At 36.8% G+C, this 144179-nt stretch overlaps 1 protein-coding gene and 1 pseudogene across 3 annotated transcripts; both read left to right on the top strand.

The window, feature by feature from the left end:
* Positions 1-35723: 35723 nt before the first annotated feature.
* On the top strand, positions 35724-90972 carry CCDC172 (coiled-coil domain containing 172). 3 transcript variants are annotated; one of them, XM_009215436.2, is made up of 9 exons: positions 35724-35754; positions 36283-36426; positions 36638-36723; positions 52322-52438; positions 53630-53795; positions 68552-68653; positions 69009-69111; positions 89351-89438; positions 90258-90972. In XM_009215436.2, the coding sequence occupies exons 2-9, from the start codon at positions 36348-36350 to the stop codon at positions 90291-90293; spliced, it is 777 nt and encodes a 258-aa protein (XP_009213700.1). In that variant the 5' UTR covers positions 35724-35754; positions 36283-36347; the 3' UTR covers positions 90294-90972. The 3 variants fall into 3 exon arrangements, with proteins under 3 accessions (XP_009213700.1, XP_009213699.1, XP_021799413.1); XM_009215435.2 differs by lacking the exon at positions 35724-35754 and adding an exon at positions 35767-36076; XM_021943721.2 differs by lacking the exons at positions 35724-35754; positions 89351-89438; positions 90258-90972 and adding an exon at positions 82860-83376 and having other exon boundaries at positions 36180-36426.
* A 26330-nt stretch (positions 90973-117302) lies between these two features.
* LOC108587563 lies at positions 117303-117741 on the top strand (annotated as a pseudogene).
* The last annotated feature ends 26438 nt before the right edge of the window (positions 117742-144179 follow it).

Here is a 144179-nt window from a genome sequence, read left to right as displayed (position 1 = left end):
TCACGCCTGGAATTCCAGCACTTTGGGAGGCCAAGGCACATTTGAGGTCAGAAGTTCGAGACCAGCCTGGCTAACATGGTGAAACCCCATCTCTACTAAAAATACAAAAATAGGCCAGTTGCAGTGGCAGACGCCTGTAATCCCAGCTACTCGGGAGGCTGAGGCAGGAGAATCACTTGAGCCCAGGAGATTGAGAGTATATATATATATATATACACACACACACACACACACACACACATACATACATACACACACACAGCAACCTAAATGCTTAGTATGATTACCAGGCATGTCAATAATTTTCCCCATAAATAGAAATTTACTTTCTAATTTAGATTTTTAGAACACTTTGAACATAAAGCCAAGAAGCTTAATTTTATATAGAAAATAACTTTTAATAAAAAGGAGAAAAAAGATGAAATAGAATAATCTTTGACCAAGAATATCAGTAATTTTGCATGGGAATTTTGAAAAATGTTTAGATCATATTAATCTAGTAATATTGAGAGATAGCAATGAAAAAAGAGTAATTCATGTTTAGACTTGCAAATTCTAGCAAATTTGTGTCTGAAAGGTGGACTGCTAGAGCCCCCTAGCTGCTGGAAAGAATTCTGTCCTCCTAGGTATAGATAAATAACCTAATTGCAAAGGCAGTAAGTAAGTAGCACACCAAGAAATCTAGTGGAACACAATTAAACAAGAGCGTACAATGTGATCCTCCACTACTGTCCTACCTTTCAGGTTGGTTGGCAACGTCAACGCAGCTGTGAGCATCCACAGACATCTGTCCTGGGCCCCCAGCCCCACCACCCTGAACTTACTGACAGATCAGTTGTAAGGACACCATTAGCACCCTATTGTTTTGATTGGTTGGAACTAGATGGTCTCTCAAACTCAAAAGTGCAATCAGTTCAGTCAAGGTAGACATTTCAATTCCATTTTTGGTAGAAGGAGAGTCTATCCCAGGAACCTGGAAAGCTCTGAGCCTTGGGATGAATGAGAGGCTACAAACTCTCAGCCATGGACAAATGTGTTTTGTTTGGTTTGCACAGAGCTTTCAAAACCTTTAAATAGCTTACATATTTCTCTTTAAAGGCAATTTACATAGATCAGAAATGTTTAGATAAAATTCATATTTCCAGCTTCTCTTGAAAAATCAGAAGATCCAGTAACTCGGGGCCCAAGTACTCATACAGTGCTGATAGGCTAAGTAGTGGTAGTCTCCTTTATATGGTGAATAAAAGTTTAGTCCACCACAGTTCCCACCACTTCATATTGGATAATATAAAACCAGCATGCTCAATGCAATTACATAACCTGCTTGGAGCCTGTAGGCATCTATGTCTGTAACTCCTGGTCTAAACTGTGAATAATTTTATTCCTCCTTCTATTACTAATAATAATCAAGCTTCTAGTGATTAAACACTTACTATGAGTCAGGCACAGTGGAAGGTCGTTTTTGTGCAGTGTCTCAAGTCTTCGTAGCAAGCATTCAAGACAATTATTATATTTATTTTGTAAATAAAAATATGAGATTTATGTTCAAATTAAATAATTCAAAAAATATATAAAGAGTGCCACTCTGAGCCAGGTATTGTACTAAATATTGGGTATAAAATGATGAACAAGGCAGCCAGAGCCCCTGCCCTCATGGAACTTACAGTTGAATTACAAGCATGATTACAAAGTACACGTGTAGATTGCTGTGCAGGTATAAAGCAGGGGGGATCTAATGTGGTACGTATCAATGTCCTCACATTTTTATACTAGAGTCACTCGGAGAGCTTGCAGGTTCCAGCTGCATCCCTACCTGCTACATTTCTCTCTCCCTCTCTCTGTCTCTCTCTCTCTCTCTCTCCCTCTCTCTCTCTCTCCATTCCTCCTTCCTTCTCTCTCTCCCTCTCTCTACCTTCCTCCTTCCTTCTCTCTCTCCCTCTCCCTTCCTCCTCACCCTCTCTCTCCCTCCTTCTCTCTCTCTCTCTCCCTCCCTTACCTTTCTCTCTCCCGCTTCTCTCCCTCTCCCTTCCTGCTTCCCTGTCTCCTCTCTCTCTCTCTCTCTCTCTCTCTCTCTCTCTCTTTCGGTTTTCTGATTATCTAGGCTTGGGTGGCCAGGAGTCTGTACTTTTCAAAATTGTGGTGAAGTATAGATAACAAAAAATTTACCCCATAGACATTTTTAAGTGTACAATTCAACAGCATTAAGTACATTCACATTGTTGTGCAGCCATCAGCACCAGCCATCTCTAGAACCTTTTTCTAGATCTTCTGAAACTTCTTCAGAATCTGAAACACCATAAAGCTCCCCATCTCCATGCCTGCCAGCAGCATAATGTCTCAAGGTTCATCCAGGTTGTAGCATGTATCAGAATTTCCTTCCTTTTTAAGGCTGGATAATATTCAATTGTATGTATATGCCACATTTTATCCATTCATCTCTTGATGTGCACAGCTGTGAATAATGCTGCTACGAACAAGGGTGTAGAAATACCAGTTCAAGTAGGAATCTACACTTTGTTTTTCTTTTTTAGGAATTTCTTAAATTTTATTTTAAGTTCTGGGTTACATGTGCAGAATGTGCAGGTTTGTCGCATAGATAAACGTGTGCCATTGTGGTTTGTGGCACCTATCAACCCATCACTTAGGTATTAAGCCCACTATGCATTAGCTATTTATCCTGATGCTCTCCCTACCCCTGCAACCCCACCCCTCAGGCCCTAGTGTGTGTTGTTCCCCTCTTTGTGTCCATATGTTCTCATCATTTAGCTCCCACTTACAAGTGAGAACATGCGGCATTTGGTTTTCTGTTCCCATATTAATTTGCTAAGGATAATGGCCTCCAGCTCCATCCATGTCCCTGCAAAGGGCATAATCTCATTCTTTTTTATAGCTGCATAGTATTTTATGGTATATATGTACCATATTTTCTTTATCCAGTCTATCACTGATGGGCATTTAGGTTCATTCTATGTCTTTGCTATTGTGAATAGCGTTGCAATGAACATATGCATGCATGTGTCTTCATGGTACAATTTAAATTCCTTTGGGTATATACCCAGTAATGGAATTGCTGGGTCAAGTGGTGTTTCTGGTTCTAGGTCTTTGAGGAATGAACGACACTGTCTTCTACAATGGTTGAACTAATTTACATTCCCACCAACAGTGTGAAAGTGTTCCTATTTCTCCACAGCCTCGCCAGCATCTGTTGTTTCTTGACTTTTTAATAATTGCCATTCTGATGGGTGTGAGATGGTATCTCACTGTGGTTTTGCTTTACATTTCTCTAATGATCAGTGATGTTGAGTTTTTGCTCACATGTTTGTTGGGTGTGTAAAGGTCTTCTTTTGAGAAGTGTCTGATCATGTCCTTTCCCCACTTTTTAGTGGGGTTGTTTTTTTCTTGTAAATTTGTTTAAGTTCCTTGTAGATTCTGGATATCAGACCTTTTTTTTTTTTTTTTTTTTTTTTTTTTTTTGAGATGGAGTCTGGCTCTGTTGCCCAGGCTGGAGTGCAGTGGCATGATCTCGGCTCACTGCAAGCTCTGCCTCCTGGGTTCACACCATTCTCCTGCCTCAGTCCCTCTAGTAGCTGGGACTACAGGTATCTGCCACCACGCCCAGCTAATTTTTTCTATTTTTAGTAGAGACGGGGTTTCACCATCTTAGCCAGGATGGTCTCAATCTCCTGATCTTGTGATCCACCTGGCTCGGCCTCCCAAAGTGCTGAGATTACAGGCATAAGCCATCACGTCTGGCCATCAGACCTTTCTCAGATTGATACATTGCAAATATTTTCTCCCATTCTGTAGGTTGTCTGTTCACTCTGATGTCAGTTTCTTTTGCTGAGGAATCTGCGCTTTTACCAATAACCCAGGCGAGTCTTGTACAGGTGGGTCACGAGACAGACTTTGATCAATGATGATCTAAGGGTCAGGGAAAGTCTCTCTGAGAAATTGCCATTGAAACTGAGTCTCAAAGCATGTGTAGGAGTTGCCCAAGTTAGGGGAGGTAACATCACTGACCCTGGAAACCTGAAAATGTGGATTTTGAACTTCACCTGAAATACTGAGATGTTGGAATTGCCACAGGAACATTCATCAGCACCAAGGTTTGCAAATGGGTGTCATAACTTAGTTGAATAATTAAAACAAGTGTCACTAATCAATCACTCTTAACAATTATGTGCTAAGTGTCTCCTATATGTCAGGCACTTTGTTAGGTATAAGAAATATCATGTGTCCATTTATCCATTTACTTCCAGCGAGTCAGGTGATGTGCTAGGTGTTGAAAACTTACAGGAATTGTTGTACTATATAATTTTGTTAATTGTTTTTACAAAATCCACATATATCACTTGTCAATAATTTTTCTCTATGCTGATCCCTGAGAACATCAAAGAATTAATACTTACACACTTATCTGTAGGCTCCTGAGCTGATGACATGATAATTTTTTTTCCCTCAGCTCTAAGTGATGGAACTTATCATTGGTGATCATTGCTGAGTTTTTAAGGCATTCTTTATTTCAACTGTTAATCTATCCTTTTGCTACCATTGATTTCTGGGTTTCCACGTTTAAGGATGACTTGCATATTTACCAAAGTTCATCAAAGCTGTAAGATTTATCTTGACACATTGATAGAGAGCTGTGGTTCTTTGAGAGGGAAGATAGAGGAAGTCATTTATGACTAAATTACTTTTTAAAAGCCTGATATTATGAAAAGAATGTCTAATGATACATAATTTTAAAGCACATGTCAAAGATAAAAGGTTTAGACTGCAGAGGTCTCAAAGAAATTCAGGAGAACACTTTTCTGAATATTTACATCACTTAACATAGCTGATATCATAGTCTACCTTGTATTAAAATTATTATTTTTACCTTATCAGAGTACAAGTTTCTTGAAGGTAGGAACCATTTCTTGATCTTTATCTTTGAATAGCTCTCAGCATTAGCACTGAGTAACCTCCAGCATTGAATAACTCACAATATATCATGTACCAAACACTCCATAATAAAATAGATACCCAATAAACGTTCAATGATCGGACAAATAAATGAACATGATTCACGGAAGAGCAATTTGGAAAGAAGCAAACATGAGTTACCATTTGCTTAAAATAAACACACTTCTGTGACACAGCAAGTAGGTGGCAAAATAATGATTTAATATAAAAACAAAATACTGCAAATAAAACATTTACTTAATTTCAAAGGAAAGGAGTTTCAAAAAGCTTCGAGAAGCTTGTCATTTATTCTTTAGAAAAAGCCCCCTCAGAAGTGTGAATACTCCGATCTGGAAGGGTAAACCAGATTAAATATCAGGCAGAGAGAAGTTGAGTACCCTGTGCTGCTTGGAATAAAGTGACTGCTTGGCATGGGCTATGGAATCCAAGAAGGCTAGTAGACATTTTTTGTAGTTTGTGCATTGACGAGCCCAGTGACTCAGATTGACACCTAATCAGTACTTTCTTCAGGGGTAGGTAAGGAAAGAGGAAGAGGGTAGAAGACAAGGGATGCGGAGGAAAAGGAAGGAGGAAGTTTTAACTTAAATTTGAAAGACTCTTTCTTTCCCTTCTATTCCAGATAAAGAGCGTGACTTAAAACAAAGCAGTCAGTAAAACAAAAGATGAGCCTTCTATTATTTTCAATGACTTTGCAACATCTTCTTCTGGAATAACCTTTTTGAAAATAATTTCATATTTGGTCATTTTGGGGAGAAAAATTCTTGCAAACAAAGTTGTTTATGTTGAAGCTCACACATACCTGCTTATCTTCCATCCACCATTTCTGAGAGCTAAATCATGTCCCAGTTACTTGCTTCACTGGCTTTCATGAGAAGGAATTCAAGAAAAATTTTGTATCTGTTTATTTCTACAGATTCTTGGGAACTGACTTCCTGAGACTTTTTCCTCTATAACCCAGTGATTACTAGTTTTTTGGCCTACGTTTAATTGGAACACTTACTTTTAGAGAAACTTCAGGTGAAGCCAAATTCTCTGTAAACTAGGGGAAGCAGAAATAGCAAAGTGAAGGGAGAGGCTAAGAAGTCAAGAGAGAAGACTTGGAATTACAGAGAGATGAGTTTGTAAAGTCCTCTGATTCTCCCCAACTGCAAAAATGAAATTTGGCTGATGTACTGTAACTTAAACCATATTGTTTCTGGTGAGTATAATGCTATATAAATTTTTAAATCCTGTCTTCTTATGGGGCTGACTCGAGAAGTCTGGACAGAGTGGGTTTACAGTGTATGTCGGAAAATCAAAATCGAGTGCAAAGGCTTCATTTCAGCTTGTTCTGGGCTGCATCTTATAGAACCAGGACTAAAGCCAGCAACACAACAACTTCTCTCCACTGTCTGATGCTCCCTTATATATCACTCCTGGTATGTCACTGGCTCTGCTAAAAAATGAATTTTTTAAAAAATCTGGGAATTATCAATGTAAGAAAATGATCATGTGCAGCAATCTACTTCCAGTGATTTCTTGTTTCTAAATGGACACAACCTGAGGTGCAGATTCAGTCACCAGAGCACTCTGCTCTGAAGCAAGTCCATGCTGTGGCAGGCATCTGGTCTCTTATTCATCTCTCCATACCTGGCGCAATGGGGAAGCTTCATAACTGTTCGTGGAATGGAGTGCGATGATATTATGCAAATTATTGTATGACACATAATTAGGGAGAGCCTTCTAATTTGTGAAGCAAGCAATTGCCCATGTGAAGTGATTGCCCAATATAACAATTGTTAATTATTCAGCCCTTTGGATTAATTCAATGTTGCCAAGAACATATTGTTTTGATTAATTTAAACCACATGAAATTGCCAACACTTGACCATTTTTGATCTCCCAAATGGCAGTTTCATATGGTTCCATCTAATATTCTAATTATCATATTAGTTGTAAGTTGAACCTTATGCGGTTGCTATTTGTATAGGACAAACACTGTTAACTACCAAAAACATCAGAGATTTCAACTATATTGTAAAAACAGCTACCACTATCTATTGAGTGTGTATTGTGTTCACATACTTTGTTAAGTAGTTTGTATACTTATTTTATTCAATCTTATGAGGTAGGTTCTAATATTATCCCTCAACTTACGCTGAAAGAGACCTTAGCAATCAACAGATCCAATCTTTGTTTATTTATTTATTTATTAATTTTTTTTCTGAGACGGAGTCTCACTCTGTCATCCAGGCTGGAGTGCAGTAGTGTGATCTTGGCTCACTGAAACCCCTGCCTCCAGGGTTCAAGTGATTCTTCTGCCTCAGCGTCCCAAGTAGCTGGGACTAGAGGGGCATGCCCGGCTAATTTTTGTATTTTTGGTAGAGACGGGGTTTAGCCATGTTGGCCAGGCTGATCTCAAACTCCTGACCTCAGGTGAACTGCCCACCTTGGCCTCCCAAAGTGCTGGGATTACAGGCATGAGCCGCTGCACCCAGCCAGTGACAGATCCGATCTTTACATTTGACAAGAGGCAGAGACTCAAAAAAGGTTACATTACAGCTGGGCTGGCCAACAGCTGGGTTATGGGCTGCCCTTAGGTCAAACTGAGAAGTAGGTAAAACTGTTCCCTGTCCTCCCACCTCCCTTTCCCAGGCCTCTCCTCTTTTCCTGTATTACTTATAGGAACATTAATAGCAGTGTCATTTATGGAGCTCTTTCTTAGAGACATGGCATAGTGTAATGTTGAAAGACTTTGGAGCCAGACAGCCTGGACTCAAATCTTGGCCCCTCTACCTCCTCATGTTTTTATTCTCTGAGCCCTGATCATTACATAGCATTTCTCTGGCATGCCCTATCCTTTCAGAGTACTTTTTTTTTTTTTTTTTCTTGTTTCCTTCCTGGTTCAGCTTCCTGTGTGCTCAACCTCTGTCCTCCCTCCATATGGTTTTTCCTTGATGATCTCACCCATTTTGATGGCTTCAACTCACACCTCTTCGTAGTTGACTCCCAGATCTTTATCTTCTCTCCATCTTCTCTTCCAAGGTCCAGGCCTAAATTTCCAGCTGTCTGCCAGACTCTTGTAAATATCACACCAGAAACTTTAAGTCATCATGTCCAGAATCAAATTCATTGCCTCCGGCCATCCTTTTATTACCCTCTTGTGTCTTCTGCATCCTCCCCTCAGGCAGCTGCTGAGCCTGACAGTTTCACCTCTGCCACTCCTCCTTTATTGCCCCCCTTCTTTTCCTTCCACCTGCCCACTCCAATCAGGCCCTCACTCTCTTCCTCCTGGCCTTTTCCCTCCAGTCAGCCCCTACCCTCATTGCGGGGATGACCTTCCTAGATTCAACCTAGGATTCTGGCTTTCCTACCAGAGAACATTCAGTGGCTTCTGGTTGTCTGTAGAGGAAAGTTCAAATTCTGATTGTCTCCAACATGCTTTTCCAGTCCTTCCTTCAACTTCTCTACTCCATATATCTTACATGCACATGTACTGGACTACTCACTCCAATGCTTCCTGTATATCTATCTATGTTTCTACCTTTTGTCTATGTTATTCCCTTTGCTTCACGTTCTTTTCTCCATCTGTATTTACCCATCCTTCAAGACTCAACTTAAATGTCCCTTTCACATGTCTATCATACCATCACACACTAGGTCCTCAATAAAAATGTGAACACTAAATTGCTCAATGTGACTTTTTAAAATGACATCTGCAAAGTAATGGAACTGTAGTTTTGATTCAGTGAAAGAACAGACTCCAGACTACCTTTCTCTCTCTCTCTCTCCCGAAGTATAGTCATCCTTTCAGAAGGGTGTTCCTGTCTTTTAGGCAGCAATTATTAGGGACGAGCTGGCCTGCCCAGCCTAAATCCTGTATCCCTTTGAAAAGCCTGAGAACATCTCATCCCTCATGAAGAGTCTAAAGTCTTCCTTCCTTTCTTTGCAGAAGCTCCCAGGATTCTTGGGTGGCAAATCTTTGACCTTCCTTTTCCCTTGGGCATGCTAAACTCAGCTCTCCTTTGTAAGGGTTCATTACTGAGAGTACTCAGTTATTTCAAACCCCAAACCTGTAGGGAAGAAGGATTTTTTTTTTTTGTCGTTGTTGTTTTTTAATACTATCCCTGTGTGTTTGTGGAGAGGCTGGTATAATTTGATGAGGGCAGAGAAAGGTTTTGAAAGTAATCATAGGCTGCTCTTATGATTACCAACTAAAAACACTGGTGATACTTAGAAATGGCTAAAGATAACTTTCCACACTATATTTATATTTAGGCTAAGATCACACACGAGAAATGAGTTAGAGAGACAAGTAAATATGAGCTGATCATGAAAGGTCATTCATTCTTCATCTAACAGCTAAGAGGCAGCACTGAAAAAAATGCACTTCCTGCTGAAGTTTGTCCTTGAACTAACAACTGATTACGGAATTTTAATTTAATATTACAGCATATGTTGTCTTTCTGAATTTAAAAAGCCATGAAGATGTCAAATCTTTTCAAGTTCTGCAGAAGAGTAGTGTCACCAAAATAAGGTCATCAGTGGTAGTATTTATAATAAATTTACAATTTCTGAAAAAATGAAATCAATATATACAATTAATATTGCAAATAAACGTCAAAATGATATACTTCCTGCCGTATAAATGAACTCTGTTTCACACATAAATGTGCTTTGTGGCAATAGTTCAAAATTCTTTTTCTTCAACAGTAAGCAGATTGAATGAAATAAAAAATGATGTGCCAGGACTTAAAGGTACAAATGGTACAAATTTCAAATTATTGATTGCTGACTGTGCTTACAGACATCAAACAATACTTTTTCAGGCAGCTATAATAGTCCACTTCAACAGAGACATGATATATTACAGGAAAATTGAAAATATGGGGACTATTTGACTGGTCAATGGTCATTTTAAATTATTAAGGTTTGGGGGTGGGTTTTTTTAGGTTATAGAAAATACAATGCAAACTAAACGAAATCTCATTAACTTCAAACCTTTTTTACCGAGTACCTTTATTGTAGTTTGAAAAGTACCAAGATGTTCAGCCAGAATATAAACTCACTTTGCATTAGAAGAAGTGCACATTTCGGCAAAATCAATAGTCAGTGACATCCCTTAATGGAAATCCTAGCAGGCCAGAGAAATCACTCTTGAGGGACCAAGACTGTATTTATGCAGGCAAGAAGTTTTCTCGGGGACTAACTTCTGATGTATAGGTGAGGCATGTTCTCTAACAGAGTATGAATCTGAGCTCTCTCAACCTGCCCACTCCTTCAAAATTGTTCTTAGGTAACATCTTCCCACAAGTAACAGTTGAGTACAGCATCAAAATTAAGTCAGCAATCCTGCATCATTGTACTTGAAGTACTCCTTCCAATACCTGGAAATAAGAAGCAGATTTGTGTATTAGAAAAGATCTATTGGTCAGAATTTTTCTAGTTGCAAGCAACAGAAACCAAACCCAAACCAGTTCAGGCCAAAAAGATAATTTATTGTAGCAGCTTATCAGAAAGTGCAAGTTAGGCTGGATCTAGGGGTTCAGATGATGTCATCAGGAATGTGTCTGTTTCTTCCCATCTCTCTGCTGTGCTTCCTCTGTAAGGGATTCATTCCCAAACTGGCTGTAGCCGTGTGGAGAACACTTGACAGGCAGGGCTGCTGAGAACTGGTGCCGATCTGGAGGAAAGTTTTGTCTTCAGGCATTTCCAGCAAGGGTTAACTGGTTTAAAACAATCTTTACAACTGACTTTATGGTGATCTATACACTGGACTCTCTTTCCCAGTAACAGGTACTATCTTCCTATCCCCTTCTTCCTCCCAACACACATGCTCCCAACTCCATCCCCTCTTTGGCCTAGCTCATAGGCTTGCATGGTCCTGCACTTATGATTTCACTAGGCAACTGTCTCTGTCTCTGTCTGTCTGTCTGTCTCTTTCCCGGGCCCCTCCCAATTTATATCAAATTTCAAGGCATTACACCCACTGGCCCTGATTGAATATCCCTAACTCTGGCCAATCACTATGCCTGGCAAGGTGGAATATTCTAGTAGGCCTAGGACATGCTCATCTCCATAAGAAGTAGAGTCTGCTTTGATAGACAGCCTCACCAATTACACACACAATTAGGGTAAGGGGAGCAATGCTCAAAAGGAAGTGTTCTACCTTACACAAACAAGAAACAAACTCTACCTCAACTACTGAAACCATTGGAAGAATCAGGACTTACTGTTTTATGTGATTTTCCCTGAGACTAGTTTTCTGGCCTAGCTGAGAGCCATAAAATCAGTTGAAATGAGTCGAATCTGGAAAACCTTTCTAGGAGCTAAATGGGGAAAGGAAGGCTTGTTTCTTCCTCATTCTGTGGCATTAGATCCAACCTCACCAGTAATATGTTGCTCAAACTTGCGTGTGTACCTAGACTTCAACATGTGGACAGGGCACCCAGCTTTGGGGTAGTGAAGCCGGTGGTTATGGCAGGACAGGAGAGGAGGCTTCAGTACAGGGAAAATTCTCTTACCTTGGAATCCGGCTAAGGTAGTGAATATGGCAATTCTGGTACAAACCTCATAAATAAAGATGCACTGAGCATCTCTATGTACCAGGCAATATGAGTACATATTCATGAATTTTTTTAAAAAAATTCCCGGCCAGGCGCGGTGGCTCACGCCTGTAATCCCAACACTTGTGGAGGCTGAGGCAGGTGGATCACGAGGTCAGGAGTTTGAGACTATCCTGGCCAACATAGTGAAACCCCATCTCTCCTAAAAATACAAAAATTAGCCGGGCATGGTGGCATGTGCCTGTAATCCCAGCTACTCGGGAGGCTGAGGCAGGAAAATTGCTTAAACCTGGGCAGTGGAGGTTGCAATGAGCCGAGATCATACTACTGCACTCCAGCCTGGGTGACAGAGCGAGACTCGATCTCAAACAAACAAACAAACAAACAAAAAAATCCGTGCCTTCAGGAAATTCACAGATGTAGGGGATCACAGAAAAGCAAATTGCTAACTACCACACAACGTGATTAGTGCTACGAGAAGGGTCTAACAAAGTGTTAAAGGAGCAGAGAGAGGAGTGATTCATTTTTCCAGGGGTGGAGGGAATGAACACCATCAGGAAAGTGGGATTGCGGGGCACCAGTGGAAGTTCCCAGAGGAGGTGGCATATGACCTGAAGAATGAGAGGGAGTGTGACAACTTAGAAGCAGGAGAACAGCATTTCAGGCAGAGGAAACAGTAACAAAAAGGAGGGGTGAAAATCAATCCCACATCTTTTTAGTAGTTGCTGGCCAAGTTTCCAAGACCAGTGGGAGGATTGAAGCAATTATTGAGAAAACTGTCTCAATCTTTCCTTTTTGCCTGGCTGTGGAAATCTGGCCACTGCTGCACTTTTGTAAGAGAGAGAGTCTTGATTCCAGAGACCACACAATATTAAGTGACAGAAAAACTATTTTTTAGACAGAATGGAGAAAAACCACAGCACCTGAATTCAACTGGGAAAACTAGATTTTACGAGAAAGGAAAACAAAAGCTTTCTCATCTTTCTCTGTCTTTGTCTCTCTCTCTATTCATTCTTCCCTGTTCCTTTTTTTATGGTAGAGGGGAGTTTGACTTGAGATAGCAAGTTCATTGAGCAAGAACCATATGTATATATGCATTTGCTGCTTTGTGAAAGCTTAGTAAATACCTGGAGTAGGATGATGTAATTATTCAAATATTTTTTCACGAATATACTAGCATGGGCCAGGTGTGGTGGCTCATGCCTGTAATCCCAGCACTATGGGGTGCCAAGGCAGGTGGATCACCTGATGTCAGCAGTTCAAGACCAGCCTGGCCAACATGGTGAAACCCCGTCTTTATTAAAAATACAAAAATTATCCAGGTGTGGTGGCATGCCCCTGTAGTCCCAGCTACTCAGGAGGCTAAGGCAGGCAAATCGCTTGAACACGGGAGGTGGAGGTTGCAGTGAGCCAAGATCAGCGCCACTGCACTCCAGCCTGGGCGACAAAGTGAGGCTCTCTCTCAAAAAAAAAAAAAAAAAAAGGTGTATATATGTATATATATATGTGTGTGTGTGTATATATATACACACACACACACATATATACACACACACATATATATACATGTATACACATTTTTCATATATATATACACACACACACACATGCACACACACACACTAACATCAAAATCAGAATCAAAATGAAGTACAACTCCAAGAATTGTTCCCCATACACTCTTCTCCATTATCCTATCTCCCCAAATGTCCAGGAAGCTTGTTAGCATGCAGTAAGATTTGAATAAGATTTGAAGATTAAACAACATTAAATTTTTGTCTTGCAAGAAAGAGACTATAAATTTATATGAAACAAGACATTGGTAGAAAGGCATGTAGAAACATGACGGAGGGAGAAATTCCAGCTTAAAGTCCACAAAATGCACTTCAAATGAAGAGATACCAAATGGAACTCAGTTTGCGTTTCAGCCCTGTGATGTCTGAACTGTTTAACTTTGGACAGTCTCTTCACCTCTTTAAATCTCAGTTTTAAAATGGGGATAATGACAGTGCCTACAGCATAGAGTTTTGAGGATTGAAAGGAATAATCCATACAAAAATGATTCACACAGTTCCTGGCCCACAATTTTATCTTAAAATCAGCAGAGCAATGGCATGCATGCATACATCTGAGATATTGCGGATTCCGTTCCAGAACACCACAATAAAGCAAGTTACATTAATTTTTGTTTGGTTTCCTAGTGCATATAAAAGTTACGTTTAGCGGGTGGATCACCTGAGGTCAGGAGTTGAAGACCAGCCTGGCTAACATGGTGAAATCCCATCTCTACTAAAAATACCAAAATTAGCCAGATATGGTGGCACATGTCTATAGTCCCAGCTACTTGGGAGACTGAGGCAGGAGAATAGCTTGAACCCAGGAGGTGGAGGTTGCAGTGAGCCAAGATTGCGTCACTGTACTCCGGCCTGGGTGAGAGAGTGAGACTCCATCACAAAAAAAAAAAAAAAAAAAAAAAAAAGTTATGTTTATACTATTCTGTAGTCTATTAGGTGTGCAATAGCATTATGTCTAAAAAATGTAAGTGCCTTAATTTAAAAATACTTTATTGCTAAAAACTGCTAACAATTATCTGAGCCTTCAGTGAGTCAAAATCTTTTTACTGATTGGTCTTTCTCCAATGTTGATGGCTGCTGAATGATCAGGATGGTAGCTGCTGAAGGTTGGGGTGGCTGGAACAATTTCTTAAAATATGATAGCAATGAACTTTGGTGCATCAGTTGACTCTTCCTTTCAGGAAAGATTTCTCTGTTGCATGTTGTACTGTTTAGTAGCATTTTACCTACAGTAGAACTTTTTTCAAAATTGGAATCAATCCTCTCAATCTCTGCCTCTGCTTGATCAACTAAGTTTATGGAATATTCTACTACATCTTTTGCTGCCATTTCAACAATGTTCATGGCATTTTTACCAGGAATAGACTTTATTTCAAGAAAGCACTTTCTTTGCTCATGCATACGAAGCAACCCTCATCTGTTCAAGTTTTTTCATGAGATTGCAGCAATTCAGTCCTATCTTCAGGCTTCACTTCTAATTGTACTTCATTTACTTTTCCTACAATATCCAAAGTAACTCCTTCCACTAAAGTCTTGAATCCCTCTAAGTCATCCATAAATGTTGGAATCAACTTCTTCTAAACTCTTGTTACTATTGATATTTTGACTCCTCCCATGAATCACAAATGTCCTCAGTGGCATCTAGAATGGCGAATCCTTTCCAGAAGGTTTTCTTTTTTCTTTTTTCTTTTTGTTATTGTACTTTAAGTTTTAGGGTACATGTGCACAATGTGCAGGTTTGTTACATATGTATACATGTGCCATGTTGGCGTGCTGCACCCATTAACTCGTCATTTACATTAGGTATTTCTCTTAATGCTATCCCTTCCACCTCCCCCAACCCCACAACAGGCCCCAGTGTGTGATATTCCCCACCCTGTGTCCAAGTGTTCTCGTTGTTTAGTTCTCACCTATAAGTGAGAACATGCGCTGTTTGGTTTTCTGTCCTTGTGATAGTTTCCTGAGAATGATGGTTTCCAGCTTCATCCATGTCCCTACAAAGGACACGAACTCATCCTTTTATATGGCTGCATAGTATTCCATGGTGTATATGTGCCACATTTTCTTAATCCAATCTATCATTGACACCAAAAGCAATGGCAACAAAAGCCAAAATAGACAAATGGGATCCAATTAAACTAAAGAGCTTCTGCACAGCAGAAGAAACTACCATGAGAATGAACAGGCAGCCTACAGAATGGGAGAAAATTTTTGCAACCTACCCATCTGACAAAGGGCTAATATCCAGAATCTACAAAGAACTTAAACAAATTTACAAGAAAAAAACTCAAACAACCCCATCAAAAAGTGGGCAAAGGATATGAACAGACACTTCTCAAAAGAAGACGTTTATGCAGCCAACAGACACATGAAAAAATGTTCATCGTCACTGGCCATCAGAGAAATGCAAATCAAAACCACAATGAGATACCATCTCACACCAGTTAGAATGGCGATCATTAAAAAGTCAGGAAGTGACTGGAGTGCTAGAGAAGATGTGGAGAAACAGTAACACTTTTACACTGTTGGTGGGACTGTAAACTAGTTCAACCATTGTGGAAGACAGTTTGGCGATTCCTTAAGGATCTAGAACTAGAAATACCATTTGACCCAGTGATCCCATTACTGGGTATATGCCCAAAGGATTATAAATCATGCTACTATAAAGACATATGCACACGTATGTTTACTGTGGCACTGTTCACAATAGCAAAGACTTGGAACCAATCCAGAAGGTTTTCAATTTACTTTGCCCAGATCCATCAGAGGAATCACTCTTTATGGCAGCTGTAACTTTATAAAATGTATCTCTTGAGCAGTTAAGATTTGAGAGTCAAAATTACTCCTTGATTTGTGGACTACAGAATAGATGTTTTGTTATCAAGCATGAAAACAACATTCATCTCCTTGTACATCTCCATCAGGGCTCTTGGATATTAAGGTGCATTGAAAATGAGCAGTAATATTTTGAAAAGAATCTTTTTTTCTTGAGGAGTAGATTTCGACATTGGGCTTAAAATACTCAGTAAACCATATTATAAACAGATATGCCGTCATCTAGGCTTTGTTTTTCCATTTTAAGAGCACAAGCTGAGTAACTTTAGCACAATTCTTGAGGGGCCTAGAATTTTTGGAATGGTGAGTAAGCATTGGCTTCAACTTAGAGTGGTCAGCTGCATTAACAAGAATCAGCCTGTCCTTTGAAGTTTTGAAGTCAGGTATTGACTTTTCCTCCGTAGCTATGAAAGGTCTAGATGGCAGCTACTTCCCATATAAGGCTGTTTTGTCTACATCGAAAATCAGTTGATTAATGTGGCCACTTTCATCAGTTATCTTAGCTAGATCTTCTGGATAATTCGCTGCAGCCTCTCCATCAGCACTTCACCTTGCGCTTTTCTGTTATGGAGCTGGCTTCTTTCCTTAAACCTCATGAACCAAACTCTGCTAGCTTCAAACTATTTTCCTGCAGCTTTCTCACCTGTCTTAGCCTTCACAGAATTGGAGAGAGTTAGGGCCTTGTCCTGGATTAGATTTTGGCTTAATGGAATGTTGTTTCTGGTTTGATCTTCTATCCAGACTGCTGAAGTTTTCTCTATATCAGCAAGAAAACCTTGTTTTGTTTTTTGTTTGTTTGTTTGCTTGTTTTTTGCATTTTTATCATTCAAGTCTTCACTGGAGTAGCATTTTTAACTTCCTTCAAGAACTTTTCCTTTGCATTCACAACTTAGCTAACTGTTTGGTGCAAGAGATCTGGCTTTTGGCTTACCTTAGTTTTTGGCATGGCTTTCTCAAAAATCTTAATCATTTCTAGCTTTGTATTTAAAGTGGGATATGTGAGATTCTTCCTTTCACTTGAACACTTAGAAGCCATTGTAGGGTTATTAATTGGCCTAATGTTAATATTATTGTGTCTCAAGGAATCGGGCGGCCTGAGGAGAGGAAGAGAGACAGGGGACTTGTTGGTGGTTGGAGCAGTCGGAATGTACACAATATTGATAGCTTAAGTTCACTGTTTTATATAGGCATTAGTCATGGTGCCCCCAAACAATTATAGTAGTAACACCAAAAATTACTGGTCACAGATCTCCATATAATAATTTAACAGTTTGAGATATTGCAAGAATTACCAAAATATGACACAGAGACATGAAGTGAGCCTGTGGTGTTGGAAAAATGACACCAGCAGAATTGCTTAATGCAGGGTTGCCACAAACCTTCATTTTGTAAAAAGCACAATATCTGGGAAACCCAGTAAAGTGAAGCGCAGTAAAACAACATTTGCCTGTACAAAAAATTGTTCCAGCATTGGTACTAGCCACAGAGCAGACATTATAGACATTATCAAGATTATAATCTGATACCATTGATCCCATCTCCACCATTTTTGTTCCTTCACCAAAGTGTTGATATTAACATGATTTGGGGACTGTTATTATGACATTGATCCATGCTGGATACCATCCAAGATCCAAAGAATGACTGCCAGTGATTTTGGCTCTCCTGTTATTTAAAGAGAAAAAAGCCGGGGAGGCATTGGTCTCCCTTCCCTGAAAACCGTGGCCATTTGGCACCACAAGAGTTTGATTGTTAAGAGAAAAGGAAGAAGGGAAGAAGTCCTAATATGATGTTAACACTTGGTCCAAAAGGCCATGACACAGACCTTTTCCCTACCCCATGGCAGAACTTCTGGTGTCTGAAAATGTACCTCAGATATAACACATCATCTTATGGGCATTAAGTTTGAGAATTAGCTAATGTTTGACATTGGCCTTGAGTTTTGTATTCTGTTTATAAGAAGAAGGAAGTCTAAGCTTCCTTCTGAAGTGTAGTGTGGGTAGCAGTGGTGGTGTCTATAGTTCAAAACTAAGTGTGAACATTCCCTTTATGTTGCACATAAGAATTAAGTACAAAATTAAGTACATAATTCAGTGCTGCATGTCCTTAAACTATATTTGCCCACTGGGCTTTTGACTTGGAATTTATTTATTACAAATGAGCTAACGTGAATTTAGGTAGAAACAGGAATCATGACAATTTTCAGTAAGCTGTCTAGTAAATAAACCTTCTTGAACCTTATTTTTATAGCTGATTCTTCCAAAATATTCGTAATTTATCTCATTTACTATACAGGGAATTAGGTATGCCTGATTAGAGATGTAAAATTAAAATAAATACTTGGAAGGAAGCACGTAGGACTGTGCACACTGTGGGCAGAATTCTCCATGACTTTGTTCACATACCTGCCGTTTAAATTCACTCTTTGCTGGATATACACACTAAAGGGATGTGTTGACTGTGATTTATTGAAACATCTGAATTGTTGCAAAATATGGATCCTTCTATTTATCTATCATTCCAAATGAACATTAATTATAAAGGAAGTGACAGTTTAGAAAAAGAGGAGCATGAAGTTGGAATAATAGAATGGGTCACCTTATGATTTGTATTCACAATGAAATTTGAGGAAAAATACTTGACTGGAAAATCGTAAAAGATACGTTCAATTTTACAAAGTCAAGTAAGGGTGACTATGCACAAGGGGTAAAACCTGTGATTTCTATTCATAGTTAAATACTGGTTTCTTAGGTCAGTTTTCCATGTGACATTACAATAGTCTTGGCTGTGATTACACTGAGTTCTCATCTTCCTTAAAATCATGAAATTGAGGGCATTTTTCTAAATGGACAAAGATGCTGTATACTTTTAGGCTTCTCAGTTCAGAAAAGGCCCATTAAAAAGTGGGTGCTTTTGAGTCTAGAACCAGTTCTGTCACTTCTGCGTTTGAGCAAATTAGAACCTCAGTTTCCTGATCTGTAAAATAGTGACATGCACTCATGGTCTGTCCCTATGATGGCCAACAGTTTAGCAGAATACTAGCCTAGACCAGAATCCCACATTTTGGAACTTTTGGCCACAGGGAAGCTAAATGGCCTGTGACCAAGGCCTCAGTAGCAGCCTAAACAGAAATCCAGACCAGGGTTTGAACAACTAATCATACTTTGCAGAACATCATTGATCCAAACATGGTTAAGGGTGCTTCATGAAATAAAGGGCTTTGTGGCCAAATAAATTTGGGAAGATCCTATTAAATGGAATGAATCGGGTTTCTTGATTGCAGGATGTCTCAGAACCTTTAATAAACCAATGTGCATTGTGAGTCCCCAGGGGGACTAAAGAATGCAGTTTCCCAACTTGTTTTCACTGTTTTTGTTTTTAAAGAAAATATGAAAATCTTGAGGAATATTAGGCATTCTTTAAGGCACATCTCGGAAAATATTTCTTTATGTAATTTTTCTCAAGTTCAGATATTTTAGCCTGGTACATTTTTAATAACAGGATGGTAAAGAACCACAATTATTCAGCAAAATACTCTTTGGGAAGGGGATTTCTTAGAATTTTACATCTTTCACTGGAAGATCATGGGGTTGTCTTCATTGATAACGAGTTAATTATGGCTTGTCAGTGATTTAACATTTTCCGAGTCGTAGAGATTGTTGTAGACATAGAGCAATATGGAACGTGGAAATTGGACTTAAGTGTGATCTTTTGGGAACCCAGTTGCACAATTTAGAGGTGATAAGAATTTCTTTCTTACGAATTAAAGCAAAATTGTTAACTGCAGAGTAGAAGTCAGGTCAGGCAGATCTACCGCTCCTGAGAATGTGCTGATTGTGATTTGTATTTTATGGTAGCTGAAGAGTTTGAGTTGCTTGCTAATAACATCAAGCACCATTACATATATTACTAGTATCCTCAGAAGCTGCAGTTCTATTTTGAAACATCTTTATGCTACATTTGTTCAAAGCATTGTCTTTCTGTGAAAAGACTTCACCCGTGCATTAATTTTTCTTTATAAATAAACTACTGATAGTCTAAAAAGTATTTCTACATATCTCTTTGTTGGAATTTGGAAGATATGCATTTTCTTTGAGTTCTATTTCTTCTGAAAACTAGTTGTTGAAAATTACAACTGTCACGATGATTGTAGGACTGAATGATCCTGTTGATTTCCTAATTTGTTGTTTGAATTGTAATGCCTCAAAATAAGAGCAGCCTCTTTATAATATTTGTTATCTTATACTGTTTGGAAGATAAATTGTCTTAAGTGGAATAGTTGCTGAAATTCTTTGTAGAATTGAAGTTTTAACATCAAGGTCTATATTTGAGAAAATGTAGGTGGCAGGAATTTCTCTTTTTGAGGGAGGTGTTTCTAATCCAGGTAGCATAAAATTCTGGAGTTAAGTCTGATGTAAAAAAGATAAGATAAAGGAGATGAATTTCCAAGTCAAAAAGAGAGCTGGAATGCATATTAAAAAGAGTACAAGGAGTGCAAGTATCTCTGGAAGATACTGATCTCATTTCCTTTGGATATATACCCAGAAGTGGGATTGCTGGATCATATGGTAATTCTATTTTTAATTTTTTAAGGATCCATCCACACTGTTTTCCATAATGTCTGTACCAATTCACAGTATGTTCTTTGCAGTATTATTCACAATATTCAAGACATGAAAACAACCTAACGAATGAATGGGTAAAGAATATATACAAATGGAATATTATTCTGTCTTAAAAAGGAGGAAATCTTACCATTTGTGTCAATATGAATGAATCTGATGGACATTATGTTAAGTGAAACAAGTCAAAGGTAGAAAAACAAATACCACATGATCTTACTTATATACGGAATCTGAAAAAGTCAAAAATCATAAAAGCAGAGTAGAATGGTAGTTGCCAGTTGGCTGGGCATTTCAGAAATGGAAGATGATAGTCAAAGGGTACAAAATTTCAGTTGTGCAGGATGAATAAATTTGGGAGATCTAATGTGCAACACAGTGACTACAGTTAATAACACTGTATTATATAATTAATATTTGCTTTGAGGGTGGATCTTAAGTGTTCAGACCACACATATGCAAAAGGTGCCTATGGAAAGTGATGGATGTGTCAATAAGCTTGATTGTGGTAATCATGTCACATTATCAAATGTGAGCACCATTATCAGGTTGCTCACCTTAAATATATACAATTTTTGTTTGTCTAATATATGCCAATAAAGCTGGGGAAAAAGAGTGCAGGATTTAGGTTCAGATTCACCATGAAGCCTAGGGGAAATCAGGCGGCTGTCTAGGTGTCAATTTCTTCATTTATAAAATGAAGAAAATAGACATCAGTAAACTGTGAGGTAAAACATTTTTCATTAGACATTTGGTATAGAAGGAAAGAACAAAAAGAAAAAATATGGACTCTAGCGACTATAGAATTCTTTCCACATGTTAAATGTGAAAAATCAGTAATACCGCTAGGACTCATATTTTCTTTATTCTTTAGTTACCATTTCACATGTAGATTAGCAATGGCTATTGCATTGGGGGCAGAAAGCATCTGCAAATTTGACTCAATTTTCCACCTGGAATTTTGTATGTTGTTATATGCCTAGAATATGGGTTTTATTTTTTTTATTTTTTATTTTTATTTTTGCCATTTCTCATTTGAAAGGCTTTCACTTACTATGCCTATAAGCTATGATATTAAAGCTCAATGCCAGTAAAGTTTCAGGGAAAAGAGTGAGAAAATTATTTAAAAGGACTACTTTTGGATAATGGCAGTGTTTTGACAGTTTTTGACAGGCAATTTGGAATAATGCAACCTCTTGGATTACAGCCAACCTCTGAAATGGGCTGTAATTTAGAATGATGGCAGCTTCTATGACCTCTGTATTAGAGAGTCACTGGAATTAAAACAGAAAAAAATTCTCCAAACAGTTGAGGTCTATATTTGAAAACCTGGTTTAAATGTTCTGATACGTAGCCATTTTATTTAATGAAAGAATTTTCTTGTCCTATATACAACTCCATGTGCTTTTCCTAAAGCTGGGGAAGCTTTTCTTCCTTTTTGTGTATGGCGAAACTCTTCTCTAATGAGTTGGTTATGGGCATGTTTGCCCCTTCTCGTCACTCGATGAAATTAGACACTTAGGCGTGGGTAATTGTATCTTGTTATCCCACAGAGGATGGAAGTCCCAGGCTGTTGCAGTTCCAACTTTCTTTTTCACACAAATGTGCTGTCTCAGGTCTGAGTTTGGTCCTTAAGCCTTCTTTGAAAAATAGATTTTATTACTCCCCTAATTCTGAGAGTTAAATGCTTTTTAAAGAGTTGTGTAATTTAAATATGAGCTGGGTGGGTGGTGTAGGATTTTTAACTGAACCGCAATTCTCCAAACATACCAATACATTCCAAAATTGCCAGTTGCAGGCCATAAAATATTTACATTACAGAGTAAATAATGTATGTTTAGTAAGAAATGATAAAATATTTACAGGTTTTCTAAAGATACTGTATGGGATTTTTCCTCTGCCACAGTCATTTTTCTTGAAGTAGGCAAAATAGGCAACTTCAAGGGCTCTGAGAGTGATGGGGAATCATCTGCGAAGGAGAAGAATGGTCCAAGGCAGTATATGGAAAAGTCTCCATGAGGAAAAGAAATGCCAGCTGATCCCAGCTATCAAGATACATATTTCATATGGTTGATGGTCTAGGGAGGCATTAGCAAACAATTTTGGTACCCTTACCATTAAATTGAAGGGTTGCTAGGCTCAGTTCACGTGACGCAGTCATTTGCCAAAGCTGTTCTGTGGGAGTGTTGTAAACCTCAGAGGATGACTGTATGACCTCCCAAGTTTCTAAATAAATGCCTTTTCAAAACCTCCCCTACACATTCACTGACCCTGAACATGATACACAGAACAAAATCACAGTGTCACTAAATCATCACTGCACCTGTTTGGGAAGGAGCCTGAAAAAGCTCTTAACAAAGGTTTTCAACAGAATCTCCTGGGAGAGTCTTACAAACAGAGATTCCCAGGTCCCCCATCCTCCTAAGAAATTCTGATAGGACTAATCTAGTGCAGGCCTGGGCAATCTATTTTTGAAAAACTTTCCAAGTGGTGATCATCCAAGTTTGGGAACTGTTGTAGGTTGAACAATGGTCTCCAAAGATATCTGTGTTCTAATTCCTGGAAGCTGTGAATGGCAAAATACCTAACATGGCAAAAGGGAGGTTGCAGATGTGATTACATGAAGAATCTTGGGATGGAGGGGTTATCCTGGATTATCTGGGTACGCCCTAAATGTAATCAAAGTGTACAAGAGGGAGGCAGAGAAAGATTTGACTGTGGAAGAAGGTAAAGTGATGATAGATGCAGGATGCTATGAAGTTGACTTTGAAGAGGGAGGAAGAGCCCATGAGCCAATGGATATAGGTGGACTTGAAAGTAGGAAAATGCAAGGAAAAGGATTCACTTCCAGAGCCTCCAGAAGGAAGCAGCCCTGCTGATACCTTGACGTCAGCCCAGTGAAACTGATTTTGAACTTCTGACCTTTAGAACTGTAAGAGAATAAACGTGTCTTGTTTTAAGCCCCTAAGTGTGTAGCAGTTTGTGACAGCAACAATAGGAATCTAAGACAAGAACCATTGCCAAAACCATGTCAATTTTAATATCCCTTTATTGCTAAACACAGTTCTTCAAGCCAGAACTTTAAGGCCCTAGAATTTAACCTGTTCCCAACTATGGAGGGACACAAAAGCAGCATTGCCTGCTGGAAATTTTGCTGCCCCCTCTTGCCATTTGTGTTGAGCACTTCCCCTCCGTGTTACACTCCCTTGGGAATGCCCCACAGCTACCAGAAGAGGCAGGGCAGCAGTGTGGGACCATGGCCAATAACTGCATCCCTCAAGTTTGAACATCAAGCCACAGAATTCATCATATCCCTCCTGTGTGATCAGCATTCTGCTAGCCACTGTGGGGAATTTGGAGAATCAGAAGAGGCCATTGCCCTCTCTCCTGCTGAGTACTGACATTGCACAGTGATTACAAACACTTAGATTGCATTTCCAGCAATATCAAAGCTGAGGCTTCCCTGGCTACAAAGGATATTATCTCATCTTGGGACAGGATAAATACATCATTGCAGTTTAAGGGAAGAAGATGATGTCAAAGCATGGGCTTACCCGTGACACTCTGACCAAAAGACCTGGAAATCAAATCATTTTCCTGTAGTTTTAGGTTCTCAATAAGCTGAGGGATATACTCATGGTGCCTGTATTCCAAGGTGGGTGGGATGTATGAGTAGCGGGGGGTTGGGGGTTGGGAATCTCTATATTTTATCAGCATTTGCTCCTATCAGAACTCCTCATGGTGAAAAAAAAGAAAAAAAAAAAAGATGGCAGCTGTGTAGAGCTGGGATAGCATCTCGTTTCTATGACAACAGTATCTGCTCTGCTTCCAAGCTCCATCTGGTATTTTTAGGCCTAACAACCAGGTAGCATGTAAATGCCTAATAGAAGAAAAAAGCAACAATACTGGTTCTTTGGATCAGGCACAAATGAACACAACAACACCATGCCTTTCCTAGGAAAAATAGTGAATTACTTTGACAGCAGCAGGATATTATGAAGAGAGACCACAAAGTACATAGAACATGCTCAACTCTTATTTTACTGACTAAGCTAATACAACATGCACATACAATTAAAGTAGCTGTTGGGGCTGACAAGGGTTTTTTTGTTTTTTCCTACAGGCAATCTAACACTACTGTCATGGGATGATTCTTGCCTTCCACCCTTGCTTGCTTTTCTAGTCCTGTTTTGTGGAGTTTTGTGTGTTTTAGGTAATATGGATGCAGCAGCTCTTACCTGCCTCACTGACCTTCCCTGCAGATTTTATCCTTGCTGATTACTGTTCCCTGGTAGCTCTGCAGAATTTATGAGAAGCTAAATTTCAGTTCCTCCTCCATGGGCCCTGGCTCACAGAAAAGCATGCTTTTAAAACGGCACAATACAACACAGCAGGTCTCCACCTTCTCATACCCCCACCTTGAACACAAGCTAGTGAAAGCACCTCTTTTATCTTCCTTAAGAATGCCATCATTACAAAGCTAGTATCTTTATGAAATTATAATTTATCTAAAATACAATACAATATCACATTATAGATAGGTTGCCATGTAGTATTTGGGACAAACTTACACTAAAAACTTATTCATTGTAGACCTGACATTCAAATTTAACTGGAAATTCTATATTTTTATTTGCTAAATCTTGGCAATTGTATTTACAGACAGGAATATAGGCTTTTAAATTCTTTGGATCACTTAGGATTTGATACAGCATATCACAATGCCAATACACTGAATTCAGTATTGGTTTCTAGCATTTTCTAGTTATTAAAATGAACACTTAAATGTTCATTGTTAGACCAAAAACTATTGTTCATGCCAACCCTTTCATACATTCATTTTCCTTTATTCATTCATTCAACACAGAGTTATTGGGAAATTGCTATTTCCCTGATACTGTTCTAGGGGCTGGGAATCACTGGTGTGCCCAAGACTGCCTCATGAAGCTACCATTTGATGGTGGCTCCTGGATTTTATTTCAGGATATTTACTCCCATTACATACACACCACTGTTTGATATACAAAGACCCATCAAATATGATGAGTCTCAGCAGAGAACTCACTGCCCTCCAAGAGCTGATAAACTATGTTAGATTAGCTATCTCCAAACCTCATCAAATCAATCCCATGGGCATTTAATTGCAGAGGACATTCAAACTGTCATTAATTCCTTTGATCATTATTTTTCCACATTCCTTTCCTTTAATATTCTAGATTAGGAGACAGTTGACTCTGGAATGTTTAGTGATTACCTAATACAAACTCACTATCAGTTTCTAGAGTGTTTTCTTGTCCTTGCTGGGATCATTTGGATAGATTCTGAAATCTCTTCTTGTCCTTGCCAGGATCTATATGCTGTATCCTCTTCTCTGGAGTACTGACAGAAGATTGGGACTTACAAGTGATACTTCCATTCTTTCTTCCTCCTTTCTGTCTTGTCCAAACTCTTTTCTCCTTTGAACTATTTCATCCATTTGGTACTGGTAACTATTAAAGTAGAGGAGGGAATTAAAGGTCTATAGTGTTCCAGAAAGTTCTTGAGACATGGACCTATTTTTAATGTTTTTTCTATATGACTCAGATTCTTTCCTTTCATATTTCACCTTTTGACTGTGACAAACTTTTATGAGAATTCTATGTAGGTTATTGTATATACTCAAATACAATATTTAAAGTGTGTAACCACTGTGATAGACAGAATAATGGTCCCCAAAGATATCTGCATCTTAATCCCTGGAACCTGTGAACATGTCACCTTACCTAGCAAGAGGGACTTTGAAGATGTGATTAAATTAAGGATTTTGAGATGGCGAGATTGTCCTGGATTATCTGGGTGGGCCCAATGGGATCATTAGGGTCTTTCTAAGAGGGAAGTGGAAGTGTCAGAGCAGCAGAGAGATTTGAGAATGCTACATTGCTGGCTTAAAGAAGGAAGAGGCCAGGAGCTAAGGGATGTGGGCAGCTTTTACAATCTGGACAAGGCAAGGAAAGGAATTGCCTGTCAGAGCCTCCAGAAAGACTAGTAGCAGTTTGATTTTAGCTTACAAGGACCTATTTCAGACTTCTGACCTGCATAACTGTGAGATCACACATTTGTATTATTTTAAGCCATTAAGTTGGTGATTTGTTACAACAGCCGTAAGACACTAATGAACAGCCAGAGTGATGAGGGTTGGTCTTGGAGGACTGGGAAGCAATTATTTGCCAATCTGTGTGAGAGCATTTCAATATATTTACAGATAGAATGGGAGTACAGTGAATTTCTATTGTGTACACACTTACACATGATGAAATCTGAAAGATATAGAGAGAATTCTGGCAGAAATCTTGAATTTTTCTTCCCTAAGACCATGATATTCATTCTTAACCAAAGGCAATGATCCCGATACATTTCTAGATTCTTTTCCATGTGTCCTGTCTGGGGCTTTTCCAAAGAGTGAAGTGAGATGACTCCTTTTTGCTTAAAGGATTGTATTACTAAATTCTTAGTTTTTGGATTTTCTTTTCCAATTTACTATCTGAAATTTCCATCTGTAAGTATTGTTTTTATTTTTTTTCTTTCCTCTCTCCCATTTATTCCCTTTCTTTTACTCTGCTTCTCCTATCCCCATTTGAAAACAAGTAAAATAAGGGAGAAAGAGAGTCAATGACTTGTTCTAGGTCACATAGCTAGTTATCAGCCAAATGAGCCCTGGACCCAGGTGCACACATTCCAGTCAGTTCACTGTGATGTGCGGCCACTCTTCCACCAAGGATGAGCCCCGGACCCAGGTAGACACACTCCAGCCAGTCCACTGTGATGTGCAGCCATTCTTCCACCAAGGGAGCAGTGCACAGTTGTCATCTTCTTATTCTTAAAATGCAACCGTTCCTCCCACGTAACCCTTTTATGGCCCTCCACTGCATTTGAATAAAATCCAAACTCCTTCTTTTGCCTTCAAGGTCCTGCATGATCTGACCCTTTTGACAATCCCATCTGTGCCCCAATTCCACTGGCTTCCTCTCTGCTCTGCAGATGCCAAGTTCTTCCAGCCTGAGAGACTGTGAAGCATAAGTGTGTTGTTTACATCATTCACAGCAGGTCTCCGTTCTATGCTGTTATATTTATACCTACACTTACTCCATTTGTATTGAATTAATGAGTGTGAATTAATGAATGTGAAGTTATGAGATTTGGGAGGGGCCAGCGGCAGAATGATGTGGTTTGGCTGTGTCCCCACCCAAATATCATCCTGAATTATAGTTCCCACAATCCCCATGTGTCATGGGAAGGATCAGGTAGAGATAATTGAATCATGGGGGCAGTTACTCTCATGTTGTTCTCATGATAGTGAGTGAGTTCTCAGCAGATCTGATGGTTTTATAAGGGGCTTCCCCCTAGGCTGGTCACTCATTCTTCTTCTCCCTGCCACCATATGAAGAAGGATGTGTTTGCTTCCCCTTCCACCACGATTGTAAGTTTCCTGAGGCCTTTCTAGTCATGCTGAACTGTGAGTTACTTAAACTTCATTCCCTTATAAATTACCCAGTCTCGGGTATGTTTTTATTAGCAGCGTGAGAATGAACTAATAAGCCTTGTTTCCTGTTGCTCCTGCAGGCTCTTTGAGTTCTGAGAGCTCATTTATCTTGTTCATTGTTGAGGCACAGGACCTGGCACACAGTAGATCTCCAATAAACACTAAAAGATGTTTGTGGTCACTCCTCACAGACTCACCCTCAAGCCCTAACACAACTGTCAAAGCACGGAATTCCTAATCCATCTTACAAACCACTGAGACAGGCTGCCAATCAGAGGCTGGGACTGAAAAAAAGAAAAACGGGTGTCTGGTGGGTTACATTAAATATCACAGCTGGCACTTAAAGGAAGTGGAAACTAGTTTTCTGACCTCTGTGGTAATCAGCTTACATGGTGAAGCAGGAGATTTGAATCCCCTTATCTACTCCTAGATGAGAATATTATGTCTCATTTACAGTTACAGCCTTCTGGACCAAAATATCATATTTTATGAGTAATAATAACTGTAAGTAAGATGAAAGACATCACAAAAGAAAATGAAAGCATTTAAAATACAACAATTACTGAAATAAAATCATCTTCAGGACATTTTTCTGACAAGTTCTCTTAGGTTTTATTAATTTCTTCTAAGACTATCACCATGAATCTTTTTTATGAGTGTTTGGATCCTTCATGCACAATCCTTGCATTTATTCACTTGAGGCTATGGTACAAAACAGTGTGGGATCTCAGCCCATTTCCTGCTTTTTTCTCTGTCTTAACACCTTGAAAAAGGAAAGGATAGATTGTCTAATGGCTTACGAAACCTGTGCATGTACACATTTTGTAAGCAAAATAATGAGATATAACGAGCACAAAATTATAAGATGGTCAAATTTCAAATGATGACATATACATTTATTCAGTAATTCTAGAATTTTGCAATATTTCGTTATATGTCTTCAGATAATTTCAATTCCTTCCACTTTTTATTCATTCCATTTAGTTCTTTTCCAGAACTGCTTACTATTACCTATGAAATAATCAGCTTATTTTCTGTTTAAAATGTTTCTTAGTGAGCTCTTTTATCTAAATGCTAATTAATTATTTTCTTTAAGCTTCTTAAGGGGTTTTCTGCATTCTATTAACAGCACACCTGCAATGTCAAATAAAAGATAAGGTTTATGAGCCATGTAAACTATGATAAAACATTTTGAACTGTCTATGACATCCTGGCGGGAAAATAATGGCAGTGTCTGGTTTTTATAACGCAATGCTATTGTACTAAGGCCACTAAAGTCATTTCAAACATTGACAGCATAAAGTAGTTTTATCCTGATAAATGAGCAATTTAGCAAAGTGTTTTAAGAAACAGAATTATGGTTCACTCTATCTATGCATATATGTGTATATGTACATTAAATATTTTTCAAGCTTTCCAGTCACTGTAAATAATTCATAGAAAGTAACAGAAATATTGCAATTTATCCCAAATTTCCAAATAGTTGGTATGACTAATTCACTTAAATTAAGAGAAATGTTCATTCATAGAAATTGTGATACGTGATTAGACAGAGTAGAATATGTTAACTGTTGGTTTAAGTTTAGACCTACTCAACAACTAAGAGTCAATTATTTACTGGGTAAGTAATCATGTGTTAATTAGGTAGGCAAATAATGATTAAATGTCATTACTTATTTAATGACTAAAATACTGTCTTACAATTATCTTTTAATTATTCTTATATAATAATCTCAAACCATTCCATTGTCATGTAAACTACAACTTGATAACAACTAGATTTTAAGCCATGTAAACTACAACTTCATAACAACTAGATTTTAAGCCCCTTGTCTTATTCATCCTTGTAATGCCAAATTCTTACTTGCTGTACATATAGTATATACCCAATAAACATTTATTGAATACATAAATGAATTACACATGGTAGAGAATTTTATTTTCCAAGTTTTGTTTTATTTTTGTTTTCTGGGGCTGACAATCTACTGTCTTGGCTACAGTACCTGAGATAGCCTTCCTGGCTCCTGTGCTGGGCTCTGGGCTCTGACAATGTAAAAATCCAAGTTCACCAGGTACACTGCAGATTTTTCTTCCAAATATTTTGATACTTAATGATTCCTAAAGTGAATGGAATGTCTTCCTGCAATGCATTTCATGACCAAAAAGAGATTGCATTTCTTAATCAGTGATTAAGAATTGGCCATTTACCTTCATTTTTACGTAGAAGTATAATACTGAAGATAAAATGGATGCTTTTATCATACATGTTTGTATGTATATATGTATGTATATGTATATGTGTATGCATTCATGTGTTTTTCTCAATATCTCTATCTATCTGTCTGTCTAGTAATATTATCATCTCCCTAATCTCCTTAATGGGGAAGGGTCCCTGTGGAGGATGAATTGCTCCAGGCCAGCCCTTTACCCTGGTTATATACCATTTCTTCAAACTCTTATAAGAAAATTCAGTATAGAAAACAGACTAAAGAGGAGTTACTTTAATTGAAGTGGTTCAAAGCCACTGGTGAACAACAAATATCTTTCATTGGAACAGAAAAATTATAGGTGGGGGGTTCTAGACCTAGCTCTGATATTAACTGCATGTACAACACTGGGGAAATTTATCAACCTCCCTGGGTTTATGTTAACACCTATAAAAGAAAATAATTGTGCAAGGTGTTTTCTACAGTCCCTTAAATCACTAAAAATGCTTTGACCATAATAGAAATAAATCAGTCTTGCTTAAAATTTTGTTTAAAATCATATCTATTTCCTGCAACTTATCTTTTAAGGTTGGTTATGGATTGACTTATGTTCCCCAAAGGAAATGTTGAAGTCCTAACTTGAACAGTCCCTGTACATCCAAACATGACCGTATTTGGAAATAGGTTCATTTTCAGATATAATTAGTTAACATGAGGTCATGCTGGATTAGTGCAGGCCCTTTATCCAATGTGACTGGCATCCTTATAAAGAGAGGAGAAGAGAGAAAGAGACAGAGACATACAGGGAGAATTCCAAATGACAGCATACGCTAAGATTGGAGTGACTGTCTATAAGCCAAAGAATGCTAGGGTTGACCAGCAAGCACCGGAAGCTGGGAAGAGGCAAGGAATATTCTCCTTAAGAGCACCCACTGAGAACCAACTGAGCTGACACCTTGATTTTAGACTTTCAGTCTCCAGAGCTGTAAGAGAATAAATTTCTGTTCTAAAACACTCAGTTGTGGTACTTTGTTATAGCAGCCTCAGGAAACAAATATAAATATTAGGAAACAAATATAATATTTTGCATATGAATTGCATTTTTTGCTTTATGTATTAGATATACGGTTGGTGGAATAAGCATTTATAACAAGGCATAACCTAGTTTCAATTATTTTTCCTTAAATCACATCTTATTTTAATTCATTACGAATATACCGCATTACTAATCCAAATTCTAGAAGTCTGAAATTTCTTTAGAAAAAATATTAATTTGTTGGTAATAGGCATTTTTTTGAAAATGTATCTACCTTGAAACAAAACACAGCTACTTAAATTGTCTTATTTTCTCCTGCCTCTAGTTTTTAGAGGCAGTAAAGGGAGGTGGTTAAGGCCTTCGCTTTAAGAGACCATCAGGATTCAAGTTCTCATTCTGCTGCTTCCTAGCTACTATATGTGACCTTAGAGAAGTTACTTGGCTATGTCTCCTCAGTCTCCCAAATAATAAAAGCATTAATCTCTTATGGTTGTTGGGTCAATTAAAAGAATTAATACACGTCAAAGTCTCAGATGGTTATTGTCTCATAGCAAGGGCTATAGCCTGAATGTTTGTGTCACCCCCACACCAAACTCATATGCTGAAATCCCAACTCTTAAGGTGATGGTGTTCAGGGGTGAGGCTTTTGGAAGGTGATTAGGTTGTGAGGGCAGGGACCTCATGATTAGGATTGGTGTCCTTATAAAAGGGATAGCAAAATGCTAGCTAGCTCCTCCCACCATGTGAAGACACAGTAAAACCCTTTCTATGGACAAGGAAATGGGCCCTCCCCAGACACTGAATTCACTGGCACCTTGATCTTGGACTTCATAGCCCCCTGAACTATAAGTAATACATTTCCATTGTTTTTAAGCTGTTTAGTTTATGGCATTTTGTTATAGCATCCTGAATGGACTTTGTCAGTGAGCTATTCAACACATGCTACATGTTAGTCTCTTTTTTAAAAATTATACTGTAAGTTCTGGGATACATGTGCAGAAAATGCAGGTTTGTTACATAGGTATACATGTGCCATGGTGGTTTGCTGCACCCATCAACCCATTAGTCTCTTTCTTTTTAGTGCTTCTAACTTCCTGCCATGAATAGACTGCATAAAACAACTCTGACCCATCACTTACCTGATCACAAACATTAAGTAGTCCTCCAACACATATATAAACATGTTAAACATCATCCAACTGTTGACCCCATCCAATATTCTGCTATTTTTCTCCCTTACTTTATATTTGTTGAAGTACCACCCTCCTTTAAAACTCAGCTCATATTTTATATCCTACTGATAGTCTTCCTAGATCACCCACGTCAGACTTCTTCTCACTCCATCCCCTATATTCCCAAAGCACAAGGGTGATGCTCTTAAACACAGCATGCCTTGGCATTATTTGTGCATACTATGTCTCTTAAACACAGCATGCCTTGGAGTTATTTGTGCATACTGTGTCTCTTAAACACAGCATGCCTTGGAGTTATTTGTGTGCACTGTGTCCCATTTGGTAGACTATCACCTCCAGGAGAGTAGGGTCTGTATCTTTTCAACTTTGTATCCCCCATAGTACCCAGCAGAGAATTTTACACTTAGTAGATCCTCAATAAATGGTTGTTAAACTTGGTTGAACACACATAATTTTTTTTTCTTTGTGGCAGATGCCCTAAGACAACACATAAAATAAATGAATTACTTTTCTTATTTCCATCGCAATATATATGCCCTGGGCTAGTGTGTATTTGCAAGCCTGGTTTAGAACTTAGGGAAGTCATCAATCTAGGAAAGGAGAGGAAATATATTTTAAATCACAAAAGCAGTATAGTCTTATATAAGGCCTTCTAGCAAAGCAATTATCAATGGCTCAATAACCCAGGTGCTAGTGTTATTATGAACAAAAGTCTAAAGGTGAGAAACAATGAGTGATATCAGCTTTTATATTCCATAGGTATGCAATTCAATGAAACATGTACAGATGGAAGCTGTAGATCTGAGAACCATATCTGTGTATTATAATGCAAATAATTGGCCTTCCTTCTAAAGAACATCTGTTGAAACATCTGAAAGCAGTTGTTTATACGGCTGCCAAAACGCTAAAAAATATAATAATTCTCCAGTGAGGTTAGAAATATCCGGGGGAAGAAAAATACTTTTTTATGTAGCTCTGTTTTATTAAATCTTGTTGTTTTTTCTCTAATATGGCACATAGGAGATGCTCAATAATATATGTTGAATGAATAGCAGAAACTCATTAAACAGTTGTTGAATGAATCATCTCTTTTTTTTAGACTTATAAGGCACATTTTCAGAAAACTGTATGCCCAAGTTTTACCACATTGTATACCATTTTTATTTGGCATAAATTTAAGTAATGCTACTCTTGCCCTGAACATTATAAAATGTAATAAGCATGGATATCTATAAGAAAAACTATCTTAACACTACAGAAAATGTATAAATAAACCTAGATACACAATGACAGTATTTTTAATTATCTTAATATGTCACTTTTATTATTATAGGACACTTAAACTTTGCGCTGTGAGCTCATATAAATCCTATTTGCTTCAACAAACAAAATAAAATGTAAAATTCCTGGTAACGTGTATGGTTATGATACCTCTAAGAAGAGTGTAGCTTTGGATTTAAAAGCACCAGAATATTCTGGTATGCCAAGATGACTGCAGAAGATGAAGAAGCCATTTCTCCCCATACCCGCTTTCTTGAATTTCCAGCAGCTCTTTCTTTCATACTCCTGTGTAAGTGAGGCAACTGAACTCCCCAAAGACCGGCCCAAATTTTACTCTGCCAAGTTTCAGCACAGAAAGAGCATGTTAAATAATACATGTGAATTTGAGTGTAACTAATAAAATTAGAATGTTAAATAGAAGCATGCTTTTGAAAACCAGCCTCCTTGTGAGGACATTCCTTGTCCAAGTCAATGGGAAATAATTCTGAAGGGAGTGATATTAATTAGTAATATAATTTATCTTCTGGAAGCCCTTTCTTTTGATGGCCGCTGTGATACAGTTTATAAGCCTCTAAACAAGTGCTCAAAGAAAATGGTTCAAACCACAATTTAAGCTTTGTTTTCACCCTTGAACAGATAAACAGTAAAATTTATTTTGGTACATCTAAATTTTACACATGCCTCTCTATGATGGAGGATTATGAAGTTATAAAAATATATTTATGAAGAGTTTTTAATGAAATGGTAAAATGTCTGGGATGTAATAAGAGGAAAAAAGAGCAGAATCCCAAATTAAATTCGTGGCTTCTGATTCCAGATTTCTTGGTTTCAGTTCTCACTGCCATATATGAGGTACGCAACTATGGCAATATGCTTAATTGTTCTGTGCCTCAGTTTCCTCAACTATGCTATGAAAGTGACAGCAAAAGTCATCTCAAAAGGATACAGAGTGTTCAAAATAGTGCCTAGCAAATAAATAACAAATTATTATTATTATTACTGATTCACAATAATTTCAAGTTTATAAAGGAAAAATGAAGAGTGAGGAGGGTTACCTGGAAAGGAATTGGTAAAATGCTAATATGTACTTCTAAATGACATGATTATGGGCAGTTCTTTTCTTCTTTGTTACTTTTCAGTATTTATTCTTTTAAAATAAAGTCAAAGAATTAAGTTTTATGCATCAACGGCTTGATGGAAATTAAGGCAGAAATTTGAAATAGGTTAAAATGTATAACTGATTAGACTGCAGCATTAATGAAATATTAATTAAGCCTATTGTGATGTGACAGAATTAACATTTACCTTATTTCACTTAATTTTAAATACATTCTAACAAGTTACTTTTTAAAGTTCAACCAATGTCAATTTTACATTCAGAAATAAAGTCAAATGTTTATTTTATTTAATTTTAAAAACATTCTAATAACAAATTACTTTTAAAAGTTCAACCAATGCCAATTTTACATTCAGAAATAAAGTCAAATGTTTATTATAATGTCAATATTTCAACCTACTAAAACTAAAAATATTTTAATTTTTGATTTAAAAAATCCCACGCAAAAGTCCCAAAGGTGCCTTTCATGTTTAAGCTTTAATTAGCAACCACTTTGGTCTCTGACACATATTGCGCAGATATTGAAGCGTTAATATTACTGCAGCTTGATTACAAAAGGCAATGATTAATTTTAAAGCAGACAAAAAAGATATGCCCTGATTACAAAGGAATGATTAAGGCGGAATGTCAGACATTGCACATTTATAGCAGTCTTTGCCATCGTCAAAGGATAAGACTTTGTAAAAGTTTATATTTAGAATCACAGTTACTTTGTACTTTATAATATTCAGTGTTTGCGCCTTGGATACTGGGCATCCCAACTCCAATTGGGCCTAAGACCTTTGGGGCTCACATGCCCAGGGCAAACCTGCCCACCACAGGATGGTCCCAATGAGCCGCCGTAGTTTAAGTTCTCACAGGTAAGACCCGCCCTGAAGCACTGCGTCTAGCCGTAGGGAAGGTTTTGGCCCTGGGTTTTCTTGGCACGTACCATTTTGTTGAAAGACAGAGCACCCTGAGGACATTATCCCTAAAATGAGAGCGGACTCGGATTGAAAGGCTAACTACAGAAATGGCTGCTGCCCAGACGCCCTCAAAAGCCAAGGCCTTGGCCGCCATTTTTATTTGCCGCCAAAGCAAAAAACAAACCCACGGAGGGACAGAGGCCTGGGTCAGGGGTTCCGCCTGGGAAAAAGGCAGACCTTGAAACTGCCCTCTTAGGGCGTGAAGGAGAAAAGCTGGGTTTGTAAACTGTCACGGGAACCAAAGGCTGAGGGCAGGAAGGGGCAGTCGCGGCCAGCGTTCCTAGACCCTCAGACCCCTCAAACCTCTCAGACCGCGTCCGGCGTCGGCCTCCATCTTCTCGCTGGGCTGGCGACAGAGAGTTAGAGACAGGTCTAGCTGGGAATAGTTCTAGAAGAAGCCATCTTCTTTATTCTGCTTTCCAGGATCCTCAGGGTTGGTTATAAAATATTTAAGGGCGAGAAAAGGATCGCAGGAGCCAGGCCTTGAGATGAGTTTGGAGTCCCTGTTTCAGCACATCATCTTCACCGAGCATCAGGCGGAGGAGAGTCGCCGTTTGATGCGAGAAGGTCGGGGTATTTCTGTTCTTTGCATGGGGCTTTTGTCTTCTGGTGCTGGGTGCTTGGAGGAGAAGGAAATCCCGAAGGCAGTGGTCAGAGCCGTTAGGGGAGCTTGCTTGCCATGCTGAGGGAAAGGCAGCTGAAAGGTGGCTTGTCAGACGGCACCAAAATGGGGACTTTAGAAAGATTGATGTGTTTAAAGATTTAATTTTTATTACAGTGAGGTCGGAAATAACCAGATGTCGTGAAAAAATAAAGAAAGCAACGGAGGAGCTGAATGAAGAGAAAATCAAGCTGGAATCTAAGGTATGGAAATGTAGAGCATACAAACTATCACTTGAAAAAGCCTGCCTTAACTTGACTTTTGGGGGATATTTCACTGTTTAACCAGTTGTCCTTCAAGTAGGAAGCACATTACTGTGTGCTGGCTGTTTTGGTTCCATGGTGCCTGGTGATGTTTAGAGTTCTGAATCCAGTGACACCTTCAGTTCTAATATGAATTTGCCCTAAATAAACTAAGGTAATGAAGAATTCATTGTCCATTTTGTGGGATGGTTAAGGTTTTAAAAGAGCACAATGTCATTAGAAGAATCATTATTGTACTTATTTAATAAGTAGTTGGTGCAGTATATACATTTTGAATGATAAATAATTTGTGTGCTATGTTGATAGGACAATTGTATGTAAATTTCAAACAAGCCCCTGCCTTTCGTTTTAAAATTCGCTGCCACATTTTAGACATGCCTTGCATCCAGAGTATACCTTTTCCATTAGCGTTTCTTTTTCCTGCAGCGTTTGTAATGTTCTGTTATTGTAAAAAGAAGCAGGAGAGTCTAATGGCTTCTTGAAGGATGGGTAGAATTTTGAAGAGGCAAACAGAAGGAAGTAGCAGGAGAAAAGCATTCCAGACAGAGGGAGGAGGCAAATATGTGCAACGCATATTGGGAAAGGAATCTAGTCAAAGCCGAGGGCTGATATCTGGGAATAGCAGGAAACCATTGCAAGTTTCTGATCAGGGAGCAGTAAAAGTGGGTTTAGGTAGCCTAGCATGGTGGCGCATGCTTGTAGTTCCAGTTACTCAGGAGGCTAAGGTGAGAAGACAGTTGTTCAGTTTAATGCCAGCCTGGGCAACATAGCCAGACCCTGTCTTAAAAAAAAGAAAAGGTAGCTTTAGGAGGATCTTTCTGAGCTCTGATTGGGAAGATGGGAATAGACAATTAGAAAGCTAAGAACGTTATTTAAGTGTGCCACAGTGAAGGCCTCGCTATGGGTGGGGACAGAGTTATTCAAAAATATTTATTAAGTACCCAATGATGGACTAAACAAACACTATGTAATATGAAGTCTGTTTGCTTCAAATATGTCTATTTTAACTTATCACTGTGAGGAATTTTCAGTTTTTGGAACTGAAACAGAGAACATTTCTCCATCCGGCAAATTTCAGCTCTTCTTTCGAGGTGTTGCTAAAACATCACCAATAAAGCCTTCCCATAGACATCTTGGTAAAATTTTAAAATTAAACAATGATACATACTTGATTTGTGTTTGTATACCCCACTATTGTGTGAGCAACGTATCTGGAATTTTTTCCTTATCCATCTTTTATTCCCACTGCCTGTTATCTAACAGTATATAGTATACAGTAGTGTGTTGAATGAATTAGTGAGTACTAATAGTTTGATAGATAATAAGGAGAGTCTTTTGAAATAGGATTTGTAACTTGTTCAGTGAGATCCTACCTGTTTTGCCTGTGAATAGCAGGTAAACTAGCTGCTACCAGCAATGCTGAAAGCTGGTGGTATGGGCAAAACACTAAGAATGTTATGGTGCAATTTTCTTTTTCTTGAAAAAGAATTAAGACACTTTCAGGGTTGGTACCTAGAAGCTAATAGAAGTAATGGGCAAAATGGGCAAAACACTTACTGTATGCAGGGGCACTGTTCTAAATGCTTCTCCTGTTAACTCCTTTAATCCTAACGGCAATCTTGTGATGAGACCCCATCATTATCCCCTTTTTATGAGTGAGGAAACTGAGAGGTAAATGACTTGTCCACGATATATAATTCAGAAACAAACTACCATAATGAAAGTAACAATAACAGCATATTTTATTAAAGTAGATTTCTTAAGCTCATTTTAAACATTTTTCTTCGTGATATTCATGTATAATAATATATCTGAAGTTTTGTATCGTTTAGGTTAATATTTTTAAAATGTTGCTTGTACAAGTTTTTGTACAAAATGCACTTTTCCTGGATTGGTGAGGATATTGACCTGATACAACATATTTTTTAATGTTACTCTGTAGTATTTTCTTTGTTAGCAAAGTTTTGTCTGCAAATGGAAATATAATTCGTTGATATATACACATACATTAAAAAATGTTGATTCAGTTGTTTTTGCTAGAAAGAAGACAGAGAAAAGGCCTACCATTGTTTAGAAACATTTGTTGAACTTACTAATTAATATAGTTTCATAAGCATGCATTGCTTTTTAACCAGCTCATATATGTGGGTAATAATACATTTGTATCTTACTAATAAAATTAACATATGAGGGTTACTGTTCATACAATACTGATTTATAATTGAAATAGTTTGATTTATATTATAGTCAAGATGGTATGTATATGTGCATAAAGATTTTAAAAGTGGAATCACAATTATAATGCAAATGACTAATGGGAAGAACTGAAGAACTAATCCTAAATTGATTTTTTGTTTCTTTTATTCCGAGTTAAATATATGTCTGCCAATGACAATGAAAATATATTTACTTGAATATTTGACTTGGCATTTATTGACCCATTTATCAAACAGTAGCAGCACAAGGAGAAGCTATTAATAGAACATAATTTGAATAGAGTAGTGCTTGTGCTATTGTACAGTGATACATTCAGAAAATTTGGGGGGCATTTATTTTGGATGTTGCTTCTGGTCAATAAATGCATTTTGGAAGTACAGTATTCATTTTTTTTCTTTTATGTAAAACCTGGATAGCATGTAATTAGAACTTGAATGATAGCATTTGCCTTGCAGGGCTCAATGAGTCTTTTAAAATACATGGTTGCAAAAATCTCAGGTTATATAGTATGAGTACTTTATGAATTGGACAGCTACACTATGCCTGGTTAGGTTTGGTAATATGAAAACAAAAAAATGAGAACATGCCCTGGATTTGCATTCGTGCTTACCAATACACATAAAACTTCTGATAGTTAAGGAGAAGTTGTATAGTATTGATGACAGGGCAAACCAAAATTAAGGACTCACAGAACATTGTTAGTTTCTTTTAAACGTCTAAAAGAGGTTCTTCTATTTTTAAAAATGGCATATAGTTAAAATTTTGACATTTAGTTTTTATAAACATATTACATAAAACTCAATATAATGCCATATTCCCTTAACAGGGAGTAAATGGAGAAAAATCTGAGGTTATTTTGTGAATATTTTGTTTACTTTTTCTGTTTCCAATTTTAACTTGTTGTGTAAACACCATAACAATAATAAAAGAATATTTCATGAAATATTAAAGGAAAATTGTATTGAAATAAAAAAGTAACTTAAGCTGGCCCCATTTACTTCTACTTCTTAACCTCAATATGTATGTGTTCTTTTTTTTTTAATTGGTAAAAGTTAGGAAACCTCCAGAACAGCAGGCAAAGTCATATCCTTTAGTACCGTATTACCTAGAGAAAGAACAAAATCACAGATTATTATCATTTATAATATTGAAATGGAGTTTTGTAATTGAAGTACTTTTTTCTTTCTTTAAACTTAATAAAAAAATTTAGATCCTACCTAAATTTAATTTTATTGTCGGCAGTTACTCATTCAACAGACATTCATTGAGCAACTGCTAAATCACAGTATGAATACTTGGCAAATAAATTATATAACATCTGTCTTCCTGAATTACTGGATTAACATCAAGCAACTTCGACTATATAAACCTAACTATAAACTCAAAATTTTTGATGTTCTCATTTAAAGAAAAAACTTGTTTCCATTTTCTCTATGAAATTCTATAGAGAAAGCCTTATCACGTTTGTCATGAGTAATTATCCAAAACTTGGAAATAGGCAAAAGAGGTCACTGAGTGTCCTTTGACTATTGTATTAGGCATTGTCCAGTAGCTCACCTGCCTCAGGACAGTCAGGTTTATAGGGGTGTGAACCTTAGTACTGGGCTGTTTATTTCTTGAATATGCCAATCATTCTTTGACCCCAAGGCCTTTGCACTAGCTGTTTCATCTGCTTGAAATGCTGATTCCCTTAGCTGTTATTCTGTCATGCACGCTCGCTTCATTTAGATCTCTCCCAGTAGAATCATGTGGAACTTTTAGTGCTAACATTAGGACAGCCCCATGCAAATCTTGATGGTTGGTTAGCCTAAGTCTCTGCTCAGTTGTCACCTTAGAGTATTATTCTTAAAGTGTGATCTCTGAGTTTAAAGGGGTCCCCAAGACACTTTCAGGGAGTTTGTAAGGTCAAGCTATTTTTATGATAATACTATACAAAGGTACCATTTGCCATTTTCACTGTGCTAATGCACACATTGACAGTGCAAAAACAGTGGTGATTAAAACTGTTAGCGCCTTAACACAAATCGAGGCAGTGGCACCAAACAGTACTAGTAGTCATTGTATTCTTCACTGCCGTGCACCCTCAGTAAGAAAACAAAAACCGCTAGTTTTACTTAATGCTTTGATTGAATTGTCAAAGATATTTTATTGAAACTGATCATTGAGTATATTCATTTTCAATATTGTGTACGATTACATGGGAAGTATACCTAAAGTACTTTTATATTCCAAAGTGCTACGATTGTCTCAAGGGAGAGCATGTGTGCAGTTGTTCGAGATGCAGTATGAGCTAGCTATTCTTTTTCTGAAACATCATTTTTACTTAAATAATTGACAGTCAAGTTGTAGTTATTTATATTTGGGTGTTTGGCAAAAATTTTCTCAAAAATAAATGAAGTAAGCCTAAAATGTCAAGGCAAACATCTGACATTGTTCTTATTATTTTGCCAATGATAATATGCAAGCTTTCAAACAAAAATTAGAATTTTGGAGGATTCCTATCTATCTGTCACCATAAGCTTGGCAGCTTCCTGGTACTTAAAGATTTTTCTGGTGACTTGGTTAGTGATATTAATGAATATGAATGTTACTTTTGAAACAGTATGTTTCAAAATGTTTCAGAATGTTACTTTTGAAAGCATATTATGAAATATATCAACATTTGGAGGATCTGCATAATTCAGGGAAGCAGTAAGTAACGCATAGTTACAAAACTGTGCATAGAGAAAAGGTAGACTCAAAGTGCAATCTAGACCAATGGATTTTATTATAACATAGAATGAAAAGTTCATTGAAATGGTTTCAGATTCCACATTGCAACTAACCTTTAAAGAGCCGCCACATGGTGAATTTTGATATAGTATCAAAGAAGAATATGCACAATCATTTCCAACTACGTATCTGTGCACTCCCTATTCTGCAATTGAAAAACATACTACAAAAGATTGAGTAGAAGTAGATATGAGAGTCCAGCTATCTTCTTTTTTAATTTTTAATTTGTTTTTATTTATTTTTAAGAGACAGAGTGTCACTCTGTCACCCAGATTGGAGCTCCACGGCACAGTAACAGTTCACTGCAACCTCAAACTCCTGGTCTCAAGTGATCCTTCTGCTTCAGCCTCCTGAGTAGCTGGGACTACAGGCCTCTGCCACCCTACCTCGCTAATTAAAAAAAAATTATTTTCTAGAGACAGGGTCTTGCTATTTTGCCCAGTCTTGTCTTGAACTCTTGGCCTCAAGTGATCCTCCCACTTCGGTCTCTCAAAGTTCTGAAATTACAGGCGTGAACCACCAAACCTGGTCCCAGCTGTCTTCTATTAAGCCAGATGTTAATGAGATTTGTAAAAAACCTACGTGCAACTCCTTTTTCTAATTTGCTTTTGTTTTGGAAAGTCATTTTTAAATACAAATGTGGTATTTAAAATGCAATAGGATTATTGTTATTCTTAAATTAATGTTTAAAAATTTTTCAATTTTAATTTTGATACAGAAAATATTTCTAGATATAATTCATGAAAACAAACAAAAAGAAATTCTCAATAATGTTTTAGACTATGAAGAGGTCAAAAGACCAAAAATTTGAGTCCCCCTCTCTGTAGAGGCCCTTCCCTGACCTTCCTATGTAAAATAGCATTACCATCTCTCCCTATCTCTATGCTATGTAATACGTGCCACCTCTTGGCATGTTTTATATTGATCTACTTATTATTTGTCTCCCTCCAGTGGAATGTAAGCTCCACAAGGGATAGAAATTAATCTATTTTGTTCACTGCTGTTATTCCCAGTATCTAGAACAGTGCCTGAATAATAGTAGGTATTAAACAGACATTTAGTGAATGAATAAATTAATTTAAAATTTTTCTCATAGAATTCTATTTTCTGTTTTCCTCTGCTTTGAATGCTACTTGTTTGATTTGATGCCTTTCTTACATGGTGGTAGATTTTCTTATTAACTTTAAGAATTTATTGATTTTATTTTATTGAACCTATCTTTAGAAGAATTTATCTTTCGTGGCTGTTCGACCTATTTCTTTGATAGAAAAGATGTCCTTAAGAAGCAGTTTCACCCCTGCTGCCAGGGCCTCGCAAGTTTTCCATGTTAAGGACCAGTTTTTATGTTAAATTCTGAGCTCAGGATTTCTGCACTGTATGGATAAGAGATTTTGAATCTTACACCCATCCACAGATTAGGCTCAGGGTTCAGATTCACAGGATGTGAGTCCTTTTCCACTCACGGCTCAATGGGATATAGCTCACTTATACGCTGCATCTCTAGGGCAATAGGTGGAGTTTTGCTATCCATCTTTCGTAACTGGCATAGGTATTTCTCAATTCCTGACGGTACAGTGAGTCCAGCCCTGGCTCTCTTTGCCTGTGATTTTTGTTCTTATGTGGGCATTTAAAGCCTAATCCCTAATGCCTGTATCCTTTCTGAAAGATGCTCCTGTGGGCTTGAATTTTAACACACCATCCTTACCCTGAGCTGTCTCTTTGTTTCTTGCATGAAGATTTCCCTCTCTTCCTTTTTATTTAGCTATGTAAATAATATTTTAAATGTAGTTAGATTTTATCTAGCATTTCTCTGTGTTTGGGGTAAAAAGTAAGTCCTTTCTACTTTCACTTTTACTGCCATATTAACCATAATTCTGCACTATAAAATTCTTCAATGCCTCACATTGTCATTCTTGAGTTCTTATTTTTTGTGTGTGTTTTGATGAGTCTATGTAATTGTTTAAGTAATTTTGTAGGAGGAATTTGTGAATAATAGATCTTCTAAGGTATTAATATCTGAAATTTCTGTTATCCTCACACTTGCATGAAAACTTGTCTATACAGAATTACTGAGTCAAACCTTTTTTTTTGCAACATTTTGTGGATCTAGCACTATCATATTCTGAAATTTGTTAATGCAGAAGTATTGAAGTCAACCTCGTTTTTAAAAATCCTTTTTTAAGGTAACCTGTTAGGTTTCGTTTTCTTCCCTGATTGCTTTTATGATTTTAAACAATCTGTAATTCCAAATTTGATACAGATATATCTATTTTTTTTTTTTGGAACAAGGGTGAGCCTTCCATTTTAACCTCAGCTATTATTTCATAGATTTGTTTCCCTTTTTTTTTTTTTCTTCTGAGACGGAGTCTTGCTCTGGCACCCAGGCTGGAGTGCAGTGGCGCGATCTTGGCTCACTGCAAGTTCTGCCTCCCAGGTTCACACCATTCTCCTGCCTCAGCCTCCCGAGTAGCTGGGACTATAGGCACCCACCACCATGCCCAGCTAATACTTTTGTATTTTTAGTAGAGATGGGGTTTCACCGTGTTAGCCAGGATGGTCTCGATCTCCTGACTTTGTGATCTGCCCACCTCGGCCTCCCAAAGTGCTGGGATTACAGGCATGAGCCACCGCGCCCGGCCACATAGAGTTTGTTTTCAATATACCCATTTCTTATAATTTAGAAGGTCTTTTTTCTCTTTTCTCTGAGTTGAGTCCTCCGAAGTCTGGGAAAACTTTGTATACTTTACATCCCTGATTCTATCTTTTGCAGTATTAGTTTAGTTATTTAATGCTCTCTGCAAATTTAAATCATGTGTTGTCTTCTCTTTTTTATACACTTTAATTTTCTGCCTTTTAAAAAGTATCAGCTTGTTTTGTTTTATCTTTTTCTGCTATGTCCTTCCTTGCTCTTGTTTACTAGTGGACATGTCTTTGTTTGCATCCTCTTAAGAACAGTAAGTAATTTATTACAATTTTTTTTTCATCCTGTACTCTTCACTGTAATCTTTTGGATAATTCTCTTTATCTCTTCTATTAACAGTGTTTTTCATAGGGTTCATGTTGTTATTCTGTGAGATTTGTTCAGACCTGCAATTTGCCCATAAATGCAATGTATAAATTGTTTTTCGTCCTGTTTTCATTTTCTTGAATACTGGAAGAATCAACTACTTTCTTAGAGCTAAAGCTGATTGACAAGCTGATGTGAGTACCCCCAGCCCAATTTCTAGTGTTGTTGTAGTATAGCTTTACTTGACTGAGATGTGATTATTTCTTGCACATGTGCCAGGTTTTCTTATTTGTTGAGGAAGATGTATGGTTTAAAGAATGTGCGACATTGTATAGTTCTTCCATTAAAAGAAGTGCATGAATAAACATGTTCTACCTCAGCATCCCTTTGTTTTATATACTAAAATGTGTGGTGATAGGTAAGGTAAGGTACTGCCACCTGACTTGCCAAATACACAGAAGTTATGTTACTTTAAAGTTGCTCCCCAGGAAGAGTCTTTCAGATTAAAAAGTATTACAAAATGTTCTTGACCGGTCGGTATTTGTGCTTTGCTCATCTTTCCCTAATCAGATTACTCTTTCACTGAGATGGGCAGCTTTGGAGGAATAGGAGTTTTATTTGAGGAAAAGAGGAATAATAATTTTTGCAGTTTAGGGGTTATTTTGAAAAGAGTTGACTTTGGACTTTGGAACAAGAGGTGAGTTCTGAAAAGGTGAGTGGAAAGGATCAAAGGCAACTGGTGACTTAACAGTTGTGCCTGTGAGCTCATGCTGATAGGAAGACTTTCTCATGTAGGCTTTGCTGCATTTATGGTCTCATGGATTGTTACTGCCTGAATTAATATTTCAAGATAAGTTGAAAGGCTGTATACCTCACTTCCCTTTGTTCAGATGAGTTCCATGATTTCAAATATAGTCTAATTTCTTCTGGTTAAAAATTCCTCCCAAAAGAGACAGAGGAAGGAAAGGGAGAGATGTGACCACCACAGTGAGCAAATGGATCAGATTATTACTCTAAAATATTCCTTTCATTCTGAGGTCCTGCTTCTCCCCATCTTTACTGAGATTTCTTGCTTATGTTCCTACTGGAAGAGTGGGTTTTATTCCTGCGAAATTCTGAGACCTTCTACCATTGTATTTGGTAAACATGCAGTAGATTACTTTTCAAAATTAAAATAGTTTTATTGTTTTAACTCTTTATAAAAGTAGTGTTTATTTATTGCAAATTATTCCAAAAATAGAAATTGGCAAAAAGCAGAGTGAAAATCACCTATAATTCCACCACACAGTTAACATTTTCATAGGCTTTCTTTCAAAATTGTTTAAATGCATTTATATTTTTCTTAAATAATTTGCTTTTTTCTATTTACTGTAACCTAGACATTTGAGCAAATATATATATATATAAGCAATTTTAATTGCTGCATAGTATTCCATTTTATGGTATACTATATTTAACTAATTTCCTAGTGATAAGTATTTACTATTGTATTAATAAATTACTATTTCTTTCTATCATCATTGCAGTGATAATTGTATACGTACATCTTTGTGCACTTATCCTAGCTTTTTAGGGTGAAGCCTTAGAAATCGAATTGCTCTGTCAATGGGTCTGTAATTTTTAAGGCTTCGATTATTTTTAAATTGTCCTCCAGAAAAGTTGTTCCAGTGTTATTCTCACAGTTTTACTACTCATACACTAGAAATTAATATGTTTTATAAATATAAAAATGACATCTTTTTAGTTTTAATTTGAATTTTTTAACTTAGTATTTTTAATTTGTATGTATATTTACCTATTTCTATCCTGTTCTAGTCTTTTCTGGTTGGCATCTAGCTTTTTATTACAGATATTCTTTCTTTATCATTTGTTGCGAACTTTATTATTTGTATCTTGGCTTTTTATGACATGATTTCTAGTAAAAGTTTAGAGTTTTGTGTTGCTAGAATTTTTAATGTTTTAGTTTCTGAATCCGTTCTAGGCTTGGGAAAGCCTGTCCCATTCCAAGATTTTAAACAGTATCTTTTTCTAATACTTTTATAGTGGTTTTCTTTTTTTTAAATATTTTAAAGAAAAATGTTGTCACCTGAGTAAATGTCACATGTTCCCCATTGATCAGACATACACTGTCTTTATGATACAGTGGTATGCATGTGCATGTGTATGTCTATACTTGTATCTGTGTTATATATTCTATACTACTTTATTAATCTATTTGTTTTGGCACCAGTGTATTATTGGCTTAAATATATTAGCTTTAAAATATCTTTGACTCTCTGGAAGGGTAATTTCTTTTTCAGAATTTTCCTGATTCTTTTCGTGGTTTATATTTCTGGATAAATTTGAAAATCATTTTGTCAAATTAAAAAAGAACCAAAATCATTGGAATTTTCATTAAGATTGCACTAATTTCATGTTGTAATTTATGAAGAATTGATGTCTTTATAAGTCTGAGTCACATTTAAGAATATAACATATTTTTCTGTTTATTCCAATTTTCTTTTATGTTCCTCAGTAGAAGTTTTTCATACAGGTCTCAGATATTTCTTATTTGTGTATTTTGTCTTGGTTTTGCTGTCACGAATGGGATATTTTCCATGCTTTTTTCTGTTTGTTGTTGGTAACTAGAATAGATTTTGGTATTTATTTTGTTAATAGCTTCTTTACTAAACCCTTTTTTTATTTCTTCACAGTTTATGTATATATTTTTTTGGATTAATATATAATAATGGGGCCAGGTGCGGTGGCTAACACCTGTAATCCCAGCACCTTGAGAAGCCTAGGTGGGTGGATCACCTGAGGTCTGGAGTTCGAGACCAGCCTGGCCAACATGGTGAAACCCTGTCTCTACTAAAAATAGAAAAATCAGCCAGGCATGGTGGTGTGCCCCTGTAATCCCAGCTACCCTGGAGGCTGAGGCAGGAGAATTGCTTGAATCCATGAGGCAGAGGTTGCAGTGAGCCAAGATCGTGCCACTGCACTCCAGCCTGGGTGACAGAGTAAGACTCCATTTCAACAACAACAAAAATATTTATTTGTATATAATATTTAATATGTATAAATATATGTATTATAGTTTATATTATATATAATAGTATGTGGTATATATTATATGTGATATTATATATATTGTATATGGTACATATGTAATAATAAGGCCACTGTGGCTGGAATGGGGCAAGTGAGGAGGTGACAGGAGAGGTGGCTGGAGGGGGAGTGAGGAGGTGAAAATCAGGTAAAGCCTTATAAGCCATTGTCAGGCGGTTATTTCCTTCCTTACTAACTATATTAGGATTACTATGTCATAGTAAGTTATTCTTTAAGCATTGCCTCTGTGATTTGGAAAAGTATAAAGAGAGATCTTTTTTATAAAAACCTTAATGTCTGCTATCAATACAATATTCATTAATGTACCTTAGTATTTAGAATGTCTTTTATCATATAGTCATAATAATGATATATTTTTCCCAATTGTTGTGATTTTAGGAATGTGAAATTTTCTACATAACTCTTAGTTTTTTAAAATGTAAAGTTGCCTATTATGCTATGGGGCAGAGTATTTAATCAGCAAAATGTCAGTTCCTCAAGGCTGAGGTTATTTTTAACAACACCAACCACAACAAAGAGGACCTATGTACTTTGCTAGCTTGGACCCTAACATTAATTTTAAATCCTCAGTCGTTTTCAATTTTTAAGTTCTCCTGGCAGAAAAATACCTAAAGGCACCCAGGCAGCAAGAGTAGTGAAAAGTCACAAATCATGGCTTTGCTGGAAACTGACCTAGTTGACCAGATAAGTCAGCTCACTGGGAAAACTATAAGTGCCATTAAAAAATCAAATATCCAAAGAGGAATAAAACAAGGAAAGGAAAAACAGTCTTTATTGCTGAGAGAAGCAGAATTAACCAGGGAGTTGGCACTACTGTAAATTAGAATTTCCCAAAACAGTAATATTTTCTGACAAAGCTTGGCTATTTGATTCCAGATTCTAGAATATAACTTTTTTTTTTTTTTTTCTCTTTTTAGACAGTTTCACTCACATTGCCCAGGCTGGAGTGCAATGGCACAATCTTGGCTCATTGCAACCTCTGCCTCCTGAGTTCAAGAGATTCTCCTGCCTCAGCCTCCTGAGTAGCTGGGATTACGGGTGCCCCCACTGACCTGGCTGATTTGTAGAGGGAGGTTTCACCATGTTGGCCAGGCTGGTCTCAAAACTCCTGACCAGGTGATCTGCCCGTCTCAGCCTCCCAAAGTGCTGGGATTAGAGGTGTGAGCCACCGCACCCGGCCTATCACTTTAAGGCTATATGCAAATATATTTTTTCATTTCTAGTAGGAGATCAGATAGAAATGAAAAAGAGAAAATTTTATCACTGTCATTAGGAACTTCCCACCCTTTTCTTTATATTGTCTGTATTCTTTTGGGATCTTAGTGGATAACTTAGGACACAGAAGCAATGGATTTTTAAGTTTTTATTTACTATAAAATAAATGGTTCAAGCTACATAGACATAAAATATGCCTTAGTTCAAACCTGACTCAGATATGTTTAGAAATATTTTTATATCACACTCTAACGTTTTATGTATTATCTCCCCAACTCTGATCTCCACCCATTACCTTTATAACAAAAAAGAGGTAAGAGGATTTTCTGATGATTATTTATTCATCTTTTGATCCTATCAATACATTCAGGATTATTTTTGGAATATTTACTTAAATTTTACATATCAGTAGATTTAGTTTTCAAACACAGGAACATAAAAAATAAATCAGTTGGGACAACAATAAGAACAAAAAGAACCATCTGAAACATTCTACGAACAGGAGACTATGAAAAGCTGTTTTATTTCTGAAGAGTTAGTAACTTATACTTAACAAGGAGGAACTGGGCAGATTCAAGTTTTTTTTTTTTGTTTTCTTAGTTCCACTAAAATATAAAGGCAATGTATTAACAATATAGGCCTTATCTAGCTTCTGCAACCTTGATCTATTGATGTCCTTAACAGTGTGAAGCAGTATATTATAGGCCTCTATTCTTGTCCTTCCTGACTTTAACTTTCCCAAACTCCTGCCGCTTTCTCCATCATTCTACTTCTCATACTTACCAAGACTTTTTGTATTAACATTTTTTAACCATAGATTCTATGTAAATTTGAAGATTAATGTACCATAATCTTTCTGTAATTATTGACTCTCTGGGCCTCTTTAGATCTGGATTAAAAGAGGCAAATATGGAAGTAAATGATAAAGACGGAAGGTAAGACAAAAAGGGAATGAAGAGGAGATAAACTAATACTAAAAATAAAAACAGGCAGAGAACTTAAAATGGATGATTTATATAAAATTTTAGGGAAGAGGAAAATTATGGATATGCCCTTTTTATAAATCTTTAGAACAGCTGTCTACTTTTTAGTTTTTGGTATATAGATTTCATTTTTTAGGTAATGGTAAAATATTCTGGTTAAGTGCCAGTATGTCACCTAGCTCTTCTTAATATTGGTTATTCTCCCTTTTAAGAAAGAAGATATGGGCTCAGTGGTAATTTAAGCTCTTAATCATTGATAGCTGAAACATAGCACCTTAATTTCTGAGTCCTTAACTTAAGGCTTTTCTGAATTTGAATAATAGATTTGCTTAAGTCTGATTTAGAAATTTGTTAGTTTAATAAGTAATATTTTCCTCGTTTTTGAGTTCTGGGTTTGGCATAGGTCTTTTACAACAGACCAGTGGTATACATGGACTTACAATTCATGAATTGTGTTTCTAAAGGGCATCATACTTGAAATACCTTAGTAGATTAAACCCGCGTTTATCCAGCTCATTATTTGGTCTTTAAAGCATTTTTTGTGGGCATTCCTGGGCAATGTCCACAACAGTAACTCAGAGTTAGGTATATACTGCGAACACCCTTCTCAGTAAGCTCGGGTGGATCTAGGATTTGGTAATTTCCTTAAATGTTTATTAAACTTATATATTTTCAACTCATTATCACACCTTGAAGTCCCTTTTTAGCTCTAGAATTACCTTTTCATTACTTTGAAATAGTTCTGACATTTCCATGTTAACATCATGATTTAGAAGAAAGAAAGGCAGAAGACCTGGATTTTAATCCTGGATTTGCCTCTAATTAGTTATACAGCGTTTGTTAAGGTGTTTAACTTCTCTGGACCTCATTTTATTCTCATTTACTTAATAAGTATTAAATAGTCACGAAATATATTTTATTCTAAATAAATGTGGTGGATTTCAAGATCATACTGTAGTTTACCCTTGTTATAAATTTCTACATTATTTTATAGATTTGGACATATGTTTTCTAATTTCTGTCTTCTGAGACAGAAAATACTAACCACCCTATTATTCCTTTCCCTAATCTTTAAAATTTGATCTCAGTTCCTTTGATTATGTGAATTGTACCTCTCTAATCTTTCTCTGTTGATGCCTTTCTTAAAATCGGGCTAATGAAAACAGTACCAAGTACTGAAGACATGGGCAGATGGGCTACGATCTTACATAAATGTAAGATCATATTTTCTGTTTTATTTCAGCTACTTTTTAAATGTCAATATTTCTAGGACGTTTTAGCCATAATATTTCAAACTGTCTCTTAAGCCAACCCTTTTGCCTCTGGACTAGACTATTTCTAAGCTCTTTACTATTCAATATCTTCTGGGACAGAGATTTCACAACCTGTCTCTCACCTTGAGGAAGTTCTTACAACTACCATAAATCTTGCTTTCTGCAATTTAAGTTGAATTTATTTCCTTTTTCTTTTCTCTATAGAGATGGGAACAGACCCAAACCGGAAATGATGCTTTCTTATGAGGGCTAGCACTGAACATAGTAGAAAAATTACAGTATTTCCAGTCCAGCATCATTTTTAGTTTTTATATATTAAAGCTTCCTGACTTCGTTTCAATATTCATCTCTCAGGAGATGTTATTTTTTAAGGTCCAAATGAAATAACAGTTGCATGTCTAACATTAATGTTTATTATACCCTTTGCTACTTAGAACCAAATGAAGTATTAAAATAAAAAATGACTTCTCAAAACCCATTTGATATAACTATAATAATGGGACTGGGTTTTTGCCTCTGCTTTCTAGATTTTATCTTATTATTTTATTAGTCATATTATGTACATGATTTATTCATTCATATATTCCTTATAATCTGTGAAAATAGAAACTTGTTATTTAAAAACAAACAGTCTTAAAGCAGATTTCAATGTGTGTATTGAAAAAGTTTTAGTACCTAAGCTAAGAATTTTTCTAGGTATTGAGAGGAAAAAGAAAGCACATTCTCTGCCCTTGAGGAGCCTATAGTCTTATTGGGGGAAGAGATTATAAAATTGTAACTATAAAGTACTTACAAAATAATACAAGATAGTGTATATAAAATAAGATGTTTGATGCTGATTTTATTTTGCATTTTAAAGATTAATACAGAATATATTTTATACTAGACAAATCTGTTACCTAAGGCACTCTAAAATGTCTAATTAATTGTTTTATTCTGATTTCTATTTTTGTGCTTCGAAGGTTCAACAGTTTTTTGAAAAATCCTTCCTCTTACAGCTTTTGAAAACTCATGAAAATGCCTTAGAAAAACAGTACAGTGAAATTACAAACCACAGGAATATGCTTCTTCAAACCTTTGTAAGTTTCCAGCCACCTAGAAAAATCTATTACACTAATTATGTAAAAAAGTTTTCAAATATACTTAAGTATGCTTTTAGAAAATTATCCATGTGCACATTAGCAGGTAGTCCTGCTCAGATACAGGAAAGTATTAAGTGCTATTTAAAACCAGTTGGTAGAGTAATACAGTTTGAAAGAAGTGTATGGGCAGGGATGTAATATAGCAATTATTTGCAGTTGTAATAAGCACAAAAGAAACAGTGGAACTGATTTGAATTGCTCAAGCATTGAGACTTTGGATAAAATCCTTTTGAAAGGCAGAAAGTTTCACACTTTAGGCATATTTATGGATGTGGCTAAAAGGATGGATATTGTTAATATTTTTTTATTAACTCAGAGCCAACAGCCTGAGCAATAGTTTTGAATGACAGTGCCAATTTAGAAATATGACTTGTGATTAATTGACATTTTAAAGAAAATACATTTAAAGATATTAAAAATACATATCTGAAGTCAGAACCAACACTTGGTGGTTTGAAATGACATGGCCACTTTGAAAATGTGGCTTAAAATTGATTGACATAGCTTAGAAAAATATGGTGATGTTTAGATTCTAGCATTGTCAAAGAGTTTAGGTTTTTGCATTGTCCACAGTTTTTGAAAATTCTTATTTCTCCGCCATGTTGATACTTCATAAAATGTAAACTATTATTTAAAACTGATTTTGAAGTGAATATATAATTTTGCCTTCATCATCCACATTTTAAAAGGTTTTCTTGGCTATCCTTATTTGTTTGTTTGTTTGTTTTCCTGTAAGGCAGTAATTCCTTTAAGTGTAGATTTTAAATTTTCAGTTTGGCCATTTAATTACTTTACTCTCCAGTTTTATGTTATAATTATAAAATGTAATATTATTCTGAATTTTAATACACAAATAACAGATATAATGATGAGTGGTAGGATATCTACCTCAATAAATCTCCCCAAACTTTAAGGTTAAATCTTTCATCTGAAGATAGTTGTTACTATATAATAGCTTCAGTTTTTTATTAATATTACTATGAGAAAAAAACATTTTTGCCATAATACCAGGAAGTATAATTATGTACTTTCATTGATAATAATTCCAAAAGATTATATTTTAAGTAATTCAGGAAAAATATTATTACAACTAACACCTATATTTGATCTTTTATTTATGTTTTTCAGGAGGCTATAAAGAAACAAATGATAGAGGAGGAAGACAAATTTTTTAAGGAAATTACAGACTTTAATAATGAGTATGAACTAACAAAGAAAAGAGAGCTTTTGATGAAAGAAACTGTCAAGATTGAAATATCTGACTTAGAAAACCAAGCAAACATTTTGAAAAGTGGTATGAATAAATATTATCACCTCATTTGTCTTGCATTAATGAAAATAATTTATTTTGAATGAATGAATTTTCCAAAAATTTAACTTTTTCATGAGCAAATTGGGTTACTGCATAGCGATTCTTTTACTTTAATTGATCTAATGAAGAATGTATCTTCTATTGTGAGCAGTTTCAAATGATTTAGAAGTAAATGTGACATGAGCATTTGGTCATTCATTTAATAAATAAATATCTATTATGTGATAGGCACTGTTCTAGGTCTTGAAGATATAAAAGTAAACAGTGGAGGAAGAAAATATGTAAGCAGACATTTACAGCACGTTGTGATGGAAGCTACAGTAGGGGTTAGGATTGGCGCCATAATCCTCCAACAATCCAGTATAAGCTAGGAAATAAGTTTACACAGTGGAGTGCAGAGAGTTTTATTTCAGGAACACTAGTGGTAAGGTTTGGGTCTGTGTCCCCAAGCAAATGTCATGTCAAATTGTAATCCTTAATGTTGGAGGTTGGGCCTGGTGGGAGGTGATTGACTTATGGGGACAGATTTCCCCTTTGGTGCTATTCTCATAAGATTGAGTGAATTATCATGAGATTTGGTTCTTTGGAAGCATGTAGCACCTCCTGCTTCTCTGTGTTCTTCCTACTCTGGCCATGTAAGATGTTCTTGCTTCCCCACCGCCTTCCACCATGATTTTAAGTTTTCTGAGGCCTCCCCAGCCATGCTTCCTCTGTAGCTTGCAGAACCATAAGCTAAGTAAATCTTTCTACTTCTTTTTTTTTTTTTTTTTTTTTTTTTTATGAATTACCCAGTCTCAGGTAGTTCTTTATAGTAGTGCAAGAATGGACTAATATAACATACAACTAGTATGTGAGTTATTGCAGTCTTTGATGAGATCCTGAATAAAAGCAGTTGCCAAATAGGGAAAGTCAAGGATAAATCCGTTTTCAAACCTCAGAGATTCTATTATAGCGTTAGTTTAACGTCTAGTATTTCCTCATCTAAACTAGGTTCAATTGCACATGAGGCTCCTTGGATGTAGTTCTTTTTTTTTTTTTTTTTTTTTTGAGAGGGAGTCTCTCTCTGTCGCCCAGGCTGGGATGCAGTGGCCGGATCTCAGCTCACTGCAAGCTCCGCCTCCCGGGTTTACGCCATTCTCCTGCCTCAGCCTCCCGAGTAGCTGGGACTACAGGCGCCCGCCACCTCGCCCGGCTAGTTATTTTTTGTATTTTTTAGTTGAGATGGGGTTTCACCTTGTTAGCCAGGATGGTCTCGATCTCCTGACCTCGTGATCCGCCCGTCTGGGCCTCCCAAAGTGCTGGGATTACAGGCTTGAGCCACCGCGCCCTGCCGGATGTAGTTCTTTATGTAACTCCTTGAGTACATGTCCTCTTGATCTGAAGACCTTAGCCAAAGAAACAGTTGCCCTTCACATTCCCAATATACTATGGTGAGATAGGCATAGGATAATCACTAGCAATACTTCTGTTCAGAAAGCGGAAAATCTGGAGTCATTGTTACATAGCAATTCTGAAATTGAGCCAAGCAAGTACTGGACATTCTTTGATTAGGACTCAGTCATCCTCCCACCTGGGAATGATTCCCCATTACTCTTGGTACCACTCTTTGTGCTCCTATTTCCCTTCTCTTGTCATTCCTTTTTTTTTTTTTAATATACATATTAAATATATATATATAAAAGATAGCTTGTGTTTTTATATATATATTAAATATATATATAAAAGATAGCTTGTGTTTGCAATTGTCCTTCTCTGCCTACTTCCATTCTGTAAAAGTTGGGTATCATTCTTTTTTTTACTGCCTCTGTCCATTTCAGTCCAAGCTCACTGTGTTTATGTAAATACGGTTCTCTTAAAAACTTTGTGGGTCTCACATGAATCCTACTGAGGCTCATTTCATTAGGGAAAAGCCACAACTACAAATCTCTTTGAGATAAGCCCTTTTATACTTTAGCCTTCTGCTAAAACTACTGAGACAATATTCTTAAACTTCTTGGCCCTATATGGCTCTGTAGTTTGACTGAATGGCCCTATAGTTTGACTGAATGGTTCTCTGAGGCATCACCTTGGATTTTTCTGAGGTCTTAGCAAAGGGTTTTTAATTTACATGCTAGATTTAGTCTTTATGATTTCTTAAGAATATTGGATTTTTTCTTTACCCTCAAGACATTTCTTAGTCATGAGAATGAAGGCAGGGAGGGCATCTTGTAGAAAAGCTGCCAAAGTTGTTTATTTTAATTCCAAAACAACCACTAAGGAAATAATCCAAAAACAAATAGCTAAAAGGACAATATAGAAATTAGAAAGACAGCCTAAAATATACATTTAATCTGAAAGACAGTGGGAAAGGGAAAGAGAGGAACAAAAACACAGAGAACAGACAGAAAACTAATAGTAAAATGATACAGTTGAATCCATTTATAATAGTGCATCACTTTAATAATGGGGATATGTTCTCAGAAATGCATTGTTAGTCACTATCATCGTGTTAACATCATAGATTGTACTTATACAAACCTGGATGGGATGACCTATTACACACCTGGGCTATATGGTATAGCATATTGCTCCTAGGCTATAAGCCTGTACACAATGTTACTTATACTGAAGACTGTAGGCAGTTGGAACACAATGGCAAGTATTTGTCTACCTAAACATATATAAGTCTAGAAAAGGTACAGCAAAAATGCAGTATGAATGATTTGTTAAATCTCTGTAGGGCACCTTTATAGGGTATTTACCATGAATGGAGCTTGTAGAACTGGAAGTTGCTCTGGGTGAGCCAGTGAGTGAATGGTGTGTGAATGTAGAGGCTTAGAAAATTACTGTACACTACTGTAAACTTTATAAACACTGTATATTTAGGCTACACTAAATTTGTAGAAAGAATTTTTTTCAAAAGTAAATTAACTTCAGCTTACTGTAACTTTTTTACTTTACAAACCTTTTATTATTTTTGACTCCTCTAATAACACTTAGTTTAAAACACATATTGTATGAATATACAAAAAATTTTTTCTTTATATCCTATTCTATAACTTTCTTCTATCTTAGAAATTATTTTTTTACTTAAAATTAAAAAAAAAAAAAACCTGAAACACAAACATGCACATTAAGCCTACACAGAGTCAGGATCATCAATATCACTGTCTTCCACCTCTACATCTTGTCCCACTGGAAGGTCTTCAGGGACATGGAACTATTATCTCCTATGAGAACAATGCCTTTGTATATGGAAATACAAATGACTTACAAAAGTCAAAACAATTTTTAAAATAATAAAATTTAAGGATTTATATTCTGTGATTTCAAAATAGACTAAAATTCTATAGTAATCAAGATAACATGTCACTGCCTTAAAAACAGGCATATAAATAGCTGGAACAGAAGAGAGTTCAGAAATAGAAATGCATGTTGTCAACTGGTTTTCAACAAAGATGGAAAGGCAGTTCAGTGGGAAAAGGAAAGTCTTTTCAATAAGTGGTGCTAGAAGAATTGGACATCCATTCCAAAACAATGATCCTTAACTCTTCACACCATATTGTAAATTAACTCAAAATAGGCATACACCTAAACACAAAAGCTAAAATTATGAATTTCCTAGAAGAAAACATAGGAGAAAATCTTTTCCATCTTGGAATAGGCAATGATTTCTTAGATGGGACACAAGAATCATGAACCGTAAAAAGAAAAACAGACACTTAAGAAAATTAGAAGACAAACAACAGTCTTGGAGAGAATATTTGCACTAATATATCTTCCAATGTACTGTTACCCAGAACATAATGAACTCTAACAACTTAAAAAAACAAGAAGGGCAAAAAGCCAATTATAAAAGGGAAAAAAGTTGAACTTCACAATAGAGTACTAATGACCAATGAACATGTGAAAAGATAACATCTTTAGTCATTTGGAAAATACAAATTAAAACGGCAGTGATATATCACTGTATATCCGCTTAATTAAAGTTAAAAAGACTGACCATACCAAATGCTGATGAGAATGTGGAGCATCTGATACTCATATGGCAGTGATGGGAATGTAAAATGAATGGTACAATCACTTTAGAAAATTGTTTTGCAGTTTCTTAACAAGCTAAATGTACATTTACCAAACAACCCAGCCACTCCACAATGAGATACTCCAGAGAAATGAAACCTATATCCTAACATTTTTACAGTTTCATTCACAGTAGTCAAAACCTGAACATAACTTAAATGTCCATTAAGAAGTGAATGGTTTGGGAGGCTGAGGCGGGCAGATCACAAGGTCAGGAGTTCAAGACCAGCCTCACCAACATAGTGAAACCCCGTCTCTACTAAAACTAAAAAAAAATTAGCCAGGCATGGTGGCAGGTGCCTGTAATCCCAGCTACTCGGGAGGCTGAGGCAGGAGAATGGCATGAACCTGGGAGGCGGAGGTTGCAGTGAGCCAAGATCGTTCCATTGCACTCCAGCCTGGGCGACAGAGTCAGACTCCATCTCAAAAAAGAAAAAAAAAAAAAAAAACCAGAAGTGAATGGTTAAACAAAATTGACATACCTGTGGAACGAAATACTTGGCAGTAAAAATGACTAATTCTACTGGCACACTACATGGACCCATTTCAAAATAATATGGTGATTAAAAGGAGCTAGACACATGCAAACTAATCTACAGTAATAGCAAGCGGAACAGTGGTTGCCTGGGTCAAAATGGATGAATGTGAAGGGTCACAAAGAATCTTTGGGGTTGATAGAAATGTACAGTTCCTTGCTTGTGGGCATTTCATAGGTGTCAGTGACTGTCAAAAGTCATGAAATTGTATGCTCTAAATGAATATACTTTATGTAAGTTATTCCTCTATAAAATTAAGAAAAAAAAAGTCCCTGATATCACAAATACTATAGGAGCCCTCTAGTTTGGTTCCCTTTTTCCAGAAATACGGATTTATTTTAAAAGATTTGCTTTCAGAGTACCTGATATTGTTGGTTTTTTATTCTTTCAGAAAGTCTGTTTCTAGATATTTCATAACATTTTCATATAAAACTTTAATCTCCTTAATAGCAGGGACTTTATTTTGATTAATGTGCTGGCCCCAACAATATGAATGAGATAATAATAAATCGATGACTGCTTCAAAAGGAGAAGCACAAGATGATATGAGAACACATATAAGTAGACTTAAAACTGGCTAGGAAGTTAAGGAAGATTTCCCTGAACAAGTTGCCTTCAGACTGAGGTCTGAAGAATGATACTGATTAGCCAAGTGAGAGATTTGAGTATAGATGTCAGTTAGATAGTTGTAATTTAAGTCAAGAGCTCAGAGATAGTTCTGGGCTAGAGCTATTACATTTTGGGACTCACCTAGAGAGAATTTATTGAAAGAAAATGGACAGTACACTGCAGAACCTCAGGATTTTCAAAAACGTGAGTGAAGAGTCTAAGAAAGCTTCATGAAAGATGGGCGGGAGCTGACGTTACCTAGAGAGAGAGTATTTGAAGGCATGATCAGCCCATGTTGATTGCTGCTGAACTGTCAACTAGAATAAGGACTAAGAAGCAGCAATCAGAAGTCACTGGTGGCCTTCAGGAAAAGGAGCAGATTGAGATAATAAGCAGGGCAAAAGACAAATTATAAGGAGTTGAGCAGAAGGAAGAGCAGAAATGGGATATCTATTAATAAAATTCATTATATTAATAGATTACCATTGGAAAAGCTTGTGGTTGTTTTAAAAAAGGCGATGTAGGGGGAAGGAGGGAAAAATGGTGGAGGAGAGGTGAAGGGAGAGGAAGAAGGAGAGAGAGCGAGCTTCAAACTGGCATCATGATTAACAGTGAAACTCTAGAAGTATTTCCATAACAGTAATAAGGGAGGGTATCCAATATCATCACTGTTATATAACAGTGTTCTAAAAGTATCAGACTATAAAATTAGATACACAGTAAATATTGGAAAACAAAGACAAAATTGCCATTAGTTGAAGCTGATATAACTTGATTTCACTGGGTTTTGTATGTGTAGTTGTATCCTCCACCATTCTTCCCTCCCTCCCACTACATCTCCTTTTTGAGACGTTCGTATTTCCAACTGTCATCTATTAATGTAATGAATTTTATTTAGATATATCCTATCACTAACCTTACTTAGCTGTGCACTCTTAGTCTTCTAATGTATTACTAAACTTTATTTGATAATATCTTCTTTAAGATTTTGCATCAGTATACGTGAGATTAATCTTTGTGTGTATATTATGTTGATTTCACAAAAAGCATACTGATGCTTGCTTCTTTCTCTGCTTGGAAAAATGCACATACTATAATTACCTATTCCTTCAAAGTTCAAAAAAATTAACCTATGAAACTGTTTCTGGCAACTCTTCTTGGTGGTGGTGGTGGTGGTGGTGGTGGTGGTGGTGGTGGAGAAATAAGTTGTTCAAATTTTAAGCAGATATTAGAGCTGTTGACTTCCCAGAGCAGTTTAGCTTCCATTTGTCTTCTTACGTGTCAGTGTTTGCTCTTCCATTCCCACTTCTAATTTGTGCCACATCTGTTATTTTCTGACACTTGACTTTTCTCTTCTTTCTTCCTTCATTCTGACCTTGCCCACTGAGCTTTTAGCCCACAACTGTGATTATTAGTCAGCCAGTTTCATTGGTTTTGAATAATCTCCATTTTTAACTTCATAGCTATTTTTATATTAATACTATTTTCTGCTACTCAGTAGTTTTTCCCACTGCCAGATGTTATCTTTGATTTACTATTTTTTAACTACAGGATTAGTGCCTGTTCTTACTCCTTGAGGTTGCCAAAATGTGAACATCCATTTTTTATGAAGATATTAATACTGTACTATTGTATTAAGCCTCTTAGGTTATGTTCTGTTTAAATATGGCAAACCAAGCTTTTCAACCTGTTTTGCCATCCCTACAGCATCTCCACCTTCCAGCCTCACCCAGCAGCTTCTTTGTGCTAAAGGCATGCTGCCCTCTTTTGTGTTCCTAGATTGTACCCTGCTTCCTCCTGCCTCAGGACCGTTGACTGTGTTCTATTTGGAATACTTTTTTAATCCTTTATCTAGTTTATGGATTCCCAACCCCTGGGCCAGTACTGGTCCATGGCCTGTTACGAAGCAAGCCACATAGCAGGAGGTGAGTGGTGGGTGAGTGAGCAAAGCTTCATCTGTATTTACAGCAACTCCCCATCACTCACATTACCACCTGAGCTCTGCCTCCTGTCAGATCAGCAGTGGCATTAGATTCTTGAGCATAAACCCTCTCATGAACTGTGCATGTGAGGAATGTAGGTTGCATGCTCCTTATGATAATCTAATGGCTGATGATTTGCCAGTGTCTCCCATCACCCCTAGATGGGACAGTCTAGTTGCAGTGAAACAAGCTCAGGGATCCCACTGATTCTACATTATGGTGAGTTGTGTAATTATTTCATTATAGATCATAATATAATAAAAATAGAAATAAAGTGCACAATAATGTAATGCAATTGAATCATCCTGAAGCCACCCCCTCCCCTTCCCCCAGTCCATGGAAAAACTGTCTTCCACAAAAACAGTCCCTGGTGCCAAAAAAGGCTGGGGACTGGTGATCTAGTTAACTTCGTCATTCTGATCTCATCTCAAATGTTACATCCTCAGGAAATACTTCTGTGATACTCCACCCTCCCAATTCCATATTAGGTCAGCTCCTCTGGTTATATTCTCTCATTGCCCTCTGTGCTTTTTCTTCAAAGCATTGTAATTACACACTTGTATGATTATTCCTGTCTGTTTCTTCCACTAAAGTATAAACTTTCACAGAGAGAGGAACTACATTTGCTTACAAATGTATTTCTGAAATGTGCTTAGTTTATTCACTCATTCGGTAATACTTGTGCACTTCTTGTGAATCAGGCATTTTTATAGGACCTGGTGTTACTGTAGTGACCAAGAAAAGAAGAAAAAAATCCCTGCCCTTGTCCAGTATGAGAGATGGAAGAAAGAGAGGGAGAGGAGAAAAATAAGGGAGGGAAGAGGGATGGATAGATAAGGGGTGGGGTGCAGTGGGGTGTGTGGTACAGTTTTACATAGATGTCCAGGAAAAGCCTCATGGATAAGGCAAGTTTTGAATAAGACCTGAAAGAGGTAATAGAATAAACCAAGTGAATACTTGGGGGAAGAGCATTTCACAGAGAAGGAATATCTGATGCAAATCACCTGAAGGGAGATTGTGCCTAATCGTTTTTGAGGAAAGGCAGAGCCTAAGACATTTAGAGTAAAAAGAGAGGTCATGAGATCAGAGAGGTGACAGGAATCCAGATATTTTAAAACCTTGTGGGTCATTCTAAAGACTTTAACTGAAGTGAGATCAGAAGCCATTGGAGGACTCAAGCAAAGGAGCGAAGGGTCTCACATTTGAATAGGATTACTTTGACTGCTATTGAGAACACACTTAAGGGAGGTAAAAGCAGAAACAGAAACCTAGAAAACGGTGGCCATAATCCAGTTGAGAGATGATGAGTAGCTGGATCAGGGATGCAGCATAGAAGTGGTAAGTGGTATTCAGGTTCGAAATATGTTTTGAAGGTAGCAAGCAGGATTTCAAGACGCACTTGATGTGGAACATGAGAGAAAGAAGTGTTAAGGCTGACTTTAAGGTTTTTGATCTGAGAAACTAGAAAGGTGGAATAATTGATATTCAATATATCTGTTTGTAAAATGACTGAATATTTATTTTAAACATCTGGTAATTCATAGATAAAAGTTCATCACTTTTGGCTTCGAAATAATGTTGGTCATAATGTTTTTCTCAAAATGTTCCTCTTACTCGTTTCTCCCAGTTGTTGAATTCATTTTTCTTAGATGTGAGATAAGCAATATATGACACTTTTTCCTTGCTTGGCAATATCCTTTAATGATTGGCAATGTACATATGAGAAAAACAACTTACATGTTAAAAGATGTAAATTAATTTTGATTGTCTTAGTTGGTTTAATATTCATAACCATAAAAGCTAGCTGTTGATTAGAACGTTGTGGGTTTTAGGCCGTGGAAGAAATTAAAACGTGATTACCACATCAATTATACCTAAATAAAGCTGTAAATAAAAATAACAACAAAATAATAGTGAGACAATAAACAAGTGGGAAAAAAGTTATCAGCACACAGTGTTTATTCTTTTCTGTTCTGTAAGCCTCATAAGAAATTGGCATATTTGTTTTATTTTTTTCTTTAAAGGGTTAGTCTTTAGACTTACCTTTTTCATTTAGCCTAAAGTGTCAGGATTAAGAAAAATATATTTCAGAAACATTTAAATCCAGTATTTCTCCATTATTCTTGCCTAAGTTTTAGAAAGATATTTTTGTCATAGAATGTCTGATAAATCGATTAATAATGAATAAAATATTGTATCTTTTTTAATCTGTTGAATATTGTGTTATGGTATTCTGGATTCGCTCTATTAAATATTAGTGTGTAGTTATATTTATATTTTAAACTTTTGTTTATTAAGGGAGCAGAAGCATAAATGTGAATGTATTTTCTTTTCATTGAATTGTCCACTTTCAGTTACCTATACTAGTGGACAAAAACATTGTGAATAATCAAAAATATTTAAAGTCAATTAAATGATTTATTTTAGTGTTGTTCAACATGCTTTCTTGAGCATCTACTGTATATACTACATCAGGCACTGTACAGAAATTGGGATTTAAAGTTGAATGAGGCATAGTTCCTGTTTTCAGGGAGCTTGTGATCTAATGTGGAAGAGAGACAAGTAAAAGGATAATTTAAATATTATGTGGAGAACTTTTACTTATCGTCATGAGGAATAATTTTATGGAATTTTCCCTTCTGTTATAACTAAAAGACTGAAGAAAATAATATGAAAAATTATTTTTAGATATTGAGGACAAGAGAGTACAGGAGCATGATCCCTGAGAGAAGGGAAACAAATGAGGTAAGCCCTAATTGTGCAAGCCTTCTCACTGGATACAGTTTTTGGATAGTAGCACTGGGAGGAGGAACTTAAGCAATGCAAAATGGTCTGAGTTGTGGAAACAAAGACTGGAATTTAGGGAGGCCAAGTTAGCTAGAATTTTCAGGACAATGTACTTGAGAGGACAGATCTACACAGAGAAAAAGCTCTGGAAGTCTGGATTGAGATCCTCTTGAGTCTTTGGATGTACTTGAACCTGCGTATACAGATGGGAAACTCCACTGAGCTGAGTAAAGAAAAACTACTGGGGAGCAATAAGGTGGACAATTCTAAGAGCTTATATGGGAATGGAAGACATTCATGTTCCATCTTGTCATAATAGAAATATTTCGTTAAACAGAAGAGCTCTGCCTTAATAGCAGGATTAAATTAAATTAAATATTCTTCTAGACCTACCCTAAAAAACTCTTATAAACAAGACTTGCACATGACCCATAAGTAGCTTACATCAACATCCTTTATGGGAAGATAACAAAACTCATTTAACAAAATAGTAAACACAATGTCTGGTATACAGTCAAAAATTACTAGACATGTAAAAAAGCCACAAATTATAACTCAGAGCAAGGAGGAAATTTGTTCAATAGTAACATACCTAGAAATGATATAGATGATGCAATTAGAAGGAAAAATAATTAAAACTTCTAGAAATATTCTAAATGTACTCAAGGACGTGAGCATAATGAGGAACTAAATGGAAGATATAAAAATAACCAAAGACACAGAAGAAACATTTGACAAAATTCAATAACTTTCATAATAAAACCACTCAGTAAACTAGGGATAGAAGGAACTTTCGTCAACCTGATAGATGGCATCTATAGAAAAACCCACAGCTGATGTCATTCTTAAAGACAATGGAATGAATGTTTCACCTCTAAGATCAGGAACAAGACAAGGATATCTACTCTTACAACTTCTAATCAACATTATAGTGGGGGGTTTTAGGCAGAGCAATTAGGAATCAAAAAAGAAAAAAAAATCCATGTTGGAAAGGAAGAGGTAAAACTATCTCTATTCAAAGATAACATGATCTTGTATATAGAAACCATAAGGAATCTACTGGAAAACTATTAGAGCTAATAAACAAGGCCAGGCACGGTGACTCATGCCTGTAATCCCAGCACTTTGGGAGACCGAGGTGGGTGGATCACTAGGTCAGGAGATTGAGACCATCCTGGCTAACCTAGTGAAATCCCATCTCTACTAAAAATACAAAAATTAGCCAGGCGTGGTGGCGGGCACCTGTAGTCCCAGCTAGTCAGGAGGCTGAGGCAGGAGAATGGCATGAACCTGGGAGGTGGAGCTTGCAGTGAGCCAAGATCACGCCACTGCACTCCAGCCTGGGCAACAGAGTGAGACTCTGTCTCAAAAAAAAAAAGAATGAATGTGTACATCCACCTCATACCATACACAAAAATTAACTCAAAATGGACCAGACACCTAAATGTAAGAGCTAAAAATGAAAAACTCTTACAAGAAAATACAGGTGTAACTTAAGCTTGGATTAGGGAATGGTTTATTTTAGATATGCACAAGCAATAAAGTATAGATAAATTGGACTTCATTAAAGTTAAAAACTCTTGTGTTTCAAAGGATACTATCAAGGAAGTAAAAAGACGACCACAAAATGGGAGAAAATATTTGCAAATCATATAGAAGGGACTTGTATCCAGAACATTCTAAAAACTCTTATAACTTAATAAAAAGATAACCCAATTTAAAAATGGACAAAGGAATTTAATAGACATTTCCCAAAAAAGCTATACAAAGCCCCTTCCAGTAGGGGCTTGTCTTCCAGGACAGTATGTGGAGGAGAAAGACAGTGGCACTGATAATCCTGACCTTGTGTGGGCCTAGCCTAATTATATGTGTTTGAGTCTTATTTACAACAAAGTTTAAAAAGAAAACAATATTTTTATACAACTGTATGACATATTTTTTTGAGCAACATGAAAAGTTGCTCACATTATTAGTTATGAGGGAAAGGCAAATCAAGACCGCATGAGATCCCACTAGTGTGACTATAATAAAGGTGGACAGTAATAGTGTTGGCAAGAATATGGAGAAATTGGAGAAATGTAAAATGATGCAACTGCTTTGGAAACAGTTTGGCCATTTCTCAAAGCATTAAACCTAGAGTTACTATCTGATTCAGTGATTCCACTTCTAGGTATTTAAGACAATTGCAAACATGTCCACACAAGACCTTGTACAGTCGTGCACCACATAACGGCATTTCAGTCAATAAAAGACCATGTATGACAGTGGTGCAATAAGATTATAATGGAGCTGAAAAAATTCCTATTGCCTAGTGACATTGTGGCACAACATATTACATGTTTTTGTGATTGTAGTGTAAACAAACCTATTGTGCTGCCAGTCATATAAAAGTATAGCACATACAATTATGAACAGTACATAATACTTGATAAAGATAATAAATTACTATGTTATTGGTTTATGTATTATTATACTTTTTATAATTATTAGAGTATATTTCTCCTACTTATTAAAAAAACGTTAACTGTAAAACAGCCTCAGGCAGGTCCTGTAAGAATTATTCTAGAAGGCATCGTTATCGTAGAAGATGACAGCTCCGGGCCAGGTTTGGTGGCTCATGACTGTAATCCAGGCACTTTGGGAGGCCAAGGCAGGCAGATTGCCTGAACTCAGGAGTTCGAGACCAGCCTGGGCAACATGGTGAAACCCCGTTTCTACTAAAATACAAAAAATTAGCCAGGCATGGTGGCATGCACCTGTACTCCCAGCTACTTGGAAGGCCAAGGCAGGAGAATTGCTTGAACCCAGGAGGCGGAGGTTGCAGTGAGCCGAGATCGTGCCACTGCACTCCAGCCTGGGTGACAGAGTGAGACTCCATGTCAAAAAAAGAATAATAATAATAAATAAAAGAAAATGACAGCCCCATGTTATTGCCCCCGAGGACCTTCCCGTAGGGGCTTGTCTTCCAAGACAAGATGATGTGGAGGTGAAAGATAGTGGTATTGATGATCCTGACCTTGTGTTGGCCTAAGCTAATTGTGTGTATTTGTGTCTTAGTTTTTTACAAAACAAAAGTTTCAGAAGTAAGAAATACTATATTTTACACCTGTACTGTGTATTTGTTTTAAGCTAAGTGTTATTACAAGTCAGAATGTTTTTAAAAAGTTTCTTTAGAAAGTTAAAGTGAAAGTTAATTTATTATTGAAAAAAGAAAAATATTTTTAAAGTAGTGTAGCCTAAGCATAGTGTTGGTAAAGTCTAGGGCAGTGTACAGTAATGTCGTGGGCCTGTGCATTCACTCACCACTCACTTATTGACTCACTCAAAGCAACTTCCAGTACTACAAGCTCCATTCATGGTAAGTATCTTACACAGGAGTACCATTTTTTATCTTTTATACTGTATTTGTGCTGTACCTTTTCTAGGCTTAGATATGTTTAGATACACAAATGCTTATTACTGTGTTCCAGTCGCCTCTAGTGTTCAGTACAGTAACATGCTGTATAGGTTTGTAACCTAGGAGCAATAGGCTATACAGTATAGCCTATGTGTGTAGTAGGCTATCCCATCTTAAGTGTGTGTGAGTACACTTGATGATGTTCTCACAACAACATAATCACCTAAGGACTTACTTCTCAGAACATGTCCCTGTTGTCAGACAACACATGGCTGTACATGAATGTTCATAGCATTATTCATTGTAGCGAAAAAGTGGAAACAACCCAAATGTCAATCACCTAAGGAATCCAAAAACAAAACATGGGCATATCTATGCAGTGGAATTATATTCAGGCATCAAATAAATGAAACACTGACGCATGCTACAAAAGGGCAGACCTTGCAATCATTATGCTAAGTGATAGAAGCCAGATGCAAAAAACTACAAAGTCCTCATGAGACCATTGTTGTGAACAATATCCAGAATAGGCAAATCTGTATAGACAGAAAGTAGATTGGTGGTTGCCTAGAAATTATGGCAGAAGAGAAATAATATTTGAAAATTTAGGAGATGAGTCTTAAAGGATGAATTGGGATTTGTCATGAGAATAAAGGGAGCAAGGGCATTTTAGGTAGAATAAACAATATTGATGCACATATCTGTGAAAGTACTTGATAGCCAATGAGTTGTGAGTACTATGTAATGATCAATTATGTAATATGTGTTTTAGTTATGAAGGATAATTTTCTTATTTGGAACTTTATTTGCACTAAAAGTTAGATACTACAATATTTTGGCCAGATTCTCTTTTGGCTCAGACCTGTAATCCATCTGCTAACTTTTTTGTATCCAGCTGGATTAATAAGTTCTGGTCAGTTTCTTAAAAAGAGTTACTAGTTGGCCAGGGGAAGCTAGTTGGGGCTTAAAATTAACCATACGCTGCTTAGATTTTTACTACATGAGAAAATGTTAATAATTGCTGACATGTAAGGCAAAGCCTAAATGCTTAAAATAGATTTTTTGCATTTGTTTATTTTTCTATTTCTTTTTAGAGTTTTTAGGATTGATTTTTTTCTATTTCTGTGAAGAATACCATTGGAATTTTCATGAGGATTGCATTGACTCTGTATATTACTTTGGGTAGTATGGATATTTTAACAATGTTAATTCTTCCAATCCATAGACATGAATATCTTTTCACTTATTTGTGTTGCCTTCACTTTCTTTCATCTATGTTTTATAGATTTTAGTGTACAGGTCTTTTACTTTCTTGGTTAAATTTATTTCTAAGTATTTTATTTTTGATGCTTTTGTATCTGTTTCTAGAAATGAAGTCAATGGAACATGATAGTAGCCAGCTAAATGAACTTCAAAAACAAAAGAGTGATTTGATACAAGAATTGTTTACTCTCCAAAGAAAACTTAAAGGTATTACCTTCATGAGTTAGCTTATTTTGCTGATAAATATAGTTATATACACATGGTAAGGGCATATTATTCTTTTAAAATACATTAACCTGTTGTGATATAGTGCCATTATTGGTACTAAAAAAGAAATAGATAAAACAGTCATCAGTGTGAGATCTGGTATTTTTAATGTTGCAAATCTTTTAAAGATCTTTTTTGTGCATGTAATTGCTATATTAACGTAGAAAATAAAAATCATTAGTATATAAATTTTATATGCAAGCACCAAAAATTAGGGTATTTTTCTTATGAGTGAATAAAGATAATCTTTATGTTTAATTTTCAAAAGATTGCAACTATTTTTTAATTTGTTTAGTTTTTGAAGATGAAAAGAATGAATCTATTTGTACTACCAAATATCTAGAGGCAGAAAAAATAAAAATCAATGAAAAGCCTCAAAATGACGCAGAATGCTTAAGGTAAGAGTTTCCTATTATATTTTGGCATAAATCAGGTAATTTTTCAAGTTAAATAGATTTCAGTATAAAGCTAAGTGCATCAATTATTAATTTAAAGTTCCAGGTGAAGACATTATTTTTTTCTCTGTGTATTCTGACGCATGCTAATAAGGAAACACTTCAGGGGCTAGAAAGTGCTACACATAAGTTCATGATGCATTGGGTTGATGATTGATAATAGTGAAATTAATTTTATCTTTTCTTGAGACTCAGTATTTTTCACATCCCAAGAGATAAGACAACTCTCCTTTCTGTTATTCCTAACTTTTGGCGGCAAATGATTGAAATTACTTTTCATCTTTCTAGATTCCAGCGGTGTGAGGAAATCAGACTGCTATTTTACTTGACATTTATTTCTCTGGTTTTGTTCTTAAAAAGTGAAAATGTATTTTCTGTATGAATTATTTAGATGATTTTTGTGCATTTAGATAATAAATATATGATATTTGAAATGACAGAGTCATAAACACAAGGAGAAAAGACCTCAAGTTTTAAAATTTGACTCTCATTAATTAACAATTTAGTGTTACCTTTGCTGGCTTAATTTTAAAGAAGTTCCTGTACTTTCTAGGTTTCATATAAGAAAAGAAACCTCATTACTGGATCTATGAAGAAGCAAAAGAAGGCTTCTTTCACATAAATTGTATAGGAAATATGTCCACTAGAGCCGAACAAATGCTTCATATTAGCAGTGTATTACCTTAGGCAATAATTTTAGTAGATTGTGAGAAAATATTTGCAATTTAATTTTATATTAAGTTTTATAAGCATAAACTATCAGTCTCTTGGGTGATATGTGTGATGCAAAATGGGTTTCAATAATGACAATCTGCTCATTGATTTTTTTTGCACTTTTAAAAATGGTGATGCCCACTGGTATCATTAAAGTTAGTAGTGTGAGGGCTTCCAATCTGAACTCCAGTTTTGCGGGTTTATCACTCAGTCATAAAAATGTGCTCTGGGTTAAAATTAAACACACAAAGTCTGTTAGAGAATGCTTTTTCCTTCACAAATGACGACTTAGGAAATTTGGATAGAAAGAAGTATCAGTGCATGTATTTAGTCCATTAATTGCATTTTAGCAGTTATTAAATTAAATGCCAATATTTATGAATTCCTACTTTTCATTTATTGATATGTGTACTTAGTTTCCCAATTAGCATGTTTCATAAGTTTTCCCAAGTGTGAAGAGTGAAGTCAAAGTACTGAGTATAAATATTTTAGGAAAGAAGACTATCAGTCTTACAATTAATGCAATAACAAGAAACTAATGATGTCAAAAAACAATAAGACATTCAGCTTCATCATGAAGGCCAAAATTAAGTTGACTTTGTTAGTGAATTTTGGGATAGAATAGTCTTTTTCATCTCTGTGTTCAAATGTATATGGAATTCCATAATAGTTGCATTTCTCTTAATTTCTCAGGTTTGACTTCTAATGGAGTAGATGTTATTTTTATAGCAGAATTTCTCAAACTTTGTCTTGTTGACATTTTAGACCAGATTATTCTTTGTTGTCGGGGGCTGTTCTATGCATTGTGAGATGTTTAGTAGCAACCCTGTCCTCTACCCGCTAGATGCAGTAGCACTCTGCATTCACCAGTTGTGGCAACCAAAAAAGTCTCCAGACATTGCAAAATGTCCGCTGGGGGAGGGGGTGGCAAAGTCCCCCCAACCTGAGAACCAGCTTTATTTTAAGGTTATTATGACTTCTATGTTCATTAACTTTAACCAGTAAGACAGCAATTACAGAGGAATTAGTTAATCTCTATGTAATATTAGTTAATCTCTATGAGCTTATTGTTTCCAGTTTTAATAATTAGACAACTTTAATATATGTTTTATTTTGTGTGTATTGAAATTCTTTTATAATGATTATGGTTCATATTTTAAAGCTTAGTATGCCATGTTCAGGTTATTTGTTGGACTCTATCTTGATGTTATCCATTAGTATTAGTGTAGAGAACCAGTGTTTCACAGTTTAGTGGTCTCTGCTTTAGGTAACCTCTGCATTCACAATGGTTTAATGGTTCACATTCAGAATGGTTTAATAGTCTCTGCTTTAGATAATCTGTCTTTATTTATAAGTATCAAGATGTTTGTTTATTTAAAAATTCTGTTTTGAAGAGTAAATGTGTAACACACATTTAAGCAGCTAACTTACAGAATATTGCTATGATTAACACTTAAGCCATAGGTTAGGTTAATTCATCAGAAACCTCCCAAAGAGGTGTGACTGATTGATTATGACTGATCTGGTTTTTTTCATATAGTGTAGGGAGAACAGAAATAATAAAGATCAGAGTCTTAAGAGGCAGTAAGCATAGTGGTTAAACCCTTTTGAATCCCAGGTCTCCCTCCACTTCTGGTTCATCTTTCTTTCAGTCTTTGCATCTTGCACAGTCCAGGGCACATGGTGTTCAATAAATATTTGTTCCAGTAATTGAGTCTACATGTAATTGAATTTTCACTATGAAAAGATTAAAGTTCTTCTTCATATATTTTCAGTGTTATTTGCAAAGACATGATGTATTCCAACCACTGGGATAGTGCCACTTTCGAAGGGATTGTTTTCACTCCTATGTTTTTCTTCAATGTGGAAAAAGCTTTACAAGTTTAATCATGCTGACCTCCCCTTAGTCCCTCATTCTCTTATCCTAATGTGGAGAGGAGTGACACAGTCTGATCGGTGAATTTGGAAAGGCAAACTGGAAAACGTGGAGTTCAGCCCCTTTCTTTTCCCTGTCTCTTTGGAACATGGCCTGCCTCAGAGAGCGTGTTTTCCCACTCTGCTTCTCCATCTCTTAAGTTTTATCGTTGCTGGACTCCACAAGAGAAAGCCTGTGGGGTCCACTGCTACCTTTAATGGAGTGAGTTAAGTTAGTCTAACATTGGGGTTTGATATTAGCAAACCCTTTCCTACATATTTAAGCCACATTTTCCAGTGTCTGCTATATCAGTAATAAATGTGGAATTTTTGCATGCTTTCTGCCTTTCTTATTTTTTGATTGGGCAGATTTCAGGCAGGAAAGAAGAGTGTTATATATTAGGCCTCTGTAAACTCCCAAACCTATTATTCTTATTATTATTATTTGCGACAAAGTCTTGCTGTGTATCCTAGAGCAAGGGATTACAGGCATGCACCACCACACCTGACTAATTTTTGTATTTTTAGTAAAGACAGAGTTTCACCATGTTGGCCAGACTGGTCTCGAACTCCTGACCTCAAGTGATACACCTGCCTCGGCCTCCCAAAGTATTAAGATTATAGGCGTGAGCCACCGCGCCTGGCCACAAACCTATTATTTTTTATTATTACCCAACACCAGGGTTACCAAAATGCACAGTTCTTCATCATGATTTTTTTTTTTATTTACTCCAAATTATAGCATAACAGACAACTTTAAACATTTCAGGAATTTTCTTTCACCACAAAACTTCTTTCTAGAATGCTTGTATATCTTGTATTACTGATATTTGTGTTTGTTTAATGCAATTAGGAAGCTTGTTTTGGGAATAAATCTGCATAGGCAACAGCATGAGATTTTCTTTCTGAGCACTTAAAGGTAGTGTGGTTTTGTTTCAGCACCACAAGACAGGGCAACAACAACAAAAAGAAAATAAAAAAAAATAGTATGGTTTGTGAAGAGCATGTTTGCAATGTAAGCTGCACAAAAGTTAATATACCCCTGCTACAAGAGACTCTAAATGCATTAATGTCATGTGGTAAAGCAGTGCAGTGACCTCTTCAGTGAAAAAGTCATCTAGTTAAGTTGGTCATAGAGGTCACACTGTTGGTCCTTAGACTTGTAAGAAGGCATAAACTCAGTATGGTATTAACATGTTTTCAAACTCTTTCAAGGATACATAGATAAATATGTATGTTTACACATGTATATATTTTTTATTTTACAAAATATATATATATTTAAATTATGAGAATAGCCTATGTTGATTGAATAAAAATTTAAACACTCCAAAGATATGAAGTGTCAAAATCTCCCTTTTCATACCCTTGCTCTGACACCCCTAAGTGTGACCACTGTTAAAAGTTTGATGTGTATACTGTCAGAATTTATTTCTGTTTGTGTGTGTAAACACATGTACATAGATATGTTTGTGTGTGTTTAGCAAAAATGAGATTATGGATCACACTTACTGGTCTGCAGTTTGCTTGATTATTTATCAAAATGTAAACGTTTTCATTTTAGTTTGTACTAATCTTCATTCTTTCTAATGCTATTATATGGAGATGCCATATTTATATAACCAGTCTCTCATTAATGGATGTACAAGATAGTTTCTAAATATTCATAATTAGGCACACTTTTATAAATGTATCGTCAAATACTTGCAAGAGTCTTTCTGTAACATTATTTAGAATAAGCAGCATTTAGTAGAGTAATATGAATTGTTATCCAGGCTCCATTTGTAAAATAGTCTACATTATCTTTGCTCTTTGTTTTCAACAACAAAAAAGCTCAAAGTAGACATGAGTAACAAGATCTCAGTTCTACAGTGTCTTCAAAATATTAGTCAAATAGTTGTGTATCTGTGCCCTACCTGTATTATCTCCAACTTTTTTAACATTTATAAAATATGAGAATCCCCATTTAATTCCAGGATTATTTTTTAGCTCTATATTTTGCTGAATATTTCTGTTGACTCTGCATCTTTTCTGGTAAAACTTCATCATTTATTCACTAACAGAAGTGTCTCTGCAGCATTGATTATGTAGCCTTCAAGCTAATAGAGATCCCCTGTTTTGTGAATCCTTGGCACATACTATAGTTATTAAGCTTCAAAGCAAATACAGAGGAAATTTTTATGGTAGACTCAATTGATTATTTTAAAAGTTATATTCTGATATAAATGGAACTTTTCCCCTAAATTGTGAAATAATTTTATGATACAAGCCATACAAAATGTTACAGTGATTATTTTCTAAATTCATTGGTATCTTTAATATCATACAGATTTCTTTTTTCATTTTCTTGTGTTTGTCTTTATAAATCAACCCCTTTTGGTGTGGGTTTGGGAAGATGACAGAAAATATGTGGTAAAAGGAGATGCCTACCCCAACCAACACAGGATTCGGAGGAAGGGAGATGCTGGCAGGACCGCTTCCTCTTCTAGCCATTTTTCCGCAGATTCCTCTGGTCTAGCCTTACACACCTGTGAAGGCTCTTACCTATCGGCTGGTGGCCTGGACTGAAGGAGAGCAGAATTAGAAAACTGATAATTCTACTATCACACATTCAACTTTTATACCCACTTTCAGAATAAATTATATATGAAATTGGATTACTGATAGTACTTTAAAAAGAGTAATTTTGTGTTTAAATGCCACTAAAATAATTTTATACAAATTAATATAGAGATAGAGAAATAATATGTAAAAAGTCAATCCATGGAAAAACCAGTGGAAAGTAGAAAGAACTACTTATTAAACCTCTAGTGTGATTAAGAAAACCAAAACGGACAAGATTAATAAATTTAACATATAAGATTTAAAATTTCAGCTGGACGCAGTGACTCACACCTGTAATCCCAGCACTTGGGAGGCCGAGGCAGGCGGATCACGAGGTCAGGAGATCGAAACCATCCGGGCTAACACAGTAAAACTCCGTCTCTACTAAAAATACAAAAAATTAGCCGGGCGTGGTGGTGGGCACCTGTAGTCCCACGTACTCGGGAGGCTGAGGCAGGAGAATGGCGAGAACCTGGGAGGCAGAGTTCGCAGTGAGCCAAGATGGTGCCACTGCACTCCCGCCTGGGCAACAGAGCGAGACTCTGTCTCAAAAGAAAAAAAAAAAAATTAGCTGGGGGCGGACACCTGTAATCCCAGCTACTCAGGAGGCTGAGGCAGGAGAATCTCTTGAACCCAGGAGGCGGAGGTTGCAATGAGGAGAGATCACGCCATTGCACTCCAGCCTGGGCGACAGGAGCAAGACTCAGTCTCAATAATAATAATAATAATAATAATAATAATAATAGTAAAAGATTTAAAGTTTCATGTGTCAATAAAAGTCATCAAGATTAAATGGTAAACTGAAATAAAATTATAGTCATTATGATAAAGGATAACAGCTTGTTAAAAAAATCAACTGATAAAAATCCATTAGAAAACATTAAAGTAATGGTTCTTTATCCATGCATTTATCAAACATGCATTAAACACCTACTTTGTACCGTACAATATGCTAGTTGCTGGGGATACCAAAATGAGTAAGACAATGTGATTGAGCTATATGATTAATGAAATGCAAATTAAAACCACTAAATATTATTTATTCTGTCAGTTTTTGAAAGACCAAATGATCATAATCAAAACTGGCAAGTGTGTGCTACAGAGATGACTTATACATGGCTGGTAGCAGTATACATGCTTAGATGTATTTGGAATGAAATTTAATACATACAAATTATTATAAGCATCTTAAAATGCTTATGCCATTTGACCCAATGATTCCTTTTATGAGCTCCATTCTAAGGAAGACAATGCTAAGTACAGAAGAAGCTTTATGCTCACAAAGGTGTTCATAGTGATGTTATTTATGGTAAAAAAAAAAAAAAAAAAAAGGAACAACTGAAATGCCCTCCTATAAGAAATGATTATTGTTAATTAATGGTGTAACCACTGGGATTACTACATACTTATCTTAAATAGTATTAATTGGTATGCAATTAATATTTAACTGGGGGAAATCTATAGAATAGCATTGAGCACATATACAAATACACACACACAAAAGCAAAACTAGGAAGCAAAATTGTATAATCACTTCTATGAAAACTAGAGACTGCAATGAAATATACGTAAATTTTAACAGTATTGCATTTGAGCACTAGGACTTTGGGTAAAATCTGTCCTTTCTACTTTAAATAGTAGTGTGTACAATTCTGTAGCTAAAATGAGTATGTTGTTAGTTAAGGGTTTTCTATATCTCTGAGAGGTAACTGAAAAAAAATTATAATCATTCAGGAAATTATAAAAATACATGGAACACAAGTTTTTCTAAACTAATTAGCAACATTGGCCTATCATGGTCATTATTTGATGACTCAGAGAAAGGTGACAATAACCAGCGCAAAGTGCCCTTAGTTCGGTGAGTGAGGGAAGTCCTTCTTGACTCCTGTAGGCAATCAGTCTATGCACTGAAGCGTGAGATCTACTTACCATTATGTTGCTTTGGCTAGCTGCAAATGTATTAATATTCATGCTATTATCATCTGGCCTCTTTTGAAGCTAGCAACAGCAATCTTTTCTTTAAGTGCAGATCTAAATTCTACAGCTTGATTATATGCTAAATCAGGAAATACTTCCTATAATTTGCTCTGAATGCCCTCCTTAATTTCAGCAGTCTCTCATTCTTATTTTTAGTTAACTAAATGGGTGAGTGGTCACCACCTAATTCTGATAGGCATGAGAAGTCACACAGAACCTGTAGTCCATTTGAACTGAAGAGGTGGATGAGCACGTGTTGATGGAATGGTGGGAATATCTCTACCATTTTATTTGAAAAATAAATTTATTAAAATGAAGGCTTATGTACATTTCAATAGCAGCATCCATAGTGTATTGTAACTCTCCATTTAATTTTCCACTTACTCTTTAAAAATATTTATTACAAGGGTTTTTATACATGTGTAAATATCTGATGCTTAAAATTAGTTACTTGTTATCTTTCCTTATTAAGCATTCCTTTAGATTTCTCATTTACTATTAAATTCCTAGAAGTTCAGACAGAACACAATGAACTTCAATATACATATGTGCTGCATAGTGATATTTCAGTCAGCAGCATATCACATATCTAACAGTGGTCCCATAAGATTATAAGACTGCACTTTTTATTCCACCTTTTCTATGTTTAGATACACATATACTTGCCATTGTGTTCCAGTTGCCTACAGTATTCAGTACAGTAACATGCGGTACAGGTTTGTAACCTATGAGCATAAGCTATACCCTATAGCCTAGGTGTCTGGTGTGCTATCCAATCTAGGTTTGTGTAAGTTCACTCTATGATGTTTATACAATGACAAAATCACCAACTATGCATTTCTCACAATATATTCCTGTTGTTTAGCGATTATGACTGAATAGGGTATTTCACCATCCACCCTTATTATAAATATTATGTTTTTATTCCCCAGTGGTCCTCAAAATAACATATGTAAACTATATGTAATTTCTAAAGTATACTAATATAATGAGCGCCTGTGAACTAAATATGAGCTAAATATGAGCTAAAAATGATCGTCCGTGAAATAAACTAGAATATTACCAATAACTTGCATTAGCTATGGCTTCTCCTTTATCCCATACTCCCTTCATTACCCCAGATATAGTTGATGTCCTATATTGTATTTCATTTTCTTGTGCATGTCGTTCAATAATGTGATTCATTATATAATTTGAATTATTGTGTATGTATACTTTTCTTTATTGTATTATATAACTTTAGTTTACAGCGTGCATTTATCATCTGTATATACCTGCACAATCTATTGGTTATTTTTATTTGTTTTTGAGTTGTGTAAAAATTATACTATCTGGGACTTGTATTTTATTCAACGTTTTTTCTAAGATTTACCCACGTTGGTGAGTGTAGATGTGTGCCCAGAGCTGTGTACATGCTGCTGTGTACGTGCTGGTGCACATATGCAAGAGTTGTTCCAGGATAGATGCCTGTTGGAATTGCTGAGTGTAGGGCATGTGAATGTTGAACTTCACGAGATGATGACAGACTATTTTCGAGTGTGATTAAGCCAGTTTATATTTTCATTAGCACATTATGAAATTTCCTGTTGATCTCCTCCCTTGTCAATGCTTTTTAAAGACTTTTTAGTTTTTGCCAATCTTGTGGACATAAGATGGTATTTCATGGTCTCTAATGGCCTTGCCCTGACTACGTATGTGATTGAGCATCTTTTGTGTTTGTTTATGACCCATGCATCTTTTTTTCTGGAAAGTAACTCTTATTTCTCTACTAGATTGTTTGAGTAATTTGTCTTTTTCCTATTAATTTCCAGAAGTTTTAAATATTTGGTCTTTCAATAGTTGTGAATTTTGCCTGGTAACGAATTAAAAATATCTTCTCCAAGTTGATGGGGTTTTGTTGTTTGCTTTAGGCTGTTCTAGTTGAAGAGTTCCTACTTTCGCTGTGGTTGACATTTTTAATCATTTTTTATAGTTAGCATTTTTGTTTCTTGGTTAACAATATTCTATTGTATATTTCAAAATAGCCACAAGAGAGGATTTTGAATGTTCTCATGATAAAGTAATGATAAATGTATGAGGTGATGGGGATATGCAAAATACCCTGATTTGACTGTTTTACATTGTATACATGTATCGAAACATCATACTGTATCCCAAAAATATGTGCAATTATTATGTCAATTAAAAACAAAATTAGAGGCTGGGCACGGTGGCTCATGCCCATAATCCCAGCAGTTTGGGAGGCCGAGACAGGTGGATCATGAGGTCAGGAGATCGAGACCATCCTGGTTAACACAGTGAAACCCCATCTCTACTAAAAATACAAAAAAATTAGCTGGGCGTGGTGGCAGGCGTCTGTAGTCCCAGCTACTGGGGAGGCTGAGGCAGGAGAATGGTGTGAACCCAGGAAGTGGAGCTTGCTGCCTGGGCGACAGAGCGAGATTCTGTCTCAAAAAAAAAAAAAAAAATTAGAAAATTAACAAACAGGAAATTTAACATTGGTACAGTACTGTTACCTAATAGTCTATATTAGTATTTCCTCTGTTATCTTAATAGTGTTCATTGTAGTTACTTTTCTTCTTTCTTTTTCACTTCTTTTCTGTCTCTTTCTTGTCTTCTTTCCCTTCCTCCTCTCTCTCTCCTTCTTATACCTGGGAACCAATTGAGGATTACAAATTATGTTTTCTTCTAAGCTCTTTTATTCAAGAACAATTCCTCTCCTTTCATTAAGTTGACACTTTTTCTGAGGTGTCAAGGCTGGTTGTTCTATGCAATGTTCTTCAATTTGTACTTATTTGTTCCTTTGAGATTATATGCAAGTTAAATTTTTTTGGCAAGAATATCATGTAAGTGATATTGTGTCTTTTTCAGAGCGTTATATCAGGAGGCACATAATGTCAGTTAGTTTCATTTTTGGTAATGCTAAGTTTGATCCCTTAGTTGAGATTGTGTCTGCCAGATTTCTCTGGTGAGAAAGTACTATTTTTCCATTGGTAGTGCTAAGTAATATATAGGATGACCCTTTGATACCTTGTACATATCCTTTCCCCAATAACCCTTCTCTCTATCATTTATTATCCACTAATGATTCCTCCTTGAATCAGTTATTACAATGGTGACTGCAAAATGGTAATTTCTACTCATGGCATTCTTTATTTATTTATTTATTGGTAAAATTCTTTTAAAAAGAGGTTTCCTTTTCCCCTCCTTCCCCCACCCTTTTTATTTCTCCTTTTAAAAAAATTATGTACTCATGCACCTTTTAAAGTTACATGTGTAACTGTAACATTACTGTTATTATTATTTTTGATACCCCAATTGTCCCAAGTTTGGCCAGAGGCAATCCCTCTGAAATTGATTTCTGCATGATTTTTTAAAAACCACTTTCTTTCTGGTGCAAGAAGGGGTTCCAGGCTCTTCTTATACAGACCTCCCTCAATCCTGGAACCAATTATTTTTGTCAAGAAGCCCTATTATCTTTGAGTTGGGAATAGTATTTAGAAACTCAGACCACCGTACTAGATGTGCTCATTGCTATTGGATGTCATTGCTTCTAAGCAATTTAAGTGGACACAACTAAAATTACCATTTTTAAATGGTAAATTTACACAGTCTCCTCCAACTCAAATCCACAATGACTGATTTTTCTTCTCCTCCCTCCATTCTGTGTGTGTATCTTCTTTCTAGTTAAAACTCTGGTTCTCAATTATATCAATGTAATTATTAATATCCTGACTCCTACAAATATCACAAAATAATTTTAGAATTACTAGCCATGTGCCCCCACTAACAACAAGCCTACTAAATAAAATATGAGATTCCTCTGTAATTCTTAGTGCCTTACTACACATCCCACTGAGGGTGTATAGACTATTGTGTTCAAAAAATCACTTTAATTCTTTTTTATTTTTTCCTGTGATTACAAATTTGAAATGCAGTTAGGTTTATGCTTTTCTATTTGTGTTTAACTCAAGTGTTCTTTTCATCTAACTTTAGGGCTCTTTTTCTCAGCTTTATTGATTGAATTTTATTTGATAAATAAGTAAAACATCAGCATAATTCAAGAGCAAAAGTATATAAAGAGATATGTCCAGAGACGTTTCATTCCATTCTTTATCCTGCTGCATTTTCACTCACTGCTGTAGGTTACCGTTTTGGCTAGTTTTTGATTCATCCTTCCTGTGTTTCTTTTTCCAAAAATAAACCGATATTTAATAATATATTCTCATATCCCTTTCTCTTTCACAAACGTCAACACATTGTATATAGTCTTTTGTATCTTTCTGTTTTTTATTTAACAATATATCCTGTAATTCATTTATAATAGTTAAAAGAGATTATCTTCACTTTTATAGCTATATAATACTTCATTGTAATAGATGTACTACAGTTTATGCAACCAGACACATTGTTTCCAATATTTTGTGATTACAAATAATGCTGCAATAAGTAATCTTGTGTATATGTTGTTTTGTATTTATACAGCATCTTACTGGATATGGAGTGGCAGTGTCAAAGGGAAAATGCAAATGTAGTTTTGTTGGATCTTGCCACATTCTCCTCCATTGAGGTCTTACCATTTGAATTTCTTCTAGCAATGTTTGAGCACAATTTTTTCCCATAATCTTGCCGAAAGCGTTTGTTGTCAAGTTTTTGAAGTTTTGCCAGTGTGATAGATGAGAAACAATATTCCCATGTAGTATATTTGCAGCTCTTTATTATGAGTGAATTTGAGTGTTTCTTTATGCCTTTAAGGACTATTTGTAAAAATTTTTTTAACTACCTCTGTATGATTTTTTCCTATTTTTCTATCAGGCTTTTGGCCTTTTTTTGTCCCTGATTAGAAAATTTATTTATATATTATGGAGGTTAGTCCTTTATCTGTGACATATGTGGCAAATATTTTCTTATGGCTTGTCATTTATCTTTGAACTTTACTTATGGTGGTTTTTGCTACACAACCTTTTAAACATAATTGAATTTAATACTCTTTTCTTTTATTGCATTTGTGTTTTGAGCCATAGTTTAAAAGTCTTTACCTACACCCAGTTTATCAAATAATTTATTGATGCTTTCACTTTGACCTTCTATGGTTTCATTTTTTACATTTAAATCTTTGATCCGTTTCTAGGGTATTCTTATATATGCTGTGTAATGTAGATCCAATTTTAGCTTTGGCAATCCATTTACATCCATTTGCAAATGACTATCCAGTTTTCTCAACCCAATTTAATGAAAAGTCTATCTGTTTTTCCCAGTGGTTTGAGGTGTCACCTCTATTATCTACTGTATTTCCATTTATACTTGACTCTATCTGCCTTCTACTATATCCCACTGTTCTATTTATATGCCAGTATTGCACTGTTTTAATTATAAAAGATAAATAGTAGGATTTAGTGGTTGGTGGGGCTAGTCACTCCTTTTTGTTTTTTCTTTCTCAGGGCTTTTCTAAAAAGAAAAATGTTAAAGAACCTTACTTGAATGTTTATTTTTTCCATATAAACTTTAGGATCAATTTGCCTAGCACCAAGGAAAAAATTTGTATTTTTATCAGGATCATATTCAGTCTGATATAATGTAGAAATAATTAACATTTTTATGATGTCCTATGAAACAAAAAGTCATGTTAGTTATTATTGATGAAAATTAAGGCTATGTTTGTATGCTAATTTTATATCTTGTCACCTTACTAAATTATTTTATTTGAATTGCTTTCTTTCATTGATATTTTTGAGTTTTCAGTTATATTGTCATATTACCTGAAAATTAAAATAACTTTATTTTGTCTCTCAAACTATTGTGCCTCTAATTATTTTCTCTAGACTAATTTTAATGGCCAGTTCTTCCAACTTAATACTAAAAAGTAATAAAGGTAATGGGCATCCTTATTCCTGACCTTAAAGAGATTGACTCTAGTGTTTCCCCAGTAATAAGATGCTTACTTTGGGATTGACATATGTATTTTTTTATTGGGTAAAAACATATCTATTCATTCTAATTTTATTGAAAGTTTTTTTAATCAGGAATAAGTTTTAATATTTTAAACACCCTTTCAGCACCTCTGAAGATAATCATATTATTTTTCCCTTGGAAATATTAATATGGCCAATTATATTAATGAATTTCTAATATTTAACCATACATTAATTCCTGGAACAAATCCTAATAGATCTCAGTATATTATTTACTTAATGTGGTATTGGATTCTTTTTACTAATATTTTATTTATAATTTTTGCATTAGTATTCATAGACATGTGCATGTGTGTGTATATGTATTCACTAACTTGATCAAGTTTGGTATCAATGTTATGCATGCTTCAGGAAAAGAAATTCACTGTTTTCCTTGTATCTTTATATTTTAGATCAATTTATATAGTTTTTGGATTATCTGGTGTCTCAAAGTAGTTTTGCTTTTTGTTCATAATACCATTTTTAAAAAACTTCATCAGCAAAACAGAACAAAAACTTTCTTCATTTCAGATATGGTTATTGGGTGAGAAATAGACAAATTTGCAGGGGCTGTGACATTTAAAGACAAGGAGGAATCAAGAAATGGAAACGAAAAGCACTGGAAAGACAAAAAGAACATCATTAAACCACAAAACACCACAACTGTCTCTCCCCAAAAGATAAGAGAGCCATTGATTGAAACAAACTTCTTCCGCCCTGCAGAAGCCATTACTTTCAACTGTGAGGCCTCCGACCTTTTCTCAGTGTTTCCCCACACGGGGAAGGACTTTCACTTTCTGAAGGTCATTTAATCTGTATTTCATCACCCTTAGGCACCCTTTTTCGGTTCTTCTCTCTACCATTGAATTGTTACTCAACTCTTTCTGTGTTGGTGTAGGCTTCAGAGCTGAAGTTGGATGTTTATTTCCTTACTTACATGTAATTTCAAGTTTTGCAAAATCCTCTATTTCCTTCTTAGCTTGTATACATAACTTATAGGTGGTTTTATTTGGTTTTCGTATTGAGAGGTCTTTTTTACATTATTTTTCCTTTTGGAAACTTAAAAATTTTTAATTAAAAAATTTTAAATTAAAAAATTGTTATTTTATAAGAACTTTGACTTCTGTCATTGCCTTTTTAAAAACTTACATACAGTAAATTTACCTTTTAGTATACAGTGAATTGGCAAAAATATTCAGTTATGTAGCCACCACTGTAATCAAGATATAGAATACTTTGATGACCCCAGAATGTACCCTCCTGCCTATTTATACTCAGTGCCTGCGTTCCAGCCCCAGCCCCGATCTGTTTTCCTAGTTTTGCTTTTTCCAATATGTCATACAAATGGAATAATATGCTATGTATCCTCTTCAGTCTGGCTTTTTAGGTTTAGCATAATGTATTTGAGATTATATTGTTTCATATGTCAGAAATAATGTTAGAGAATTCTACAAAAATAATGAAATACTTTAGAGCACAGATACAAGAAGCTCAGAGAGCCCCAAGCAGCATTAAAGAAAAAAGGCAAACATCTATACACATCACATTCGAACCTCTGAAAAACAAAGATAAAGAGAAAATCTGGAAGGAAGGCAGAAGGAGAAAAGACAAAAAGACACATTATATATACAAAGGAATGAAGATAATAAATATAGAAGACTTCTCATCAGAAATCATGCAAACCAAAAGACAAGGGAATGACATCCTAAAGAGTGAAAGTAAGAGCTGCCAGTTCAGAATTGTCAGTGAAATCTCCTTCACAAATGGAGGCAAATACAGATATTTTTAGACAAACTCAAGTTGATTGAATTTCTTGCCAATGGACTACATTACAAAAAAGGGCTGTGTAAGTTTTTCAGAAAGAAGGACTATACCAGATAGAAATTTGGAGCTATGCAAAGAAATAATAAAACTTCAGAAATGGTTCAAATAGGCCGGGCATGGTGGCTCACACCTCTCATCCCTGTACTTTGAGAGGCTGAAGTGGGCAGATAGCTTGAGCTCAGGAGTTCGAGCTCCGGAGTTTGAGAACACCCTAGGCAACATAGAGAGACCCCATCTCTACTTAAAAATAAATAAATTAATTAAAGATAATGAAGATAAATATAAAATTGAAAATGAAAAGGTAAATATAAAGGCCCCTTTTTCACTTTTAATTGATGTAACAAATAAATGATAAAAGCAAAAAGGAATATATTTTAGGTTTATAGCATATGTAAAAAGAAAAATGTGTGATGGTGACTGAACAAAAAATGGGAGGGAGAAATTGGAAAGTTTCTTATCCTGTAAGTGTAGCAAGTGTTATTTTATTTTTATTTTTTTGAGGCAGAGTCTCTCTTTGTCGCCCAGACTGGAGTGCAGTGGCATGACCTTGGCTCACTGCAACCTCCGCCTGTGGGGTTCAAGCTATTCTCATGCCTCAGCCACCTTAGTAGCTGGGATTACAGGCATGTGCCACCACACCCGGCTAATTTTTGAGTTTTTAGTAGAGACGGGTTTTCCCCATGTTGGCCAGGTCAGTCTTGAACTCCTGGCTTCAAGTGATCTGCCCACCTTGGCCTCCCAAAGTCCTGATATTACAGGCATGAGCCACTGTGGTCCGGCCAAGTAAAGCAGTGTTATACTATTTGAAAGTATACAGCAATAAAGTGAAGATGTGTGTTAACCCAAATGCAAGCATTACAACTTTTAAAAAATACAGTAGTCCCCCCTTATTTGCAGTTTCTTTCCGCAGTTCCAGTTACCCACATTCACCCATGGTTCCAAAATATTAAATGAAAAATTTCATAAACAATTCTAAATTGCACACCATTCTGAGTAGCATGATGAACTCCTGTGCAGTTCTGCTCCATTCTGCCCTGGACGTAAATCATGCCTTTGTCCAGTGTATCTGCACTGTATATGCTACCTGCATGCTAGTCACTTCGTAGCCATCTGAGTTATCATATCGACTGTTGTGCAATCACAGTCTTTGTGGTAACCCTTATTGCACTTAATGATGGGCCCAAATCACAGGAGTAGTGGTGCTGGCAATGCATATATGCCCAAAAGAAGGTGTAAAGTGCTTCCTGTAAGTGAAAAGATGAAAGTTTTTGACTTAATAAGGAAAGGAAAAAAACTGTATGCTGAGGTTGCTAAGATCTACAGTGCAATAAGATATCTTGAGAGAAAGAGACTACATTCATATAGCTTTTAGTACAGTATATTGTCACAATTGTTCTATTGTATTATTAGGTATTGTTAATAATCCCTTTCTGTGCCTAATTTATAAATTACAGTTTATCGTAGGTATATATGTATAGGCAAAATCATAGCATATAGAGGGTTCAGTACTGTCTACAGTTTCAGGTGTCCACTGAGAGTATTGGAGCATGTAGCCCCCGTGGATAAAGGGGGACTACAGTAAGTATAAATAATAAGTCAATAGAGGAGATAAAATGCAATTATTAAAAAAATCCAAAAGCAGGTAGAAAGAGAGGGAATGAAAAGAGCAAAGCACAGATAGAACAAATAGAAAATGATTAGAAAAATCTTACATTTTAAATTCAGCCATATGAATAACTATAGTAAATGAAAATGGTCTAAATATACCAAGTAAAAGATTATTACATTAGATAAAAGAGTAAGACACAAATATATGGTTTCCACAAGAAACCCACTTTAAATATAAAGATGTAGATAGGTTAAAAAAGAATGGAAAGCAATATCCTGTGCTAGTGGTCTGGAAGTTGTAGTTTCTTCATATCCTTATCAACACCTGATATTGCCTATCTTTCATTTTAGTTATTCTGGTGAATGTTTAATGGTATTTCCTTATGCTTTTCTTTGTATTTCCTGGATTTAGAATGAAATTTAATACCATTTCCTATTTTTATTAGCCATTGGACATTTTATTTTGTGAATAATCTGTAGTTTTCTGAATAACCTGGGTGTAATCTATTGCTTCGTGTCTCTGCTTTTACTTTATAATGGCTTTCCTTGTTGGGTGCTTCATGAAATTTTGCTGCAAACTCATTGTTCTCAATCTATGAGAGGCCTGTGGGTCTAAATTTGTTAAGGTTTCCTTTAGAGAATATTTTCTTATTATTATTATACTTTTAGGTTCTGGGGTACATGTGCAGAACATGCAGGTTTGTTATATAGGTATACACGTGCCATGGTGGTTTGCTGCATCCATCAACCCGTCATCTACATTAGGTGTTTCCCCTAATGCTGTCTCTCCCCTAGCCCCCCAACCCCTGACAGGCCCTGGTGTGTGATGTTTGCCTCCCTGTGTCCACGTGTTCTCATTGTTCAGCTCCCACTTAGGGTGAGAACATGTGGTGTTTGGCTTTCTGTTCTTGTGCTAGTGTGCTGAGAATGATGGTTTCCAGCTTCATCCATGTCCCTGCAAAGGACATGAACTCATCCCAGCTGACAAAGGGCTAATATCCAGAATCTATAAAGAACTTAAATTTAGAAGAAAAAAACAACCCCATCAAAAAGTGGGCCAAGGATATGAACAGATACTTCTCAAAAGAAGACATTTATGCAGCCAAGAAACATATGAAAAAAAGCTCATTATCACTGGTCATTACAGAAATGCAAATCAAAACCACAACGGGATACTATCTCACACCAGTTAGAATGGTGATCATTAAAAGTCAGGAAACAGATGCTGGAGAGGATGTGGAGAAATAGGAACACTTTTACACTGTCAGTGGGAGTGTAAATTAGTTCAACCATTGTGGAAGACAGTATGGCGATTCCTCAAGGATCTAGAACTAGAAATACCATTTGACCCAGCAATCCCATTACTGGGTATATACTCAAAGGATTATAAATGATTATAAATAACTCTATTATAAGGACACATCACACATATGTTTATTGCGGCACTCTTCACAATAGCAAAGACTTGGAACCAACCCAAATGCCCATCAATGATAGGCTGGGTAAAGAAAATGTGTCACATATACACCATGGAATACTGTGCAGTCATAGAGATTTTTCTTTTGCATCTGCTGGTATCCAGGAAATGCCACTGATCTTACAACTCCTTCCGCTTCCCCTTGAGGGTCAGGGCTCAGCAAAGGTTCAAGTCGATCTATATTTCTCACCTTGTTGCTGGCCCAGGAGTTGCTTAGGTTTGGGAGAGCAATGTTCCTCATATCTCCTCTCAGGGCAGCTTTAACCTCCTAGCTGCCCAGTTCCAGCCTCTAGCTTTGTACCTCTTCAATCACAGCTCCTAGCTTTTATGTTTTTCTTTTCAGGAAAAAACGTTAGTCATAATGGCAAAAATGGAAGACTTATTTTTACTATTTTCCACATTAAATACAGGCATAAAATAATCTTTAAAAAATTCCTCAAAGTCCATGCTGATTTGGCAATAAATTTCCAGAGCACATTTGTACTCATCAAACTTGTATGATATTAGTACAATTGTTGACTCTTTGTTTAAACTTATTGTTTCTATTGCCTATCGGAGCTGCTTTGAAGGGACCAGAATATACCACCCTGAAATTATGCCACATTTTCTTAAGGATTATCTTGGCAATTGATATTCAATAAATACAGGAAAAATTATCTACCCTTTTAGGCTCTATCTGCTTAAAAGTAAGGCATGAGAAGGGTGACACTCTAATACCAGGGAGAGAGAAATTACTGTTACCATTGAAGACAGAGCCAATACCAAGATGAGTATGCATAAATAGATTTTAATAAAAATAGCCCTTATCTTCCATTACTACACCCATATATTTCCATATAGTGTAGTTCCTTTAAAAGTCTGATAAAAAAGAAAAACCAAAGATACAAAAAAAATCAGTATAAACATTTAATTGGATTTTTCTAGAATCATTTCAAAGTTAATTTCTTACAGTCATAATTCAGAGGAGACTGCCTTATGTTGGTTCAAGCCCCTTAGATTGTTTGCTATGAATCTCCTATTTTTTGGGAAACTGACCCATTTTCAAGATAGATCACGTGGCACCTAGCTCCAGAAACTCCATTTTGGTTTGATCATGTCAAACGACAGTCTCTCGTAAACTTTACCAACTCCAAACCCTCTTTCCTTCATTAAGAGGGTAATAAACCTGAATCTAACCTCTTCAGTTCTAACCAACCTTTTCTTTTGTGATTCCCAATGCATGTTAATAAAATTTATGTGCTTTTTCATGTTAAAAAATTCAAAATATTCAAAAAATTAAAGACTTAATTGGAGAAAGGAAACTTAATTGGGGAAAAGAAAGATGTTGCTTTCTCACTCCCAAATTAAGGTATATTTTAATTATGCATGTATATTATAAAGTTATAGTTTAATTTTACATCAAGAAGAAAGCTCAAGGGTCATTTTTTTTCCTACACTTAAAAGTTTTCAGGTGAGGTTCAGAGAAGCTAAATGTTTCAACTAAGCTTATTCAGTTTGCTAGTGGCCAGGACTCAAACAGATGTTAAGACATAGTACTATATATTTGCTATCCACCAGCTCATGTTGCTCTTTTAGTTATGATAAAATTATTAAATGTCAGCTGGGCATGGTGGCTCATGCTTGTAATCCCAGCACTTTGGGAGGTTCAGGCAGGTGGATCACTTGAGGTCAGGAGTTCAAGACTAGCCTAGCCAACATGGCAAAACCCCATCTCTACTAAAAGTACAAAAATTAGCTGAGTGTGGTGGCAGGTGCCTGTAATCCTAGCTACTCGGGAGGCTGAGGCAGGAGAATTGCTTGAACCCAGGAGGCAGAGGTTGCAGTGAGTAGAGGTCACACCACTGTACTCCAGTGTGGATGACAGAGCGAGACTCCATCTCAAAAAACAACAACAACAAAAATATTAAATGTCTATTAGTCTACCTTAATTTCTTTATGAAAATTTTTACCACAAAATTTTATATAGTCTTCATGGAATTATAGACAATTAAAATATGCAAATTATTTAGTCTTGAAATTCTGATTATAGAAGCTATAAGCTTGTCCCTCTCTGTACAGTAATAAAATTACAGTTTATTATTAAACTAATAGGTGAAATTTTCTTTTAAAATAGACTTAAAAAAGAATTAGAACTTTATAAGGAAGATGACATGGAAAGTGTTTATGAAGCTCTCCAAACAGAAATAGAATTTTTAGAGTTGGTAAGTTATCATTGATTGTTTAACTTTTGTTCAGCATTTTTTTACCTACTGGTAAGACTGGTTTTACTGGTGTACAAATCACTGAACTAGTGTTTCATCCCGCTGCAAAAAACAAAAAAGCAGTAATGAAGATAACTAAGATCAGGATATAAATCTATGAAGTGTTTTGAGTTCCTGGAGAGTTAGGTGCTACACGAAGCAAATTATATTCAAAGAGAATATGTATGATTTCAAACTAAGTTAAAAAAACTTCAGATCTGACCTCATAACATTTCCTTGACTGAAACTGTTATTAGAGGATTAATGCACTGAAGGAAATTTAACTATCATAATGCCTTAAAAGCTTTTTGTTTTGGATAGGCATAAATTATACTTTTATTATATTTGATCCTAAAACTTTCTTATTGCATATTTGTATGATCTCAAAAACCTTGAATTCAATTATTGGAAACGTATTTTCAGATTGTGTAGGAGCACTTTAAATTGCTTTAACCTCTTACTTTGGTTGTTTATAAAATGAACACAGTATTTGCTATACTCTATTTTAGTGAAAGGCACGAATAGCTTTAAACTGTCTTAAAATGTAGTTTTAATTTGATACATTGCATGTTGTTACGTGTTTATTTTATGTAACCATTTTCTTGTTCAAAAATGTTTCAATAAGTTATGTTCGAATTTATATTTTTTATAGAAGCATTCAAAAATATAATTAAGAAATGCCCAGAATTTACTGTCATATTAAATTTAGGTACATTTTATGTAGTTCTTTTATTAAGAATTTACTTTTCCTCGTGAGTAATTACTATGTTTTCTTTTCAGACATTGGCACAGAAATATCTTCAGGAAAGCAAATAACTTACAGAGAATTGATCAGCCATCTGAGATTTGATCAGAATATCTTAGAATCAAATCTTAGTGATACATATGTGAATGGTACATGTTACAACAGATCCTTGTGGAAAATATGAGGTTTAAAATATTCAAATTGTTAATATCTAGAAATGGTGTGTTAGCCCTTTAAGGTAATTTTTGTCTTGTTACTCAAATTTTAAGAGTTCTTTTGTGGTTTGATTTTGTTTCTAAAAGGAAGGAAAAGGAGAAGAAGTAGATACCGTGCTCCCAGGCTTCTTATATGCCCCTGAACCTCAAGCTGTCCTATTCTTTCTAATCTATATGATTTGGTTTGGATCTGTGTCCACGCCCAAATCTCACGTTGAATTGTGATCCCCACTGTTGGAGGTGGGCCCTAATAGGAAGTGACTGGATCACGGGGGTAGGTTTCTCATGAATAGCTTAGCACCATTCTTCTTGGTACTGTCCTTGCCATAGTGAGTGAGTTCTCCTGAGATCTGGTTATTAGTGTATAGCACTTAATCCACTTTGCTCCTGCTGCCACCATATGAGATGTCTCACACCCGCTTTGCCTTCAGTCATGATTGGAAACTTCCTGAGGCCTCTCTAAAAGTAGAAGTCAGTATGCTTCCTGTACAGCCTGCAGAACCATGGGACAAATAAACTTGCGTTCTTTATAAATCACCCAGTCTCAGGTATTTCTTCATAGCAATGCAAGAACGGACTGATACACTATACTTTTCATTTTTTTGTTGTAGCTTACCTTGGGTCCAATGAAACACACATAGGAAGAAACATTCAGTTTATTGGCCCAGTTATGTTGGTGCCTCTTCCACTAACAAAGGTGCTTGCTTTCATTGTAATTCTTCTCTAATCATAAAATGTCTGTTGACAGAGTTCCTCTGAGGACCTTCATGTGTTAAAGTTTTCCTACTTTTCACTGTGTGCCCATAAAGTCTGGGGCACCTGAAGCCATTTTCTGGTTAATGCCAATGTTGGTTATAAGGAAACAAATTATCCATGGGGATATGAATCCCCAGTGGATAATGAGGTATATAATCTCCTTAACAGCCATCAGGATTCATTTTCTCTGGTCGCCTGAAACACTGCAACTGAAAACAGTGTAGTAGTTAGTGTTAGATCATACTTAGTGTTGCTACCAAATTTCCAACATCACTTATCTTTCTGCTGTTACCATTTCTGACTAGACAGAAAGTCTGTTGTCTAAAAGTGTATTGACTGATATAAGAATAGCTACTCCTGAAGTCATTATATGAAAAAGATACTTGCACATGCATGTTTATAGCAGCACAATTCGCAATTGCAAAAATGTGGAACCAGCCCATCAGTCAACAAGAGGATAAAGAAACTGTGGAATATATATATATATATATATATATATGATGGAATACTACTCAGCCTAAAAAGGAATGAATTAATGCCATTCACAATGACCTGGATGAGACTGGAGAATATTATTCTAAGTGAAGTAACTCAGGAATGGAAAACCAAGCACGGTATGTTCTCACTCATAAGTGGGAGCTAAGCTATGAGAATGAAAAGGCATAAGAGTAACACAATGGACTTTGGGGACTCGGGGAAAGAGTAGGAAGGGGGTGAGGGATAAAAGCCTACAAATTGGGTGCAGTGTATACTGCTTAGGTGATGGGTGCACCAAAATCTCACAAATCACCACTGAAGAACTTATGTAACCAAATACCACCTGTTCCCCAATAACCTCTGGAAATTTTTAAAAATCACAAATAAAAATAAAAGTGTATTGCAACAATTCAACAAGGCCCTAGATTGGAGTAGGTTAGGGAAAGGAAGAAAACTTACTTGGGGATATATTTCAAAATACTGAGGGCTAATGTTAGAACCATGCTTTCTTTTGTGGTTGTAGTTGAATTCATTTATCTATTAATGTTAAGGTAGAATACTTAGGTTTATCTAAATCTCAGAGCAGAGCCTCAGCAAGTCTTATTTCAGAGCAAGTCTTATTTAGACATAGCTTTTTTTGTATATGTTAACACCCTCATTTTTCAGAAATTAGCAAAGTTGAAACACTCTCCTTCAGAATATATAGCAATTGCCATGTGTTTAAATAATTTGCAATTTTCAAAGGTAATTTCTAATTTTATTTTTTTAATATTGAAATTAGTAATCAATTATTTTTGCTTAGGAAGAAAAAAATGAATGGTGGCAGAGAATTGCAATCTATTTTATATGCAAATACAGAGTGGGAAATGGTTATTGGGATTTGTCATGACCTCAGTTCTGTCTTATTTTAGTCTGTTTGTCTACCCTCATTCTAAGTCCTGTGAATCTCTATTGTTATATATATTTAATATGCAGAATTTACACATAAAGCCTTGTCCACTTACCAGTAATTTTTGCCCATTATTGGTTTCGTAGCTAAAATATTAATGCGAACTAGAGATCGGGCACCTATTTGAATTACTAACACAATGGCATATATGCAGAATAAACTGCTACCGATACAACTGTTCTTTCACATGTGTGTCATATAGAATATCTAGATTAAATATTCAGTAACAGAATCAGTATTCAAATGCATTGAATTTGAGAATAAAACTGAAGGTTCAGTACATTTATTATTTTAAAATGCTTAAAATGCATAATTTAAGATTTAAACTCATTTTCGTATAATCAAATAATTATTTTAGCACTGCATAGTAGAGTAATAGAAAGCAGTATCCGTATGATACCAGCCAAAATAACTGAACTATTAGAATCAATGTAATTAAAGGAACAAGTTATCTGAAACAAAGGAAATACAGCAATCGATAGAAATCACAGTGTGTGAAACTAAACTGCACATCAAGATAAAATATTAGGAGTAGATTAAGTCTTTTTTTAGGTTTTTTTTAAAAGAATTAGTCATAAAACTCATGAGTAGGAAAATTAACTGAACTTATCTGGGTAAAAATATGTCTCAGACTGAATTCAGTTACTCTGGAAGTAAGACTTTGGCTATACAGAAAGGCAATTTTTCAACGAATGTCCATTCATTAAGTAAAGTCATTAAATTTTCCGTATACTTAACTATGATCAAAATGCAAACTAACCCAAAGTAACACTGATACTGCTCTGAGGTTTGTGGCTTGCCACCATAGTTCTTTAATGTAACTCAAGTTCTTTGAGAAGCAACTTTCTAACTCTCAGTACTCCACTGAGGATAATATTAAAATGTATAGATAGTTTGCTGCAAAATTTTCTGCTGATTAATGGAGCTATTACGCTAAGGGAAAAACAGCGACAAAATCATAGGATGTGGAGCATGACCACTGGCCTAGAAATTCCTTTCTTCCTTCCCTGGCCTAATTATTGAAATGGGAGGAAAAGTAAAGAAAAGCTTTAAGGTATTTACAGTCAGAATGATTTCTATTCTATCATTGTTTTGTCAATAGTAGTAGTTTCTTTTTTAAAATAAACAAACAAACAAAAATTGCCTGCCTGCCTTTTTTTTCTTGGAACTTGAAAAACCGTGATGAGATTCTGAAAAGGCTAAGGTAAGGTAGAGGTTGTTGTATTTATAATGAATTGGAATCTAGAAATGCCTTAAAACAGAATCAATTGGGATTAGTAATTTTTTGCAGAATGGAAATTATGCTGTGAAAAATCCACTGAGTCCATTACCAGAAGGGCAAGCAGTAATTTAGCTGGGTAGCTCCAGATGGACAGACAGCATGCACTGGACAGGCCCTGTTCAAAACTCCTGTGGAGGACAAAGTCCCTTTCTATTTTATACCAATCAATCATACATAACTGTGTCACACTATAATGAATAAATCATTTATTTGCAGCCCAGGAAACAGTAGCAGTTCAGTGACATGATTAGAAATAAATATGAGACTATTTTAATGCCGGGTGTATCAGGGTAAGGTGTTCTGTGATTCAAGTATTTATAGTATAAAATTTGAAATTTAAAAGCTGTTTAATGTACTAAAAAGTATTTTAACATTTGAAGCTGATCTATTTTAGGTGAACTTTTATGTTTCTTTTTTGACCCCTCTTCTCTCCTTTTGTCATCCGGAAAAACTTTAGTAAAAGAAATGTTTGCCTCTCAGAATCTAGTTCAGAACATTTTCTGTCAAGGGAATTTTTTTCAGGATGTGAACTAAAAATAAAAAATATTTTTTGTCATTAGCCCGAAGCAGGGATTACATCTTGGGGTTTTGTGGCTCTTTTATCTTAAGACAATAGATTTTTTTAAATGTAAGAATGAAAAGGATGAAGTTATCTTTGAAAACATTTGAGGTTGGAATGTATAGTCAGTTTCTGTTGTGCTTTCTAAACATTATATTTTCAAGTTAAGTAAGTTTCTTCTTGGTTTGCTAATGGTCAAATCATCATAGCAGTAAAGAAGCTTTATTTGTTATTTTACTGACACTTGGCAAAAGACTAATATCAAGACAGCATTGACTGCTACACGAGGGAAATCAAGTAATAACTTTCCCCTGCTTTAAAAGGGAGAAACAGGATTTTATCTGTTTGTTGTTAATTATATGTAGATCACATTTATCAAACATGAGGAAAAAAATTTGCAGGGCAATGCTTATTGTAGAACATATACTTTGATTAGAGGAAACAAACAAGAAAAAGCCATGACTGATGGTAAAGTGCTCTCCCAGCTGCTGCTATGAAAAGTATCAAGAGCAAAGCAGTCAGAATTGAATGCTGATTTAAACAACTGCTTTTGATACAGAGTGAATTTGTCTTTAAAAGGCCTTTATGAAATAAACAGCACTAGAATTCAAATGTCTGGGAAAATAAAGAGTAGGTGAATATGTGAAATTAATAACAATGTCTGATATAAGTACCTGTTCCAAACAAGGCCCATTGATTGAGTGGGAGAATGATTTTATTTTTATCTTACAACCAGAAGAACTGCACTACTTGAATAATTCTAAGTTAATTATTTTCATACTTGTAATAAATTGTCATTCTAATTAGTTGGTAAATAAAACCTTGTTAAAATCCTCTTAATCTACATTTAATAGATGCAAATACAGCTACTAATGATATTTCTGGATATGGCTTTGTGATTACTGAGAGAAAGTATTTACAAATTTAAGCCACCATTAAGTGATGCGGTTGTTGAAACAGTTTTGTAGACGAAGAAGCTCCTGATTGGGAATGGGTGACCTGAGGGTAGTCCTAGGGTCAGCATAATGTCAGCTCTACAATCTGGAGCCAATTAACATTAGTAAAATATCAAGATTATATTTATAGAAGTCTTTTTATTCAATAAAATCCAAGCTCTTTGTCAAGATTCTAGTTGTAGACCAATCAGATATGCCATTTTTAGAGGGGGAACTGAGGTTTTGATTGATGATCTGATTTGTGTGAGGTCACATAGAGCAGAGGGCCTCTTAATTTACAGTTTAATTGCTTGGGTTTCATTTCTAACATAGCTTAAATATGTATTGCTTTTGAAAACTTGCTTACAATAAAATCTTACACAACAGGTAAATATTAGAAGATAAGAGAAATTTAAGAAATATTTAAATCACCCTTTGGTACCAGAAAACATTGATTAATCAGAATCAGCAAATATGAATCTTTAATTAATAAGAATATCTTTCTACACTCCTTGAGAAGAAAGGGGCACATCAGAATAAAACAGACTCAAATCAAGTGTTATTGAAAATTCACCTTCTGGCTATCTCTTGAAAGTAACACCTATTCATCCTGCTTTATTACACTTTCTACAGATGTGTGTGTTTGTTTGTTTGTTTCCAGCACTACCCTGTGGTCATTGATATTTAAAGTGATAATCTGAGGAATGGCACCTTTTTACAATATCAAATAATAAAGGTTATATTCATTCTTCAGTACTTGCTAAGGCAGGTACTGAAGACTAATAGAAAACATCCAGAAAGATCAACATGTAAAAGAATCTCTGATTAACCTGAACTTAGCGCTCTTGCTCATTTCCTTTCTCCTTGTATTCTTCTTTCTATCCATTCTTTCATCCGTCTCTCCATCCATCCTGGCTCATGCCTACCTCTCGACACTCATGCCATACCCGCTCTCCTCCTTGTAGACTCATCTCCAGTCATACAGATCTTTCTGCCCCCCAAATAGGCCCAACTTGTTCTGGTCTTAAGATCATTTCATGAGCTATGTTCCCTCTGCCTTGATCGCTCCACCTCCTGATCTCTGTATGGTTGTCAGCTTCTGTCATTCAAATGTCAAGTGAAATGTCACCTCCTCAGAGAGGCTTTCCTTTAAACAATGTAAAGTAGTCATGCAGTCACACTATCACATATCCTAGTTATAAATTCTCTTCATACTTCTTATAATTTCTGGCATCTTTCTTGTTTTTCTTTTCTACTCATCACCACTAACACAGAAGTTCCATGAAAGCAGGATATTCTTTATCTTGCACATCGCTTATCCCTTAGAGCCTGGAACAGTGTGTGGTATATGGGAAGTGTCCAATAAATATGTGTTGAAATATGACTTGAATTAACTTGTTCATTTAACCTACATTTATTGCTTAAGGATTTAAGTATAAATTATTGATTCTCTAGTTAAAGAAACTGGATTCATTTATCGTTGTTTATCTTTCTTGGGCAAATTACCCTGTCTTATTTCTTACTCTTTCTGAGCGTGTTTACTTAGCTGAAAAATGGTAGTTATGTTTGCTAATTTCGGAACCTCTCTATGTTGAACAAACAATAAAAACATTGGAAATAAACCAGAAGCAAGTAATGATCCCACATCCCATCATAGAAAAGTTTGTAGGTCTCTCAATGGTCACTTACAGCTTTCTATTATCAAACTGTTGATTGGCAGATAATGGTTATGAATGCTAACTTTCCACCACCTGCTAGAATAGGAAGTGAAAATTGTAAGTTACTTGCAAGCTATGAATGTGCGTTAGAGTACCTTAAAAGCATTATCTCTCCATGGTAACAGAAAATTTTGAAATGTGTTTTCTTCTGTGATTTATTCAGTCTTTATGGTCTGAAATACAAAGTGTAAGCAATCCTGTTTTTAATTCAGCATCATAGGTAGAAAAATATATGAGTGCCATCTTGTGGATTTCTCTGGTACCACACTGAAGAGATTGACAAATCCTTATAAAAATGTGACCCACCCTTCCTTCCTTCCTCCCCTCCTTCCTTCCTTCCTTCTTTCCCTCCTTCCTTCCCTCCTTCCTTCGTTTCTCTCTCCCTCCCTCCTTCCCTTCTTCTGTCCTTCCTCCCTCCCTTTCTTCCTTCATTTATGTAAATATAAAATTTAAATAATTGTATATAGTTTTCAATTGTTCAAATATATGTACATATATAATTTTTAAATATGTATATGATGCTAATTTTCAAATTAATATCACATGCATCCTAGAGAGATATAGTGTAAGGGATCTAAAAATGAAATTTTTGTAATATTACAGTAGTTTCCTCTTTTGATAACCTTAAAGGAGCCTAATTGATTTAATCAATACCTTTCCTTTATTTTTGAATAAAAACTGTAAGTAATAGACTTTCAGTTTGTTTTTAAGTGTTAGTCTTCAATTTTCAAAGATTCATTCGTGAGCTATTGGTCCATCAAATGAAGTGAAGTCACTCTACTTAGCATCTTTGATAGGTGATTTGCCACTCAGCTTTATCACAAGATATTTGTTCCCTTTAAAACTGTATTTAAAAATTTCCATCTCTTTATCACTTAACATCTGCGGAATTCATATTGTTTCCTGAGTTAAGTGGCTGAATTATTTCCTAGGGCAATTATGTTGATGAAGGGAAATTGGGACTCTGTTTACTCTAAGAATTCCTAGTCATTGAATAATTGACAGTACTTCATATGTTCAACCCATCGGCAAATCCTGTTGTTTCTGCTTTCAAAATCGGTGCAGAATCTGGGACTTCTCATCGTGTCGTGAACCACCACCCTGGGGTAGGCCCTCTGATACTTCCTGTCTTCCTTTTCTGCTTTAGTTTTCTTCTTAGTACTTATTACTTCCATCTTATTTATCAGTTTGGTCATATTTGCTGTCTGTCTTTCAGACTAGAATGTAAGATTCACGAGGGCAGGGATTTTTGTATCTTTTTCATTGCTGTATCCCTAGTGCCTAGAACAGTGCCTTACCCATAGTATGTGCTCAAAGAGTTCATTTCTTAAATGAATAGTTTATCTTTGAGTGATTTTCCTCTTTCTCAAATAAAATATTTTAAACTATATTAGTAAGAACATACTCTTGGTGCTTTTATGAACTCTATAATGTCCAAATAAGTAAAATCTTTTTATATTTACCCTGTTTGATTATGGCCCGCTATATTTTAAGGTGAAAAATGAGCATCTACTAAACAGGATATCATGATAATTGTGATATGGGACCAAAGGTGACTAAGACATGGTTCTTGTGCTTATGGAACATTCCGTTATTCTTCCTGAAGACTGTTAAGAAATTGCAAAATGACAGAACAATTCAGACACAGAGTACTAGATTTATTCTTCAGTGAAGCCAGAGGTGGGATTAGTTTTGTTGCATTTGGCTTCATTTTTCCAAAGGGCATCAGTTAAACTTGGCAGTGATTCTGGAGAAGTTGTGTGTGTTTTCTGACATGTGAACACTATGTACCTATTAGTACATGTATGTTTGTAACTAGAGAGTCCAAATTCAGAATTCCATCCTTGAGTCTCTCATGCTAGGTGCTGTATATAAATCATCTCGTATGTTCATCCTTAACCTAAAAGATGGGAATATTGATGACTACTTTGTAGCCAAGGAAATAGAGGTCGTAAGGCTAAGAAACTACCAAGATAATACACTGTCAGTTTCAAAGTAGATTTGAAACTAGGATTATCTGAACTCAGTACTCTCTAATATATGCTGTATTTCCCAATTCAGAATACCTAGGGACTGATTTCTCTGGGTTTAGAAATGCAATGAAAGTTCATTTCTTTCACAGATGTAAAGAAAAGTTTGCTAGGTATCAGGGATGTTTAATCTCCATTCTTCCCAAGTGAAGGCCACTGCTTACTCCTTCCTATCAGGAAGGTGTAAATAATTGGAATGGGAATATCCATCTTTCCTGTTTTACACACATAGTGCCAAGTGTCTCCTGGTACCACCAGGCAAATTCATCATGCCTTCTGTGCCCCGCAGAACTGTTTCAGAATGTGCATTGTAGTATTATCCAGCGGTGGTACAATTATTAATCTCCTCTGGATTGTGAACTATAGGGAGCAAGAATTCTCATTTATCTTTGCATTTCCAGTCTATATCAAAATGCCTTGTACATAGCAAGTACCCAATAAATGTAGAAGACTTCATGAATATGATTCCCTTACACATCATATACTTAATGGGTTGAACAGGTTTTCTAGACTGGCCTGGAACCTAATTATTTTCAATACCCCTGGTGAGAGGAGGTATATTCTAAGATTTAAGTAACCTAACTCCCATTAACTTTTGAAGACCAAGGGCCTGCCTTTATTTCTTCTTTAAATGCTTGTTCTGGCAATTTTCACTCCCTTCTTAAATTCAAATTTGCACTCAATACAGCCATTTGCTATTTGAGATTCACAGTAGCATCTTGATAGTGTTAAAAGGGGAAATGGAAATACTAGTGTGAGAACATTTCAAAAGGAACGGAAGAAGAGTCTAGAAAGAATAGCTGATGACAGACGGCCAGAATGAAATAATTAATACACACATTTAGGTCATCTTATGAAAGGATGCTTTGGTTAACTCCACCCTGCAACTGCAGAAAGAAGCTGACTTGGCTAAAACAACACTATGGTGATGTGTGCTAAATGGATTATATCCTTGTTTAATTCAGTTTTAATTTCTGTTTTCTAAAACCTCATTAGATTCAACTGAGAATATGAGACTATACTTATTTGAAATAGTAGAAAACTGAATCAGTTTTTGTTCTAAGAAAAAAGTGTGATGACTTTATTTTTATTTGAACTCTTAAGTGAATAGGCTCAACTATTCACTTAGTTCAGTGAATAACTTGCTTTAAAGAGTAAGATAAGACCAACAATAAATTTATGAATACATATGTTTGGCTGAGAGTATTAGTTTCCTATTGCTGCTATGACAAGTTATCACAAACCTAGTGGCTTAAAACAACACATGTTATCTTACACTTCTGAAGGCTAGAAGTCTGAGGTAGGTCTCATGGGCTACAAACAAGGTGTTCTCAGGGCTGGATTCCTTCTGGAAGCTCTAGGGTAGAATCTGTATCTTGCCTTTCCCAGCTTCTGCAGGCTACAAGCACTCTTTAATGCTCCTTCATGCATTTCCAGAGCTGAGTCTGCCCATGTTTCATCTTTCTGATTCTTTATCTTCTGCCTCCCTCTTCCACTTACAAGGACCCTTGTAATTATCGAGCCCACCCAGCTAATCCAGGACACTCTCTCCATCTCTAGGTCAGCTGATGAGCAACAGTAGTTCCACCTGCAACTTTAATTTCATTGCCATGCAATATAACATATTCGTAGTTTTGGAGATTAGGATGTAGACATCTTTGGAAGAGGCATGAGGAGGGAGGGGGAGGAGGAAGGAGGAGGAAGAGGAGAAGGAGGGAGTGGAGGAGGAAGAAGGGGAAAGAAGGAGGAGGAGGAAAGAGGAGGAAGAAGAAGGAGGAGGGAGGAGGACAAAGGAGGAGAAGAAGCGAAGAGAAAGGAGAAGAGAGGAGGAAGAGGAAGGAGTAGGAGGAAGGAGAAAGGAAGAGGAGGAGGAAGAGAAAGGAGGAACAAGAAGAAGGAGAAGGGGGAGCAGAAGGAGAAGAGGGAGCAGAAGGAGAAGGAAGGAGAAGAGGAGGAAGAGGAGAAGAAGAGAAGAAAGGAGAAAAGGAGGAGAAGGAAGGAGAAGAGAAGGAGGAGGAGAAGAAGAAGGGGAAGGAGGAAAAAAGGAGGAGGAGGAAAAGAAGAAGGAGAAGGAAGGAGAAGAGGAGGAGGAAAGAAGTTGTCCATATCTGTAAAAAGCTTAGATTGTATTATGAAATCCTCTTGAGTTTTGCATTCAAAGTTAATATATTTATTTGCTCTTGCTTCACCTTATTCAAAATGGTCATATGGTGGCTTTCGAATGAGGCAGACATACAATTCTATTCTGGCTCTGCCTTTCCTGTGTGGCCTTGGGCTGGTTACTTAACTCTTGGATTTCAGTTTTCTAATGGCTAACAAAAAAAATAAAATAAAATTACACCCATTGTGTTGGGCTGTAACAGCTGTTGCATAATTCTGAAGGTGTACATATGCTTGGTGAATCATGACCATTTTAATTATTGTTGGGCAAAGACAGTATGGAATAGATAAAGTACCTTAGCATACTATTAGCTTTTTAGTGTTGCACTTTGTATACAAAATGAACTTACTAGTTCATGTACTTTGATTTCTTGCTTTGAATCACCAGAATTTCATATGTGTGGCTTGTTTCCGAGACCCATGATATACTTGACTGTGGTAGAGGTGCAGTCTTCAGCTGTGAAACAGAGTTTCCTATGCAAACATAATTGGCATATTTTGCCAAGCATAAAACAACTGAACTGACCAGCCTAGAGGAACTTTTAGAAATGGTTCAACTTTCTTTCAAGACAATCCTATTTGTTTTATACTCTGAGATATAATCAGAATCTGGGAACATGGGTTCTTGGAAACTAGATGCTCTTCTAAATTCTAGTTGAAGGTGGCAGAAATCTTTACCTCAACTCCTTTCCTCAAAGCCCACTATGGTAGTAAAATTATTTCATTTTAAAGACCTAAAGTGCAAAGAGAAAATGATATAGAGGAGTTGATAGCGATACAATTTTGAAAGCTGAGTAGTAGAGGGATGAATGGGGAATGACTTAGCAAACTTAAAAAAGTGGATCCCAGGCAGGGCGCAGTGACTTAAACCTGTAATCGCAGCACTTTGGGAGGCCGAGGTGGGTGGATCACAAGGTCAGGAGATTGAGACCATCCTGGGTAACATGGGGAAACCCTGTCTCTACTAAAAATATAAAAAATAAGCCAGGCATGGTGGCGGGCGCCTGTAGTCCCAGCTACTTGGGAGGCTGAGGCAGAAGAATGGCATGAACCTGGGAGGCGGAGTTTGCAGTGAGCCGAGATTGCGCCTCTGCATTCCAGCCTGGGCGACAGAGTGAGATTCTGTCTCAAAAAAAAAAAAAAAAAAAAAAAAAAAAAGTGAATCCCAAACTGGCAGAGGGAAAAAGAAAAAAACATTTTGATTTGCCCCTATAGAACCCTGAAAATTACACGAATTGGCAGTACTAGAACCTCTAGAAGTAGAAGTAAAGATGAAGATGGGAATGAAGACTAAGGGACTGGTTGGATGTGAATTTAAGAAACATTCAGGCCAGGCAAGATGGCTCACACCTGTAATCCCAGCACTTTGGGAGGCCGAGGCAGGTGGATAACGAGGTCAGGAGTTCAAGACCAGCTGGCCAAGATGGTGAAACCCCGTCTCTACTAAATATACAAAAAATTAGCCGGGCATGGTGGCACGCACCTGTAATCCCAGCTACTCCGGAGGCTGAGGCAGAGAATTGCTTAAACCTGGAGGTGCGAAGGTTGCAGTGAGCCAAGATCGTGCCACTGCACTCCAGCCTGGGCGACAGAGCGAGACTGTCTCGAAAAAATAAAAATAAACATTCAGATCCTCAGGCCCTATTCCCCACTCCAGCTGGGGAACAGCCTCTTCCTAACCTTGGCAGAAGATTTTATGTTTATTTTCCATAGAATATAAAACAGAAGGTCTCTGGACAGAGAACAGCAGGTACTGCTGAGAATGGTAAGAAAATAGAGAAATTAAGAAAAATTTATATTCTGAATGTTGCAATCCCAACTGTACTCAGGTCTCATTTGGGGCAATCACATTTATATCCTCAAGGCCTCTCAAATTAGTATCATCTAGGAACTAGTTAGAAATGCAAATTTTAGGGCCTTATCCAAGACCTACGGAATCAGAAACTCTATGGGTAGGGCCCAGCAATCTGTTTTAACAAGCCCTCCAGACATACCCTTCTCTGAAGAGGCTCACAAGCTGAAAAGAAACGACTTATGAAAAGGGAGTTTTCAATGAAACAGTCCAGCCAGTGTGAAGCCCAGAACTGACAAGTATCATCCATGTGGAACTTTTCACTTAGCCTCATTCTTAAATAGAGGCAGTCAACATTGATAAGACATGCCTTTAGCATGAAGAAGACCTATCCAAAAGAAAAGGGGGGGGGGTGGGGGAAGCAACTTAGAAGAAAGACATTTTGCAGGGAAATTAAAACTTTGGAAAAACAATCATTGATGTCCTCAGAAGGATAACGGAAAGTACTTGCCATTATAGGTTGTTAATAAACTAAAATATGTTAGTAGAAGTTTTTTTAAAAATCCATAAAAGACTTAAAAAGTTGAGGGAATCTCCCACAAAGTAGAGCAAAAAGACAAGAGTGAAAATCGGAGAAAAAGATAAAAGAATTAGCTCATTCTGCCCAATGTTTGAATAATACTAGTTTAGAAAGAGATAGCAGAAAAAGCAGAGAAGAGAACATTTTCGAGAATTAAAGGACAGAGGTTTTTAGACTCAGAAAAACCATTAAGGACCCAGTGGCACTGATGCATTGGTCCTCTGTCCAAGTGACATCATCACACAATTTTAGAATGTGGAAGACAATGGGAAAAGTTCCTTCGTCCGCCTTTCAGAGCATGTGATGGGGATGTGACTCGCTTCTTCAGTGCCCCACTGCTCAAACCTCTAGAAGAGCATACAGATGGGCAGGCTGTGGGGCTCTGACCCCATGGCATTGTCTAGGGGTGAATGTTTACAGCTGAAGCCCCAGTGGGCGTGTGTTACACGTTGCTCTTTTAGTTTAACTGTCCATAGGCAACTTGTGTTAACCAGCTCAATCATACCCTCTACCTTGCCGCAAGGACAGAGGACTTTCCGTATCCCAGGTTCTTGCCTCGGTGTACCAGAAGAATCGGATCACATCGGGGCTTGGAGAATGAGTGCAAGGTTTTATTGAGTGGGATTAGCTCTCAGCAGATGGGGGAGACAGAGGGAGATGGTTTTCCCCTAGAGTCGGGCTGCTCAGCGTCTGGACTCTCTCTGACTGCCCCAGCCAAACTGCATTGCTCTCCTGGTCAGTGGCCTGCAGGAGTCTGTCTGTGTGCTCTTCTGCTGGTGTGCTCCCCTGGACGTCCTCTCCACATCCAGCCGCTTGTGTCTTCTTCAGACGATGTATTCCCCTTGATATCCAGCCACTTGTGTGTCTGCCTGCTAGGATCTCGGGGGCTTTTATGGGCACAGGATGGGGGCGTGGCAGGCCAGTGGAGGTCTTGGGAAATGCAACATTTGGGCAGGAAAACAAAAATGCCTGTCCTCACTTAGGTCCGTGGGCACAGGCTGGGAAGTGGAGCCCTATCCAGGGACCACGCCCTTCCCTTCCCCTTCCGTATCATTTAAGGGACCATGCCCTTCCCAGCACTTCACTTCTGTATCAATAAGATCCTATAAGCTTCTGAAAGTAGGTCACCTCTAAAGGATCAGGAATCAGAATAGCTTTGGTCTTTCCAATAGCAGTACTTGGATGAGCAGTCCAACAATTGGTTTACCAATTCACAAGGGAGGTGATGAGAATCTCCTAGATATGGGGCAGATAAATCCCAGGATCATAGCTTGGCACCAGGCCTAGAGAGCAACCAATCCAAACAAGAGCAGCTTCAAGGGAGACGTTTTTGAGAAGGTAAAATAGCTAGAATACATGATATGTTTGAACTATTGAGAGGAATTTTGAACAATTGGGATAGCGTTTTGGTATGAGTCTAAGTACATAGCAAACTAAGGAAATGAAAAATAAATAAATAAGAATATCAACTCCAGAGGAAACAAAAAGTTGTGCAAGGAAAGAAAAGTAATCCTAATATTAGGATGGCTCAGCTGCTAATTTTTTTGATACCGAACCAGGTTCTTCCTTCCTGTGCACAGTAAGTCAATCACTGTGATGACAGGTTTGCAAAAGAAAGTATTTTAATCACAAGGCTGCTGAGCAAGGAGATAGAAGAACAAATTTCAAATCTGCCTCCCTGAAAATAAGGCTTGGGGGGACTTATGGGATAAAGGAGTGGTGTAAAGCGTTGGGAAAGGTGCTTAGCGGGTAGGAAAGGTAAGGTAGTCGGGGTTCTGCACAAGTGTAATCTAGCTACATGGCTCTTTATAATGGCACATCAGCATGATCAGAGGGAGGAGTTTCCGGCATCAAAAGGTCACTCTTCTTTAGGCACCCTAGCAGGTCCAATTGGAGGGTTGGTAGTCGCAACTGGTTTGAACCGGACAAGAGCTGCCCCCTAGTTCCTGAAAACAACTTTAAGCAACCATTACTATAGTGACCCACAGTCAGAGCTGTTATCTATAAGGAAGCTAGTGGGAGATTAGTTAGGTTTTACTTGGCTACATGACTTTTAGCTATCTAGGTTTTAAGATCAACTAGAAGTAAGCACTTAAAAGCAAGCAAGGCAGGTTAAGTTTGGCGGACTTAATCAGGTTAGCCCCCGATTTCGTTTTCATCATCATAATATTGCACACTGACTATGGATTTAACTAAAAGCATAACACTATATTGGAAAGATAGAGTTGCATGAGAGGTGTGTGTGATGGTGGCATATGTTTTATGGGAAAGGAAACTAAATTCTTATCTTTCATAATGGGAAATTAGTAGATAATGCCAAAACTGAAAAAAATAAGTAGTAGCGTGAGCATGCTATTTAGTGACATGAAGACAAATTTAAATATAAACAGGTAAAGGGTTGAAATTATTGCTTGGGAGTAGGGGTGATGGAGAGAAAAGGGGAGTAGAAAAGGAGGTACTGATAGTGTTCATTAATACAAATAATCTGTGTAGAACTCTTTTTGGAATGTTTGCTGGTTTATTAGCAATAACTTTAAACATGACATAAAAAGCAGGTCCTCATTTTAATATAAATCCAGCGGTATGTTAGTAAACCATCTCTTGGAGCAAGGAGTCAGGGGAAGTCGTTATTTGTAATGTGTTACAAAGACTCCTGCCATGGCCAGTTTCAAGCTAACAGTGGTTTAATAGCTGGATCGCAAGGTTCCAAGAGACATGAGTATGGAACTTTAGTTGTGTCCCTACTCCCATGCCTGGAGGAAATAATTTAAAGTCATTTTTTTCCTGACTAGTTGCTATACCCATTATCTTCATGTTCCTGGAATTTGTGATACAAAGAATAAGATATAGGCGATGAATAGCTTGTGTTACTTTAATGTGAATTTCTGGTAAACCATTTTGGAACTGCCTCTTTTTTCCCTTTAAAAGTCTACTTGTAGGCTGGGCACAGTGGCTCACTCCTATAACCCCAGTACTTTGGGAAGCTGAGGTGGAAGGATCACTTGAGTCCAAAAGTTCGAGACCAGCCTGGGCAACATAGGGAGATCCACATCTCAACAACAACAACAAAAATTAAAAGATTAGCCAGCTGTGGTGCCATGTGCCTATAGTACCAGCTACTCAGAAGGCTGAAGTGGGAGGATGACTTGAACCCATGAGTTCCAGGCTGCAGTGAGTTATGATCACAGCACTGCATGCCAGTCTGGGCAACAGAGCAAGACCCTGTCTCAAAAACAAAAACAAAAAACCTACTTGTAATTGTTGCTAATCAGAGTGTGTATTCAGGGCAACTTGCATCTATGCTCCCAGGTTGCAGCCCTCAAACTTGGCCCAAATAAACTCTGCTTATATTAATTTTGCCTATGCGTCTTCCTTTTAGGTTGACAACTCCAATATTATTACATGGATTTTTTTAAGTTAAAAAGTCCTCTGTGTTTTGTTTCTTTAAATGTAAACCATGTTTATTGAGATGTAAATTACATACAATAAAATGCACAGATTTTTAAGTGGACAGTTTGATGAGCTTTGACAAAAGTGTACACTCATGTAACCACCATGCAAACCAAGGACTAGAACATTTCCTTCACTCCAGAAAGTTTCCCATGCCTCTGTCCAGCCACTCCCCACTCTCACCAGAGCAGCTGCCTCAGGTAGCCACAGTTTTGATTTTTTTTACTGTAGACTAGTTTTCCCTGTACTTGAACTTCATGTAAGTGAATCAAACAGGGTGTACTCACTTCAATCTACCATCTTTCACCTAATGTAATGTCTGTGATATCCACCTGTGTTGTTGTGTGGACCAGCAGTTGACTGAGCTGAGTATTTCACTCAGTGCAGACCTCGGTGTTTATGATTTTATGTTGGATATTGTGGAGGATACATTGTAATGACTTTGGATTAGGAAACCTTCCTTTAAAGAGCATTTAGTTTTGGACTGACAGGCATTTAGATTACTGGAGAATCCTTTTGATCCTGTTAGTCTTGGTTTTATTCTCTGTTGGGGCAGTTCTGGTTTTCTTCTGAACATAGTCTTAGGGGAGGGTCCTTACTCTAGGGTGTAGTTCCTATCCTAAGGTGTGACCTTTCTGTGAATCTCAGCTAAATGCCTACCGTGTTCAGCAAGGTCTCTTCACTCTGGCTGGGCTGGAACCACTGTATTCCAGCCCAGCACAGCCTCTGGTGTTCTCATTCTGCTCTCAGCCCTACAACAAGTGATCTGGGCCTCTTGGTACAGCCCTCAGGCAAGGACCTGCAGTCCTGCCTCTCTCCCCACTCCCACTGAAGTCTTTACTCCCACCCCAGCCACCTGCTTTGTGTAGCAACCGCTTGTTAAAGAAAAAGTAATGAATGATACTTGTTAAAGATGGTAAGACACACTTTATTCATGGGCTACCATGGCCATAGGTACAGGGACCACTGCAACAAGATCTTGTACTTAGGGAGATACTAGAATCAACTTTAACTCCAACAAGGACAGGTGGAGATTTATAATGAGGAATCAGAGTGTGTGTGAGTGGTAATGGTGAACGGGGGGAGTCAGTCAATGGAAAATTACTGAAAGGAACTATCAATGACAGGGGTTTCTGGCTAAACAGACTTGATAGGATTATTGCTGAAGACCGGCCAGGGGGCTTAAAGATTGAGGGTGGTCAGATGTCAAAGAGTGGAGATTTTCACTAGTTTAATTTAGCAGCATTTTTGCTCACACTGCATTCATCAAGGACAGAGAGGGGAGCCCAAGGATAGGCTTAGTCAGAAAGGGCTCAGGAGCCTGACTTAGTCAGTCTTAGTCAAAGCAGAGAGTCTTTATCACTCTTTTCTGTCCCCTGCCCCACAAATTCCAGCTGCTTCAGCTTCGTGAAACGTGGGTTTCTGCCTTCTCTGCTTAGGAAGCACACCTGTCTCACCTATGGCAGCCTGGGTCTCACTGCCCTGTGCAATGGGAAGAAAACTGACCCAGGACCACCCCACATGGCTTCTGTGTCTTAGGGATCACAGTCCTGCACTTCCTGCCCTCAGTGCTTGAAAACACTTGCCTCACATATGTCCATTTCCTTGTCGTTTCCAGTGTGAGAGGAAGTCCAGTGCCAATTACTCTGTCGTGACAGGAAAATGAATTGTAGAATAATGTAGGATGATTTGACTCTTTAACCTGTAACTTGACCTTAAGCACAGCTGGATCCAAACAAAGGCATTAGACCGGTCTCTCTCTCCACTCCTAGCCTGATTCTTCTGGCACACTCCAGGCACACTCTGCCCACATAGTGGCAAAGATGGCTACTGGCAGCTGCAGCTTTTCTTGTGTCAGTTTATCCCCAGGGAAAGAGAGCACCTTTCTTCAATAGTTCTAGCAAATATCTGAACTAGCTTTCACTGGCCTGCCTTGGACTAGGTGCCTATGCCTGAACAATCTCTGGGATTCTAATTGGCCAGTCCAGGCTCGGGGGGAGGGGGCAAGGAATGAGACCAGCTTAATAAAAACCTCGTGCAGCAAGCGGAGGCATACTTTTCCAAAAGAAAATGGGAGTGCTATGACCACCAGAAGGAAGAATGAATGTTGGGCATTACCAGCAAAAGTACTTACTATATTCCAAGCACTCTCAAGGTTTAGTTCAAGGGTCATTTTCTCTATAAAGCCTTTTTGTGTCCTACTCAACTACAGACATCATTAATCAATCTTTTAATTCAGTTTTAACTTTTCAATATATCTGTCTTACAACAAATCATTCGTCTTTTATTATAATCAGTATCGTATCTCACCTTTCTGTTTCCTTCAGGCTCCTTGAGGGCAAAGAGTATTTGATTTAAGTTTGAATTCATTTATTCATTCATTTAGTTAACAAATACTGTCTTGGGTCACTTAGTGACAGGGATACATTCTGAGAAACTCACCATTAGGCAATTTCATTTTTGTGCAAACATTGTAGAGTGTAAACCTTGATGGTATAGCATCCTACATACCTAGATTATATGGTATAGCCTATTGCTTCTAGGCTACAAACCTAGGAGCAATATGTTTGTTACTGTACTGAAACTATAGGCAATGGTAACAAAATGATAAGTATTTGTCTAAACATAGAAAAATTACATAATACATGAAGTAAAACAATTTTTTTTGAGATGGAGTCTCGCTTTGTCTCTCAGGCTGGAGTGCAGTGGCGCAATCTCAGCTCACTGCAACCTCTGCCTCCCGAGTTCAAGCAATTTTCTGCCTCAGCCTCCCGAGTAGCTGGGACTACAGGCACTTGCCACCATACCCGGCTAATTTTTTTGTATTTTTCATAGAGCTGGGGTTTCACCATCTTGGCCAGGCTGGTGTTGAACTCCTGACCTCGTGATCCACCCACCTCGGCCTCCCAAAGTGCTGGGATTACAGGCATGAGCCACCACACCTGGCCTGGTATAAAAGATTTTAAAAAGTATATCTGTATAGGGCACTTGCCATGAATGGAGCTTACAGGACTGGAAGTTGCTCTGGGTGAGTCGGTGAGTGAGTAGTGAGTGAATGTGAAGGCGTAAGATACGACTGAACACTGCTATAGACTTTAGAAACACTGTACACTTAGACCACACTCAATTTATTTAAAAATATTTTTCTTTCTTCACATAATAGATTAACCTTAGCATGCTGTAACATTTTTACTTTATAAACTTTTTTAACTTCTTGAAACTTCTGGACTCTTTTAAATAACACTTACCTTAACTTACAAATACATTGTACAGCTGTATAAAAATATTTCTTTATATCCTTATTCTGTAAGCTTTTTCCTATTAAATTTTTTTTAACCTTTTCTGTTAAAAACTAAGACACAAGCACACACATTAGCCTAGGCCTACATAGGGTCAGAATCACCAATATCACTGACTTCCACCTCTACATCTTGTAAGGTCTTCAGGGGCAATAACATTCATGGATGTTACAAATACAAATAACATACCACAGATGTCATCAGCTATGATAACAATGACATCTTCTGGAATATCCTCTGAAGGACCTGGCCGGGGGTGTTTTACAGTTAACTTTCATATATGTACAAGTAGAAGGAGTATACTCTAAAATAACAATAAAAGTATAGTATAGTAAATATATAAACCAGTGACAGAGATGTTTGTTACCAGTATCAAGTACTATGTACTGTACCTAGGCTGGTTCTTCTGGCTTAACCTCCTGGCACACTCCCACTCCAGCCACCTGCTTTGTGTAGCAATTGGCACCTAATTGTATGTGCTATACTATTTTAGGACTGGCAGAGCAGTAGGTTTGTTTGCACCAACATCATCACAAACATGTGAATAACGCTTTGTGCAAAAATGTTATGATGGCAGGTCCTCACTAGGCAATAGAAATTTTTCAGCTCTGTTACGATTTTATGAGACCATCATTGTCCATGTGGTTCATCACTGACCAAAATGTCTTTATGTAGTGGATGACTGTGTTTGAGTGTTTATTATGTACCAGTCATTATGCTAAGGCTAGAAAGAAGGTAGAGTCCAATATACATACACATTGTCCCTGTGCTAACAGGTTTATTTTTAGGGGGGAAGATAATAAAGAAGGAATTACAAAGTGTGTGTTGAATGTTATAATACATGTTTTAAAAAGGTACTATGGGATGGAATGATTGCTGAAGGGAGTGGTGTTTAAGTTGACACCTGAGGAATGAATGAGTTAGCATGATGAAGGAGGACTGGAGGTAGGTGGTGGCTGTTTCAGGAAGAACAAAGAGCATCGGGGGAACCCGCCCCCAATAGTTAACGTGGGTTCTTTTCTATTTCCCTAAGTGTCAGCTGGTTTGGGAAATAAAGGGAAAGAGTACAAAAGAGAGAAATTTAAAGCTGGGTGTCCGGGGGAGACATCTCATATCGGCAGGTTCCATGATGCCCCCGAGCCATAAAACCAGCAAGTTTTTATTACTGATTTTCAAAAGGGGAGGGAGTGTACGAATAGGGTGTGGGTCACAGAGATCACATACTTCACAAGGTAATAAAATATCACAAAGCAAATGGAGGCAGGGCAAGATCACAGGACCACAGGATGGGGCAAAATTAAAATTGCTAATGAAGTTTCGGGCACGCATTGTCATTGATAACATCTTATCAGGAGACAGAGTTTGCCAGCACATAACCTGTCTGACCAAAATTTATTAGGTGGGAATTTCCTTGTCCTAAAAAGCCTGGGAGTGCTACAGGAGACCAGGGCTTATTTCATCCCTTTGGCTAAGACCGTAAAAGACAGTCACCCCCAAGGGGGCCGTTCATAGACCTACCCTCAGGGGCACATTCCCTTTCTCAGGGATGTCCCTTGCTGAGAAAAAGAATTCAGCGATGTTTCTCCTATTTGCTTTTGAAAGAAGAGAAATATGGCCCTGTACCACCCAGCTCTCGGCAGTCAGAGTTTAAGGTTATCTGCCTTTTTCCTTGAACATTGCTGTTATCTTATTCTTTTTTCAAGGTGCCCAGATTTCATATTGTTCAAACACATATGCTCTACAAACAATTTGTGCAGTTAACGCAATCATCACAGGGTCCAGAGGTGACATATATCCTCCTCAGCTTACAAAGATGATGGGATTAAGAGATTAAAGTAAAGACAGGCTTAGGAAATCACAAGGGTATTGATTGGGGAAGTGATAAGTGTCCATGAAATCTTCACAATTTATGTTCTTCTGCCATGGATTCAGCTGGTCCCTCCGTTTGGGGTCCCTGACTTCCTGCAACAAAAGGGCCTTTGTGAAACCCCTGAGGCAAGAGATGATACCAAGAGTTTTCAAGGAACTGAATCTCATATAGTGCAGAAACAGTAAATATAGGCCAGACCTTGGAATCCACTATAAACTGTGTAGGCTGTTTGGATTTTACTTTAAGGACAATGAACAAAGGGTTTTAAATAAGGGAATAATATGATCATATTTATATTTGGATTATCCTGGGTACAGTATGGGAAGGAAATGGAAGAGGAGCAAGATTAAAGGCAGGGACACCAGAGGATACTACAGTAGTAAGAAGTGAGAATCGATAGTGGCTTGGACCAAGGTTCTATGGAGAGGATAGGGAGAAAAAGACAGATTTGGGAAAACATAAGCCCTAAAAGTAAGAGAAATTCATGATGGATTGGAAGGGAGAAAGTGGAAGAGGGAAATGAAAGAGACTGAGGAATAAAACATGACTCCTGGGTTTCTAGCTTGAATACTAGATTGCATAGCACTAGATTGCACAGCAGAACGATTTCTTGAGATCAGGTACTGTGAAGCAGTGGCAGGTCAAAGGGAAGTGAAGGTGGGGAAGCAATGAGCTCTAATTTCATTATGATGTATCTGCAAGACAGACAAATGGAGAAACCTAGCGGTAATTGGATATATGATCTGTCATTCAAGATGAAGCCCTGAGTTGGAAATAAGGATTTTTTTTTTTTATCCACTTGTAGACATTAATTAAAGACTTGGATATGAAATGGCCTGAAGAGAATGAAGAAGGCCTACGACAGACTCCAGAGGAACAACCAAAAACAAAGGGTCAAGTAGAGGAGAAAGGGCCAGCAAAGGCTGGGCATAGTGGCTCATGCCTGTAATCCCAGCACTTTGGGAGGCCAAGGCGGGCAGATCACAACGTCAGGAGATCGAGACCATCCTGGCTAACACACTGAAACCCCATCTCTACTAAAAATACAAAAAACTAGCCAGGTGTGGTGGTGGGCACCTGTAGTCCCAGCTACTCAGAAGGCTGAGGCAGGAGAATAGAATGGCGTGAACCCAGGAGGCGGAGCTTGCAGTGAGCTGAGATGGTGCCAGTGCACTCCAGCCTGGGTGACAGAGTGAAACTCCATCTCAAAAAAAAAAAAAAAAAAAAAGCCATCAAAGAACTGTGAAGATTGCCCAAAGAGATTAGAAGAAAAAACAGGTGAGCATGACACTGAGGAATAATTCTGGGAATACAGCTTTTAAGAAGGAAGGAATGGACAAACTCTTTACAAAGCCATCAAGAAATGTGAGGACTAACACATGTCCATACTCCCCAGCACAGAACCTGACTGCATTCATATATTCATTTGTCAAATGAATCTTTATTAAACATCTTTATTTCTTGTCCATGGTTCATTATTTCTCATCTTGGGAGCATGAGACAATGACTACAAGGCTGACTGGCACCTGTTATACCGGAGTTCCATTGGCTGAGGAGGTTTTGTTCTCAAGGATGGGTCATTATATTGTTTGCTGCTGCTTGTCATGAAAAATGGTATAATGTTTTATTGTGAATTACTTTAATTAAAACTCAACTTCATTTAGAAGGCTTAAATTTGACTGTTTTGTTCACAGAATATAGGACTAAGAAGTAGCTCTCCAGGACTAGTGGGGGTAGTGGGAGTGAGGGTCTCATATAAATCAGAAATCTATCAAAAAATGAGGCTGGACACTGTGGCTCAGACCTGTAGTCCCAGTACATTGGGATGTCAAGGTGGGAGGATTGCTTGAGCCCAGCAGTTCAAGACCAGCCTAGGCAATACGGCAAACCCCATCTCTACAAAGCAATTTAAAAATTAGCTGAGTGTGGTGGCATGCACCTGTAGTCCCAGCTACTGAGGCGACTGAGGTGGGAGGATGGCTTGAACCTATGAGGTTGAGGATGCAGTGAGCCATGATTGCACCACTGCACTCCAGCCTGGGTGACAGAACAAGATCCTGTCTTAAAAAGAAAAAAAAAAAAAAAAAGCATTTTATTTTATTTTCCCTAAACAACCTCATAGGTACAGGCAGATGAGCATGCCCAGAGTATCAGCCACCTCCTTTATCCGCAGGACAGGATTGATAACAATGACTTCAGGCATTGGATGCCTACTAGGGGCTGCACACTGTGTCAGATATTTTACAAACATTCATCTAATACTAATACAACAAAATTCATCCAGCACCACACATGGAAAACTGAGAAAATGTATTTGCAACAAGTGATAAATGAAAGGTTAACACTAATAATGTAAAGAAAACTTTAAAAACAATAAAAACAGGAAATAAAAAAATGGGCAAGGGATATCAATAATTAATAGAAAAAGGTACAAAGGCTAATATTCATATAAAGAGATGCTCTTTCTCATTTATAATTTAAAAATGCAAATAAAAACAAGATACAATCTTTCCTATAAATTGACAAAAATTAAACAGAAGGATTATGCCAGCATTGGTGACATTAGGGCAAGAGGGCACACTTATGTTACAACATTTTGAGAGATTCTATCAACATTTTAAACATTTTAAACATAAACTCTATAAACATTTTAAATTCTATCAACATTATAACCTGATAGGTACTACTAGGTACCAGCATATGTTGTATGAATGTTTGTGAACAAGAACGTACCGTTATTTGTAGTTTTTTTAAATTGGAAATGGCCTAAATATGGAACCAGGAGCATTTAATGCAACTATTAAAAATTAAGGGTGGGCACAGTGGCTCATGCCTGTAGTCCCAGTTACTTGAGAGATTGAAGCAGAATGATTGTTTGAGCCCAGGAGTTCAAGGCTTCAATGAGCTATGATTGCACCACTGCACTCCCGTGTGCGTGACAGAGTGAGATCCTGTCTCAAAAACAAAACAAAACATTGAGAAGTATCTATTACCCATTTTGGGAGATGGCTGTGAAATATTGTTATGTGAAAAAGTAATTTAGAAAATATATTAACATTTTAAATAATAACATTTTTTAAAACCTGTAATTTGATACAAAAAATTAGCCGGGCGTGGTGGTGGGCACCTGTAGTCCCAGCTACTTGGGAGGATGGGGCAGGAGAATGGCGTGAACCTGGGAGGCGGAGCTTGCAGTGAGCCGAGATCGCGCCACTGCACTCCAGCCTGGGCAACAGAGTGAGACTCCCTCTCAAAAAAAACAAAACAAAACAAAACAAAACAAAAAACCCTGTAATTTGAAAGTTGTATATGTGTGCATATATATATATTACATATAGATGGCCAGATAATGATATATTAGTTTTCTATTGCTATTATGACAAATTACCACAAACAATAGCTTAGAGCAACACACATATACACGCATATATTACAGTTCTACAGGCAGAAGTAAGAAATAGTCCTCAGTGGGTTAAAATCCAGGTGCTGGTAGGGCTGTGCCCCTCCTGGAGGCTCCAAGGGAGAATCCATTTCCTGGCCTTTCCCAGCTTCTAAATGCTGCGTGCATGTCTTGGCTAGTGTCCCATTTCTCCATCTGCAAAGCCTGTAATGTCAGGCTGAGTCCTCATGCTCCATCTTTTTGGTTCTCCCTCTCTTGCCTCCCTCTTCTATTTGCAAGGACCCTTGCAATTACACTGAGCCCACATGGAAACCCAGGATAATCTTGTTATCTCAAGATTAACTGATTAGCAAATTGAATTCCATCTGCAACCTGAGTTCCCCTTGGCGATGTAACAACAGATTGACTGGTTCTGGGAATTAGGATGTAGATACCTTTTGGTGGGGAAAGCATTGCTCTTCCTATCACACATATGCACATATCTATATTTGTGTAAGTATCCAAAAAAGTCTGGATGTATATACATTGAAAAGTGGTTTCCTCTGAGAGGCTGTATTTGAATGCAGCTTGAAAATTATATACCATATATGTGTTAAGTATTAATAATTATTCAATATATAAGTAATGTAATATTGTAAATTAAACTTGTCACTTAGTGGCAGTATATCCATCGAAGAACAATATCAGAGGAATTAAAAACAAATATGTCTGTTCTGATTTATGACACTAAAGAAGGAAATAGATAAATCTACAATCATAGTTGAAGATTTTAACATCTCAGTGATTGACAGAAAAAGGAGACAAAAATCAGTTAGGAAATAGATTATTTGATCAACACTTTCAACCAACTTCATCTGGTTAAAAATGTGTAGAACTATGCACCCAACCACATCAGAGTACACTTTATTTTCAAATGCAGAGGGAATAGAACATTTGATGGGACATAAAAGCAAATTGCAATGAGTTATCAAAGAATTGAAATCATACAAAGTATGTTCTCTAACCACAAGGGTATTGAATTAGAATCAAGTAACAATAAAATATCGAGATAATCCCCCAAATACTTAAACAATACACTTTTAAATAACCCATGGGTCAAAGAAATACCTGTGGCTGGGTAATTTATTTTTTAAAAAGTGGTTTATTTTGGTTCATGTTTCTGCAGGCTGTATGGGAAGCATGATATCAGCATCTACTTCTGGCGAGGGTATTTGGAAGCTTACAATCATGGTGGACGATGAAGGCAGAACCAGTATGTCACATGGTGAGAGAAGAAGTGAGAGAGGCAGGAAGTGCCAGGTTCTTTAAATAACCAGATCTCTTGTGAACTCAGAGCGAGAGCTTACTCATTAACATGAGGATGGCACCAAGCCATTCATGAGGGACCTGTCTCCATGACCCCAACACCTCCCACCAGGCTCCAGCTCCAATATTGGGAATCACTTTTCAACATGAGATTTGGAGGGACAAACATCCAAACTATATCGAGGTCTATAATCCATCTAAAATTAATTTTTGTGTATGTAGTAAGAAAGGGGTTTATTATTTTTTTCATGTGAATATCCAATTTTTTTGAGCGATTTTTTTTTTTTTAGAAAGACTTTCCTGTTCTCCATTAGATTGCTTTGGTCAAAAATCAGTCAGCAAACCTCACTCTCCCAAGTTGAAACAACTTATGGACAAGAAGTTATTGAAATTAAAGGGTGGCAGACATGTCAAAGGAATATTGCAGGGATTTGATCACTTTACGAATCTTGTGATAGATGAATGTGTGGAGATGGCAACTAGTGGTCAACAGAACAAAATTGGAAAGGTAGTAATATGGAAATAGTATCATCATGTTAGAAGCCTTGTGATGAGTATAAACAATGGCTGTTCAGCAGGGAAATCCATGCCCCCTCTCCAAGGGGCCTGTTTTATTTTTATGTAAAAACTGGGGCATGTATGTTTTTATATTAAGCTTTTTTGTTAAATATAGTTTTGTAATATTAAAACAAATCAGTTAGTCATATATATTCCCTGCCTCTTTCTTCTGTTCCAGTGATCTATATGTCTGTCTTTTTTTTTTTTTTTTGAGACAGAGTCTCGCTTTTTTCACCCAGGCTGGAGTGCAGTGGCACAATCTCAGCTCACTGCAACCTCCGTCTCCCAGGTTCAAGCAATTCTCCTGCCTCAGCCTCCTGAGCAGCTGGGATTACAGGCGCCCACCATCACGCCCGGCTACTTTTTGTACTTTTAGTAGAGACGGGGTTTTGCCATGGCTTGTCTTGAACTTCTGACCTCAGGTGATCTGCCCATCTCGGCCTCCCGAAGTGCTGGGATTACAGGCGTGAGCCACAGTGCCCGGCCTCTATATGTCTGTCTTTGTATCAATACCTTGGTGTTTTGATTACTGTAGCTTTAAGGAGTAAGCCTTGAAATCAGGCAGTGCAATTCTACCAACTCTGCCTATCTTTCAAAACCGTTTTGGCTATTCTGAATCCTTTGCATTTTCATATAAATTTTAGAATCTGCGTGTGTATTTCTTCACAAAAAGCCCTGATAGTATTTTAATAGGAGTTTCATTGAGTATGTAGATTAAGCTAGAGAAAAATCAACATTCATTACTGGACATTCCAATCTATGAACATAATACATATCTGCATTTATTTAGATGTTTTTTTTAATTTTAGTAACATTTTGTACTTTTCATTGTAGAAGTCTTATAGATCTTTTTTGTAAGATATTTTCTAAAATATTTTGTGATTTTGGTGCCTTTATACTTAGTATCACTTTAAATTTAATTTTATAATTGTTCATTGCCAGTGTATACAAATACATTTAATTTTTAATATTGCTTGTGTACCTTGTGATCTTGCTAAATTCTAGTAGAAATCTAATTCTACTAGATTTTTATAAAGATTCCATAGGATTTTTTTTTACATACTCACTGATGTCATCTGTAAATAGTGACAAATTTGCAGCTTCTTTTCCAATTTAGATGCCATTTGTTTCTTCTTGCCTAAATGGGCTGGCAAGAGCTTCTAGTTCACTGTCGAACCCAAGTGGTGAGAGCAAACATCCTTTCCCTGTTCCCAGGGAAAGGATTTAATGTTTCACCATTAAGGATGATGCTAACTGTAGCTTGTTTTGTAATGCCTTTTATCAAATTGAGGAAGCTCCCGTCTATTTCTAGTTAGGCGAATGTTAGCATTCTAAGGATCTGAATCCTTATATATTTTATTCCATCTTCAAACATCTTCATGTACATTTTTAACAAAAGCTAAAATGAAACAAAACAAACAAGCAAACAAAAACTGCTGCCAAAGCACTGAAGCTCCCCAAGTAATTCCAGAAGTCAGCTAAAGCTGAGAAATACTCTTAATGGTTCTGGTATTATTGAGTTCCTTGGGAAAGACATTTTTGAGTTGGCCATTTCAGAGCTGTTGCCCATCTGCACATGGTATTGTGTATTTCAGAGTGGAATTCCTCGATATTTGTTGCAGAAAACAAAAAGCCCTGGTAGTATTTTAGTAGGAGTTTCATTGAGTATATAGTCTCAATCCAGGAGTTTCATTGAGTATATAGTCTCAATCCAGGCTTCTTTTCAAAGACCAACTTGTTAAAAATGAGTGAAGGGTAGCTACAGGCAAAGCAGCCTTCAGAATGTCTTGTGAATTCTCTGTTTGTTTGGAGCTGAAGTAGGAATGAGGCATCATCCCACTTGCCTTTACTGGACAGATTGTGATGCTTAATATGGAACGCATGTGCCCGTGGAGTGACGAGAAAGCTGGTGTCAATGCCAGTGTTCTTCCACGTGATAATCTTTGTTGTCTGCATCATCCTTTGAGCTTGACCATCTGCTGGAGGCAGTTGCGAGGGCAATTCAGATAACCCGTTAGTTCACTGACTGCCGAATATCAACTGAGAAAAACTGATTGTTTCATTAGCACACAGCATCAGAAACTATTTTATCTAGTGATCTGTCAGTTGCAAGCAAGTATGATTGTGCCATAAAGATCTATTTTGTTGCTGATTACTCAGAGCCAGAGAAAATTATTTTATTTTTCACACCTTTGGATTGCACTCTTGTAGGAAGGTATGGATTACACTGCTATATCTCTGTTTGCTGTTTTTTAAATGTTTTTCCCCGTAAATCTCTCGAGTTTGGTTCTCTTGCCTCTCCCTTGTCACCTCTCTAGTTGAGGGGAGGGAGGACACTGGGTTCTGTCCTGAAATCCAGGCCACTAAGGGATGTGTCCCTGAACTTGGACATTCTCTTCTGGATCCCTCCTTTCCAGTAAGGCACTGGCGTCTGATTCCATGTGAATAAGACTGAGGTTCTCCTTGCCATTCCTGTCAGAAAGGTCAAGTCCTATCTATCCAGTCACCCTTTTCTTACTTCCCACCAGGCTCAACCATTCACACTAAACCTCTCACATAACTTCACTCTGTCCATAAGTCCAAAACATGTATATCCTTCTTATAGTCCAGAAAGAAGATTGTAATCAATATAAATTATACAGACATAATTATAGACACACATCTACAATTTCTTGACTCTGAGATAGACTCAAGGGCTTCCTTTGGGGTTGCATGTTTTGTAGACGACATTGTCCTTTAAGGATAAGTATTTGCTTTCTCAGCACTGATTTCTTAATGTGAAGCAGAAGAAAGTATGGTTTGTGTTTTTAATGTTCTGGCACGAATTCAGAACTCAGTACCTGCTTGATATTCCAGAAGGCATCTCTGTGATGGTGAATTTAAAATCATGGAGCAAATTTTTTCTAGTGAGCTATAAAATAATTCAGCAGTAGTTCACATTTATTGAACAAAAATATAGTAAAAACTGAGTAGCTTGTAAGCAGTAAATATGGGTGCTTAGGTTCTTATTTGATGGGTCACTGGTGGCCTCTCAACATGTTCCTGCAGTTTTAGGTTTGGAACCTTTTTGAAGGGAGTTGGCATAGCTGTTGGCACAACTGGGGTTGTCCCACTAGTGTGAGGCCCTCATTTGTTTATTACTTTGGTTGGTTTTCAGTTTTTTCTCCTTATAACTAGACATACACTTTCTAGCTTTCAAGTAAACTGTGTAACGTCTGAATCCAGGTAAAATTAGACTGACTTCTACGTATAAACTCCTAGTTTCTCAGATTATGTTTTAGAAAATTTGTTGACAACTTGCTTATTGAACTTGCATTATTACCAGTTTATTGGATCTGGATTCTTAATAGTATGAGTCACTTTTTTCCCAAGACGCTTTTCTAAGCTGTCCCTCTGACTAGGTTGCTATTGTTCTCTACACCATTTCTAACAATATCAGCTATGGTGTTGATCATTGCAATAGACCATGTGAGGAAGTGTTCACTGTTGACTGACTCTCAATGACTGTAGTATTCCTAGCTCAGGCATGACCATCTCTGAGGACTACTGCAATGTTCCGCTACCCTGAAGCCTAGACCCCTTGAGTAAGATAATTTTATAGGCAAGATCACATGAATATTCACATCCAGTCAGGGACATTATAATATTGCTGAGTCCTCACCCTAATGGCAGCTTCACTTAAAGTAGCAGTTCCTGAGAAAATGTACACATTGTACACTTATTTATAGATAAAACTTTAGATACCACACAGCCAGAGCCAGATTTGGTTCATCTCCTTGTATTCTGATGCATACATTTTCTGCAGTCTGCTGACTGTTGGCAACAGCTGTCTGCCGGTGTAACATGGACAAAATTAGTATGAGAATTCTCTTTGTTATTGTGATGTATTAGTTATTGTGCAGTTTCACTGGCTGGGGATACTACTTCAGTCAGGAAGATTTTATTGGTAATTTCACGTCAGACTTTGCCCTGTGTCATCTAAGAAATGGAAAAAAAAATGAAATGCTGAAAGAGATATACAGGTCTTTAACATAAGCAACACAGCTCTTGGTTCCATTTTTGAAGAAACATGCTCTCAGCAATGTCTGATATTATGGCTGTGATAGTCAGTGATGACTGATGATGTCATCAGTCATCACTGATGATGAAAGGCCTACTTATTAAAATATATGAGTGGGTTTTGTAAACTGCTCAGGGCCGCCATTTCTTTTGCACAAAGGAAAGTCGTCAGGGAAATCCTGGGACATATACTGATCAACATCAAACTCATCAGTGTGTCACAGCACTCACTGAAGTGCTCATTTTAAACCAAAGGATCTATGTGAGCACCAGCACGAAGGTCAGGAGTCCTGAAAATGAGTTTATCCGCCCTTTCTGGCCCACTTTTCTTTTCAGTACAATCCCACCTTTGGCTCTGGAAAACAGATGGAAGATAAGCCTATGCTTCCATGTAGCCCTTCACCAGAGAGAGAACAATTCTAACCCTAACGTGTTCCAAAATATTGAATATCCATATACACAACACAGGAATTCAAAAGGAAGAAAAATTCCAAACATTGATCAAAATGGTCCTTGACACGCAAAATTCTTTTTAGTTTCTAATCTCATGGTATTTCTTTCATCCTATCCTGTAGTCAGTCATACATACCCAACATGTGAGATCTCAATAGATGGATGAACATTTTAACATTTAGGGTGATTTTTACTACTTATTTTCTGTATTTAAAATAATTGGTAACAATGTTTCCTCTTATGTTTTCCTTAGGGGTTACACTGCAGTCCTAGCTGATGAGATGGTGTCTGTATTTACCTTCTTAGGGGATTTCTGTCCTTTTCTACAAATAGAATCTTAACCACTGGCCTTTCATCATCCATTAATTCCTTTGACAATCTTACTGAGCTCCTCCTCCTCATTCTCAAGTACTGTGCTAGGTGCTGCAGGTAACAGAATGAGCAAAACAAGGCCCTGCCCTTGAAGAACTCATAGTGTAATAGTGGAGTTAGCCTTGTGCACAACCTTGTTTTCTAACACTTAGGAGCCAACAACTGAGAGGTGACCAGAACACATTATTGTTTTTTTAAATAAGTGGAGGAAAATCATTTTCTTTTACAGTAATAGAGTTGAGGAAAGACTATTCCATTTTAGGTCCACACTTGATTTTGAAGAGTCAGAAGAAGATAATGGGGAAAGTTATTACAGTTCTGTATTTTTTAAATAATGGGATATATTTTCATCATGTATTTTTAAAATAATGGAATATATTTTCATCATGTATTTCTTAAATGATGAAATCACCTTTGCTTAGCCTTTGGTATTTCATGTTTTACTTATACATTTTATAAATAGCCATAAATGCAAAAGTGGAGAGGATAACTGAATACTATGGGCTATAAACCCAAACTTTTCATTTGTGAGAATTTGAAACATAATGTAAACATTTGAATCAATTTAAATTCTAACCACTTTCATATATAATTCTTTATTTAAAATAAAAATATATATGTGTAGATTCTTAGATTTATATAGACAGAACAGAAGTTAAGATAGGGAAAGAGAAACCCAAAGATTATATGATACAATATTCCTTTTCAAGAAAAATAAAATAGAAAAATACTTGGCAATGGTAGCTAAGCAACATATTACAGAGCACACTGATGTTGAGAAAAACAGACCTGTTCATTGTTGTATGAAAGACTTAAAAATTTTAGAATACTATTATTTAAGATAAGTGTGTTATATATTGATGATACATCACTGTTTTTTTCATTTGGTACTTATTTTACCTAAAAGTCTAAGTTTATCCTTGAGGTTAATGAAAGGGAAAAAGATCCTATTAGAAAAAAAGATCATTTTAAAAGATGTTCAGAAATCAAAAATACTCCTGTTTCTCTAGCGCAGAACATACTGAAAGTGTAAATTTTCATATTTTTAAGCTTAGATTGAGTAAGTACCTTTGTCTTCACACAATGAACATTTATATGTTATCATTTTCATTTTCACGCATTAGTTGTTTAAAATTAGTTCACTATGAGGCTATCAATTAAGAAAATATATAGTATAAACATTATCGTGGTTTTAGTTGTTTTTTTTTTCCCTAGAAATCCTTTAAGCTAGTTTATTTTTAAGATGATAAATTCCATTACAGTGATTACTCTTCTAAAACAAATTTGGTCTATTTTGTTAAGTAGACTAATGTCTTCCAAACATTGATCATTGTAAAAACTACTAAAAGCTTTATTAATCATGTGTTAAATTTGTTAAGGAATTTTAAGAGCTTATGTACCCTACATATTCACTATTTCATGTGATACTTCAAAAAATGTGAAATTGGTTTGATAGGTAACGTTTTCTCCATTTTATGTGTGAAAAAAAATGAGCGGTTCAATGAGTTGCCTGAGACTACTCACTGAGAATGTCAATAATAGAACTGGAAGAGTTGGTCACCCAACCTGTAGAGTAGAATCCTCTGTGCTTCTGAATACAGTAGCCACTCCCTTATCTGCAAGGATATATTCTAAGACCACCACTGGATGCCTGAAACCTTGGCTAGTAGTGAACTTTATGTATACTATGATTTTTCCTATACAAACACACCTAAGATAGTTTAATCCATAAATTAAGAATAGTATCTTGTGATGTGGGGTCATTATTAAGTACACTAAAGGTTACTCAAACACAAGTGCTGTGATACCATGACAGCAGACCTGATCATCTAGGTGGCTATTACATGACTAATGGGCAGGCAGCCTCAGCCAAAAAGAAAATATATTGGTTTATGTAACAAGGAAGATCAAGGAAAATTCTGGCTTTAGAAATGTCTGGATTGTGCAGCTTGAATGTTACTATGACCTTTTTCTCTGGTTTTTGGCTTTGCTCTCTTCCTCCACGTTGGCACCATTTTAAGGTAAATTCTTCCCGTGTGTTGGCGAAAATGACTATGAACAATTCTAGACTTCATTGTACTTTCAGATAGTGAGTCTTAAGACAGTATCCCTCAAGTGTTTAAACAAAAACCTGAGGAGGATTCTGACTGGCCTGACCTAGGTCATATGCCCATCCATACGTCCCAGATCTGTGGCAAGGCAGCATCCACATAACATCATCTCTATGATAGTGGATGTAGGGTTATGCCACTGACATCTCTACCAGTAGGGAGAGCCTGTTGGGATAATAAAAATAAGAAATTCATGTTATGCCATCTATAAAAATTTTTGCAAATATTTGAAGTGTTGGGCAATACATAGTATTCCATTCAAAGTGATTGGCATAATTTTAGAAAAGTAAAATTCTATGAAATTTTGGAATTTTTTAATACAGAGAGTGCATACTGATTGCCTAATAAGGCTAATCTAACTTGCCGACCTGTTCTATCTGTCCTATTGATCTGTAGTGTTTTCTGTTTGCTTGTTTTCTTTTGTTTTTGTTTTTTGATGGAGTTTTGCTCTTTTTGCCCAGGCTGGAGTGCAATGGCACCATCTCAGTTCACTGCAACCTCCGCCTCCCGGGTTCAAGTGACTCTCCTTCCTTAGCCTCCCAAGCAGCTGGGGTTACAGGCACGCACCACTATGCCTGGCTAATTTTGTAGTTTTAGCAGAGATGGGGGTTTCACCATGTTGGCCAGGTTAGTCTCGAACTTCTGACCTCAGGTGATCTGCCTGCCGTGGCCTTTCAAAGTGCTGGGATTACAGGTGTGAGCCACTGCACCCGACCTATCACTTTTTTTAATTGAACTACTTTTTATCTTCTCTTTTTAAAAAAATCAATTCTGACAATACTGAAACTACATTCCTGCATGGAAACTATCAGCCATCTCTTTTATGTGGAGCAGCAGCAGCTATTCCCTTCGATGGTTCATTTGCTCTCTCTTTAGCCACAAGCACCATCACTCCCTATTGTCTCTAATGCTGAGGCTGATTTCACTTGCGCCTTGCACTTCTTTCTCCTAGAATAGAGAATTGTTTCTGTATACTCATATCTCTACTGGATGTGGAAAAAAGAAGCTTGATTCAGGCACAGTGGAAAAGGGCATCTTTCTTGGATGAAGTAAAGAATATTCCTCCATGTGTAATATGCAAATAAAAGATGACTGTACTGAAAGAACCACAGTTTAAGAGGCCAGTATGATTAAACCATAATAATATGTCTAGGATATGGAGAAAATGAGGGGATGAAGAACTTAGACTGAAAAAAGGACTGAAATTTCAGCAAGCAATTGTTTTTAACTATGAATGAAATATCTGATGCTAATATAAATTAGGTTATATGTTAAGTGAAAAAATTCCTCAGATATCAAAAGCTTTTACACATAGCAAGTTTATGAAAGAGCATCATAGAATACACCAGAAATCGTGTGTCTTACACTGAGATAAGCATTTGTAAATTTCAGTCTTACTGGAAATACTGTTGACAAGTACATTGAAGTTATGTCTGAACACTTACAGACAAGTCATATGAAAACAATTAAATTGGTTGCAGCATTTCCATGGCAGATGATGAAAGCACAGATATAAATAATATCACCTAGTCAGCAATATGTAATTGGTGACATTGACCGGAATTTTTGTGTGTCAGAAAGTGAGAGGCCCTAACCTGAACTCAGCAAATGACTTATCTCTGTTGCTAGAAACATTTTGCAAAATGCAACATAAATTGGTCAAAACCGGTCGCTGTGACTCAACTCCTGCAATGAACAGTGTTAATGTGAAAACCTAAATTCAAGAAGGCTCCATTATCCAAGTGACATAGAATTTAGGTCTCCTAATTATGTCATTTTCCAGGAAGTGCCTTGTGCCAAAGAATTTAAAAGGTAATATACCATGAATGTGTAGTAATTGACAATGTGAACAGAATAAAATCCCATGGCTGAAATCCAGATACTCCAGGACTTCTTTTTATGAATTACATGTATGGTTGCCTGTTATAGTACATGAACTTCTGTGGCTGAATGCTGTGAGAGGTTTCTGGGCACTTTTATATCATTCAAGAGAAAATCCCTAAGCTATCCCTAACAATGAAAAGTGAATCAAAGTATTTGATTTTTTGCAGATATTAGAACCTATGCACTTTGAATTCACAAACAGATAATGCCTTTTGATACGGTTTGACTGTGTCCCCACCCAAATCTCATCTTGAATTGTAAGCCCCATAATCCCCACGTGTCATGCGAGGGACCCAGTGGGAGGCAATTGGATCATGAGGGCAGTTCCCCCTTACTGTTCTCATGATAGTGACTGAGTTCTCAGGAGATCTGACAGTTTTACAAGCATCTGCCTTTTCCACTGCTGGCACTCATTCTCTCTCCTGCTGCCCTGTGAAGAGGTGCCTTCTACCATGATCGTAAGTTTCCTGAGGCTTCCCCGCCATTTGGAACTGTGAGTCAATTAAACCTCTTTTCTTTATAAATTACCTAGTCTCGGGTGAGAGCAGACTAATACACCTTTAGAGAAACTAATTTGGCAAGAAATAACTTGGCCCACTAGCCTATACTACAATCATTTTCCTGAAATGAAAGTCATAGCCTGAACTACATTACCAAAACTGTAGAGATTAAAACAAAATTCCAAAAGGTTTCTCTGACTTTCAGCTTTACGAAAATACATTAACGTTGCTTAAGTTTACCTTTCTAGTTTGTTATTGATACTGTGAACAAATGGGCTACAAACTGAACTTTTTAAACTGCAAAGCAATGAATAACTAAAAACTAAATACACTGATGCTGAAATGCCAGAATTGAACATATATCTCTAGATAATGATGATTGTACAGAGTCTATGCATGTTCTCTAGATAATGATGATTGTACAAACAGAGTCTATACATGTTAAATAGCATCAATGTTAGTCTACTTTGTTTTTGCACATGAAACTAGGCCAATCAAATTATTCTTCCAAGCTGAATAATTTGTGGTTTAGGTTTCATGGCCTGACCTTGATGTCTAATGATAGATTACAATAACAAGGAGTAACAAATTGAGAAAGAAAACTTCAATAATGAAATACTTCTATTTTTTCAATATTGTTTTTACTTTAACATTTCCAATATCTCTGTCATATATGTTTGTTTGTGCTATGTTACATGCGTGTATCATTATTCAAAAAACATACAGTATTTTAAAAAATTTCAATAGCTTTTGGGGTATAAGTGGTTTTGAGTTGCATGAATTATATAATGGTGCATTCGGAGATTTTAGTGTACCTGTCACCTGGATTGTGTATATTGTACCCAATATCTAGTACTTTTATCCCATACTCCCTTCCTACCCTCCCACTTCTGAGTCTCCAAGGGCCATTATACCACTCTGTATGTCTTCACATATTCATAGCTTAGCTGCCATTTATAAATGAGAACATACAGATCATAAAGTAATTTCGGTTGTTTTCTGGCACTTGACTAGACTGACATCTAATCTGCCCCACTCATTTACGTGACTGGCTGGCTTCTGTAGGCATTTGAATGAATGACCTCTGCCTTGACCTAAGCCTCTATATGGTGCTCTGTCATCCTGTGATGAAGGACTATATTAAAGAGAATAATAATCTATATGATTTTTATAAATAGAGAGTCCAAAGAGCAAGAATTTGTCAGAGTGTCTCCAGCACTGTCTAGAGGAAAAATGTACCCAGACCAAGGGCCTCAAGGATATTGTTACTGTGGAGAGAGATGCATTGTCTTTTCCTAGACTGATAGCAGTGACCATAAATATCATTCAACTAGCTGTCCTTGATCAGATGAGACACTCACCAAGCAACAGGAACATTAGTGATCTGGCCTTAGGAGAGACCATAATTACCGGGCACCAGAGTATCTTGTCTCTTCAGAAGTGAATTTTTTCCTTACACATTGTTACATTTTCTTTCTGCCTTATGTAGCAGCTTCTTATCAGTTTGGGTAACTAAATCAGTTGCTGGAGCCTTATCACTCTTGGGCATCCTAACAAAGTATCTTGACCTCTAAACAATGGACGAAATCTTGCTATTTGTTTATATTTATAACTCAGTGTTCTAAAGACAGTTAGACCATACCCACTACTGTTCAACTGAAATGATGTATGAGTATTTGGGAATAATAGTGAGAGGCTCCCTTACTACAATAATTTAGAAATAAAATTACTCTTACTTTTACTTTGGAAATAAAAAAAATTTTTTTATGTGAATAAAATAAGTTAACTTAAGCAATGGTGATTACATTTGGAGAAATTTGGGGACTCTTCAAAGTGCTCATCAAAGTTGCTAGTAGGTAATTCAAGGAAAAGATAGTTTCTACTGATGAATTTTTTTTCTTTTATTTTAATCAAATCCAGCGGCATCCCATCTTGAAAAATTTACCCAGTAGGCTAGCTGAATATTTAATAGGCATCTACATGAGAGTAGATTAGGCCAAGCCTGGAGTGCTCATGCTTTCAACCTCGGCCTGTGGCTGCTAGGGCTTTGCTAGATAAGGCAAAGGCAAAGACAAAGTGGTTAATGACCCTGATAGACTTTTTCACAATAAATTAATTAATGTGGGTTTACATTCTTCTCAGAGGTGAATAGGCATTCGCTGACACACACCCATTAATATAAGTTATGAGACAAAGTATTTTAATTATATACCATGCCACATAAGGCTTTATAACTTGTACCAAGTCCGTCAATATTGAAGTCAATAAAAGTTGAGTGACTGTGAAATAAGATTCTGAAAAATTAATCTTAAGGCTAAAACAGTGTGAAGAGTGAATAGAAATTATAGATGTATGTAAGTTTATTATATTCATCTAATAATTCAAATTTCCTTTAAAAAAGTCCATCATGATTATATTGAAAAAAATGTTTGTGTCTGCCTTTTAGAAATAATTTTAAATATACTCTATTGGCTTTTTCTAACTGATTGAATCCACAGACATGTTTTAAGCAAATTAAGAGTGTTTGTTCTAAGAACTACTGTTGGGAAATGATAGTATATAATAGAGATACATTTCTGCAAGAAAAAACAAACATTAAACTGAGATGTCAATGAACGAGAAAATCAGACAGTCTTTTTAAAAAATCCTTACTGTAGTGGTAGTCTTAATAAAACCACAAAGCATTTGTTGGGAAGAATTGAATCTTGAAGGTCATGTAGTTTAGCTTTCTACCTGATGAATAAATCTCTCTTACGTCATCCCAAATAGTCATATACCCTCTCCTTGAACATTGCCTATGACATTGGATTTATTACCTTTCTACTTGGTTTGTAAATTTTACCTTCTATCTGGCTTTAGAGTTCTTTATTTATTAATATGTGCCATACAACTTCTACTAGACTGTAGTCTCCCTGAGGGAGGAATCTATATTTAAATCCCTAAAGCCCTGTTTATAACCAGTGATGTCCCTATGATAATATTACTGAAATAATAAGCTCTAGTTCGGGAACATTCTTGCTATTAGAAGATTTCTTTTTAAATTGAGCCCTTTATCTTCTGTCAGCGGATCCAATTCCATTCTTAGGAGTCTCTCAGCCCAAGGGCGGGACTTCCTCCTTTAAGGTGAAGCTTACAATCTTTGGCTCCTTGGTATTCCTTTCATTATCCCTTTTACAATGTGGGAAGGAGCTGATCTGCTTCCATCATTTCAAAATAACTGATGTTCATGACACGGCAAGGTCTTAGATTTTACTGAACATAAATCATCCCTTTACTCAGCAAGACACACTGATTCTTTAGTTAATTTAGTTGCGATTCAAGTCAGTCTCTATTCCTAAAATTGCCTGAGGATATCCTACTTCGAGAGAGGAACTTCTTTCTGGGTGGTTCCAAGAGTCGCCACCTGACTATGATGAGCACTGAGACAGCACAGGTTGCAGGAAATAATCCCACTTTCGGGTAGTTTTATGGTTATGGCATCAGCCTCATTGTGAGGTAGGAAGCCAAAATGGCCAATTTCTTTTTCTCAGAAAAGCTTACTCGAATATCTATGAAAGATATCGTTAAAATTTAAAGCATAGACTGTTTGACAACCACGAAAGTCTATATACCACCAATTTCCACTTCCTCACTTTGTAGACAAGGGAGTCAAAACTCAGAGTGTTTGTTCTAAGCCAGGCATGGTGGCATGCACCTGTAGTCTCAGCTACTCAGGAGGCTGAGGCGGGAGGACCTGTGAACAACATCTGTGATGCCTCATTGGGAAGAGAGAAGCCTGGGCCAGCAATGATGTTTCAGGCAAAAGAGGAAGTTCTGAGTGTGGATGTTGACAGTGAGTCTGACAGGAGGGAATGAATGAGGGAGACACCATTGAGGGAGGATCAGCAGGGCCTGGCTCGACTCATAGAACGAGGGCGGCAGGGACCTTAAGGGTGTCAACAATGATGCGAATGTTTCCAGTTCGTGACTCAAATAATAGCAGTTCTAATAACAGGAACAGAGAAGGCATGAAGAAGAAGAGCTCTTTGGAGTTCAGGAGTTCAGGTCCAGACTAGGCAACATAGTGAGACTCTGTCTGTTAAAGATAAACTTTAAAAAATAGTGTATTGTCCTAGATCATGGGAGTACTGGAAGTATCAGAAATGGAGCCCAAGACCCTTTATTTCTCTTTATCTCTATCTCCAAAGGGCTCTTTTCTCACACCACTCTTCTCAGATGTCAAATTGGATTGTGTTTTCTATGTCATGTCCTGTCATGTAAAATGTAAATATAAAAATCTGCCAGAGGGAAATAAGTGCTTTCAAAGGTATTTTGTGATTTATCATGTAAAGAACTTAAGGATATGTATTAAATAAACCTGCAATAACTTGTCATTCTATTACAGCCCTCTCTCGTGAAAAGAGAAAACCTAGTTGTCTTCAAATTACCCTGTGTTAGTCCATTCCCACACTGCTATAAAGAACTACCTGAGACTGGGTAATTAATGAAGAAACTAGGTTTAATTGACTCACAGTTCCACAGGCTGTACAGGAAACATGACTGGGGAGGCCTCAGGAAACTTAAAATCATGTCAGGAGGACGACGTGGAAACAAGCACATACATATTCACATGCAACAAGAGAGAGAAAGCAAAGGAGGAAGTGCTACACACTTTAAACAGCTAGATCTCGTGAGAACTCACTCACTATCAGAGTGAGCAAGGGGGAAATCTGTCCTCATGATCCAATCACCTCCCACCAGGTCCCTCCTCCAACACTGAGGATCGTAATTCAACATGAGATTTGAATGGAGACACACAGCTAAAGCATATCATACCCTCAAGTCTTTTCTTCAGAAAATTTAAATTCTTTTAAATTGAACTGGCCATTTTGGAAATACAGAAGCATAAATAAACACTACTGAACTAGCTGATGAGATAATCCAATATTTGGCCTGATTAAAGGTAAATATTTGTCAGTTCCAACATTAAATACTTGGCATTATTTGTTATGGGAATATTTATTTATTATATTGGGATATAATAAATTTTAATGTGTTATATACTAAACACATAAGATATACTTAACATAAATATATAATGCAATATGTATATTATATTACATTATAATATATTATAGTTGAATATAATATATAATGCAATGTATATTATATATTTATTATATATTAATATTTTAATATATCAGAGAGAACAATACATAGTAATCCTTGGAGTTCAGAAAAAGGGACCAGGACTGAAGTTAATTTTTTAAAAGGTGCCTAGATATACTAGAAACATGAAGAATGAAATGAATAAACTCGTAGGATGACTTCTTCCTTTCCCATGAATCGTTAAGGGTTGTATTATAGAAATTTGGACTCACAGACAAGTACTTTTATATTTTGAAATGTTTCACCAAATCAGTATGTTTATTTATTTATATTTATTTAGGTGTGTTTCCTTTTCTCTCTCCCACTCATTTATTTGTTACAGTATTTGTTCAAAAAGTACTAAAATGTCCATGTGACAGGCCCCTTACCTGGTACTAAGTAATATAAACATGACTATGAAGCATTACCTGGTATTAAGTAATATAAACATGACTATGAGATCCTTAATCTCAAGGAGGCAAATCCTCCTTGGAACAGTCCATCGTGTGACTGATTATCTTGCGATAGGGTCAGAGTGAGACATATGTCTTAAGTGTGGGTGAGCCAAGAGTAAGTGATAATTTCCAATTTAGGAGTTGGGGATGATGATTTGACGGAGTAGGTAATAAATGAACGCAAGCTTCATTTGTACTACCGGTACTGGTCTGTAGCCTGTTAGGAACTGGGCTGCATAGCAGGAGGTGGACAGCAGGGGAGCGAGCAAAGCTTCATCTTTATTTACAGATGCTCCCCATCGCTTGCATTACTGCCCGATCTCCGCCTCCTGTCAGATCACCGGCCGCATTAGGTTTTCACAGGAGCACAAACCCTACTGTGAACTGCACATGTGAGGGATCTAGGTTGCCTATCCTATGAGAATCTAATGCCAGATGATCTGTCACTGTTTCCCGTTACCCCTAGATGGGACCCTCTAGTTGCAAGAAAACAAGCTCAGGGCTCCCACTGATTCTAAATTAATGCGAGTTGTAGAATTATTTCATTATGCCCAGGCGCAGTGGCTCACACCTGTAATCCCAGCACTTTGGGAGGCCAATGCAGGTGGATCACGAGGTCAGGAGATCAAGACCCTCCTGGCTAACACGGTGAAACCCCGTCTCTACTTAAAAAGTACCAAAAAAAAAAAAAAAAAAAAGCTGGGCATGGTGGCGGGCGCCTGTAGTCCCAGCTACTCAGCAGGGTGAGGCAGGAGAATGGCGTGAACCCGAGAGGCGGAGCTTTCAGTGAGCCGAGATTGCGCCACTACGCTCCAGCCTGGCGACACAGTGAGACTCCATCTCAAAATAAATAAATAAATGAATAAATAAATAAATTCATTATATATTACAATGTAATAATAATATAAATAAAGTACACAATAAATATAATGTGCTTGAATCATCCCAAAGCCATCCTCCCACCCCATCCCTTGGAAAAACTGCCTTCCATAAAACTAATCCCTGGTGCCAAAATGGTTGGGGACTGCTGTTCTACGTGGTTCAGCTTGAAGGGTGCTTAAAGTGGGGAAGTGGTAAAAGAAGCGCGTGGGGGCAGTTTCCTAAAGGCCATGCAGGAATGCTAAGGAGTTTAGATTTTATCTCCTAGAAAAATGATCCGATCTGTGTTTTAGAAAAAAACCTGTACTAACAAGCATACAAATGTGTACTCTTGGCTTTCAAGCTTACAATTTAATAAAGGGGATAAAAAAATAAGTAACGTAACATTATTTAAGTTACAAAACATTAAAAATAAACAAAATGCAGTGAGTGTTCAGAAACTAGAGAAATCTTATCAGACTGAGGATGATCAGAAAAAAATATTTAAGAAAGAGATTGTTCACATTTGAACTGGGGCTTGAAATTTATGAGGGGGGTGTAGATACATAGAGAAAGGTGTGGAAGGACCATCAAAGTAGAAGAAACAGCATGCCCAATGCTCAGCAGGTGGACAGGAGCAACATGGGTGAAGAGCATGGACTTTACAGCTCAGATGGTAGACCAAGGAGAAGACAAACAGTCCTTGATCTAAGTTAAGTACTTTGAGCTTTATTCAATAGGGACATTCGAGGAGAGTGTGATCAGAGATACGATTCCAGATGGTTTACCTGGGAACAATGTCTGTGATGCCTCATCAGGAAGAGAGAAGCCTGGGCCAGCAACAATGTTTCAGGCAAAAGAGGAAGTTCTGAGTATGGATGTTGACACTGAGCCTGATAGGAGGGAATGAATGAAGGAGACACCATTGAGGGAGGATCAACAGGGCCTGGCTTGACTCATGGAATGAGGGAGGCAGGGACCTTAAGGGTGTCAAAGATGATGTGAATATTTCCAGCTTGTGACTCAAATAATAGCAGTTCTAATAACAGGAACAGGGAAGGCATGAAGAAAAGCTCTTTGGAGAGAAAAGCATTTCTTAAGATTTGGATATGATGACTTTATGCTTTGGATAAAGTATCTGAAAGGCCCGGAAGATATTGGCAATGCTGGGCTAGGAGCTTTGGAAAGAGAATGGATTTTGTGATGAACTTTTAAAAGCTATTGTTAACTCCTGTATGTGACATTTTTCAGGCAGAACTACAATGATTGCAGCAAGCATTTATGGATTCACTAGTATCTGATCCTCGTTAAATACAATGGTTAAAGTATGGGTCTTCATCTCCCAGAATGATAATCTCTCTAGGGTAAGAATTTCCTTAGATGATATGAGATCAATGAAATCTAATGCTATTTTTTTCTTTCAACAAGTATTGACCAAGTGCCTGCTACGATAGCCCTATTGCTATGTGCTGGTGGCCCAGAGATGAACAAAACCCAGTTTGTCTCAGAGTAGTTCGATCTGGGAGAGGAGAGTAAAATGTAAATACCTAACGATTCTATAAAATATCCTAAGTGTTACAAGAGATTCATTACAAATTGCTGTAAAAACACAGAAGAAGGGCATGTTTTTAAAAAATAGCCTATATTATCATTGTAGGTCTTTGTACTTTTTAATTTAAAAATGCTTATTAAGTACCTACTAAGTCCCAGACATTGTGCTTGTCACTTGGGATGCAGATATAAATAACATGTAGTCTTCTGAGAGCTCCTACTCATGAATGTATTAAATGTTATTCATACTTATCTTACAGGTATGGCTGAAAAAGTTGATTCTTAAAGTGTTGCTTGGAAAAAAAAAAAAAAAACAACCAGTTGTAACTAGTGAAGCTTTTAGAGGGTGATTTTTCCATGGTATGGGCACCCACAGCGTGCCCAGCACACTGCTTGGTGCTGTTGAACAGTTAATTCTGTAATTACTGCAGGTCCACATGCCAGTGTGGACTGGCTGCCATGAATCCAGGAAATGTTTCAACCAAATAAAGCATCCAGGACTTGGAGGTACGTTTGTTCATAATCTTTTATTTGTCTAATTCTTGCATAATGTAACAAAGTTTGTAGGAAAAGACTGCCTCATAAATCTTTGAAACTTTAATATTATTACAGTGAGAAAGAAAAAGTTAGGAAAAACTAAGAAATATGTTAGTTATTTTCTATGAGCATTTTAAAATTGAGAAACTGACTAAGAATATCTGTAGATTGAATTGCTCATCACTTTAAGTTAACATAGTAGCCAAAATGGCAAGTTTCTATTACATTAAAGTATATCATGAAGCCTATGTGCAATCATGTAAGGGTGGATTTAGCTGTATGTGAACATCAATTTGCCCATATACCCATTAACAGAGTTGAACAATGATGGTGCCAAAAATTAACATGTAATATAGTACTTATTATGTACCAGGTGCTATTCAGACAATAAATAATTCAATCATCTTGTTTAGCATATGAGCTAGGAACCATGATCATTCCCATTTTACAGGTAAGGAAAGGAATAGTGAGGCTTACTAGCCCAAGGTCACACTGCTAATAAGTGGCAGAGGCAGAATTTGGACCCAGGATTCGGGCTCTGAAGACAATAATGATAACTCCCATATTATACTGCCACACAGGTAAGAGGAAAAGATTAGCTATGTGTGTTATTAAACTTGGAACATCTTGTAGCAGGGTCTCTTTGTATTAAGTGGGATGCTTACACACAGAAATGTGTTAGGAAAAAAAATTCTGAAAGTGTCTAATCCTGGTTTAGGAAAAAAATATTAACTTCTAAATGCTTATTATCTAGTATCTTATAACCTTAAAGTAACTTTCAAGAGTGACTCAGTTTGTGCTTAACCAAAATATTACTAATAATGAAACAGCAAAACCTTGGAAGTTTCCATTACCAATCACAAGATGTAAGGCACACCCCGATAATTTTATTTACTTTGCAGAGCATAAGGTGGAATAACATGTTCTTCTAAATGTAGAGTTTAAACATTGAGTTGCATCATTGTGAAGAAAACTACTTAGTATTTTAATAGTGAGGTGACTTTACAAGTAAAGATCTTGAAGAAGATTCTTATGTGATTTTAAAAATCAGCTTAGATGCTTGGAATTTGGATTGTTGCATTCTTGTTCTTTGGCACATCAAGAGGTAAGATTCATAATTTATAATAAGTTCTTTAAAAATAATGAGTATACTTACATCTGAAATGTAATTGACATGAACTTATTATTTAGAAATCACTATTGCTAACTTCATTCCTAAGTAGTTTATTGTTTTTATGAATATGTTTAAAAATTGGCTGTTTATATTTCTTCGTATGTATTCATTTTTTCATTTATCATAAAATTATCATTGGACAAGTGCATCACTTAATACTGAATGAGTCTTATGAACATAAAGAAGCATCTATTTCCAACAACATAAAAGAGTTGCTGGACAGTCTTGTAGTGGGCTCCTAGCTCTGCCACTTACTAGTCTTATGGGCTTAGACATTAAAGTCTCAATTTCTTCATTTCTAAGATGAGTACATAGCAATAAATGAGAAAATATACACAAATTTCCAAATTCAGTAGCTGACTCATAGTAGATACTCAATAATTGAATGAATTAACTAATTATTAGTGTCAATTGGAATGTTCTTTTTTTCCACTTGAGTCACAGTTTTCTGGAAGGATATTAGTCTGCGGACATTTCTTAAACATTAACTCAATATTCATTGACATGTTTGCTCTTTATATATGGACTCCTTAGACATTACTGTGTAAGGAGTTAGTGGTTTGGGCTACTTTTACCATCCATGTTTAATATTGTGCCTATAAACAAACACTAAAATTAGTTGATTTATTTTAACCAAACTAGAATCAAATAATTTCAATGTTGAATGACATCCACCCCTTTGTTGTAAAGTATCATGTAGTTGGTTGAAATAGTATGGTGGTAAGAAGACAGTCATCACATCTAACATTCAGTTCAACCACCGGTTTGAATTATGAATCTTCTTGGGTTTTAGTCCTCGTTCTGCTGCTTGGCAGTTACTTAACTTTAAACAAATACTTAACCTTTCTAAGCCTCAGTTGATTCATCTGTAAAAACAGGACAGTAACCAAAATAACATTATACGGTTGTGCAAATTAAATAAGATGCAAGTTGACCATCTCTAACCCAAAAATCTGAAATCTAAACTTCTCCAAACTCTGAAACATTTTGAGCACTAATATGATGCCACAAGTAGAATATTTCACATATAAATACTTAACACAAACTTTGTTTCATGCACAAAATTATTAAAATACTGTATAAAATTACCTTTAGCCTATGTGTATAAGGTATATATGAAACAGAAATGAATTTTGTGTTAAGACTTGGGCTCTGTCCCCAATATATCTTATTGTGCATATGCAAACATTTCAAAACCCGAAATCTGAAACACTTCTGGTCTCAAACATTTTGGATAAGGGATACTCAACCTGTAATTCATGTAAAATGCTTGGCATGGGATTTGGGACATATTAGTAGTGAGCAATCAATAAGTGTCCGTTCTTATTTACACAGGTGAAGAAAACAAAACAGAGAGATTCATTGTGTAACATCTTGGTGCTGGCTGGTGGAATTGGCCAATCTTGACTTTCAGTTCAGTGTTTTTTAGTCTCTGACCTCCAGCTTTTCTCTATTGGCTAAAAAATGAAGGAGATAGGACTAGCGTTAGTTTCCATATTTCAAGGACTATATTCTATTTTGCATGATTCTCCTGCCCCAGGACAGTCCTATTTGAATGTTGAAAGCAGTTAGACTGGTGAAGGCAGAATTAAGCAATAGGCGGCTTACCCTGATCTGCTGAGATGATGTTTAAAGCCATGAATACAGACAAGATCATCAAGGGAGTGACTGCAGGTAGAGAAGGAAGATGGAATTACTGAGTCCTAGGACACTTCCTCATTGAGAAATCAGGAAGATGAGGGCAAACTAGCAAAGAAGACTGCCAAGAAGTACTCAGTGAAGTGTTAGAAAACTAGGAGAGTTAGCCTCCTAGAAGTCAATTTAAGATGAAAGAAATAACAGCATGTTCGTGTGAGGCTAGGAATGACCCAGTAGAGAGGAGGAAAGTTGGTAAAGCAGGAGAAAGAGAAGGGAGTAATGTTGAGCCTTACCCCTCAGTAGGTGAGAGAAGATGGAGTCCTAATAGGATGAAGGTTTGCCTTTGTGAGGGACAAAGACAGTTCATCTCTTGTGAACAGAGTGAAGGCAGAATAGAAGGGCAGGTATCTGCAGGTAGCTGGATAGACATGCTGGGAGCTTGTAAAAGGTCCCTTCTCTTTGTTTCTGGTTTCCTATTGAAATAGGAAACAGGGTCATCAGCCAAGAGGGTTGGTGGGCATGAAAATGTTAGAGGTTTGAGAGGGGAGAAGAATGAAATAACCCAGGAGCCTGGGAAAACGAAGGGCCTAGGAAAATATGATACGATGGCTGGGCAGCTTTAGGAACTGCTTTAATTTCATAACCACAAATTAAAAGTGAGATCGTCAGTACGGTATGTGATTTCCTCCAGGCATATTCAGCTGCACAGGTGTAGGCAGGAAATAGGTGAAGTGTTGGGCTTAACCAGAGTTGTGGTTAAGCCAAGTGAAGCAAGAACAGGAGAGAAGTTCAAGGAGAGTACAGGGGTGTGGTTTTAATTGACTGTAGGATTTACACTGGGTAAGAAGGGAATTGAGGAGAGGAATCGCTGCCTAATAAGAAGTTATTTTAACAAAGCACATAGTTATGTAAAATTTAGATAATACATATATTTCTCCTACACACCACATATCTATTACACAGCTGCCATAAATTTAGCAATTGAGTCTACATTCATTTGTATTATTACCTATATCTCATCTGTTAAATCTGTAGCAGAGTCCATTGCCGTCAATCTTCTGGTACCTACCATTTATGCTAATGACTTCCAAGTGTAATATCTCCAGCTGAACTTCTCCCTGGAATCCCAGTCTCATATACACAACTGCCTCTGAGACAGCTCCACTTAGGTAGCTAATTCATATCGAATCTACATATCCAAAACTGAACTCTCAATATCTACCCCCAAATCTGTTCATCTCAAAGTTTTCACAACTAATGGACTTCCAGGTGCTCTGGTCAAAACACCTCGCATCATCCTTGACGTTTCTGTCATACCTCACTGCCAGTTAGTCAGCACGTCTCTTTGGATCCTCCTTCAAAACCTATGCAGAACCTGACCACTTGTAACCACCTCCACTGCTACTACCCTAGTCTTAGCCACCATTGTCTCTTATCTGATAGTTTGTTATAATAATCTCCTAGCTGACCTCTTCCTCTACCCTTGCCCTGCTTCAATCTCTTCTCAGAATCCACTGAACAGAAGCTAACTCAAGTCAGTCCATGTCACTTTTCTGTTACCGCCTAGCAGTGTCCCCTGCTACTCATCCACCTACCCTATTCAAACTCCTGGGGACCAGATGCATTCCAAATGTTAGCTTTTTTGATTATTATTTTAGAAACATGCTATGGTAAACATACTGTATATAATACATAATTTCCAGAAAAATCTAGGACAGCACCCCATATTTAATCACATGAATATTTATGTGGTAAAATACATGCCTATTATCCCACATAATTTAATCTCACATTAAATGGGATAAAGACTATAAATAGCTTTAGGTCTGTTATTGCTGCCAAATTAGTTACTGCAAACTAGAAAACAAAGAAAGAAAGAAACCCAAAAGCAACTATGTTTCCCCAGAGATTTTTAGATTTTGAAATTGCAGAATAAGACATTGTGGAGCGGTGTCTTCTCCCTGTCTCCATTCCCTGCGTCCTAGTCTGGGTGCCTCCTAATTCCTCAATCACAATAGGCTCTCTGCTTCCTTGCAGAGTCTTGTACTTTCCTTCCCTCTGTCTGGAATGCTGTCCCGCATATCTGCACGTGGTTTGCTCCTCTGCCCCTCAGGTCTTGATGCAAATGCTACCCCGGACACCCTATTTAAACTGCAAACCACTCCTCACCTAAACACACAAACACCCTCATCCCTTCCCTGCTTTAGGTTCCTCCCAGCACCTGTAACTGTTTTAACGTAGCCATTTTTCAAAAACTTATTCTTATTTACTGTCTGTCTCTACATCCCCTACTAGACTATATACTCAATGAGGGCTAGACTTGTTTCTTCCAATGCTGAATTCCAGTGCTAATAGCATCTGGCAAATAAGAGGCACTCAAACAAGCAAATATTTCTTGAATAGAAATTATTGAACCTACTTTCCAGCTTTTTTACGTCTTTGGAAAAGCCTCCTCACAGTAAGACAGAGAAGTGGCTCCTTTAGAAAGGGGAAATTAGGAAGATATGAACTAATATGCCAATTTACATGATTTCTTAACCAGTTAACACTAACTTCTTGTAATGTGCTGTTTTTCAAATGTTTCTTTAAAGAATTATAAGGCCAAAGGGGAAATAAAGCATTTCAACTAGAGAATATATTAAAATATAAGGACTCAAGAACTGAAGAAACTGGAAACAAATCAATAAAGGTGAAGAAAGCATTTAAGTAATAAAAATAAAAATAAAGGCCGGGCACAGTGGCTCACGCCTGTAATCCCAGCACTTTGGGAGGCTGAGGCACGCGGATCACGAGATCAGAAGATCGAGACCATCCTGGCTAACACGGTGAAACCCCGTCTGTACTAAAAATACAAAAAACTAGCCGGGCGCAGTGGCGGGCGCCTGTAGTCGCAGCTACTCGGGAGGCTGAGGCAAGAGAATGGCGTGAACCCGGGAGGCGCAGCTTGCAGTGAGCCGAGATCGCGCCACTGCACTCCAGCCTGGGCGATGGAGGGAGACTCCGTCTCAAAAAAATTAAATTAAATTAAATTAAATACCAGGCGTAGTGGCTCACACCTATAATCCCAGCACTCTGGGGGGCCGAGGTGGGCAGATCATGAGGTCAGGAGATGGAGACCTTCCTGGCTAACACATTGAAACCTACTAAAAATACAAAACATTAGCCGCGCGTGGGGGCAGGCGCCTGTAGTCCCAGCTACTCGGGAGGCTGAGGCAGGAGAATGGCGTGAACCCAGGAGGCGGAGCTTGCAGTGAGCCGAGATCACACCACTGCACTCCAGCCTGGGCAACAGAGTGAGACTCCATCTCAAAAAATAAAAGAAAAAAGAAAAATATGCATAGTACACAAATATCTCATCCGCAGAAGAGGTACAAATTGTCAGAAATGCACAAAAGGATATTCAAAGTTTCTGATAATTAAATAAATGCAAATTAAAATAACAAGTTTTCATTCTTGTAGAACATGTGAGGTTGTCATACTGGTGGTACTTACAGAAACTGAAATCTACATACCCTTCCATAGTATGTAGATTGTATTGTTGTTCCCCATATTGACTGTCCATCCCTGTAAGACCCTTATACACATTTACCTTTGGCCACATGACATAGAAGAGAACATTCTAAGTCTAGATACCTTTAAGAGCCTTTGCATAGTTCCACGGTTGCATCCTTTCCCTCCACCCCAAGAGACAGATGCTCAAAACAGAGCCTACTCATTTAGCTTGGGTCCTGCAATGCAGAAGACTGGAAAATCAGAGCTAGGCCCAATCTAAGACCACTGCAGCCAAAGGATAGCATGAGCAACAAATAAACCTTAATTTTTGTAAGCCAATGAGATGTGGGGGGCTGTTTATTACCACAACATAACCTAGCAAAAGCTAGGCTATACCTCCCAGTTCCACTTAGTGATAGAGTAACCGGCATAAGGGTTCAGTTATTTTCCTGCCACAAATAGCAATAGATTTCACTTAGATCATCACTTTTTCTAAGTCTTCATTTTGTCATTTTTTCATATGTATGACACATAAGGCTAAATCTGTTTTTGGTATTTTTTATTAGCAGTAGTAAGACAAAAAGGAAAAACCAGACTGGGCATCATTTGGTAAAGAAATACTCTTTCTGTCCTTTTGTGACTTTTTCATTATTATAAAGGTAGTTCATATTTATTACTGAAAATTTTATAGCATAGACAAGTATAAATAAGAAAATAAAAACCACTGGGATTCACCATTAATATGTTGGTACACTTTCTTTTAATTTTGTTTTTTTCCATTACAGATATTATTACAAATTCTCTATAAATGTTTATAATGGCTGTGTAATATTCCTCAATACCATAATTTTAAAACTATATCCTTTATTATTGGCCACTGAAGTTATTGATCCAATTTCAATATATTAATTTTAGAGCAAACATTATTTTTACAGAACTATTAATCTTTCAATTTTTTCTTAAGTAGCTTTAATACCTTATAATGTCGCTCAGTCTGCTTTATCACATCTATTTGCCTTTAACTTTACACTCTCTGTGAGTATTTCCTTATGGAAAAAAGAGCACAGTGGCAGATAACCCTGGTAAGCGATAAACACAGAAAATAAGGACTAGTTTTAAAAATCTTCATTTTAAAATCCATAGACTGAATAATGTAGTTGAGAACCTGGAGAAAAAAAGCAACAGAATGCAAAAAATAAAAGCAGCTGGGCATTCTAGGGAAGACAGAAGGCTGTTTTAGAAAGCCATGATCCAACTATGTAGTCACTGGTTCAAATTAGAAAAGGATCAGAATAGATTCCAGGCAGGAGAAATATTAAGAAGCTGCAATATAATAGGAATATATTGAAGAAGGCACATGTTCATTCTTCCAGGAAGAGAAAAAAAGGCAACCAGAGAATACAGGAAAACACAAACAGTACAAGAAAGGCATAATCCAAATATGGAGTAAACTACAATGACACTGATCCTCAGTACTTCAAATATTAGGAAAGACAATTCATTTGCATTGTCTCCTTTGAAGGGAATGAGTGTCTGAACAATGGAAGTGCAGAAAAGGAAATGTAATTATAGCATGTGAGTTGACTGAAGGCAAAAATATTTATCTAGTCATAATAATATAAATTCTGTTCATTGATTCTCAATTTTTTGGAGTCAGCCTGTAGACAAAACATGGAAGGATTAATTATGCTTATAGAGCAAAGTCTGAATATTATCAATCTTGATAGCATGAAAGCAACATTACGAAGTTGACAGACCTTGGAAGCTGGAAGGGAGGCAGAGAGGGAGAGGCAGTACCACTAAAATCTTCCTCTTAGGAAACTGGGAGTCAAGTTCTAACAAATATGATGTATGGATCAAAAAATAGAAAGTTACTATTTAAATTTATAATAGAAGTCAATAAATGAGCAAACAAACAAACAAACAAAAACAAAACAGTGTTATTGACCATGTTGGAGGAAGAGGTGAGACAAAGTGAAGAGTGGCATGTGCTGGGTTATTGAGCTGTTATCTCTTGGCTTCAAGCCTGCCCTTCTGGCTGAGCTTTGCTGGGGCTGGAATGTGGCCAGTACCATCCTAACAAGTGTGGGATGATATCTCATTAAGGTTTTGATTTACATTTTCATAATGATTCACAATGTTGAGCATCTTTTCATATGGCTGTTGGCCATTTGTGCGCTTCTTAAGGAAAATGTCTGTTCAGGTCCTTACCTATTTTTAAATTTAGTTATTTTATTTTTTGCTATTGAGTTGTGAGAGTTCCTGAGGTATTAACGTGGAACCACAAAAGACCCCAAATAACAAAGCAATCTTAAGAAAGAAGAACAAAGCTGGAAGCAGCACACTTCCTGATTCAAAACTACACTTACTACAAAACTATATTAATCAAGACAGTGTGATACTGACATAAA

Source organism: Papio anubis, chromosome 11, assembly GCF_008728515.1.
Source record: "Papio anubis isolate 15944 chromosome 11, Panubis1.0, whole genome shotgun sequence".
NCBI lineage: Eukaryota > Metazoa > Chordata > Mammalia > Primates > Cercopithecidae > Papio > Papio anubis.
The sequence above is the reverse complement of the archived record's forward strand: the minus strand, read 5'-3'. Positions and strand labels throughout refer to the sequence as shown.

Coding starts and splice junctions, on each gene's coding strand:
- CCDC172 (XM_009215436.2), top strand. CDS start 36,348: ATGAGTTTGGAGTCCCTGTTTCAGCACATCATCTTCACCGAGCATCAG. Junction 52,439..53,629: donor ATATGCTTCTTCAAACCTTT/GTAAGTTTCCAG, acceptor TATGTTTTTCAG/GAGGCTATAAAGAAACAAAT. Junction 69,112..89,350: donor AATGACGCAGAATGCTTAAG/GTAAGAGTTTCC, acceptor CTTTTAAAATAG/ACTTAAAAAAGAATTAGAAC.